This window comes from Sphaerodactylus townsendi, linkage group LG09 (assembly GCF_021028975.2).
Source record: "Sphaerodactylus townsendi isolate TG3544 linkage group LG09, MPM_Stown_v2.3, whole genome shotgun sequence".
Taxonomy (NCBI): Eukaryota; Metazoa; Chordata; class Lepidosauria; order Squamata; family Sphaerodactylidae; genus Sphaerodactylus; species Sphaerodactylus townsendi.
The window spans coordinates 33297284-33421563 of NC_059433.1; the positions used below are offsets into that span (position 1 = coordinate 33297284).

At 42.6% G+C, this 124280-nt stretch overlaps 4 protein-coding genes across 5 annotated transcripts in view; all 4 read right to left on the reverse strand.

Moving 5' to 3' along the window:
• ZNF407 (zinc finger protein 407) overlaps positions 1–36266 on the reverse strand; it is a 530175-nt gene extending 493909 nt beyond the window's left edge. The window contains exons 1-2 of the mRNA XM_048507663.1: positions 36188–36266; positions 4826–9616 (exon numbers count right to left, since the gene is read on the reverse strand). Of these exons, the coding sequence (XP_048363620.1) occupies positions 4826–9548 (4723 nt within the window). The 5' untranslated portion in view covers positions 9549–9616; positions 36188–36266. The remainder of the gene's footprint in view (positions 1–4825; positions 9617–36187) is intronic.
• A 3284-nt stretch (positions 36267–39550) lies between these two features.
• Positions 39551–51896, reverse strand: LOC125439063 (cytosolic non-specific dipeptidase-like). The gene is made up of 11 exons (XM_048507942.1): positions 51685–51896; positions 51366–51509; positions 48986–49148; positions 48688–48770; positions 48397–48597; positions 46785–46869; positions 45389–45549; positions 43494–43658; positions 42989–43130; positions 40909–41056; positions 39551–40151 (listed from the first exon to the last, which is right to left on the reverse strand). Exons 1-11 carry the CDS (start codon positions 51763–51765, stop codon positions 40088–40090), a joined length of 1437 nt encoding a protein of 478 aa, XP_048363899.1. The 5' UTR covers positions 51766–51896; the 3' UTR covers positions 39551–40087.
• A 5936-nt stretch (positions 51897–57832) lies between these two features.
• On the reverse strand, positions 57833–83582 carry LOC125439529 (beta-Ala-His dipeptidase-like). Its single transcript, XM_048508647.1, has 12 exons — positions 83392–83582; positions 76307–76426; positions 74459–74605; positions 72469–72628; positions 71738–71826; positions 68278–68478; positions 65235–65319; positions 64270–64430; positions 61706–61870; positions 59905–60046; positions 59214–59361; positions 57833–58272 (listed from the first exon to the last, which is right to left on the reverse strand). Exons 1-12 carry the CDS (start codon positions 83392–83394, stop codon positions 58179–58181), a joined length of 1515 nt encoding a protein of 504 aa, XP_048364604.1. The 5' UTR covers positions 83395–83582; the 3' UTR covers positions 57833–58178.
• Positions 83583–89347: 5765 nt separating this feature from the next.
• CNDP2 (carnosine dipeptidase 2) lies at positions 89348–113473 on the reverse strand. 2 transcript variants are annotated; one of them, XM_048508204.1, is made up of 12 exons: positions 113365–113473; positions 109276–109368; positions 106500–106643; positions 105146–105308; positions 102497–102585; positions 100844–101044; positions 98154–98238; positions 94060–94220; positions 92379–92543; positions 91383–91524; positions 90364–90511; positions 89348–90177 (listed from the first exon to the last, which is right to left on the reverse strand). In XM_048508204.1, exons 2-12 carry the CDS (start codon positions 109336–109338, stop codon positions 90108–90110), a joined length of 1431 nt encoding a protein of 476 aa, XP_048364161.1. In that variant the 5' UTR covers positions 109339–109368; positions 113365–113473; the 3' UTR covers positions 89348–90107. The 2 variants fall into 2 exon arrangements, with proteins under 2 accessions (XP_048364161.1, XP_048364162.1); XM_048508205.1 differs by having other exon boundaries at positions 113391–113439.
• Positions 113474–124280: the final 10807 nt, after the last annotated feature.

The following is a 124280-nucleotide window of genomic DNA, read 5'->3' on the forward strand; positions in this document are numbered from 1 at the left end:
GACATTGGCGATTCGGGTGCATGCTCATTGATTCAGGCCTTCCCCGCAAGTACTGGGGAGAGGCAGCAATGACTGCAGTTTACCTATTACAAAAATAGGATTGCCAACCAAAGCCACAGAAGCAACTCCATATGAGTTATGGCATGGCAGGGAAACCAAATGTAGAACATTATCAGGAGTCTTTGGACGTAAAGTTTAGTGCCTCACATACCAAAAAAAGAAAAGAGATCCAAGCTAGACCCTCTTACCACGCAAGCAGGTATATTTTTGGGCCATTCTCCAGAAAGTAAAGGATACAGGATTTCCTTTGATCCAGAAACTAACCAAACTACTATATGCAGAGTTATTGTGCAGTTTGATCGAGCTTAATCTAGAGATGGCAAGCCTGCTGTGATGGATGACCATTCAGAGGGAGATGGCGATAGCTTAATCAGTTGATCCTATATCGCTTCCAGGAGTCCCAGGATGACATCACCGTGCAGATGCCAGCAAATGCTCAACCTGGAAGAGGGAGCAGCGGTGGAAATCCCAGACCCGACAGGTGAGGCAGAGGGAGTCACAGACTACCGCGGAGGCAGACAGACCTTTTGGCCCTCAGGCTTCATCGCGGCCTAACAAGGGAGTTCCAGCCGAGAAACTTACCTACCTTGTAAGGGCAATCAATAATTGCATGAACCAGCTTCATGGGCTGAGTTACAGCGAATGCCTGAACCAGAAGCAAAGAAGTGGAAAGAGGCAGGCAATAAGAAGAAATTGCTGCACTACATAAAAACCAAACATGGACTCTCACAGAACTACCTAAGGGTAAGAACGCTATCGGGTTGTAAAATGGTTTCTTTAAAGCTAAAACAAGATGCGGAAGGTCAGATTGAGAGATATAAGGCTGTGACTTGTTGCTAAAGGATTCTCTCAGATCTATGGAACAGATTATGATCAGACTTCCTTGTAATCTGTTGTAAATATCTTCTACAATTAGAATGCTCTTAAGCATTGCTGCATCTAGGAAACATGAGAACTGAGCATTTGGACGTTAAAACCGCTGCTTTTGCATGGAGAAATTCAGTAGGAGCTTTATATGAAGCAACCACCAGGGTTCATAGGATGAAAAGAATAAACATTTAGTCTTGTAAACTTCAGAAAGGACTTTATGGATTGAAACAAGCAGCTAAAGCTTGGTCAGATAAGCTAGCCAAGATGTTACTAAGTCAGGACTTCAAACAAGGCAATGCAGACCCCCCTGTCTCTTTATAGCAGGCACAGAAATGGGAGATGGACATTTATCCTGACATATGTTGGATGACTCTGATTATTTGCCATGAAAAATGAAAACCACTGTGCTGAGATTATATCCCAACTTCAACAAGGAAGTAGAAGCCAAGCTAACCTGGGAGATGCCAGCTTCTACTCTTGGGGATCCAAATCGAACGCGGAACCAGATGGAAGCTATCTTCTTAGCCAGAAGTGAAAAATATTGGAACTGCTACAGAGTCTGAACCTGGAAGGTGTCAATCCAAATGCCTACCCCAATGAGTTCTGATTTCTACAGACAAGTACTCACCTGATGACTTGCTACCCGGACAAACAATGATTACAGGGACCGTAATAGGGCAAGCTTTTTGTAATTTCTAGCAATGACAACCAGACCTGACATTGCTACAGCCGTGAGTATATTAACCAGAAGGGTTAGCACACCCTCCACAAAGAGACTGGACTGCTGTTAAACGAAAGTGGTGAGGTAATTTAAGAGGTACTTTTTTAGACTTTAAACCGAAACTGCCAGCAACCAAAGATCCCACACTATTGGGATATGCTGATGCAGATTGGGCTGGAGAAAGAACAGATCTAAGATCTACCAGTGGCTATGTGTTTTCTCTATGGGGGAAGTGCTGCAAGTTACGAGCCGCGTAAACAAAGTGTTGTTGCTCACCAATCTACCGAACTGTGAATTAGTAATTTCGCTCTCTGAGGCACAGAGAATTACAATGGCTTCTAATGTTGTTAGAAGATTTTGGTGCATTGATGAACCTTTACCTGTACAAATGCTAGAAGATAACCAGAGTTGTATAGCTCTTTCTCTTTCAGAAAAGAATAGTACACGCATTCAAAACACATTGGAATTAAGGATCAATATGTAAGACTCTTTTACAGGCAGAAGGAACTGTGAAACTTCAAGCTACTGTCCCAATTGATATGATGACAGTAGACATCTTGACCAAACCACACTGCCAAGAGACAAGTTCCCAAGCCTGCGTGACAAACGGAACATTGTATACCGGGAAAGCATGCAGTGTCGAGTGGGAGTGTTGGAATAAGCGACTTCTGCATGCCTGGACACTGGGGGGTGCTATGTATCTCACTCTAACTGTGATGTTGCCTCTCTTGTTTGCCCTCCTTGTCTGGGCCAGGAGACCGCCCACTAACTTCCTTTCTTCCCCATGCTAGCCTCACTTCTGCTCTAGCCTTTGAACCGAGCGCATGGTCAATGGCAGCCTGCTCAGTGGGGCCTTTGCCACTGCAGCATCCACTCACTTCCACACACGTGATGGCGCGTTAGTTGTGCCCACTTGTCATAGGGAAAGTAATCTCTTTAGATAGGGTTCTTTCTATTTACCTTTTCTTGGAACAAAGTTGTGAACTGAAGATGATTGAATAAATGTAAGTTTTACCTTTTACATTTATGTCTCTGGAGAACTTTCTATAAACTGCAGTCACACACACTACTGGGCATATCCATGACTCTAAACGAAATCTAACACTGTGACTAGCCCAAAATCACCCAGCAGGAATGTAGGAGTGGGCAAACAAAACTGGTTCCCCTGATAAGAGTCCACCACTCATGTGGAGGAGTGGGAAAACAAACCCAGTTCTCCAGATTAGACTCCTCCTGCTCTCAACCACTACACCACACTGGCTTCAGAGGAAAACCTCTGAAGGCATTAGGCTAGAATGGGAATATTTTACCAGCCTGATAACTATTCAGCACATAAACTCATTTCTTGTCAGAAGCTCCATAAGCTATGTGGTTATAAACTAGGAGTGGGATTACCTTTACAGGGTTCCAGCTACTGCCACCACACCCTGCATGGTAAGTGATGTGTTTTGTTTTTAATGTACAGACTTGGGAAATGTTTTTAAACAAATGTCATATTTCAATAAAAGGGAAACTAGCAGGTAGAGAAGGCCTACAGGCAGGGAAAAGAAGAAAATGGAGAGGGGGGAGAACACAGTTCACGAAAGGATCCACCTGCTACCTGCTGTAGTTACAACAGAGATTTTGTGTTAATTAACCATTCTGTTTGCAGATTTATTTAATTTCCGCTCACATCATCTTTCCCTCTCTTTCTTATTCTTATCCTCTCCCATGTCTTTCCACTCCCTTCGCCAACAGCATTGACACCTGTGACAATTCTGCTGCTAAATGAACAATGCCATAGCATTGATCTGTTCGGAAACAGAAGGCAATGCCTGAACTCATCTGGGCACATCCTTTGTCTTGGGGGGAGGGGCGAGGGGGTTGGGGCCTCAAGCAAATCTCTGCTTCAGGAGACTCCTTTGTAAAAGTGCTGTTCAAAGGTCTTATAGTTTGTTTAAGGAAACCTAAGTTGGAAAGGATGATGGGAGTTTAGGATCTGAAGACCACGCATTTACATGTTCCTGGAATCCAACCAATTGGAGCACAAATGCAGAGTGGCTTGGGTGAAATATCCACTTCGCTTGTCTTTAAAAAGGCAATGCATCCTTCAGATAGGATTATGATAACTGAAGAGGAAACAAATACTGGGAAAGAGGTGGAGAGAAGTCTTTGGACAGGTAGTTACTTTCTGTTTACACTCTGCGAATTTTGCTTGTCCCTTGAAAAATTGGGCGTGACCTACATGAACCGATGGAATGCCAAGCTCTGGTGGCTATGGAGCATACCAGAAGGCCCTTAGCAAAAGAGACATACCAAACTGGGTGCTGCTCTCTATCTGCTCCTTTCCTTGCTTCCACCCTTTTAGTTTTATAGCCTCCCCAAAGTCTGACTCAGTTCCTGATCTGTCCACCCACTGAACACAATGTTGTGACTGACTGGGTTCCAGAAAGCCCATGATAAAAGGATTTAGGAGAGGAAGGCAGCACATAAAGGAAATGGATCAGTTGCCAACTGTTCCAAAGGCACAGGCTGCCCATACTTGCAAAACATTTCCTACAAGAAGACCAGGCTCCTGCATACAAAGCTGCAGAATAGCGCACATGTCTGAAATTTCTGGGAGCTCCAATACGCGCACCCTGCTAGTTGCTACCTTTGCTCATTCCTATGGCTGGGTCGGCTTGCACATTTCCCACAACACATCAAAAGCAATATTCTTATAAGGACAGTAATCTTCTAATGCCAAACTTTTGGGGAGGGGAGAGAAAAAGAGAATGAAGCAGAGGGGACGCAGATGCTTTAATATGGAAAAAGATAACAAGCACCCTATCATTAGAGAACAAAGATGTAAATGTTCCCCAAATTTTAAAAAAGGTTCACATTATTATGAGCTGTAATCTAATTAATGAATTGTCTATGGGTCTACTAGGGGATATAATATGTAAAATGTGTATTAATAGTAACAAGGCAATCATAGGAATGTTTCATGAATCCACTTCAGCATCATGCTTTTGGCTCTATTGTTCCGTTCACCTAACAATACTTCTGAAAGTTCAGGGGTGGAATATCAGGCAGTCAACACAAAACTAATACATTCACGGTGATCCCCTACTACGTTGGCATAGTTAATGGTTGCAACTAAATGAATAATAATGGGCAAGACAGGCAAAGGAAAAGCAAGGTATTGACACATACCTGTATGCGTGCGAATATGAGCTAGGAAAGCCATAGAATGACTGCTTCGGCACGTCTTTCCACAATATTTGCAAATATTGCCTTTATTTTCTTCTCGCTCACGGTTGATTTGTTCAGTGTCTTCGACAATGTATTTATTGACCTCCCGGAGCAGTTCTTCATGTTGTTCTTTGATATGAAGAAAAAGATTTTGTTCAGAGTCAAACGGTTCTGTGCATTTAACACATTTAAAGGTAGTGCCCCCCTCTGGCAGTTCCTCGACGCTGGCTTCTTCATTTCTCATGTGGCCGGCACTAGCCAGGTGTTGGTGAAGGTTGCTTTCTGTATAAAATGATTTTCCACACAGTAAACAGTGGAAATGTTTCTCTTTTGAAGGATGCTTCATGGTTATGTGAACATTTAGTCCACTCAAACCGTCTGCTAAAAAACCACAGTCATCACAGCGAATGCGAGTAGATTCTTTGGGGGGATTTCCTTCAGCTTTCTTCTTATTTCCACCATTTTGTGAGCCCTCGGCCTTCATGGTTAAACCACAAACTTTCAGCCCACTCAGATTCTGTCCTTCCATATAATGATCCATTGGCTCACAACCTTCTTCGTGGCTTTTTAGCTTTACAATAGAAGAATCAAACTGACCACTGCTCTGTACTGCTGTATCCTCTTTCACTGTATGATAAGCACTGGCAAAGTTGTTCATAGCCTCATTGCTACTCTCTTGTATACCTTCGATTGTTGAGCCATCGGCACCCCAAACTGTTTGAACAGACACTTCTTCATGTTGTGTATCAATCAGTGAATCTTCTTCCTCTACAGCAGAACCCTCATGAAAGCTTTTTGGTCCTTGTAAGATAAGCATATTTTGCATAGTTTTTTCAGTACTTTCATCCATATTTTGCTCTTCTGCTGTGTTGCATGTTTCTGAAAGAACAGTCGAATGAGCTTCTTCTGCCTTTGCCTCCTCAGCAGGTACCTCAGAGCTTTCAAATTCTTTTTCACTGTCTTCGTCTAACTTATTCCTATTGTTTGTGAAGTTCAAATTCAATGATTTGTTGTCATTTCCAGATTCTGTTGTAAAATCTGAATTCACTTTTGCTTGCCCGTCCACATTTTCTAGCAGAACACAACTAATGCCTTGTTTAAATGCAATTGTTTTATCAAGCTTAACTACAACATCTTTTTCAACAGGTTTTTGGAGGCCCTCAGCATCTACATTTTCTTTCCCTTGGTCAGGTCCGCCTTCAAGCTCAACATTGAGAGCATCAAATACATGGTCTTCTTTACACTTGGAAACAGCATTGTCTTCTGAAACAGAATTAGGCAACGTCTCCACTCTCAGAGTCTTCTGCTCTCCAGTGTTTTCCCCTTCAATATTGTCTTTGTGTTTTGTTTCACCCAATACAATCTGAAAATCTTCCATGGGTTGATGTTCTTCTTCAGATGTTATAGCATTTTTTCTGGTAATATCAGCTGCATCTGTATCCTCTCCAGAAACGCAAGAATAAGATTGTCTTTTGATTTTATGCTTCTCTGTTGCTGCATGCCTTATCATCTCTCGGCGAGTAACTGCATAATAGTCACAAGCCATGCAGTAGTATTCAAATTCTTTAGTGTGCTTGCGTTTTACATGAACTTCCAGAGAAGAAAAAGAATGTGCAACAAAATTACAATAATCACATTGATTATCGTTTGTAGCTGCAGCTCTTGTTTGACTCAATGAGTCTCCATCTTGACTCGTATTACCTAGTTCTGCAATTGTTTGCTGCTTTATTTCTGCAGAGCCCTGATTTCTATCCAGTTCATGAAGCTGAAGTACATTTTCAGCCCTCATTTGAATAGCACTGCCCTGATCGTCTTCCTGGCTTTCCAAACCAGAAATGTCCAAATGTGAAGATTGATTGTGATGATCAACAGGTTCATTCAAAACATTCACAGGACTAGTTACCTTCTTGCTACACACTTCAACACTGCCTCCTTCTGGGCATACAATGATCTCTACATTTTGTTTTCCATTGGCTTCCAAACGGCCCTTATGCTTCTTAGTAGAACAATGGCGTTCCATGTCACCTTTAGTTACAGTATAATAATTGCATACTTTACATAAATAGCTGTATTGGTGGCTGTGCTTTCGCCGAATGTGGACAGTCAAGTTTGTTACACTGGAAGCCAATAAACTACAGTGGGGGCATGTCCGAGAAACAGTGCCTTTAGGTCTCCCTCTCTTTGGAGCACTATCCAGAACCAACACACTGCCTTTGATGGTTTCACTTGATGGAAACCTCTCCTTATTTATTGATACATTCTCCAAAGTGCAAAATGGGATATGCATATTTTCATTTTCAGATCCAGTCTTTAAATTTGTATACACTGAAGGTTCTGTTAGTTTTTTACCATCGCTTGCACCTACACATACCCTTTCAATGCATTCCTCAAAGCGTAAACCAATATTATTTTTTCGGGCATTTTCAAGGTGTTTACTTCTCTTGATGTGTTTTTCCATTCCTTCCTTGCTTAATGAATATAGATTGCATGCTTTGCAAAGGAAATGATATTCCTGAGCATGTCGAAGTTTTATGTGTCTTGTAAGAACAGAAGGCGATCTCGTTTTATAAAAACATTTTTTACACTGAAACTGGGTTCTGCTCAGGATAGATTCCTTGAACTCATTCCCAGGATGAACAACAGAGGATCTAGGGATTTCCGGCTGCATTTTTGCTTCATCACAATCTGCCTTTGGAATACAACCTGATTCCATCACAATGCAGGATGCTGTCTGCATAGCCACTTCATTGTTAGGAAGCTGAACAATATTTCCTTGAGATAATAAACCAACATGCTGCTCAGCTGCATTATGAGCTGCCATTTCATCTTCAGACAGAAAATACAGGTGGCAGGTGACACAATAATGGGACACGCCATGCTCATCACGCATGTGTTTCCCAAGGCTTATGTGATTTGGGGCAAGAAATGAACAATGGCAACAATTCATCTTGAAGTCACCCATATGCTGGCTATTCTTTTGGCAGTACTCTTCAAAGTCCTCTCCACATGTGTAAGAATAGCTACACGTTCGACAATAAAATTTCAGTTCTTTCCCATGTTCCTGATCAACAAGTAATGTCCAACCTTTGGGGTTCTGCAAACCACACTCACAGGGATTACAAGGATGTGGCGGTTTCTGAATATCTGGAGTTTTCTTTGGAGAACTGTCAAGTTCCATGGCAAGGCAGCATGCATCTGCTCCATCTGGACGAAGCTCTTGTTTTTCTGAGGCTATTCTGCATAAAGGGTTGACATCACCTTCCACTTCTGATCCTTTTAAGGAGATATGTGGCAAATCATCCTGACTGCACTCTTCCCCAGTGTTGTGCTTCGAGCTAGAATCAGGCTTGCTTCTTTTACCAATGCCCAACAAATGATATCGTCTTTTAATCTGCTGGTTTAGTTTGAAAGAACCACTTTGTTTGAAAGTTATTCTTCGTGATAAAGTATTTCTCATTTGTTGTAATCTATCCAGCATCCCCATGGTGCCTAAATTGACAACTGTCTCTTGGTTACCCTTAACAGGCTCCAATACATCTGGATTGCTGCCTGAAGACCCTGAAATACTCTGTTCAGTCAGGACATCATGATTTCCATCTACATTGCAGGAAAACACTGTGTCGTTGTTAATACTATTTCCGGACATATTTTTAGACGGCACCATTTCAACAAACAGTTGGCTGCTTGTTTTCAAGTTCTTTCCCTTGTCATTTGAAGTTCTCAGTTGATTTGAATATGTATTCCTTGTTGTAGGCTTATTAGCTGTAGATTTAACTCTTGCATTCTTTCCTTGGAGTGGGTTCTGCTCTTTTTTATGAAAAGATTTTTTTGTCAGTATCTTTACAAATCCTCCCCGAGCAGCAAGATTTTGCCTTCGAAGGTGGGTCTTGCCAAGAAAATGAGCTCGCAAGAGATCCTCCTCAAAACACTGAAAACCACAGAGATCGCAAAAATATAATTTACGTTTTCCATGAGCCTGTTTGATGTGCCTTTTGAAAGATGGAGTATGTTCTGATTTATAAGCCCTCTGTGGGTTGACATGCTCTTTAGGTTGTTTCAGATGGGTTTCTTGAACAGGCTTTTCTAAAGGCGTTTTGCACTTGGAAACATTTACAGTACTACCAGTTGCACAGCTAACACTTGTTTCATCATCTTGGAAAGAAGATTTAGACACAGGATGAACTGTTTCATTGTCTCGGGAATGGTCCATTTCCACATGTATTTCCTGTGGGGTATCCCCTTCAAACACACTAGAAGCTTTCGAAATAAACCCATCACTACAGGGGTGTCCTTCTGATCCTTCAATGGTTTCATCAACAGTACAGCTACTTTCATCAACACAGTCTTTGTTCATTGGGGCACTAAGTGGCCTGCGTTCGTTCTCTTTGATGTGCTCTGAAACAGTCAGCTTTAACCGTTTTGAGACAGGTTCATTTTCTAGAATATTTGTTTCAACGGGGTCTTGATCTGAAGATTCAAGTAACAGTCGTTTGGGTGTGCCATTCTCTTCAGTTTTTTTCTCAGGGTTCTTCTGTCCTTCAGTTGAAAATCTGTTTATTTTGCAGTCAGAGAAAGGATCACTGTGAACCATTTCAGCCAAAACATTTTTAGTTGCCTCTTGTGCTGATTTGCTTGGTACATTCTTGTCACCGTCATCATGGTTTGGTCTTTTTACATCATCCATGCTTAATGAATGATAAATACAGGACACTGTTCCAATAAAACAATTCAGTTCATCAGCTGTAGGACTACCTAGAGAGAGAGGAAGACAGAGAGAGAGAGAGAGATGTTATTACATTCTTGTATATGTACACCAAAAAGGAGGACTTTAACTTCAAAAAGTTATGAGACACATTAAATTAACTTACTTTAGAAAGACTATGATGGCATTATCATCTAACAGCTTTGGTTAACATTTTCAAACACAGCAGCCAAAGAGGTGTTATCTAAATGAGTGCTAATATATTTGAGCATTTGAAAAAAATATTATGATGTAATTCTTTGGAGAAAACTGACACCGCTGTTGGGGGAACTAAACCCTTTGGAAAGTGCAAGTGGTCCTTCACAGCAGCAAAGGACACCTATCAATGTGAGAAATAGACGTATTCTCTCTCTTTCTCTCTGAAAGGGAGTCTGCATTCCTGAAGTCCATTACTCTGAAGCATGAAGCTGTTGCTTGGTTCTAACACTTGCTGGCTTTAATAGGACGGTAGATTTTAAATTAAACTAATCCAACACAAGTTGTTTCACAGTCATGGCATAAATAATGTGCCCAATCTGGAAAGTCAAGTCTAAAAGTTTGACCTTTGTTTTGGACAGCCCTGACACAGTACTCTAAGATAGCACGGCATTCAGTTAAAAGGGCAACCAGGAAAGGGGGGGGGGAGAAAATTACCCTTTCTTGAATTAGAAGTTTCAAAATTAAGTAACTGACTGTCTTTGCTTTGAAACACCTTTAGAAGAAGTGGCAATAGACAATACAGCTCAAAATAATGAGATTAAGCAGGCAATCCTACGGTCCAGTGAAACTGGCAGCTATTTGCACTGAAGGAACTGGTTGCTATCCTATCCTGTCCCATCACCACCATCAAAAATAGAATGGTAGCAACAGAAAAAAAATGGAAGAAAAGCACTGATTGGCACTCCCCCAGAGTCCCTCCCGTCACAATGTCATAGAAGATACCAACACATGCTTTAGCCACACATGCAAACAATATATGACAATAACAGCATCACTTAATCCATTCCATTTCATAGAATGGATTCCACCCAAGACATGAAAAATGTTGTAATGAAGTATCCAGAGAGCCTCAGCTGGCAGTGTTAATGTCATAACCTAACCATGGTTAAGAAGGAAGTATCTTGCATCTGTAGGCAGAGGCCAGACGACATGGGGAGGATCCCCTGGATGAACAGGGAGAATGAATTAAGCCCCTAAAAGAAACAGATACAAAATCCATGGGGACTAGATTGTTTTAAAAAGTTGGATCATGGACAGACATGATAGGTGGAGATGTTTGGCAGCAACTCAGGTGGAAATGAGGGAGGATGAGGAAGGGGCACAGCAGATGGCTTGAGAGAATCCCCTAAGGAGCAGAGGCATCAGGTAAAGTAGTGGGAGAAAGAATTAGTGAAACAGTGGGACAAGGAGAATGTGAACCTTCAGTGGCAGTCCACTAAGCACCACCAAGCATCTCAACCATATAATCCCCAGAAAGCAGGTGGTAAGGGGCAATGAATGTAACTGGCCTAAAGAAGAGCATAGAATAAAAACACCTGTTTCCAAAACCTTCTCTCCCAGACTCTCTTGTGATGGATCCCACTTTGTCTAACATGCCAATCCCCCAACAGGCAGACAGATCCATCACGCAAGAGCTGACAAGGAGGATGTCCAAAGACGAAAGACTCCAAGAGTCTGAAAAATAGTGGCAGTCAAATCTGGGCTTAGAGGATGTGAAACTTGTTTTCAAGTTTGCAAAGACAGCAAACTAGTGCTTCTTTTGAATCAGACTCATAAGGAAATAATTGCTGAACATGAGGGGAAAGCAAGGGTAGAGAAAAGAACAAAGTTTGAGACTGTAGATCAGGGGTCTGCAACCCTCGGCTCTGGAGCCGCATGTGGCTCTTTTGTCCTTGCACTGCGGCTCCGCATAGCTTGGGTCCTCTCAGCCTCCTTTGGACAGTCACCCTATGGGTTAATGGGAAAGAGTCCCCGTTCCTAGAGAGGCACAGCCTGAGACGGCTATCCCAAGCCACTTCCGGCTTCCCTGTCCCAGCTGCCTGGTTGGCTGATGCTGGTGATGACGGCGCGGGGCAGGCGCAGAGCACTGCTGGTGGATCCTCTTTAACAGGTGAGCAGTGAAGGGCGGGAAACGAAAGGGAGTTGCAGGAGCACAGATTTTCAGCGCAATCTTAACCTCAGTTCACCCCCCTTGAATGGGGGGTCAGGGGTCAACCCTGCTTTGGGTGGCCTCATTTCCCCCTCCCCCGGGTCCTTCTTGGGGGCCAGGACCACATGGGGGACCCCCGCAGCACCACCTTGGGTTGCAGCCCCCGCCCCCCAGCAGCCCCACTGAGCTCCAGGGGCTTTCCTGTCAGATGATAGCCTGGCTGAGTCCAGGTGAGAAATACGATGTCAGGTTTTAAAGGAGTTATTACCTGCAGCCCTGCAAGGTCTGTCTGTCTGTCTGTCTATCTATTTATTTATTTTCAGATTTTTTTTTATACCAGCCCTCCCTTAAAGGGCTCTGGCCGGTGTCCAACATAGCTAAAACAACATTAATGGAGCATATAACAACACATCACATATAATATCAGCTCCACTGAGCATAACATTAAAACCCCATAAAACAGTGTATCATACAAAATATAAATTTGGCATCCAGCTTAAAATCTTAATAAAAAACCATCCCAGGAAGAAAGGAAAGAGAGCAGGGCTGTTTGCACTTGTGGGGGCTGTTTGATGGGGAGACGGGAATAGGTGGGAATTGTTTGCTTCTGCATTGCCAAGGAGGGCAGGAGCGCATGGGGAAAGCCTTGCACATGGATCTTGGAAGGTTTACTTCAGAGTAAGCCAGTGGAGGATAAGCTTGTAGATCGTAGAAGGGAGGAAGGCCGGGATCATCCTCAGCCATGGTTGTCACGGGTTGCCAACTCCCGACGGGCAAATCGCAGGACATTTGGGGGTAGATTCTCAGAAGCTGTGGCTTTTGGGACCAGGGCAGGGGCCATGCTCAGTGAGGAATATGTCTGTTGAGTCCACCCTCCATGGCAGACATTTTCTCAAGGGGGGGAGAAGTTCACCCCCCCACCTGAAAGTTGACAAGCCCATTAAAGGCACCAATTTTGATCCACCATCCAAGTGGAATTTGAGGGGGTTCTTTTGAGGGGGCATAATCAGTGTCTTTCAACACAAGAAAAGAGAAATGTGTGAAACAGGGGTTCTATTGCTGGTCATTTGAATCATGTACAAAACAACAGGTGTTTTACACACACACCCCACACACACACACCACTTTTTGCTTTGATGGGTATAAATGGGCCCCAAAGAAGGGAACTTCTCCCTGCATGAGAATATATACAGTGTTATCTTCATTTTAGATGTCAAAAAGTATTTGCGGCTCTTAGTGTTTTCTTTTCCGTGGAAAACAGGTCCAAATGGCTCTTTGGGTGTTAAAGGTTGCCAGCCCCTGCTGTAGATCTTCACACAAAGTGTGATTTTCCATTGTAAGTGAATAAGATCACTGTGTTCAGATACTATATGCAGGAGTATGTATGTTTTATTCTTCTAGTCTATGATTGTAATACATGATAGATTACTAACACCTTTATTGGAACCAACTTCAAAAGTCACAAAATACAAGCAAGCTTTTGAGTTCATCAGAACCGTTCTTCAGGTGCAATGTTAACAAAACAAAAAGTGGGGGGAGAAATGCAGCCAAGCATAATGAAAAACCTCAGGCTGCTGTTTGTAATAGTCTTAAAATGGAATGGAGGAGGTGTTTTGCAGACTTAATTAGGTTAGATCATGCCTGATACAAAAGGATATTCGGTTGCAGCAAGGAACAGAGGGATGAAGGAACAGTGACTGCTCTCTCTTTTATAAGTTCAAAACCAGCAATTATTCAGATCTGTCTCCAGCACTAATCAGAACACACAAGTTCCCAGGAAGTAAAGAAAAACATAATGGTCCTTATATTAGCGAATGTAAGGATTAATTTTAGACGGTACACTAAGTATAGCATCCATAGGGGATAGGATTTCCTTGTGATTGTAAGGATTGCAGTTTGCCAAACTCCGTTATTAAGTACAAGAAGGTCTTCTAGGTACAGGATTCATCTGCTGGAAAGGTTAATTGTATTCTCCAGAGCAGACAAATGAGTATCACAATCATGGTTTTATGAAGGTTTGGATTCTCTTCTGACGGGCCAATGTTACCGCCAGCCTTTTTTGTGATCCACTTTTTCTTGGGGGGGGGGGGGGGGGATATTTGTATTCTGGTTTTTTCCCCAATGGGGACCCAAAGCAACTAACAGTATAGAGAAAAAAATATAGCAAAACAAAAGAGAAAGGGAAGGGAGGCTTCTGATTGCCAAATAGGCGTCTCTCTGCTTGTTCATCTTCTGCTAAACTCCAGGCTCCAATCTTCAAGCTAAGAGCCAAAGGATAAGAGCCCTTTGGTCACAGATTAAAATACTTGTGTATAGAGAGGACAGCACTTAAAAGAGTTGGCTTTTATATCCAGCTTAAGGAGTCTCAAAGTGGTTTACTATTACTTCCCCCTCCCCTTGTAAGATAGGTCGGCCCAAGAGAGTTCTGAGAGAACTGTGACTAGCTCATGGTCATCTAGCAGGTTTCATATGGAGGAATGGGGAAACAAACTCGGTCCACCAGGATTAGAGTCCACCACTCATGTGGAGGAGTGGGGAATCAAATCTGGGTCTTCAGATTAGGGTACACCACTCTTAACAACTACATGAGTTGATTCTAAGTGAGATGTTACTCCGCTGCCGCTAACTAGAAACATCGTCACCAGTTCCTTCCCTGTAATCAGATACATTAATCTGTGGCTTATTAGTGTTACAGTGTAATCTTAAACAGAGAAACACTCTTTAAGTCCACTAACTTCAGTCCTTAGAAATGTACTGATAGTCTGTTTAAATGTGCTCTCCTACTATTAAAGAGGATTTTTAAGACCTAATGACAGTTTAACAGACTCTGAATATTCTTTATCTGAAGGATAGACAGTTTGTTCCTGGATCAGTGGTGTAATGCTGGGGGGGGGGCAATGCCCCGGGAGCCGCTGCGGCGGGGGTGTGGCTGGCTGTGGAAGAGGTGTGGTGGGGGAATTCCTGGGCAGGGCACATGCGGGTGGCACCACAGCAGGGGCACAGGGCACACACGTGCCCCCTCGCTCCACCCCTGTCCTGGATGAACCTGCCCATTGACTCTGATCCTCATAGGTTCTTCTCGGCATGCTCCATCTTTTGAAGCAAGTCATTTGACAATTAGAGTTGGGCCCCTTTGGGTAGCACTGCCAAATCTTTGGAACAAAAGTCCAAGGTGCCTTTTGTCTGGTAAGTCCCCCCACTAAAGAAATTTAAGTACAAAGACCCTTTTCAATTCATCCTCTAGACCTTTACTTTTAAAAATGGGCTTGCTATCAATTACTTTTGATACGGAGCACACTGTGCTCACACCTCGCTGCTATAACTTAGTTTATGGTTGACATCTTGCTTGTTTTATTTGTGTAATTTATGCCGATTGAAATTAATGTACTATTTTTAAATTAAATGAGCTGCTGTGAGCAGCAATAAATGGGAAGCAACTGAACATATAGATACACATCAATAATATTAATTTTATTTAACAATTAAGACCAAAGGCTAACTCTTGAACTTGGAGCATGCTAACAGCCAATATGGTCCTTTGCTCCAAAAATATATATCTGTGCTATGTCTGCAGGGATTATATTCTTTCTTTTCTGGCAACCATTTGAAGAGTGTAGCACACAAGAGTGGTGCCTACCTAATCCCTGCCTCTTAGGCACACAACTTCCCTTGACTGACATAGCTGTACTGGGGCAAAGCAGAGAGGGTACTGCTGGAATAGAAGTGCAACTAACTCATGGTGCATTTGTGACTGGATGTAAGCATGGCTGAAGGTCAACAAGCTGTCCCCTCATACAAGCACTAGCACCTTTGCCCTGTACCCTATGAACCGTTGCTTCAGCACAGAGAAACCTTTAGCATTGGGCTATTAGGCCTTAATATTTTCTGTCAGCGGAACCATGACGATATGATACCCTCATGAAGAATAGGTAATATTTCACATTTGATTTACTACTAGTATAGCTGTAGAAGTTTGAATTTCAGAAATCCACTGAAAGTCAGAGCAAGTCAAAACAAGAAAAGCATTCTGGTGACACCTGGTGGCCACTTTACACAAAGAAACTAAAACTGAAACACTGTTCCCAAAGCAAGAGGAATGCAAGTGATTCCTTTCAAGGTAAGCCTTTCTTACCACAGTGGACTTAGAAACATATTTCACATTTACAGCCAGTTTAAATACAACCTGTTCTTCAAAGCTTAACTAATGAAGGCTTTAAAGTCCACAGTTGCACTTCAAAACTACCTTTGGTTTCCCCTGCCAAAACCCAAATGGACATTGTGCTGCATTCTAGATTCTGTATTTCAGCTTTTCACGGTGCAGTTTTATGGATGCAGCCATTGCCAGACTCAAATTTCTCAGAAGGCACTGAAGATAGAGTCCTAAGCCTTTAGTGTCCAGAGTGACGGTACCTAAGCAGTTCCTTGGCTGTGATTCCAGTGTTAAAGGCCAGGGAGAGCTTTCTGTGGCAACAGGAACTGAAATCTTTGCCAGGCACAAATGCACACAGTATGCATCACTCCTAATATACCAAACTCATATAAAATGGCTGTTCACGTCCCTCCTCCTCATCATACTTGCCAAGTTGGAAAACCAAAACAATGGTACAGCCAGACAAGCCTTCAGGTCTTTACAAAAGAAGACCCACAAAGGAAGTTAGGCAGGAGCTAACAATGGAGAGAGGGAACATTCCTAAGGACTGCTCTTAACTTGTAAACCATGGTTTGTAGGTAGTCAGGGTTATAACTACCTTGGTCCATTTAGGATTAGTTCATAGCACTAGTTCTGCCTTTCCCAAGAAGTAAAAAATCCTGCCTCTCTAACTTGAAGTACTTAATTTTAGGTCATCAATTTTTAAAAAGTAACTTACATACTTTAAAATGGGCTCTGATAGAAGGGGGGAAAGGTTTCATGAAAAAAAAGGTAGCCAGTACCACCATTCAGTGCCATTAAAAGCAAACGCACGAGACCCCATGTACCTTGTGCCATTTTTTAAAAGGTTGTTTTACTCTCAGTGTAACTAATCACAATGAAGCCATCTCTTACAACCAAAGACATAATAATGAATTTTCTTTACAGCTGAAGAGAAATGGGATTTGCTGCTCCATATCAAACCAGAACAGGTTGTATAAATTCTTCTTCATATTTATTGTTAAATGTAACTTTTATCTATAAAAACGAGCCATGAAATATTAAAAACTGAAACAATAGGATTTACACCCTTTACTTAATTTAGTTTAAATGGTCTATTCACTAAAAAAAAAAAAGAGGGAGGAAAGGTTAGGTATGTATTATTGCACTCCCCCTCCACTCTCCCCTCTAGCTTCCCCATTATAAACCATCCTGTTTCTGGAATTTATAACTCAGCTGTAAAATTTCCACTCCATACAGAGTGTTGGTATACTTTTATATATCAATCTTGTTCTAGGACAAAGAACCACCAGAGAAAACAGCGATGAATGGCCATCACACTAACATCTTTCGGCTAGGCATGAGTGCTACAGAGCAGGTGCTTAAGAATTCGATAAAATTTACTTATTAATAAACAGGTCATTAACATTCTTACAAAAAAAATTAGGATACCAAATCTCCTGGAACTGCTTGAAAATTCCCTGTGCCTCCATATCTTTACCAGAGAAATGAATGGAAATTTCAAGAGCATCACCAGAAATGACATCATAGCTGCATCCTCTCCAGGTACTGCCTCCAAATTCCCCCAGCATTTGCCTAGGCTGAACACTAATAAAGGAACACTGAATAAAGTTAAGAAGGGCACAAAGTGGCCCAAATAAAGGAAATAGGGATGCTAGCCTCCAGGTGGGACCTGGGGATCCCTCAGAATTACAGCTCATGTCCAGACTACAGAGATCAGCTCCCTTGGAGAAAATAGGTGCCTCTACAGCAGTGTTTCCCAAACTTTTTTTCCCATGGCCTGGTTATTCTAATACCTCTCCTCCATGACCCACAAAAATGTTTATCATCTGCATGCGGTGGCATCAGGGAGGCTCTCCAGGGTGCTGCTTCCCACCCCACCTCCCTCGTGGCACCAGTGTCTGCCGTGAGCTGTGGCTCCATCCCCAGCCCCTTTCTGAGTGGTAGGCTGGCTGGGGAGGAGCCCCGAAACTGCTGTATCATCCCGGCTGGTGCCCTCCGAGCAAGGACGGGGGTGGGGTGGTTGGTGACCCAGCTTTTTGCTTTCATGACCCGGCGCCGATCACAACCCACCATTTGGGAAACGCTGCTCTACAGCATTGGACCCCACTGTCCTCCACAGGTTCCATTCCCAAATCTCCAGGAGTTTCCCAACCTGGATTTGGCTACCTTACCTCCCTCATCCCCTGCTGGTGGCCTGACAACCTTAAAAGAAAACACTGCTGAAACCAAGGTTTGGCATTGGGATGATAATCCAAGTAATGCCATCACGTGCACAAGTAAAACTGCACCCTGCCACTCCACTCTGGCATGCCAACTTCTACATTTTTAAGAAGGTGCCATGTTGTTGATTCTGCATGTGAATCAGGCTTGATAATGGTGCTGAGCTAAAGAGGAATAAGAGTTTCTACTATATAATTTGTCCTTGCAAGGAGCTCAGGATAGCATACATTGCTCTATGTGCCTTCATTTTATCATCACAAAACTCATAATCACCTTTTGGGGTAAGTTAGGTTGCAGGAAAGTAATTAGGCTAAGGTTACCTAGCAAGCTTCATACCACTGTGGTAATTTGAAGGGTGTCCTACATCCTAGTCTGACACTCTAACCATACCACGTGGTATATGGTGATAAGAATTGCCTGGTTTCTGCGGAAGGTGCTACAGAAAAGGTCTCCAACCTTTCTGAATCTATGAGCCCCTCTGGATTTCTGACACAGGCTGGTGGGAACAACTATGGAGTGACTTTGGTATATTCTTAAGCATATTCTTAATCGTGCACTGGAGTGTTGAGAACATTAAAAAATGCAATCATGAGTCTATGAGTTTCTAACACAACCAATCCATGCATCCTGACTTTAAAACTCTACCTCTGGATATCCTCCAAGGAGAGGATTCATCAGTCTGGGATCCTCCTCCAGTTTTTCCTTAAGTGCTTGAGACTCCCCCCAAAAAAACTTATTACATCTTTACACACATTTGAAGCATCTTAAAGATCTCAGAAGGTTTCATAACATTAATTAGAATGTGAATAGCCCCTCTAGGTAACTTATGGTGTTATGATTATTGATGTTCTTGTTGTTTATAATGCTATGTTTATACCGGTAATGTTGTGTTTATTGATCCTCTGTTTATTGATGTTTTGTTGCTTGATGTTATGATTACTGATGTTTGCTATTATGCTGTTGTTGTTCACCACCCTGAGTCCTTCAGGGGAGGGCGGTATACAAATCAAATAATACAATACAATAAAGGGATTCATGGCATTACAATCAAGCATTACAGGCACCGAAGCAACCAGGTGCTGGGTGTTTTCTGAGCCTGCTCCAAGGTGCAATATAAAGTACAAAGATACGTTTACATAATGCTACTATCAAATTGAGGGGATGGCACGGCTAGAATATCAAACAAATCTTTAAATATTGTCAAACTGAGGGGATGGCAAGACTAGACTATCAAACAAATCTTTAAATACATGGTCATGTAGATTACCCCTACATTGCGTGCCTGATAGTTCTATTATCAGAAGACCTCACTGCCAATGAAAGAAACCATGGTGCATCTAACTTACCAGTAAGGAAGAACTAATGGAGAATAATAGGCCAGTTTGGTTTAAGCTATTTCAATTCATCATAGCCAGAAAAGGGATCATTAAACACAGCAGTGCAAACGTATCAAATTACAAGAAAGACGACAAGTGAAGTCAGAAATAAAAAAACGTCAATTTTGTATACTGCTACTGTGTGCCCTTTTATTCATCATCATGAAGGTAAGGTTAAAGGACAAACTGCAGCCCTCTAGCACACTCAAGTGGGGTAGCAATACTGCTCCAATGACAGCAAATCACATCACGGAGAGCATTACCGAAAGAAAGACAGTGTTACCCTAGCAACGACACTGTCAAAAGGCAATTAGAAGCATAGTCTCCAAAATGTATCTGTTAAATAGGTATGATACCCATTTCTCCCCCATGGTGTGTAGGAAAGTAGTATATGCCAGATGTGCCTAATATTTGAGGCACTTTTTGATTAGCACACCATTTTCTAACTTGAGAATTGGATCTCATAATTTCGCAAGCATGTGCTGGATTTTGACATTCTAATCGTTTTAGGGGGGAAAAAATCATCACTGCACCGCCCAGCCATTGCCCCTCAAACTACAAAGTGTAAACTTGCATTGCAAATACCTGATATGCAATAACACATATCACTTAACCAGTGGCTGCAAGTTTGTCAACATCATTCGATACTATACCAAGAAGGCCAAACTAGCTGTTAAGAAACAGCTTGGCCTGGCTAGACAAAACGTAGCCTGTTTTAGGAGCAGATCAGCTTATGAAGCATCACTTTTGGTAGCTAACTGTACTTACATAGTTCCTCCTACCCAATGACAAGCTTTAGGATGTGGGCCATCTTGTCCGGAGAAAAGAATAAAGGGCACCTACAGTCCCAAAGCAAAAATCTTGCTTTGTTTTAGATGAAAAGCAGCATAAGGATGTAGGAAGCTAAAGGTCCTTTTCTCCCACCTTGCAGCACTGAGCTCCATTACATTTTTATTCCCAGCCTGCCTAAAGTACTTTCCCCAAAATGCTTTCTTCACTCAAGCAGATGGACTCTCTGGGGCTCCTTGCTCTTCTTGGAAAGAGCCTGAGTAGATGGCAATGTGAAGACCTTAAGTGTTGTTAACATTACTATACGCCCTTAAAAAACATGTTTGCCAGTTTCCCATTATAACTGAACCACATTTTTGAGTGAGTTCAGAAGAATTTGGAAACGAAGGCTGTTTCTGCACAGCCATGCTCCGGGGGTGCGTCGGCATATATGACGCCGACGCACCCTCCTGGGACCGTTCACAAGAACGGTCCCAGTAGGGGTGGGGAAGATGGCACAGCCTGCGCAAAGGCTGCGCTGTCCCCCAAACACCTTACCGTCCCCTCCTGGCATCCGGCAGTTCGCACAGGCCAGGGGACACGCCCCCCTGCCCTGCGTGACAGCTCTAGAGTCACAGAGGGGGCGGGGTGTCCCCTGGCCTGTGCGATGCTCCGGAAGGCCAGAGGGGACAGTAAGGCGTTCGGAAAAGGAGGGGAAATGGTGCCTTCCAGCCGTTGCCGTAAGCCGCTGTTTCCAAAAACCGGCTTTGTGCCACTCGGGGGTTGCGAGGCTGGTGCCGCTCAGGAAACTGGCTTCGTGCCGCTCGGGGGTTGCGAGGCTGGCGCTACTGCGATGCAGCAGCGGCTGTGCGAACCCCTCCCCAGGGACGCTGTTTTTAGCGTCCCTGTGACTCTGTATTCTGCCCGTGCGGAAACAGCCATAGTTATCAGAAAATTTCCATTTCAAATGCTTTCTTGGTTACCCTAACACACACACACACTAAGTCAATGAAAATGGTGATGATGGGAAACTGCATGATTCTTTAAAGGGGCAATTTAAAAGAAGCAGTCAAGGGGCTGTGATTTGAAGGAATAGGGAGAAGGCTTAACACCATTCTTCCAGGTAGTTTTTCTCATTGAAAGTTGCCTCTAACAGGGATATTTTTTTTCTGATTTATAAAAGTAGAAATAAAACTAAGTTTAATGTAGGCAATTATCAAAAGGACAATGGGCTGAGGGATTGCTGAAATCCCTCTCAACAATTCCTCCTAGCTTCTGGTTATGGAGCTGCACTGAAAGTAAAGCTCTAGAACAGTGACAGCGAACCTTTTCGAGACTGAATGCCCAAATTGCAACCCAAAACCCACTTATTTATCGCAAAGTGCCAACGCGGCTATTTAACCTGAATACTGAGGTTTTATTTTAGAAAAACCGGTTGGCTCCAAGGCGTGCGTTACTCACAAGTAAGCTTGGTGGTAGTCGGTGGCTTTGCTTTGAAGCAACCATACAACTCTTCCAACAAATGAATCATGACCCTAGGAGGGTTTATTCAGAAGCAAGTCCCATTGCCAGCAACCAAGCTTACTCCCGGGTAAAGGATCATGCTTTAGTTCTTCGCATGAAAATCAGTGGGGTTTAACAGCGCTTAACAGGGTTACCTACATTGCTTCCCCAAAACTAGGTCTTAGATTTAATGCTAATTATTGAACCCAGCATCCCAGGCCAGCCTAGATGTGTGTGGGGGCACTCTGTTTGCGCATGCCCACAGAGAGGGCTCTGAGTGCCACCTCTAACACCCGTGCCATAGGTTTGCCACCACTGTTCTTGAAGCACTATATTAGATAAGAAGCATGGTTTTACTCCCCTCATCTGCAAGGACTTTTTCTCCCATTAAAAAATTAGTTTCCCTCCCATCCTGTAGACTTGAACCAACAGGTACATATACAAACTAATACAGATCTCCCATCTCATTTACCGTAGGTCCAAACATTGTTCTTCCCTCTAAGGGCGATGTCTTTCACTAGGTGTGACAAGAGAAGGAATAGTTACAGAAAATGCCATGAAGTCGCAGCCGACTTGTGGTGACCCCATGGGGTTTCAAGGCAAGAGACATTTGGAGGTGACTTGCCATTGCTTGCCCCTGGACTTCCTTGGAGTCATCCATTCAAATACTAACTGGGGCCAACCCTGCTTAATCAGTCCAAGAGAGGGAATATCAGAAGCTAAATAACTCCAAATGGTATTTTTCTTTCTTCGAAACTGCCACAGTTCTGTCACAAGAATGTTCATTCATTTTGGTATATTTCATTGTTGGTTCATCCATTTCATAGTCTCACAAGCCTGGAAAAATTACAGTATCAGAATTTGCTTTTTCTTATTAGAACAGAAAATTACCAGCAGTTAGTAGGTCTTTTTCACATGGCTTCACCTGCATGCTGTTGTTTTATACTCAGTCCCTTCAAGTTTAACTTTCAAACCACCTTGTTCCAGATTTCATCTTCTTCTACAGATCACACCCTCCCATTCTCCAGCTTCAAATCCTTGATTAGTCAAGTGTAATATTGTACATGTATAAGTTGTCTTGGCTCTTGTTGGGTCAGGAGCATGACAGGTCATAAGCACTTTACATGTGTCTGTTTGTGTAGATGGGCCATTTAAATTTATGTTGGTACAGGAATGATGTGTTTGTAATTTTGTGTTCAAACTGTATAAGCTGCCATACACCATAAGGAGGATGCTAATACTTTCAGCATTTCCCCCATCTTCTTAAAGAAACAAGCTCTGCCACAGGGATAAATAACTGGCATCATACCGCACTCCTCAGAATTTACCCCCAAATCTGCAGGAATCTCCCAGACCTGAGCTGGCAACATATGTGACACCTCTAAAACCTATCAAGTTTATTGTGGCATGAGTGACCATACTCTTCAACCTACAGTGCTACTGTAAAAAGGTAAAAGTAGTCCGCTATGCAAACACCACATCATTAGTGATCCATAGGTAACGTCACATCACAGTGTTTACTAGACTTTGTTTGTGGGGTGGTTTGCCATTGACTTTGTTTATGGGGTGTTTTGCCATTGCCTTCCTCAGTTGTCTACATTTTACCCCCAGCAACCTGGATACTCGTTTTACTGACCTCGGGAGGATGGAGAGCTGAGTCAATCTTGAGCTGGCTACCTGAAACCAACTTCTGTCAGGATTGAACTCAAATTGTGAACAGAGGTTTGACACAGCACTGCAGCTCATCACTCTCCTTCATGGGCCCTTTACAGCGCTTCTATAGTCTACCAAAATGCCACAATAAATCTCAGGCTCATTCCGCACATGCAGAATAATGCACTTTCAAACTGCTTTCAGTGCTCTTTGAAGCTGTGCGGAATAGCAAAATCCACTTGCAAACAGTTGTGAAAGTGGTTTGAAAGCGCATTATTTTGTGTATGCGGAAGGGGCCATAGTCTTCAAAGTACTACTGGACTCAGGTCAGCAAGCAAGAGTTCTAACGTGGCTGGTAGGGTATCAGAAACAATGCTAGTTCTTTCTTTTAAATTAGAAATAAAACACATACTGTTCTGTAACTCACTGTGAGTTGAAATCATAAGAAAACACCATGTTCTCATACAAGTGGTTTCTGCCATGAATCTGGAATGCAAAATTTCCATTTTACTTAAAAACTAACAGGCATGCTACGCCATGGTTATGTTTGGCAATTGGATTAGTAGCACTCCAGCAGAGTTAGACTGTGCCATCTTCCTATTAGGGTTTATATGACAGTATCCTTTTGTTTGAAGGAGGGAGAAGGTGGGGGGGAAGCCTAGCAAAGAAGAATAAAATGAATATGAAGAACACTGAGCACAATGAAAGACCGCAAGAGCCAAGACAGCAAGAAGACCCGGCTTCAGCAGAGACCAAGGGAGATTAAAGAAGAACAGACATATTTATACATTTAAAATGTTCACATCTCAAAAAACAGAACTTTCCCCATTTGTCAAAGGGGAGCCTCATCCAAAGTAAATGGCTTGAATCTCAATGTCTTCGCTCAGATTGCAATCACCACAAATTTAGGGAACACAGAACATCACTGTCAAGGAATGAACTCTCACAGGCTGTCAACTGCTTAATCAGAGCCTGACTTGGCTGGAAGTGTGAAATTATGTAATTACCAACGTTTGGCAATTCTGATGGTTTAGACAAATTACATCACTTGGAAGATCTTGTTTTATAAAACAAAATTCCACGAGCTGCTTCATACTGGAAAAGCTCCTGTCAGAGATATCTCTGCATTTCCTCAACAGCTTAGTGATGCTTATTTAACCCCCCTCCCAAAAAAACCCTCTCACTCTCTCTCACTCTCTGAACACACACACACATTACAAAAACCTGGTTAGAAAAAGAGGTTTCATGTTTAAAAAATTCTACAAAAAGTTAACTCTTGTGAATTCTGAATTCTAATAGTCTATTTATGAATTTAAACTGCATATGTGCAAGTTATACACCAAATAAAGTGATGTTGTCATTGAACACTACAGTTCTTAAACTAGTAATTAACGTAACATATGAACCCTTTACAACCCTCATCTAATCCTCACTTTCACACTGGAAGGCAGGTCCTTAATTTTAATTTTACAGATTGGGAACCAATGAAATCAGTAGTCCAAGATTGCATTAGCAGCAGCTAATGGCTGGCAGCCGGTATATATGGGTATATGTGGAAGGGGCGGGGGGGGAAGGGTGTGTATGGGGGGGTACTGGTGGCATGCCACATCATTGCCAGGGAAACTGCTCTAAGAATTACCATTAATTCCATGGTAAAATCAAAGTTTCCAGTGATTTTAGAATGATGTGCCATCACATCTAATTTTCCCTTGGAAGTACATAGCATCATGTGTCATGCCAGCAATTTTTATTTTTCTTCTGTTGCTGCTGAGATGCCAGCAAAAGGCCATAGTGGGTGACCCAGCAACCATGATCCAAGGCCTCTTTGGGTTCATGGCTGGGTTGGGAGGCCCGAACCCAAGCTAGAACTGTCGGGAGTGCTGCTGCCATAAAACTGAAAGACTTGTGCTTGTTATCTCATCCTCACAGCAGCTGCCATTGGCCTGGACTTGTGGAAGGGTTGCCAGCTTTTACAACAAGACATTATGGTCCTTTGGTGGAAAGTGGAGTGGAGTGAAGCCCAGAGCTGGTCAGCGGGAACAGCCCAGTAGTTCAGGCAGGTTCAGAGACAGAATTCATTGGTTCATTCTTGTTTTCTTTCTTTCCTTTTTTTTTTTTGGCAGGCAGAGGTTTACAACCAGATCAAGCCAGGGTTTTCCTGCACTCCGGAATGGGTGGCTTTAGAAGCATAAATATCTGAAAAGAGAAAAAGCACCATCGGCTGTTTGGCGCAGCTGTTCCCTTGAAACTTCCTAAAAGCAAAAAAGTAACATCAATTGTTTTTAAGCAGGTAACCCCTCTCCCCAAAACAAAACCCCCTTGATATGCATTAAATAGGGGAGAGATGGCTCTCACTAGATTTCTTCAGGATTACAGTAACATTATGTTATAGTAGGTGGGATGATGGAAAAGGGAGCAGAGGGAGAATATTAGTAGTCCAATGTTTTGTGAGTATATGGAATATGGTTATTAATACAGGAAAATATGTTTGTGAGTTGCTCTGAATGAATAAAATGAGAATACAAAGTACATGAGTACCCAATATTAGGAGCTGAAACTTATACAACTACATTGGGAGAGGCGTGATTCCATTTATATGTTAATGATAGTTTCTGTAAACATTTTCATCCTGCCTTTCAACTCAATTAGGGCCTTACTAATGTTTTGCATCAGTGTTTTAATATTTTAGTTTGTAATCAAAATAATCTCAAAAGGGCATGTTTGCTTCTTTGTACTGGACTTAAATGCACATGGTTGGTCCCTTCAGTTGGCAACAATACTGAAATTATACAAATAGAAGGCAACAGTTTGATAATAAACCTTCCCAGGTTCATGAATTTTATTATTATATGTCTGAAATGCTTGAATATTTGAAAAAAAGAATGCTATAGGACTGGCATTACCCTGGCTTTGTACTGCAGAATTCTAGAATTTATATTAAAAAGGAAAAAACACAGTCCTTTGGAATACTTATTCTTCTGAGGCATTCTTTTGTATATGTAAAGTAGAGGAATGGCTTTCAGTAGGGGCAGAACTAGCAGTTCTATCAGATTCAACTAAAAATGGCATCTCTGCGTCTAATTTTCCCTTCTTTACACATAGCATCAAGTATCGTTGCCACTGTCATCACTACATGACTGATGGGTTCATTGCGACAAATTCAAAGCAGTGCAGAACGACTTCTTTAACAGAGAGCTGTCTTTAGCTTATCAGTCTCAAGCCACCAACCTGTAAATACTTTAAAGAATACAATGTGGACATCAGACAATAATGTTGATGAGAGGATTGGCTCTGTTACTATAAAACCAAGGGAAACACACAAGAAGCCAGGAAGATCTGGAGGACTTTCTATACAACATATTTCAAAAATATGTATAATTGAAATGGCATATTGTGTTGACTGTCAGACAAATAATTATCTTAGACGAACAATTAGCCAGACTAACAATTATCAACTACCTTGAGTGTAACTGTCTCTCAGCAGGTAGCAAAGTTTTGTGCATTAGCTTATAAAAAAACGCAAGGTCCTACTAAGCCAGGGAACGAACTGAAAGTCAAGTATTTATTCAACTAGTTAGCTGTTTAATAATTGCTGTTATGGATGTGTGTTGTTGTTTTGTTTTGACTAGCCTTTGGCCATATTAAACTATTTCAGAACTACTTTGAGGTACTGCTGTTTCTGAGCTGTTTAGGGTGTGTCCGCGTGAAAATCTCCTAGATTTTGCGGAGTGCACTAGAAGTACAGGTGGTTTTGCTGGGAGGGGCTTCTGCTTGAGTGTGGTGAGACACCTGCCTGCTATTGTCTGACTCCTGATCATGCCAGAATGCCTGATGCATGAAGCTCTGGGTTATCAGGAAGCAGGTTCATTCCCTTGAAACTAGGGTTGACAGCCTAGAGAAGATGAGACAAAGAGAAGACCTTCAGAGACTTAACAGAAAAGTCCCACTCCTGTGGGAACAGCTCTTCTGCTGTGGAGTGTGAGCATCTTGAGGTCAGAGGATGTCTAAGAAGAGGGATATGATCCTTTAAAAGGGACCCCTTCCTTGGGAGGCAGACCAATATTCTCTGATACCAAGGACATCCCTATGGAGTGGGGTGGGGGGAAGTGGGCTTTTGGAAGTGAGTGATTCAATTATTAGGAATATAGAGACGGGCATTTTAACTGCACAGTGACTTGCCTCCCTGGTGCAATGGTTGCAGCCAGCAAGAGCTGTCAAGATAATTTGACAATGCTGAGGAGGAGTCAGCAGTCATGGTGCAGGTTGACACCAATGACGTTGGGAAATCTTGTGTAGTCCTGGAGGAAAAACTGGGAATTCTAGATTAAAGGTCATTGCTTCAATAGTTGCATTCTCAAAAGTGCTACCAGTTCCTTGCACAGGGTCAGTTAGATAGGAACAAACTAGGGCTCTCGATGTGTGGATGAGAAAGCTGAGCTAAGAAGAGTTTCAATTTGCAAGGCGCTGGGGAACTTTCTGGGATAAGCTGAACCTGAACCTTTGGTTTACTTGAACCAAAAAGGAACCAGGCTGCTAGTAATTAATATCAAAAAGGTGGAAGAGCAGCTTTTAAACTAATCCCAGAGGAAAAGCTGACAGGAGCTGTGGAGCCACTGGTTCTGGTCCTGTCAGTCCAAAGGGATAAACACTCACTATAATATTAACAGAAGAGTTGGTTTTAATACACCACTTTTCTCTACCATAAGGAGACTCAAAGTGGCTTCTCTTCCCCCTCCCTTTGTGAAGTAGATGGTGCTGAGAGAGTTCTGAGAGAACTGTAACTAGCCCAGGTCACCCAGCGGGTTTCATGCAAAGGAGTGGCAAATCAAACTCAGTTCTCCAGATTAGAGTGCACTGTGCTTAACCCCTACAACATGCCGGTTCTCTGAAAGCGTAACAGAACTTGGGAGTGAGGGTAGTATGGTGAAAGTGGCTGATGCGTGGTGACAAATGAGCCAAGGAAAATGAGCACTGTTACAGGAGGTGGAAAAATGTTATAGGAGTCTGTCTGTCAGACTTAGATGTCTCCAAGCCAGGATGTGGGAACTGTGGTGCTTGGTGATCACTGAGAATTTTAATAAAGTAGTTGTCTCCAAAACATGGTGGAATGAGGAAAATTTATGGGATATGGCCATCCCTGGGTATAAAGTCAATAGGTGGGACATAAAGGAACAAGTTGGGGGAGGTGTTGCATTGTACATCAAATGGGGCATAAACTCAAATTAGAAAACACCATGGGAATTAACGCCCCAACAGAAGCAACAGGGGTGAAAATACTGGGCCCTAAGAGTTACCTAAGGGTGAGGGTGTACTATCAGCCATGTGATCAAACCCTTGAGGCTGAACTTGAGATGGAAAAGGAAATAAAGGAAGTGATTAAAGCAGGTAACACTATGATGCTGGGAGACACCAAGTATCCTCAAGCTGACAAGGTAAATCTGTGCTCAAGATGAGTAGAAATTAGATTCCCAGACATCATAAATGACTGTGCTCTGGAACAGTTGGTAACAGAGCCAAAGAGAAGGGTAGTGATCTTAGACTTGGTTTGCCAGTCTAGGCATCACCCCCCACCACTCCTGTACTGGCCCAGCAAACCTGCTGCAGCCTCACCAGTCCAAGCACTGACCCACCCCATTACCGATCTGACCGATCTGATCCACAGCAGGCTCACCAGTCCATGCAGCCACCCGCCATGCCAATCTAGGCTGGCAAGCCTGCTGGGGGTTCAGCAGCTGAGGAAGCCATACACCCTAGTGCTGATCTGCACTGGTGAGCCTGCTGGAGGTTTGTCATCTGAGACAGTCACATATACCCTGGGCCAAGATAAATCAGATTTATATCATATCTGGCCCTCATAACAAATGAGTTTTACATCCCTGCCCTAGAGGATGCTTGGAAGAAGTTTATAACCACACTGATTGAAGTCCAGATAGAACGCAGTCCACTTGTTAGGAAAGGCACTGCCAAGTCTAGAATGCCTGCATGATTAACAATGTTAGTCAAGTAAGATATAAAAAGTAAAGAGGCTCCTTTTAAAGAATCTCCCAATAAACTGGACAAAATTTATTTATTTTATGTTTATTAAGTAAAAGTAGAAAAGTTGCTACTGAAAGTGTCTTAATCTTTCATAATACTAGAATTCCCATAATACTAGCACTCACTGATTTGTTTGTCCCAAATCAACTAGGTAAGAATTTCTACACATTTTCAGCCATGAGATATGATAATCGCCAAAAAACAAACTTATGGAGGACTGGTGCATTAGCCAGGTACAAATTCTGAGTATACTGTGAATATAAGGTGCTCAGTGAGAAAACACATACATAGTATATAATAAAATCAGATTGAGAATTGACAGTAAAGGGCAGGGCAATATTTATTTTTCCATCTTTTCAAGATATGTGCGTGAGTACTGTAAAGCGCACAGTAAAAATGGTCATATCATAGGCACTATAATTTTTATGCATATGAAAATCAGAGGTGCCAATTATACAAATCAGCTATGCTACAATGTCAAACTGTCTGTATAACTTCCAGGCCAGAGGAAGAAAGGTCTTCATTACCTGCTTTCTAGATGTTATGGATGTCCATTGTTAAGAAACAGAGTAGTGGGTTTGATGAACCCATCTACACGTTTACCAAGGCTTTTTAATGTTCTCATGCCTTCACTGACTTTATGAGACCCATGCTGTTAATACACAGAACTCAAATTATACCTCTATATCCTTCCCTCAGCTCCTTGTTCCAGTCTTTCAAGCAAGTTCACTGTGAATAGATGAGCAAGAGAAACAAGTAGGCTTATTAATCTCTACATGGAACCTGGAGGTCTCCCAGAATTATAACTGATCTCCATACTACTGTGTGGGGCCAGGACCGCGTCTCTGGTCCTACACAGCTGAATTAGTTTAAGAAAGACTTAGAATTAGCAAACACCCAAGAAGCAGTTTTGAAACAGAAGATAAGTTTACTGGACAGCATAAGTATCTGGCCAGGGTGTCCCCTTAAGGATAAGAGGCACGCCCTTGATACAAAGGGACCAATTTTTATAGACGCAAAAATACAAACGTCACACAATCATTATAGTCCATACCTCTTTCACGTGCCACAAGCATGTGTGTTCAAACCCCACCTGCCTTGATCTGTCTCCGGTTCACATGAAGCCCAGCCATTATTGTTCTTCGTTTCAAACGCTACAAGCTGAAGTACAACTCCTCTACCGTATGACAAAGGGCAGCCATAAAACTAGCTTGTTGTCTTCAAGAATAACTTGTTTTGCTCTCAGAGAGAGCTATACCTCTAGGGCATGCAGGCTAACATACTGTAGGATCATAAAACTTCCTTCGATTCTAATACAATGATTTTACCTGTTAACAAATATTGATTCTAACAACAATTATACCTTCAATTCTAAGACAACAGAATTATGATCAAATACAAGTAAATGTGAATTACTCATTATCATTTCTGTGTTCATTTAACATAAATAGAAAAACATTTTTTCCTTATTTAATTAATCACATTGATTTAGCTATCCCTCATTGCTGGTCCTAACCAAGAAAACAAGGTAATAAATTTATATGGCTTCTGTCATATAGTAACCTGTAGTTACAAGATCTCAAAAGATGTTATCTGTAGTTGCCTGCATTTTCACTAGCAAGCTGGTTACATGCAGGCCTGCTGGTCTATATACACAGAGCCATTTTGATTCATCAATCCTTGGTTCAGGCACTTGATTAAATACAAATTTTATACATTCTGATCTGTCTCCACAACTGAGATTAGTTGTCCTGGAGAAACTGGCAGCTTCAGACAGCAGATCTTTGGCATCACATCCCCAAGGAACTCCTTCCCTAAGCTCTGTTGCCAAATCACTAGGAATTTCCCAAGCAGCATATGGCAACCCTAGAGACAAAGTTCTTTGTCTTTGTCAATATTGTACTCTGAATAATCCCCATGTATGAACAGCTCAAACATGGTCACATTAGATATAGTCCATCAATGTCATAAGTACCTGTATATATGAACCCTAAAATATGTGGTCCGATGAACAGAACAGTAAGGAGCAGACATTACAGTTCTACTTTTTACTGTTCTCAAAATCCATGAAAGTTAAGCATTACTTTTAAAAAAATTAACAGAAGCTGTTTTCAGGTTTCCAAATATTTCCTAGTCACACACTGCACAGCCAGACAACCAGAGTTTTAATAGGGGAGCAATCAAGAATGATTACATACTGCTGTTCAACATAAGACTAACCAGCATGTCATTTTTAATCATATGCTACAGATATGACAAAATTAAAAATAAAATAACTAAATATTATGTTTAAACTGATGCTACTGCCTTAAAGCAATCAAATTTTGACACCATCACGTAAAATAAAAAATATGTTTCCTGATAATTGTACTGTAATTATCAGGTAGATTTCAAGACTTCTATCATTTCTAATATATCTAATCATTTCTATCTATGATTTCAAGATTTTTATCATTACTTGTCTTTTCACATGGTGTGCTTCCCAAAGTCTAAGATTAAGGCAAACATGTCATAAGAGTGTACTTGAACGAACATCCTAGTTTTCCCAGACAAATCACTCCATATACTCCCAATAGCTGGCCCCAACCAGAAATCTGACAGCAGTGTTTTGCATTAGCTGCAGCTACCAAACACTCTTCAAGGGCAGGCCCAAGTATAGCATAAAGCAACTGTCCACTCTAGATGTAACTATGGCATGATCATAGTGACTAGATCTGACTGAACCAGGAACAAATGCAATTGATACACCAGCAGAAGTTGAGCAAAAGAACTCCAAACCACCAGAGCAGTCTGGTTTTCTGAGATGACTACTGTCTGGACTAGAAACTCCCAAACTGCAACCTGGCTTTTCAAGAGGAATATAACTCCACCAAGATAGGAGATATCTCAAGTCCCTGGCCTACCTTTCTACTAAAGCAGATAACACCTGTCTTCGCAGGATTAAGTTTCATCTTGTTCATCCTCATTCAGCCCATTATTGACTGTAAGCATAGTATCCTCAACAATATCCTTTGATTTCAGTAGGAAAGAAACATACCGTAGAGCTGTATATCATTCATATATTGATGACACTGTGGCCCAAACCTCCTGATGACCTGAGTGGGTTCACATAGATATTAAATAGTATGGGGGATAAGACTGAACTCTGTGGAATCCCACAAGTCAACAGCCATCAGGCAGAGCAGGAAATCCTCAGCACCAGCTTCTGAGACTAACCCTCAAACCACCAGCTTCTGAGACTAACCCTCAAACCATCATACATAGTGTCTGCCAGTTCCCATGCCAAAGGACAGCTCAGTAGGGTACTATGGCTGTTGTGTTGAAGGCCAAGAAGAGATTCAGCTGAATTTGCAAGGTCACATTCCCCCTAGTCCAGTTCTCGGTAGAGATCATTAACAAAGGCAACCAAGAAATGAAGTAGATCCAGAACAACATCACATTTGAACTTCTGAGTTCATATATGATCCTTATAACTGCAACCACCAATCTTTCTTTCATAGTGCAGAGCCTCTCCTGACATTCCTCTGGGTCCCCTATTCCCCAGGAGCAGAATGCTGTGGAGAACAGTCAATGGCAGTGAGAAAGGTAGAAATTTCCATTCTGACATTGGAAAATTTAGTCTTGATCCAACCCATTATGTGATAATCTGAATATTGCAAATGGCTTGCCTTGAGTCTCATGGAGCATTTTCTGTTATCACCTCTAGCACATTCTCTGAATCGGAACCAAACTAGATAAGGAGTAATGTTTCATACTGAACTCCTAACACAACTGACAGATATGATGAAAGTGTCTAGATTTTTCCCAATAATGTACCCAAAACAATGTCGTCCTTCACAGCAGGTACAAATGAACCCAAGAGCCTTACCACTTTAAACAACATCCAAAGGGGAGCAGTTAAGCAAGTCTTGCTACATTGCTATTCTAAGGTTCATATTGACATAGCAAGGCATTATCACCAGTACACTAGCTGCCAGTCTTGCCATTCAGTGAGGACTGCCTGAACCTCAGTTTAATGGTAAACACACACACAAAGCACACATACTGTAGAACAATTATTCTAGTTGGTACACACACACAAAGCACACATACTGTAGAACAATTATTCTAGTTCAGGGGTAGGGAACCTGCGGCTCAAGAGCCGCATGCGGCTCTTCTGCCCTTGCACTGCAGCTCCGTTGTAGTCGTGCCCGCGGAGTCACCGTAATGACGAGACGAGACGCGGAGATATCATCTGGTGGAGAGAGCCAGCAGCGGGAGCGCGGGGTCCGTGATCCTGGCAACTCTGCCACGTGCTAGTTCCTGGCACCTTTTATTAGGGTTTCTCTGGGGGCGGGCAAAGGGGTGGATTGGCGGGAGGCCGGGAGAACGGGAGACCGGGAGATCGTCAGGTGATGCATGATCTCATCGGGCTGGTACGTGCAGGAGGAAGCGTCCGTGTCTGGGCCTAATCCATACCTGGGGGCAAGGGCCCCATTATCCCTTTGTCTGGGACACCTGGTGGCTGTGAGCCAGGTAGTTCATGCCCTGTGCCTCACCAGGGGGTGGGGGCTGGGGTGGTTGCGACCAGAAGGTCGGCAGTTGGGCCGGGCATGCCAGGGCTCTGCCTCACGGTGTTACAATCAGCGGCTCATCCCTACACTCCACGTTTGAGCCGCCGGCTTCGTCCTTGCCCACCCTGCAGGCAGCAGGGCTGGCGCACCACCGTTGCGCGGGTCAAGTTGGGCAGCGCCGCTGGTTTCCCCTCTCACTTTGGAGTTCTCAGCTGGGCGGGCACTTTCTTCGGCGGTCGGTGGCAATGCCGAGCCACTGGGTCTTATGCCTTGCTCCGCCCCTGCAGGCAGCAGGGCGGGTGCATCCATGCGCTTCTCAGAATGAGCGGAGTAAAAGGTTAAAAAACCCAATATATACAGTGTTATCTTTATTTTAAATGTCAAAAATTGTTTGCGGCTCCAAGTGTTTTCTTTTCCCGTGGAAAACGGGTCCAAATGGCTCTTTGAGTGTTAAAGGTTCCCTACCCCTGTTCTAGTTGGTACTCAATACAGAACACTTCTTTCTTATATATATATTCCTATTTTACATACATTCCTATTTTAAACACAAACATTAGGGCATGTAGCCTAGGTAATGCCCTTAGGCTAGCTCAGTCTCATCAGATCTCAGAAGCAAAGTAGGACTGGCCCTTGTTAGTATTTGGATGGAAGACCCAAGGAATTTCATGGTCACCATGCAGAGCAAACTGATGTCATAACCACCTCTGTTACATTTACAAACTTTACAGGATTGCCACAAGTCAGTTATGACTTGATGGCACTTTACACACACACAGCCCAGCTAATGTAGAAAGTGATCAGAAAGGAGACCAGGGAGTGCAGCAGGCAGCAGTGGAATCATGCATGTCACTTTCAATTACACCTTGAAGTGAAATGACAGCTCTCCAGGAATTCCCTGAACTCTGTGGCAAAAGCATCATGTCACTTTTGGGTACAACTGGCAGTTATTTCCCACCCCCACCCCCCATTTTTGCTAGTGCTGAAGCAAAGTGCAATGTTAGAGCCAGGAAATATTCACTGTGTTGTTGGGATCACCAGTTAAGACCTGCTTCACAAGCCCAGCGCTCCGTATCTCTCCCTTCAGAGGTGAGATGGATGGTAACCACAGATGGGCTTTTCTTAGCAATGCCACTTTGCTCAGGGGCTGCCTTTATCTTTGAAAATTGCCTGGCACATTACCCTCCTTTAGGCACCAGGCCAAAACATTTCCATTTACCCACAGTATTTAATTAAGGGTTGTTGTGGCTGTTCTAAACCCCATATGACAGAGTTTGCAGCCTAGAAACTGTTATGTTTATTTCAAACTGCTCAGTGGATGTATGCGCTAGCTGGGCTTTCATTAACTTTTAATATTTTAGGTTCGTCGTATGTTTTATTTGGGCAAGTTCCCACTTCAGTTCAGACAACAAGACTGTTAAGGCGTCATAAGACTGTCCGTGTACTGTTACAGACTTTTAATACAATTTATGTGGGGAAAAAATCCACTTCACCAGGAATATAATCGGCCTACAAGGCCGAAAGCAACGAAGCAGGCTCCGCCCAAGACAGCTAAATTCTCCGTCTCACGAGATTATTTCATTGCCTTTAACGAACGCTGACAGGGCGCGTGCATACTCCTTGATGAATCGGAGTCACACGGGAAACTCCAGTTTAACGTACACGCACCGATCTATCTGCTGTCACGCAAGCGCGAACCCCGACCCAAGCGCCTCAACGTTTATTTAAGAGGACTTTCCAGTACATGCGCATCGCGAATCCAAGAAGCCAGAGACCGAACGACCACCGCATGCGCACTTTCATCCATCCGTCAACTCTTCCCCCTCCCCTCAAAATAGGGCGGGGACTCTTGCTGCTTTATCCAATCGCCATGCAAGAAAGTCTTCCCGCCTTCAGCGCCCAACCCACTCAGAAAGCAATTCGTAGGCTCCTGATACTAATAACGAACGGTCATTGGCTGAAAACTTGTTTCCCGGCCTCCCGCCCACTATTAAGGGAAAAAAAGGGAAAAAAAACGACGGCAGCAGAGAGGCCCAAAAAGCCCTCGGGAAAGCGAAGAGGCCCGGGGAAAGTCAGGAAACCAGCGGCGCTCCGAAGAACAGCCGCAGAGAACTGTCCTCGTCCAGAGTCTCCCTAAGAAGTGCGGCAACTGTCGGCCGTTGGTTTTGACTCACCTGACGGGGGCAGCCGTCCCCCTGCGCTTGTGATGATCTTGGTCACAAGTGGCGTGCCGTAGATGCGCCCTGCTGCGTCACTAGCCGAACGCCGACGTCGAACGTCGTGCGTGGGGCGGGAGGAGGAAAAGGGAAACAGGAAGTTGGGCTGAAAACAGGGATCTCATGCGGGGACCCAGCGTTGATTCTTGGGGCGCCCCACCGGCTGGGTGAACGGGTTTAACGATCGGTTTGTAACGCTGAATATCAGCATTCCAGCGAAGGAGGCTGCTGCTGTTACTAAAATAAACGGGAAACCTTGTGGCACTTTGTAGTCGAACCTATTTTTATTTTATCATCGTTGTGGGTCAATGTCTTTTAAGATGCCTTGAGATTTCTGTTTATCTTCTTAGGAATAGGGTTGCCAACAGTCTGGAGGAAAAGTGACTTCTCTCTTCAAAGGGAATTGAATTAAATGTTATTTGTCTTTATCGCAAAAAAAAATCACCTGCCATTTCCATACATTAAGAGCACTTTTCTCCAGGTCTGTTGGCAACCCCCCCCTTACAATTCATAAAGGCCATGATGTATATTTTTTTCCAGTCAACCAAAATAACACAAACTGTCAAGTTCTTCAGAATTCATCATCCTGGATTTATTTATTTTTTTCATGGAGGGGCCATTCTCAGTCCATGATATTAAACCAGGCTTTGTCTGGTAAGCATCCTATCTGAAACATCCCAAATGGAAAAGGAAACATCAGCCTATTTAAAATTCCTCTTTGAATCTTATATTAGTAAAGGAGAACTTCAGGAAGAAAAATGGGGGTGGGGTATTATTTCAATACTGAGATAATTATTGCAACCTTGTTATGATAGATGTTATGTTTACAGATTTCCATTTCTAAAAATTAATCATCCCTACACACCAGAACTCCAATTACCTCAAACATTTTCTCCAAAATATGGTTTGTAATCTGGCATTTCACTGTAAACCAAAGTAGATTTACAAAATTTGAAGTTAAGAAGAAACACTATTCTTTTGACTAATGCTTAAAGAAGCAAAGGTTTCTAGTTAATGGAGTCATTTTAGGTGGTTTCTATAATCTGGTGATTGTTTCCAAGTAAATTGCTTGCTTTGATCCAACAAGGAAAATATGCAGTGCAAACCTGTATATGTTTATTCAGACATTAGTCCTGTTGAGAAAAGGACTTACTTCTACATAAGAATATAAAGATCGCAGCCTTATTTACTTTTCTCCAGTAAGATTCTTGTCTTAACAGGTGGTTGAAAGTTGTTCAAGGGTTATGGGTTGCTTAGTGCTCATTTAAACTTAATTAAATATAGAATATAGCCATGTACATACACTTTACAAAGATCAATACTGTTCTTCCAAACCATGCCATTTTATCAAACCACAAGTTGGTTAAACTAAAAAAGAAAAATCTATTTAACTAATAAAAATGTACTTACAACAGTGACTGTTTTGTTTTGTTTGTCTAATAAGTTTAGTACAATGTCAGTTTAGATTATTTTACTGTAAATTGCTCTGACCTGTGTTAAAATGTCTTACACCTTTTTTAAATATCAGAAATTGAATATTGTTATAACCTAGATAGCTCAGACTAGCCTGATCTTGCTAGAGCTTGGAAGCTAAGCAAAGTAGACCCTGGCACGTAGTTAGGTGGGAGGCCTCCAAGGAATACTGGTGGCAAAACCATCTCTGAACATCTCTTGCCTTGAAAGGGAGGCCAGCAAGTTAAAACTAATGCTGTCCTCACCCATAAGACTGGCAGACTTCTGTCTTGCAGGTCCTGTTGAATATTTCTAGGCTGTGGGGGGGGGGGTGCCCAGGCCCTTACACCCACAAGGTGCTCCAGACTGCCCCCTTGTGGGGTTGTGCCCTCACTGCCCACCCCCACCCCCCACTTACTTTAGTTCAGCCAGCTGCTCATTGCAACCAGCTGAACTCCAACCTGCTCTGGGCTTCTGGCGGGGGGGAGGGTGTGTGGGTGGAATTTTCTGCCCCCCATGTGATCCCAATGTTGTGTACCTAGGGCAGGGCACCCCCTGTCCCATGGTAGCTACACCACTGCTACTTGGTTTTTAAAAAAAAAATCCTTTCCACATGCTGGGAGTTACTCCTGATTTTCTCGGGGCTCGATCTGCAAGCACTGAAATTGATTTGGGCAAGGTTCTTCCACACCTGGCTCTCTGTGTGCATTTTTACAGTTGTGGAGTCAGCTTATTTTCTTCTGCGCATGGATTAAACAATGAGAATTTTCAAGGGAGGATGCTTTTGTCATCAGTGCTCTTATCAGTGGTGTCCAAGCTCATTTTTAAAAGGTCCTAAAATATTGATATATCACTGTAGAGCAGCAATTATAGTTTAAGCAGGTTCTCAGAATCCTCAGTTTTCATTTTTTAAAAAGTAAGTTTCTGGACTCTTTCCTTATGGGGATATGCCTTTTTTCGTACATCTCCACATAGGAAGGATCTAGAATTTGTTTGGGGGAATGGGGGACAGAATTCAGAGAATCTGCTTAAACTGTCATTGGAACACTGCAGCATTACAGCACTGTTTTAGGGCCTTTCAAAAAATTGAAATCACTCATCTGCTGGGGTGGTGGTGATGGTTTAAAGATGACCACAGTCCAGTCCAGGGGTCCCCAACTGTTTTGATCCTGTGGGCACATTTGGAATTCTGATATGGCCTGGGGGGCACAGCAACAAAATGACTGCCACAGAAGGCAAGACCAGCTATAAAAAGATTTCCACAGCTTGACTTCAGTAACTCAGTGCAGATCCTTGTGTTGTAGTATCAGCTGCAGCCCAAGCATCATTTGAAACTTTTGCACTCTCAATCAAATTTCCAATAGACAACTAGAAGCCTTGCTTGGCAAAAGTCATACCTGGCCCCACCCACTCTCTAAAAACCCTTTGTGAGCACCAGAAAAGATATGGTGCCCATGGGCACCAGATTGAGGACCCCGGTTCCAATAATTGAACATGAGCTGGAGGTGTCTGGAACAAAGAAAACTGACAAACATTACACAGTAGAAAAAACTTATTCAAAATCAGCTTCCAGAAAAACATTAGGATAAAAGTGGTCTCAAAAGAGCCAGAAAAATCTAAGGCAGGGTGAGGAAAAATAGGAAATGAAAATCAAAGGTACAAAAATGCATGTGGACATCAGGGAACAAATCAAAGCAGTACAAGACCAGAACAAAAAAAAAACCCATTCAGGAAAAGCCCTTTGTTTCTCAAAATAATATACTTTCACAGTAATTTTTAAAAATTGAAATAAAGTTCTGACATCCAAGATCAAAACCACAGTTTTCTGTTTCTGGTACCAACAAAATGATATCATCCAGGTGCACGCATAACACCAGTTAAGTTTACTGTTGAAGTTTTAAGAAGACACTTTAAAGATATGAGCAATTTAGCCAGCAGAGGGTGCATATAACACAGAAATAGTTGTAGTATTCCGTTTCTTGTTAGTTTTCAATCCCATTCAGAATTCCTTGAATAGGGCTTTTATTTTCTTTTAAATGTGTTTAAGAATGGAATAGATCATTTAGTAGCGACTAATATCAAACAAAGTAGATGAACAGAAGCTTGTCAAATTTATAAAATACAGCTGATATTGGCTTTCATGCTGAAGTTGTTTTAAGAAATATATAAGAAATATCGCTTTTGTTCATTGTTTTAGTATGTGGTTCCATTGGCCTTTCCTAGGGCTTGCATATCTACGCACATTTTGTATATAGCTGTAGAATTGTGACTTCATGCTAAAATTGCTCTTTTATTTAACAACATGTCAGTTTAATGAAATGTGTTTGTGTGGGCTTCTAAGAACTCTTCAGAATAGGACACAAGCAGCTATAGCTCTGGACTGTTTGATAGCTGTGTCATTTTTCTCTAGAAATAATTAAGTTCTTGAAGTAAGGTAGCATAGAGTTTGGTTCCCTCAATGAAATTGAACCTAAAATAAAAAAAAAGAAGTACAGACAATTGGTACATATAACAATACACACAAATGGGAAGTAAGATACTGGCAGCCCAATCCAGGGAAGACAGACCCACCCCTGGAGCCAGCAAAACCTTGTGTTGGCAGTGCAAGGAGAAAATATACCGGTGGGAGGGGATACTTACCCCAGTGGCTGGGTACCACGAAAACTCTGCAGCATCTAACCCAGAAGCCACTGTCCTTGCCTAGGCCCACCAGCACAAAAAGCTGTGTTGGCATGGCCAGGGGTATTCTGGGGGTAGGCTGGGGTGAAGCAAACATTAGTTGGCTTCCTCCTGGGCTTTGCCCACTGGAATGTCAGTGAGGGGCATTTGGGTTCATAGAGGGGTTTTCAGCAGCAGGGTATCTTTTTTTTTTAACCTTGCCTGAGCTGTTGAGAAGGCCTCTTGGAGGTGGCGGGGTAGTGCCAAAGTGGCTCTGTGGCCTGCCGCGGGAGTTCTAGATTGGGCTATAATTTGGAATCCAGTTTTTTCAAGGGGAAAAGAATGGTTAAAAAGTAAAGAAAACAGTCAGTGGACATTTCAATATCAGGATCCATTATTCAAACCAGCCCTTCTAGATTGTCAGCTTTTATCTCTTAGAATGGATAGTAGGCAGTCTTTGTTTCTTCTCCATCCAGAATGCTTTTCTACTCCATGAATTACATTTTAAATTATCTCAATATTTTCCAGTAATAAAAGATATTAATGTCAGTTTAAGAACAACAAAATACCTGTTGATCTTTTCATTCTGACCATGGGGAGCGTCATCTGGCCCTCCTATTCCTAAAAACATTATTCTCTTTCCAGTTACCTCCTGGAACTGGGAACCAATTGGAATTGTTCCACCTGTACGGATCAAGTCAGCATCAACCTGAAATACTAAAAACAAAATTAAAATTGTAAGAAAACCAAATTATTTCTATGGGCCAAATCCTAAATGTTTTGCAAATACTGGTATGCCATATCAAGGCTCTATTCAGATCATGGGTGACGCATGGCTTGAAAATAACGTTTATAAAGCAGGGGGCCCACAACAACTTGGGGAGCATCTCATTTCCCTCATCCCCACTATTTCCTCTTTCCTTGCCAGAAAGCCCTCTTTTCCTGCTTCCTTCTGTCCTTGTCCATCAGCCAACCTACCTCTATCTCCCCCCTCCCTGGTTACATTGCATCTCTCTCTCTGGTAGCTTCTATTTGGGTAAGTTACACAGGGCCAGCCACAGGGCCAGAACCAGTTGTACACTGGGAAACCTGCAAGGAATTGCAGGGGGGCACATATTTCTTCATGTATTGCCCTTCCTACATTATTTCCTCTTACCCTAGCAACCTTTCCTTCTCTGCTTCCTATTATGGTAGCAAGTGGGTTAATGGTACTTTTGCTTGCTGGGAAACTCCTTTAGACCAGTGTTCCCTATAAAGAACCTTGGTAACCAGCAGCTATCACTCAGGACCTCATGAGAAAATGCTGACCAGCTGTGAAGGCAGTCCTCCGGTGAACTGCTGGAGCAATAATAAAGTAACTTAAAGTGCTCATGCAATCTAGCATGGGGAAAAGAAATATCCCAGAGAAATAAACTGTACTAGGCAAAGGCACACCCCCCAAGACTTTACAACAAGCTTTATTGTATCAGAGAGGGGAAAAAAGAAAAGGGTGATTGGACTGAAAAAGGGGTGGGAAAACGCCAAACAAAATACAGGGGAAAGCACACAGCAGCAACAGAGATATTCAAATGACAAGCAATACAGTAGAACTAACTAAACTGAGCACGTTATGTGTGCTGTAGCCGTTTCCTCGGAGCATTTACAGAGTTCCCTGTGGTAATAAGAAGTCAAAGAAGTCCTTAACCCCTACCCAACTGAAGACTGAAAATTGATGGAAACTGATTGCCCCTCCCAGAGAGGATTAACTATCAAGGGGGTCAACCTGGCATCTCACCCCCGCCCCCTGCTTGGGTCTTGGAGTGTCTCCCCCCACCCCACCCCGGCCTCCTCATTGTCCCTTTCAGGGGGTCTGAGGTCAGAAAGTGACTGGAAGCTCATCTGCCTACTCCCTCCTCACTCCTGGACTTGTTTCACTGGCTCTCTCTTCCCCTGTTCTTCCACCCCTCCCATGGATGATGAAGAAGAAGAGTTTGTATTTATATCCCCCCTTTCTCTCCTGCAGGAAAGGGGCTTACAATCTCCTTGCCCTCCCCCCCCCCGCACAACAAACACCCTGTGAGGTGGGTGGGGCTGAGAGAGCTCCGAGAAGACTAGCTCCAGGCAGGAAAGCCTGAGATGCTCAGAACTATTTCCTTATCAGCCCCTACCAGCATGGCCAATTGGCCATGCTGACAGAGGCTGATGGGAAATGTAGTTCCTGAACATCTGGAGAGCCGCAGGTTCCCTACCCCTGTACTAGCCCAAGGTCACCCAGCTGGCATGTGTGGGGAGTGTACAGGCTAATCTGAATTCCCCAGATAAGCCTCCACAGCTCAGGCGGCAGAGCTGGGAATCAAACCCGGTTCCTCCAGATTAGATACATGAGCTCTTAACCTCCTACGCCACGGCTGCTCCTGGTGGCCAATTTATCCATCAGGACTCCTGCTCTGCCTCCATGCTGCTGCTATGCCACCATTCCAGGTCTATGGATTAGCATTTAACTCTGCCATCTCAGAACTGGCTGCAGTGCAGCAAATCTCTTAGTAGCTGGCTCAGCTGTGTCATTGACATGCCAGCCCCAGTGCAACTAGCTCCCACTCCCACCCTCCAGACTATGCTGAAATATTTCCATGTAATTCCCTAATTTTCCTTTTTGTAAAACAACCAAACCTTTTTTAATTGCCTTTCTTCCAGCCAAATACAGTGGTTCATCAGGGTCTGAAATCCATGGCTTAGCTGCCATTACAGCAGTTATTTCAATATGGTTGGGACTATTCCACTCAGCAATTTTTTTCTTCAAATAATCAGTCACCTCAAGTAAATAATATTAAAGCAAAATTAAACTGAAATCAATTTAAAGTAAATGAAGTATTTCACAGTAACAAAATCCTATTAATCATCAGCTTACAAAGTGATAAAGGCATTTATTTATTTATTTATTCCATTTATACCCCACCCTACACTGAAGTCCCAGGGCGGCTTACATAATGGTATTAAAAAACCCGTTTAAAAATTGCAATCCTAAAAACATAAAACATTAAAAACCACCATTAAAACACCCTTGAAAACAGTAAATAAAAACTTCCATTAAAAATCCCCCCTCCCCCCTTCAGCCAGCATTGATTCGGGGGACCCTGGAGGTCACACACTGAAGGCCTGGGTAAAGAATTCTTACCTGTTTTATAACTATTGTGGGTTCCATATTGGGAACCAGACGTATTGAAAATTTTCCAGTTACTTTTGCAGGGATTACAGTCTTTGTTCCAGATGCAGAGAAAGCTCCTTCAATTCCATGAATGGACAAAGATGGGTAACGTGAGCGATGCATTAATATTTCTTCCTTAAAAAAACAATTTTGAAGCAATACATCATAAAGAACAAACTCTGTAAATCATCTATATTGAAAAATACAGATGGGTAACATTTTTCTACCTCATAATAGCAAACTGGGGAACACCCAACAGAATTGACTGGGAGTCAGTTTAGATCAGACCAAGGGTAATATTTGACAATATGTGGAAGTCGCTACTACATAATGTGATGAAGAGGACTTGGGACTTTCTCATTGCAAAAGGGAAATGCTCACCTCTGTTCTGACACACAGTTGCAAGGGGCTTAAGTTTCCATAATGCTAGATTCTGTTCTTGCTCAGTTGGAGAAAGAGAAGAAGAAGAGAAGAGCTGGCTTTTATACCCTAATTTTTCTCTACCGTAAGGAGTCTCAAAATGGCTTACAATGGCCTTCCCTTCCACCCAGAGGTGGGATCCAGCAGGTTCTCACAGGTTCCCAAGAGTAGGTTACTAATTATTTGTGTGTGCCGAGAGGGGGTTACTAATTGGTGATTTTGCCACATGATTTTTTACTTAATTACGCCCCTCCTCCGCTCCTCAGCAGTAGCGCGCAGAACTTGAAGCGGTCTAGCAGGAGGTGCACCGGCATGCGTGGCAGCCTGCGCCTGCGTGCATTCGTTTCCCGCCCAAGGACCAGCGCAGCGGCTGCGTCCTTGCCACAGCAATGCACCACTCCTGGAATGCCCGGCCATGCCCCCGTCATGCCCTTCCCAGCCCCATTGGCGCTACGCCACTGTTTGAATCCCACCACCATGGGAACCTGTTAATAAAATTGTTGGATCCCACCACTGCTTCCACCTTCCCACAACAGACACTTTATAAGGTAGGTGGGACTGAGAGAGTTTTGAAAGAAATGTGACTAGCCCAAGATCACCCAGGAGGCTTTATGTGGAGGAGGGGGAATCAAACCCAGTTCTCTGGATTAGAATCCACCACTCTTAACCAGTGTACCATGCTGGGTTTACAGGGACACAAGGCCCCTCCCCCAACAATGCCCACAGACCACCTCTGTCACAGCAACAATGGAGGTGCAGTGACAGTGGCTCAGCATTCAGCACCATGTTCCATCATTGTGGAGGGCTGCTGCAGCCACCCGCTAGTGGATCCACCCATTCACCAGCAGTAGAGGGCAAATTTACAGGCGCAGTCCCTATCACTCCAGTGGCAGATTCAGCCCTCCATTTGGATTGGGCTGATAATTTGTGTAATCCTTGTGACAACTCTGTAAGGTAAGTCAGTACTGGTATCTATATATTGTAGATGATGGGTTGAGCCTGAGAGTTTCTCACTTAAGGCTGCACAGTGAGTACATGGTAGAGGCAAGGTTTAAACTGGCAATTTTCTAATTTGTCACTCAGAATTAATTCATACATGAATACCTATTGAGGAGATTTAGTTCTAAGAGCAAATGCTACTGAACCATTTGCCCATTCATTTCCCTGTGTCTCTTTTTCCTCAACCAGGCTCCAATATCCAATGTGGAAAAGGAAATGGTGTTCAAAAGAGAAAAGCGACAAAGGAGACCACCCACTTCATGGTATACATAATCTGGCAAGCGGTAGTTCTGATGGGTCAATTGTACTTTGAACCAAGACTCTTTGAACCAACCACTACACCTGTTCTGAAAGAAACATCAAAAATTGTGATCCTAACTGAACATCCAAAAATCAGAGAGAAAAAATCAGTTTCAAAATCTGTACAAAACTTATTTGACATATACTTTAGTATTATATGTAAAGTTCTTTATTCCAAATTTGGCCTTTATCTTCTCAGCATCAAATTCAGTTTTTTCATAAATTCCCTTTTCTTTTTCTGTAAGAGGAGCAACAGCTTCATAGATTCCAGGGATCCGAATATGCCCAGAGGAATTAACAAGCGTACCTGAAAACAAATAAGAATTCTGAAGATGCTAATTCATCAATAATAAAAACCTACAGCAACTTTCATTTTTTTAAAAAAAATAGCAATTGGAACAATGTTTTCTAAACACCCACCCACAGACATTATTTACTGAACTTGCTAAACCTATGTTTTAGAATATGATAACAAATTATTTGTCACCTATGAACCTCTAGCCAGTAAGTAGGCTATAGCAACCACATGGAATGTTCATGATGTAACTGCTCAGGGCCATAAACATGATATTGACAGTAGATAAGATCAAGTCATGTTGCAAACATATTCGAATCCTGGAGACCAAAGAGACTATTACTGGTGTACTAAAGATGTAGAGAACTTCTCCAGAGAAATGCAGGGCACGATTAAATTATAGACTCTTGAGCAAGAAACATGTTAATTTTACCTTTCGTGTATCCTTGGTCACATTGTTGTAATTTACATGCCAGAAATTTTTTTGGGCACCTTACATTTTAAAAAGCGGCATGTTTTAAAAATTCACTTTAAATGCACTTTTAAAACAAAACTTTTAAAACAAAACTTTTAAAACACTTTTAAAACAAAACAATTAAATGCTGCAGGTATCTGATTAACAGCGTAATTCTAAACAGAGGTCGGCCCTTCTAAGTCTATTGACTTTATTGGATTTAGAAAGAGTGTAACTCTTCTTAGGACTACATTGTTTGAAGCAATGCAGTAGTCACTACTAGTTCCTTCAAGAGCCAATAAATTCTGACCACTGATTTTACCAGTGGAGTTCATATTCCAAAGCTCAAATTTTCAGCTATGGGACAGTTGCAAAGATCACACAATGTCTGAACCATTTTTTGAAAAAGAGCACCTGTTTTCAGACAATGTTCCAATGAGTGCAAGATGAAAACCTTGTTGTCAGCAACCCTTTAACATTTTGGCCAATCGACATGGCTACAATATAAGAGTGGAATCCCAATAATATTGCCTTAACTATATTTTGGGATGTTACACTGGCAGGACACTTGGTGTGCCCATTCTAACAATTTGGTTGAGTCAAACATTAGATCAGCCAATATATATATATTTATATTTATAGTCACTGAAGTAAATACAAAATGTAATAAGTTAGAATTTGCTACTGCGAACTTATACTTTTAATTAATGGCAATAAGAGCAGAATCAATTATGTTTTGAAACCCGACACAGACTGGATGATATAGTACTACTGAGGTGGAAAATATACTTACTCAACAGAAATACCAAGTCATTTGTTGCTTCATGAATTACACCCCCAAAGGTCCCTGAATGCAGGTCTTGTTTTGCGCATTCTACCTACAATACATGAACAGGTCAAGACAAACTTTCTGCTTAATTTACAGGCATATAAGAAAGCATCCTTAAGTTTCTTCTGCCAGAAAGAGGTACAAAAGCTGAGGAAAAAACACCTGGTATCACTGCTGTATCAATAGAGACTGATTTTTTTTTGTTAGCTAACAAAATACATTGTGATGTTGACAATTACTTAATGGCACTGGATACAAAGCTAGAGTCATGATGAACTGCCCTCAAAATAAGCAAAAGTTGTTTCTTTCTGGGACTAACTTCAGTAGATCCTGGTTTCCCCCTTTTTTGGAGTGTGATCCAGATTGGTCTGTAGAAGACACACCTCAAAAGCACCTACTCTAGGAACACTACTGAGATGCTGCATTTGTGGGATGAACACAGCTGCTGTGCTGTTTGTAGGGTATTTAGAATACCCACTGTATTTTGGCACCATAGACTCCACTAAGGGTTTAACAGTTAAATTATAGCCATACCCCTTAAAACCACAATTCACACTAATATTAGGAACACAGGTAGGAAAGAAAAGGTAGAGGGAAGGAAAATGGGAGGGGAAGAGGAAGAGGGGAGGCCAATAGATGGAATACCATTGCTGTCCTCAACCATAAATCTGGTGGAACCACTATGCTGAATATTCATATTCCAAAATTGCACCAGTTCTTGCAGGGCTCAGGTGTTGGTTGACAGAGTGTTCCCCCAGGCTCAGGTCAGAGCTGAAAAAGCTCTGGCCTTGGTTAAGGACAGCCAGACTACTTTTGGGCCAGGGATCTCCAGTAAGTTGTCATTAGATTAGCATAACATTATTTGGGAAACATATTACGGTTTAAGCCTTACTAAAGATAAATTTTGCCTATTGGCCGAACTTCAGTAACCTGATCTTTCTATGGGCTTGAGTTGTACAGGAAATTTTTAATTGGGCAATAACTGTGAAGATATCTGACAATTTAATGGATACTTTATTAGAAGAATGATTTAGCAGTACATCTAGACTTATTGTTAAATGTCCGATGGGTTCAATCAAAGCTCCTTTCAAAAATAGGATTCCAAAGTGCTGTACCTAATCTTATGTGTATGAATGGGAGCATTTTAGCTTCCTGTTCTAATGGCAGTACCTGGTACACCTGCAAAACCCACCCAAAGGACCCTTTCGACTAACATCTCCAGGCAGCACTATGAGCTGTCACTGAGAAGATAGTCATCTGGTATCTCTTGTACATGCACGGAACAACAACACAACTTTTGTGTACACACATGGGGTCTTGTGGATCCTGACCAACAAAATTCTGAAGGATGTGGCTATGCTGAATATTCTATAAACTCTTAAAAAGACATTTACAGTACTATCCTGGTCAGTCAGTACATTTACAGACATTTACAGGTACAAATTTCCAAGCCCACTGCATTTAACTCAAACGTTGCAGCTCTGCTTGTTCTTCAACAAGTACACTGTGTATTTTAGATGTCTGTGAATTGTACCTGTAAAATCAGGTCATTAAAATGCTGGTCTGTTCATCATACCTCAATGAAGAAGTAGCAGTTCCCCCTTGTTCCATATGTAATACCAGGTTTGTTGCTGAGCCATGAGGTATCCGTGACTATAATGTAGTTGACATCTGAAAAAAAGGTACTGTTTCTCTGCTCCACCAGATCGAATAGCCCAGTGGATCCCACTTCCTCCATGCCTTCCAGCAGAAACTTTACATTCACAGGGAGTTCTTGCTAAAGATTGATTTCAAACACTTTGTTAATATCATTTTTAAAAATCTGGCACATGACTGCAAATGAGAAAGATTGATAGAAACCGTATACATGTCTTTGAAGTGCTTCCACCGCATTCAGTACAGCCAGAATTTGCCCTTTGTCATCAGAGGTGCCGCGTCCATACAGACCACCTTGAACACAAAAGTGAAATCATGAGACAAGCAAAGAGCAGCAAATAAGTGCTTGGCCAACTCAAGGTTTTTTAAGAGCTGGGGTTTTTTGCTTCTTAGGCTTCCTGCCTCTGTCTCTCCCCTTGCTTGTTCTTGCTCTCTCGCCCACATCCCAGCCCTCACTCTTTTACAAGTCCGAGGAAGTCCTATCGCCTTTAAAATACATAAATGCTTACCATTTCTTTCTGTCAAAACATATGGCTCTGTGGACCATCCATCCTCTAATCTGGCTGGCTGTACATCCAGATGACCATAAAAGCAAACTGTAGGCTTTTGGGGGTCATTTCCAATACTGGCCAGAATAACAGGGGGTAAGTCAGTTGTATTTCCATTGGGTAACTAAAACAGAGGTAATGGTTTAAATCACATGCATATACATAAGGGTTTACTGGGGAGGGGAGTGATTATTTTGTTAAGATTCAGACTTTTAGAGCACAAATTTTAGTGGTCGGTTGCCTCCATGTCAAACAGTGGCAATGGATGCTGAGGTTACAGTGGTCAGGAACCAATTCGGCATTCAGTGAGACCTCCTCAGAACATGATTGTGACAAACTGATGCAGAATCATACTGACAGGAAAAGATTATTTAAATATGAGGGGAATGAGGCTCTTTCTTTGTCTCTCCTGCTTACCTCCCCCATTCCCCAAATACTGAAAAACAGAGAAAAAGAGTGTCAGGGATGTCTGAGGGTCAGTAGGCTGATTTTTGATCCATTTGCAATAACCTTGCTGCAGCCTCACTGTCTAACAATACTTGGAGAGTTAAGGCACCATTGTTTGTTTTCAGTTGAGCCACCTACAATTTAATTCTGGTTTTTTTGCAGCCCTAAATAAAACTATTTATTCATTCTTCCGATCTTTTAAATTTTGTTAGGAATCATAATAGGGACATTGAATAATAAGTAATTCATTTTTGGTATAATTTTCATTTTCAATACCTTTATGCAGCCAAATAACAAAAGTTACATGATTTCCACAGATTAAAGCTACTTTTCATTTCAGCTGAAATCTCCTTAAAGTTGTTTGTGTAAAGATCTGTGTGATTTTTACCAAGCTTAACTCCTAAATAAGTTATAAACTTATGAATTGGTCTCATCTGAAATAAACCGTTTTTAGAGGATATAGCCCATGGTGTTGCATGACAATACATTGATCATCTATATCTACTTTATAACCTGACATCTTTGTGTTTTCATTTACTATTGTTTTCAATAGACTACTAGACTTTTTGATGTCAGAGGGGTAGACAACAATTTTCTGCAAATAGATTAACCACATACTGATGTAGACCAACATTTATACCAAAAAGACTATGTGAATTTCTTATTAAATATGCTAAGGGTTCTAAGACAATGCTGAAGATTGAAGGCCAGACACCCTTCTCCAAAAAGGAGGTCCTGTGGGCTCACAGCCCTAATTCATAACTAGAGGTAATCTGTTCATGCAGAGAACACTCCAAAAAATCTGTGAGGGACTGTGGCTCTGATGCATACATGTATCATATGTGTACACTGAGAACACTGTCAGGTTCTCTTCTATGAGTAATTAAATATTCACATGTACCATGGGAGGGAGGGCATACTGTGTGTGTTCAGTACATTTTTCTACAAGCAATGGACCTCAAAATGATGCCCGGCAACACCTTTATTGGTGCCCTCCAAAGTCAGTGGGGCTAGGTGGGACTTTTTCTTATAGCAGGACTTCTGATTAGATGTGCAGGTTAAAAGGCACCCTGTTAAATAGAGCTTCTGCCTGAAATGTGGAAGAGTTGCTATTAGAGTTGCATATAGCCTTGATCCCTGGCATTTTGTGGTTGGCTCCACCTCTTGTGGCAACCATTTTGTGACTGTGTCCACTACACTGTATTAGAAGGTGCCTGCAGGCTCAAAAAGAGTGGGGAGTTCTGGCACACAGGGTATTGCGGCTGTAAAGTACACACTGAACATTACATCCATTTGTATAAATTTGGTGGTTATAAAAGAAAGGACTCTTTCCATGACAGCACCACATCTATGGAATTCTCTACCTGCATTCTCCCTTCTTCTGTTTTAGTTTTAGGTGCTAAGTGACCAAGTTTTATATTCCCAGATATTTGGCAATAATTATTTCAGCTGGCTGCTTTTTAACTGCTCTTTAAAAGCTGTCGCTTTTTAACTGCTGCTATTACAATTGTATTTTTAGACTTTTATTATTGTTATGACTATTTGTTAGCTTTCTTGGAAAACAGAGTGATTAGAACCGTTACTTGATTTATTCCATTATTTCCATTTTTATGAACTGTCTCACAAATCTCTGTTAGGAAGTTATGAAAAATGTCCTGAACAAGCAACAACTGAGTTGCTGGACCAAGGACCAAAAACCTATTTAAACCATTAATGAGGTCTGCATATCATTTGCACACAGGACAGATGTGGTCTAGGTTTAATAGTCACTTTAGATGCAAGAACAGGAGCCAGTATCTTAGGGGGATCCATCTGGTGCATTAAAAACTGTAGCTGTTAACAACCTCAATGATAGGTGTGTTTGTGAACTGAAAGTAGAACAGAAATGGCTTACTTCTTGCTGCCCCAGTTCCACCAACTCAACAATTCCTCCTAACTGTTTAATCCGTTCACCTGCTACATGCATCATGTTTGTTAACAGGTGCCTCTTCAGAGGGTCACTGGAATCACTTTCAATGGCCACCCAGTCTTTAAGTCTCTGCAGAAGATAACAGAGGTGAAAATCTACATTTTGAGTAGCATTCCTTCACAACCCCCCCACCCCAACACACACACATGTTCCAAATGAATTCAATTGTGTGTGTTTAGTGACATCAAGTTCCTTCCGACTCATGGCAACCCTACATTGTCCAAAAAGGCTTATCATTATTTACCTGCACATATTCATTCTGATGTTCATCAATGTAGTGAAATACTTTATTGTGGATGTCAGTGGCTGAAGCATCGTACACCATGTCCCTGATGCTGATGATAACTTGGGCATGGGCAATTTGGGGGTTGACCCCCCTATCCTTGGCCTGCACCGAAAACTTGAGGACCTTGACATCTTCATGGTCAACAGCGCCATGTACAGTGATAAGCCCAGTCCTCCTATCCAGCCATAGTAGCTGACGAACTATATCTGAAGCCCGATGGAAGGAATAATCAATCTCAGCACTGGCTCCCTGGTCAGGATCCTTAGCCTTGACTTGTAGAACGGAATGGCCCACAGAACTATTTTTCAACAGCTCAGTCTCATACAGGGACTTCTCAAATACGGGCGCATTGTCATTCATGTCCAGAATCGTGATGTGCAGCAGGGCACTGCTAGCAAGAGTTGGATGCCCCCTGTCCTCTGCTTTGATGGTGACGTTGTAGGAGTCAGCCTGCTCCCTGTCCAGGTTTCCCATGACAATCAGCTGGAGCTGCTTCTCCTCTTGGTCCTCAGTCACCTGCAAGCCAAAAAGCTTCTGGGCATCAGAACCAGGCAGAAGCTGATAGGAAACGACCCTGTTGTCTCCAGCATCGGGGTCCACAGCCAGTGGGATGAGGAAGGCTGAGCCAATGTTGATGTTTTCAGGGATGGCCAGGCTGATGACAGGAGATGGAAACTTGGGGGGGTTGTCATTGATGTCCAGCACCTCTATCTGCCCCCGCAGCAGGGATGAGTGCATGAGCAGCTGATCCGTGATGGAAATGGCAAACTCCAAATAACAGGGGTCCTCGGGGGTGGGGAGGACCACCAGGCACTCCTGCAGGCTCTCCCGGTCGATGGGGGCGTCGCCGGTGTAGAGGTCGCCAGTTTTGGCATCCACACGCAGGTAGGGGGCGCCCGACTCCAGTTTGTACAAAAGCCCCACGTCTGCAAAGCCGTGGGCAGCCCCCCAGTGGGCAATGAAGGTGTTCGGGGGCTGCTGCTCTTGCACTTGGGATCTCAGCCGCGCCCCAGACCCCAGCAAAGGGAGCTGGAGGAAGAACCACAAGCCCAAGCAGGCAGGCAGCCGCCACTTACCCCACCTCGGGGGGCTTAAAAGGGGACACCCCAGGGGCGCCCGGAGCTTGGTCTCTGGGGGCATCTGGGCGCTGCCAAGAACGTGGGGAGCGGGTGGCAGAGGTTTCGTCTCCCGGCGTGTGCCTTGCAGAAGCAGCGCTGCCCGGAGATCCCACCGTGGCCGGAGGCTGGAGCAGAGGCGGAGCCCCAGATCCTTATCACCTGGATTTCTCGCGGGTAGTGGGGTGCTTCTGAGTTCTGGATATGGGGGAGGGCAGACCAGTCTAGCTCCAAGACAGACAACACTAAGCTATCAATCCGTCCCTACCAGTCGCTCTTCTCCAAAGCCAGCTTCAGCAAGCAGAAAGCTGTCGTCCCTGCTCACTTCCAATCCCCAAACCTCTTACCCATTTAGCGCTAACTGCGAGCCGAGAGAGAGAGAAAAAATGTCCTGTCCCTTTAATAGAGTGAAGGCTTTATGGAAAGAAGTTTTAATACTCCGCCTTGAAAACTGCTCTTCAACTGCCCGTTCTCTCTCATTTAAAGGGCAAGAGGTTTTTCTCCAGGCCTGTTAGCAACCTCCTAAAGCCATTACAGGTCTCAGTTTAACAAAACTAATGGGACCTCTGCTCTTCTGTTGATTGCATTTGAGCCTGCGTTTCTTGGCCCCTTGACCATATTAGGGTGTGTTGATTTTACAACACGAATACAAAAGAGCTACCTAATGAGGACCGGGTACATTGCATGGGGAGAAATAGGGTCTAGTCTATGGAAGTTTGTACTAGCATCAAAACTGCTCCAGGCCAGGGTACCCGAAGGACCCTATCCTCCCATACTGTCAAGCCCACCAGCTAAGATCTGCTTCTCAAGACCTCCTCTTTGTGCCTTCAGATATGAGGTGGGTGGTAGCTAGAGACAGGGCATTTTCTGTGGTGGCACCTTACCCCTGGAAGTACTTTCAGAGGAGATGGTCTATTGCCATTCACACAGGCAACACTGTAGGGCTATTAGCTTTCCTTGAATATAGAGTTCATTTTCTTGTAACAAAACTTGGAAAAGAAGCCCAAATTAAGAATGACATCAGATATATAAACTACACATTTTCTACCATATGAGGACCAGGAACAAATCCTGGAGACAACAGATGCTGGTTTACAAAAACTGCTACAAAATAATATGCCCTTCTTCCAAGAGTTGTGTGCCATAACCTACAAGCCTGAGTCTTGTTATAGTTCAACTTCCAGTTACCAGTATTCTCTGCCCTTTTGCAGGCAGGAAGATCCTTTTCCCCAGGGTTATTCCCCTCCCCTTTTTCCTTTCTGCTCTCATTGGCTTGACTAGCTTTTGTTAATGATTTAGGCAGGGCATTCTTTGGTCAGCTTCTCCTACAAACCAAAGGGTGGAGATTCTGCAAGAGAAGAGGCACAGTAGAGTGGGCAGATCTGTTCCTGCAGAGGAGGTAGGATGAGCCACAGGAATGTGGTCATTACCCAGAGCCTTTTGGTGTGACCATAATAGTGCAACAAGCACAGGGTGCCTGTTGTGTGCTTCTACTGCAAGCCTTTTCTAATGACAAGGTCATCATAGTTAGCTGCACATAACAGATGAGGAAAGCAATCCACATCTATTTCACACATATAGCAGCATGGAGAATGCAGAATTTCAGGGTGGAAAAGAATTAAGAAAAATAAGATACACAACATGATACAAACATATTGGGGAGGGATGACTGGAATTAACATGCATATCTATATATATATATATATATATATAAAGCTAACAGTGACTTTGTTACTCATGCCCTAATGCGGAAACGGCTGGACAGATCACCCCCAATTTTTCACATAACATCCCTCCCTGTTGCAGGCAGGTAATCGGACCTTCAGATCACCAAAAGTCCATACCTGAGCCAGGTAAAACGTCTTTTTCCTGGCGCACCAGACCATGAAGCTGGCTCTGTTTAACTGTCACCTTTAGAATGTTAGTGCAGCATGTCTGTGGCCTGATGGGTTGGTATGAGGGCTTAGAATGTTCGCGCAGATGGGCAGAGATGAACAGTGAAAACAGTAAATAGGTAATACTGTTAGGTAATACGAGTGGAAGTGAAACACATACACACTTTGCTGTGTGAGACGTCAGGTGGGGTTCCCCCCCCCCACACACAGGTAACTTTCACTCTCTGTGTCTCACCCACTGCTACCACACAATACACATCCAGCTCATCCTCATACACCTCACTCTGCCCTCCCTCACATCCAACCACCACTTACCCACTTCCTCACCCATATTCGCCACAGCTCTCTTTTACTAAAAGAGAGCTGGAGCTTGCCCTTTTCTTCAATGAAAATCCGCGGGGTGGGGCGAACCAACACTACTGGCTATGCTTCTTTTGGGCACTCGGTCTCGATCTGAACGCCTCACCACCCTGCCTCTGCTGCCTGACTGGGATAGCCTCCTTGCCCCAGTTCTGCCTTACCCAAGCCAGGACTGTGCATGGCAACCAGCCTCATGGACCGTGGGATTCGCACTCTGGACAGTTCCATTGTGGAATGGAAAGGGTTATCTTATGCTAAAAAAACAAGACACCACCATATAACAATGTGAATTGAAAAGGGAAAGAGGGATTCCATTTGACCACCTCAAAAGGCTATGCTGCGGATCATTGGACCTGCATGGACATCTGTGTGGGTTGCGGACTGTGATGAGAAGGACAATTGCCACAGCAACACGTGGCTGGGCCCCACTAGTTGCTAATAATGACAGAGAAACCTTCTTAGAGTCCTGTAAAAGGAAGCTGTGAATGCTGTCAAGTTCCAAAACACTTGCCACTGTCTAAACATGAAGTGCCCTTTGAGCTTTACACCCAGGTCAAATAACCCTCCTGCCTCTGACTGGCCCTGATGATTGGACAAGATCCAGCAGTTGCCCTTGACAGTTGTGCACACAGCAGTCACAACAGCAATCAATGCTGAACCAGAGGGAAACGTATAATCAGTATGCCAATGGCATCCAGTTATATTTATTGATGGGTGACTGGCTAGATACCACCCCAGATATTCTGGTCAGTTGTTCGGAAGCTGTGGTGAAATGACTGAAATGCAGCTGGTTGAAGTTGAATCCAGTAACAACGGAGGTCCTGTAGCTGGGTCAGGGAGACTTGCAGGAGAAGGGGGAATGCCCCCCTACCAAATTTTGATTGGGTACAATTAACACTGTCACTGACTGTCAGGGGGTTGGAGGTGATAGTTGATACCTACTTGCAAATCACACTGGTGGCCAAGCTGGCATTTTTCCATCTTCACTAGGCCAGGTTGCTTGGCCACTACTTGCCACACCCTGACCTAGCTGCAATGATCCACGCAACAGTCACCTCCAGATTGGACTATTATAACTTGCTCTGTGCTGGGTTGCCCTTGAAACTGACCTGGAAACTCCAACTGGCCCCCAAAGCCCCCTCCTTTCTTGCCCTTAGATTTTCAAATTGGAGCAAGAGTTGATTTGCTATGTGAGTGAGAAATTATCTGAGAAATTGTAATGTATTGACTGTTTTTAGTATTTTTAATTATAAACTTATCTATGTAGTGTTTTTACAATGTGACTTAAAGGTGTGTGTTAGCTGCCCTGGGCCCGGTCTTTGCCAGGTGGAGTACAAATTAAAATAAGATAGGATAAAATAAAATAAGGAGGGCAGAGTTAATCACTCCTCTTTCACTATTGCCAGTCATCCCTCCTTGCAGCTTTGTAGAACTAAGGCTCCCTGCCTGTGTTTTTCTTTAAGTGACAACGATCTCCCCCCACCTTTCCCATTTGGTGAATATGTTTTTGTCAATATGTAATTTAAAGCTGCTAAAAGACCTCTCAATACTTCTACGTTTACTGGTGTAGCCCTCTGTAAAGCATTCATTGCTTGCAGCATTTCATCAGAATCAACAGGACTGATGCTAATGGCACTGGAAAAGCACAAACACTAAGAGCAAAAACAATTATAGCACATTAATATGTGAGAACTCCCTCGTGGCTATTTCTGATGAACTCAGAGGGGAAAGGAATTTGTCCCTCTCTGTACTCATATTTGTTAGATGATAATTATGTCAGGGCTAACAACAGAAGCTGAGCGTGACCAACAAACATTCTCAAACTCTTATAAGACTGATCTTCTTTTTTGAAAGGGGGGGGGGTCCTAACATGCTTGTTACACTAATCTGGGGAATGAGGTGGGAAAGAACATTAGCCGCTCTGCACAGAGGAAGTGGGTGGTGACAGTCAAAAGAGACATGTGGTAGCAGGGGACAGTGCCCTCAGAGGATATCCCGTGTTGAGCTGTAGGAGTGCACTGGCCATTTATTTGCCATCCCACAATTTGTTATGGGCCCCTAGGTTATCTTGTTCTAGTCTCATCCTTGTCTTGGCCAGTTCAGTGAATATATCCATGGTCTAATTTTTACCTTGCAGTGTCGGAGTCAGACTAAGAAACTCACCAGTTAGCTCATAGCAATAACTGAATAAAACCACACTAAGTTCAAACAAGGTAACACCAGCTGAAGACATTATAGAACTGTTGTTACAGCTCCCACTAAATAAAAAAGAGGTTTGTTCATTCTGCTTTTCCCCCCAGGACAACTAGCCCCATCGAATCTGAAAGGAAGGAGCCAGAGTTGGACTGGAGAGGGAAGAGTCAGACAGGCATATGTCAAACATCACCGCTGTCTGTACTATCGAACATTATCAAAACAAATGTGTGAGGCAGATAAGATAACAGCAGACTTCCCTTTAAGTAGAAATAGTTGATATAATCAACCAAGTTCATTCGAAGGATGTTCATTTTATGGGTGACTTGTCCAACAATGACTTCACTTTCATCTTTGTGTGGAGCCAAAATTAAATTGCCAAAAATAGTATTCTGAGAGCCCTAAAATGGTTTAAGGTTTACTAGGAGCAACAGTGCAATTTAAACAAAGAAAAAAATTATTTAAAGACAAAATTAAATTTAAAGAAAAAATTAAATGTAAAGAGAGAGCACACACTTTTTACCTACAGATCACAACAGAATATTGAGGAAGCTGAAGACTGTTACTTTATTATGTAGCAGTATCAAGGCAAAATTCATTGTTCTCGTCCACTACATTTTAGAGGATTTACAAAGGATAGAAACCAGTAATAATACAGATGCAATTTTATATATTAGATGCATAAAGGGCTACAACAGCAGAATAAACAGGGGAAATAACAGTCTCATGATTGTGGATGCATAATAGTTTTGCCTAGCCTTGAATATTAAATTCACAAAAGTTGAAGAGGAAGGCAAAGCATATCCTAGTGGGGCACCCTAGACCCAAGGACTGTGACGACAAAGCAGCATAGCACTAATGATGCCCAGCCTGTTTTACCACCTTTGTGTTAAGTTGCAGTCATCAGTTTGGAGGCACCGTGAAGCTTTGAGATCTCCAGTAAAAAGGAGGCAAATACTTTTGTTCCATTGATGTAACTGAGCCTGATTGGGAACAAAAAGAATAGAAGGTATCAAACAGCTTGAAGGGTTAAAGATTCTATATTGCTTTGTACAGTGCCAAAGATGCTCAACTCTTGGGAACTTCAAAAGAAGCTAAATGTATGCAGGAGTTTAAATACATGGATTTTTAAAGAAGGAACAGTAATATAACATGGAACCTAGATGGCTAGTCCCGTGCTTTAGGGAATTACAATGCTAATCCTGTCATAATACACATAATATACAGAGAGGGAAATACATGTAAGATTTTCAGAAATTTTGAAACCTTGGGAAGGGACAACATTTTGCAGGTTGTTCCCTCACCCACCCACCCAAAATGGATATTTGGGGAAACTGAAATATATGCAGTACTTATTTATCAAACTTATTTCACTGCTTCAATGACATAAAATGAAGTAGTTTGGATGCAGCCAGCTTTGTTGCTGCATGTTGGTGAATTCCCCTTCTGCAGTAGCCCCCATGCCACGTAGCATTTGTCCATGATCCCTATTGGATGTTTAAAGGGGATTCCTCCCTCCCTTTTTTAACAGTGGAAAAACTGGCTGGATCTAACCCATTATTTATCTTAGTTAATTTGCAATATTTATGAAATTCACAAAGCAACCCTAAGCAGAATAGCATCATTCTATGCCCATTGACTTCAATGGAGGGTGTACACATATAGAACTAATATCTCCACTGCAGCAGAAAAGCTTGCCCACCCATCTTCATAGTTTTCAGGCAATGTAAACAATGAGATAGTGGGATTCAAATAATTTAACAACCGGTTCCGGTGGTAGGATTCAAGTAATTTAACAACTGTTTGTTTACAAGCACCATTTTAACAACCGGTTCTGCCAAAGTGGTGCGAACCTGCTGAATCCCACCATTGCGAGAACCCCTTGTTTCCTATAATACATATGGGGAAAGTTTAATAGATAAACCTGTTTATTTTCTCATTCTGGGAGTGTTCTCCATCATCGGCTGCTCCAATTGGAAACATCATTATACTCTTCTTTGTTATATCCTCAAACATCTTGGCAACTGGAATTGTTGATCCATCCCGAATCATATCTGGATCTTGCTGAAATACTGAAATGAACGTGCAAAAATCTATGCTCCTGTTTGAACATAATAAAACTGTATTGCGCAGACAGATTTGCAGACAGATGGACATGTGGATCCTTTTATTATTATAATAGATGTGTGGGTGATTTGTTTTTTATGATATTTAGTTTGGGTCATATGCGAGGGTGGGGGGCAGCTACAATCTTTGTCCAGGGGCCCATGATGACTCTCGGCAACCCTCCAGGGCAGTAGATTTCCCACAAGGTACATGACATGTCAGTCAACACCATGACAGTAAAATAAGAGCTAATCAATGAAGCATTCACATTTAAGTGAAGTAAGCCTACATAAAAACCTTGGAAATCGTTTGAGAACCATCTGGGGACATGGCAGAAATTACTGTTAGCTACAAACATTAGAATCACTACCTTGCCAAAATGTGCCAAACATGAGAATCATTGTCTTGCCAAAATGTCCCAAAACCTGGCTAAGAAAAGTAGGGAAAAATTGCATGTCTGGAAAGTTTAAAAAAAAGAAACGTTTTTGCATGCAAAAAATATTTCAAACCTGTTTTGATTGCTCTTCTAGCTGCTTCGTACTGCAGGTCCTTAACATTAGCAATCCAGGGCATTGCACCCACTTGCATAGACACAGTCAATTTGTTTGGGCTGTTCCTTTTAGAGAATACGTTGTTTAAATGCTCTTTCACCTAAAAAGAAAAAAATAGAAAGATGATTTTGACTTTATATTATCTATGCTGCATGACCTCTGTAGAAGTTAAACCTCTACTAACTGGCTAAGCCTGTATGGAAAACAAAAACACTCTGAAATTAGGCTACAAATGCTTGTTACAATATCACTGACACACAACAATCTCAGTGACTAGAAATTAATGAACAAGATAAAGTGCAGGATAAAGGCCAAGTTCTTTCATCCATTGAATGCAGAGTCCTGGATCAACAACCTTGACATGTATCTGGGTAACAGCTTGTTTCATTGTACCTTTGGCCAATTATAGAGGTGCTTTGCCCATTGGTGAAAGTAGATCTTCAGGGCAGAGCTTATATTACAGATGCCTTATTCCAGCTCTCACACTTACTGCACTGCAGATCCATTAATCTCGGTGGTCTGTGAGAGCAGGCAAGGAGTGACCTTTCCCCCAGCTTCGCAGGGAAGACAAAACAGATGCCCCGCCACACACATTGCTCTTTCCTCTAACTTTTTGGCTCCACCCCACCTTCCCCACTTTGTTCGCACCTTTGCCGATGATCGAGAGGGTTTTTAAAAAAAAACTTTAGGCACATGGGCTGAATTAGATCTATCAAAATAATGCTGAATCTAATATGGGAAACAACTGTTTTGATAGATCTAATATGATTCATGTGGTTAAAGTTGTTGTTTGTTTGTTTGTTTTTAAAACCTCCCAATCATCAGCAGAGTGAGAAGCAGAGCAGGAGATGCGAGGTGGAGGCAAAAAGTGGTTCTGAGGGGAACAAAGAAATCCGTGGTGGGTGGGTGAAATGGTGACTCAGCTTGGCTCAGATCACTTTGCAGCTGCATGATTAGGTCAGGACAGAAAGCAGCGGGGAAACCTCATTGCAAAGCAAGCAGCCACAGGAGAAGTGACCCGTGGATAATGGGCCTTCCTCAGAAGTTCTTTTGGTTTTTCCCTGGTAAGAGCACTGTTTCAATATCAGACTTGCTCTCATGAACAAACAGGTAGCAGTCTTGATGAACGTACAAGAGACACGAAAGCACTCTGACAAGGTCTCAGTATACCTATTGGATGTGCATGTGGCAGGTGAGAGTAGATTCTAGGGATTCAAGAAACAGACTGAGTAGAGCAGTTTAGATTTTGACAATAATTTTTCCAGCTGTCCCTACAATATTGTAACATGGCAATCCTGAAGTATTTATTTTCTTCGTTTCTAGTCCACCTTTCTCACAAAGACTCAAGGCAGATTAGAGTTTTAAAATGCAATAAAAACAGCATGCGATGTAACACATGTAACAAACAATGCATCACAACCAGATTACAAAATTAGAAAACAATATAATACAATCATATAGGCAAGAAGCATTACAAGAAGCCTAGATCACAAAAAAGAGAAAACAATGCCATCAAAAATATACACAACAAGACTTTAAAGCTACAACTCTACTTTTGTCCAGAAGATGGCCTGCAAGTTGTTTAGGCAGCTGGAAGCCTTTCCCTCTACCTCCGGATATGTGGATGTTATTCATTGTTCTCTGGGTGGACAAAAGTGCCCTTTCCATAAGTATAGCCTTCGCATTGAAAACCACATGCAAGTTGATTCATTTGCAAACAGACTGAGTAACAATCAATTAAATATTTAACTGGCATTACCTGACTTTCCACAGTAGGAAGGTTCATATTAGGAACTTGTCTGATTGAAAATTTCCCTATTACTTTTGAAGGTATGACTGTTTTGATGCCAGGTTCAGAAAAAGCTCCTTCTATCCCATGAATAGAGAGAGATGGGTTACGCCACATGTTTAACAGGATATCATCCTTAGAGATAAAATAAAACAAAGACAGGTTTTGGCCACTCGTAGTTCACTTGCAGTGTCATCCTAAGCATGTGTATTCAGAAGCAAGTCTCATTGAGTTGGCTTTTTCAGAGTAGGTTGAGACTTTGTGGGTGGTCTGTTTGAAAAGCAGGCTGGTATGGTGGTCAGGAGAACCTTCTATCAAGCTGCATCCGATTCACCAGCTCTCTCATTAACTAGAATCAGGTGACTGGCCACTCTGACCCATGCTCCTATAACCTAACTGTTGGATTACTGTAAAATGCTGTATGTGCTTTTGAAGACAACCTGGAAACTACAACTGGTCCTGAACGCAGCAGCTTGACTGCTGTCAGTGGTTATCTGCTGGGAACATATGTTGCCCATTTTGAAACAGCTTAACGGGCTGCCAAGTTCAATTCAAGGTGCTGGTTTTGACATTCAAAGTCTTTCATGGCGTACATATTTGAAGAACCATCTACTTCCATATGTCTTTGCGCACAAACCATCTACTTCCATATGCACAAACTATGGACATCAGGCAGCCATCTGTTGCCTATTGCACAACTCAGAGAGGCCTGTCTGGGCCTTTTTCAACATGGCTATGGTTCTATGCAGGGCCGGAGTGAGGGGGAACTGCGCCTGGGGCATGCTTGCCCTGCATCCCCACCATTCACTCCTCGGCCATCATGACCCGGAATGCCTCTGGAACTCCCCCGCAACGGCACGTGCCCGGTGCGTTGCGCACCCCTTCCCCTTGGTGCTACACCACTGGCTCTATGGAAGGTAAGGGGAGGTCCTCCTTGGTGCTACAAGGCCTGCCTTGGTGCTACAAGGCCTGCCTATTTGCCAGGGCTTTTGAGGGAGTTTGAATTGGCAGGCATCTTTGAAGGGTGGAGGGAGGATTTCAGATTTTTTAAACTCAAAATGTTTTTACTAGTATTATAAGCCATCTTGAACTACAAGGTAAGATGGTATATAACTGTTATAATAAATGAAAACCAATGAATAAAATATAAATGGTAGGGCTGGACATTCAGACAGGAACTAATCAAGATGCAACTGAATTACACCAATTCTTAATACAGGATGGGTGGATGGACATATAATACAGCTGTAGTCATTTCTAACATTTTGTAATAACTGAAACATTTTCATAGGACTGTTATCCAGGCACTTCAACGTCTCGTTCCAGTTTCCCAAGCAATGTGAAGGAAGAAAAAGAATCACTAGAAACATACTAGCAGGGCTCTCAACCTAACCCAAAGAGTTACCTCACAGTCCTACCAAATTAATCTCATGAATCTCTGCATTTTGCAAAAGTGGTTCACCACTAGGAATCACACACACATATGCCCACTAGTCAGCACTGGCTCAGCTAGATAGGCAATTTACCATTCACATGTAAAGAAGATATGAATGTCTATTTTTAAAAGAAGCTAGTATGCGGGGGGGCGGGGGGGCAGACTATGTCCACTTAAATACCTATTATTATCTGGTGCATGAAACATTTTTCTCCCAGCCAAGTAAACTTCTAATAAAGGAACTGGAGAGAGAAAAACACTCCAAGTACAAAAACATAGCTAGTCAAGAATAAGCAGCTCCATGTGCCTGAGTATCTTTAAAAAAAAAAAAATTAGGAACAGACCTCCTTCCTTATCCCATGGTTGAATATCCTGGGAAAACAAGAAAAACTTAGTCCCATGTCATTCCATACTTTTCTTGCCATTGTGCAAGGAAAATGTTTTGGTTACCTCTAACAACAGGAAGAGGGGGTACAAAATGTATTTATTTATTTATTGTATTTATACCTCGCCTCCCCCAAAGGGGCTCAAGCAAACAACAGTGTGTAAAACCATATACAACCACAAAAATGGGCTAAACAATTAAAACAGCAAAGACCCATTTAAAATCCTACCGCATAATAAAACAGATGGCGATAAAACATACACATGACACCCATGGGAGGCTAGCAATAGTATAACTCTGCCTAGCTGGCAACAGATAAAAGCTTGGTGGAAGAGCTCCATCTTGCAGGCCCTGCGGAATTCAGTTATGTCCTGCAGAGCCCTGATCATATTAGGGAGCTAATTCCACCACATGGGGGCCAGGGCCAAAAAAGCCCTGGGCCTTGTAGAAGCCAGCTGGACTTAAATACTTAATACATAACATATACAGTAACATTCAGATGGGTAGCCATGTTGGTCTGAAGCAGCAGAGAAAAGTGTGGGTCCAGTGGCATCTTAAGACCAACAAAGTTTTATTCTTGGTATAAGTTTTTGCATGCGTGCACCAGTATCTGAAGGAGTGCGCATGCACATGGAAGTGTATACCAAACATAAAGAAACAGTTTGTTTTCCATTAATTTCTCTGTTTTCCACTAGTCATTGAAAAATATTGTACCTTAGTTTTATAAAGAAATTCTTTTACTCCAATATTCATTTTATGTTCATCAAAGTTGAAATCTATTGGTGCATACAGCTTCATCTCCTCATCTGTAATATTAGCGACATCTTCATAGATTCCAGGGATCAGAATACGACCTGATGAATCCACAAGACTGTCTGTGGAACAATTACAAACACACACACTGATGTATAATGCTTATTTCCAATGATATGAAATTTACTCCAGATTCTTGTTGATCCATTTAGCAAAATAAAAAAGGATGGAGACTTAAGGAGATTTTTGCTATTGGTATTAAGAAGTGTGAGAGTAACTTGCATGGAGACAAAAACAGGAGGACTATCCTAAAATGTACATTCAAATTAATCAAGGGTGCAGAAGGCATGACAAACACAAGTAAGGAAAACCGTTGTTTCAAGTATATATAAATAAAACAGGCACAAAGGTAAAATTAATCACCAATCTGTAGTTGCTATATCATGTGATTTGTAACAGTTTGCAGATAATCATATCATGTTCTGATTAGTATTTTACTATTGTTGCTTTAGCACTGTACTTAGCACCTATTTGCTGATACACTATATACCTTGTCCCTTAACGGTACAAAATATCTAAGTGAACATTTTGCAATGCCCTTGATCCTATTTGCTCTCCTGACCATCCATGTCTACCTTATATTTTATTATTGTATTAATTTTATTATATAATTTTATTAAATTAATTATGTGTAGTCTATGGATTTGAATTCAGAAATGGGTTGTTTTTCTAATTATGCAACATCCAGAAATACTTCCCAATCATACAGACTCCTTGCAAGATCTATGCCCTTCCATACATGTTCTAACCTTTCTTATCAAAACTAAACTTAGCATCTTAGAGACCAATCTGAAACAGATCTAGTTGGAGTAAGTTCCTTTGCTAACAAAATATCATTTAGACAAATAAATGAATGCAAATATTACCAAGAAGGGCTACCAAATCAGACATTGCTTCATGGATGATGCCCCCAAAGGATCCTGAATGGAGATCTTTTTTACAGCATTCTACCTGAGTGAAAGAAAGGCAGCATAAAAGAACATAAGAAGAAGCCCACTGGATCAGACTAGCGGTCCATCTAGTCCATTATCCTATCTCTCACAGTGGCCAATCAGTTCCTCTGGAGGTTCAACAACAGGGCATAAAGTTTAAGGTTTTCCCCTGATGATGCCTCCAAGCAGCAGTATTCAGAGGTTTATTGCTTAGATAACAAGGAGAACTGGATGAAACTGAGTGAAAAAACTGACTGGATCCAATCCAATAATTAAACTGAGAGAGTTTCCACACCAAAGATTACCTGTGTTTCAGTAACCCAAGTAGTTTTTTTTTCATAGTTCTATGTGATGTCATCCTCTATTTGTGCATAGATTTCTAACAGCCCATTCCTTCCACACACAAAAAAGCTGCTTTGTTTTAAATATGAAAAAAAATCCTGATGTTTTCTGGGCAAAACACTATGGGCAGGAGGTGACCTCTTGTGTCTGAAGGGGAAACAACAGAGTGCTACTCAGTTACACTTTCATATGACCAACACTGCAGTGAACTAGTCCCCTGGAGAAATTAACAAACTGAATAGTGGTCGATTCCCCACTGGAAATTTAATATAGTTTAAACCAAGTTTAAAAATAAACTGCACCTTTTCATTGAGGTTTCAACCTCCCCACTGCTGATTTATTGTGCGAAGACATGTAGGTCTACATTGGGTTCCAGAAATGCAGTGCTCCCCACAACAAATTGATCTCCGGTTTTTTTTGCCTCTCCCAATTTGCTGCCATGCCGTGTTTGGGCAGGTCTTTTCTTTCCCGCAAAAAAAATGAGATATGAGGTATAGTGATCACGTCATGACAATAGACGTGTAAGTACGTCCACCCCTGCCTTTTGATTGGTTATTGTTTTCTTGTTTTCTCGTGTTCTCTTTTTGCGAGTCCTAACAATTTCTCATGTTATCGTGTTTTTGCAACTTTAAAAAAGTTTAATCGTTTAAGCGGCTGCTTAAATAGTGAAGATTAGTCCCCCGCCCCTCCCCTTGAGACTGGAAAGAACCGTGGCAAAACAAAAAGTTGTACTTCCAAGCAGGTATAGCGAAAATGCGGAATAAGGGGGGAGATGAGTGACAGAACCGGGAAGAAACCTTCTTTGTCGCTCAAGCAGTGAGGAGGCCTGAAACCTTGTTTTTTCGCATGAGTACCACACCATTAATTGTCCGTGGGGAATCAACCAGTGGTTCTGACTGCCTTTTAGACAGAGGGGAATGTTCAAGGAGGTTTTTTTAATGTTGTAAAGGCCTTGCATTATTCCTATCCAGTGTCATTCATGCTCAAGGGTATATATATGTACCGGGGGTAAATGGCGCCCAGAGACAAATTGTCTCCAGGACGCTCCCCAGGCTCTGCCCCACCACCACCCCAGCTCTGCCCCCTGATGCCCCCAGGACCCACCTCTCACTGCCCTCGACCCCATCCATGTCACCATGGACATGGGCAAGGTCTAGGGTGCCCACCTCCCCCCCAGACTCCCCCTGCCGGCTGGGCTTCCAGCCAGCAGCCTGCAGTCTCTTCTGACCTCCCCTCTGGGCAGGCCAGAAAAGATGCAGTCCCAGCCTCGGAGACCTGCTTTTATAAGCACTGAGGCCAGGGGGTGGGGCTTGGGGAGCAGGAAGGGGTGGGACCTCAGTGCTTATAAAAGCAGGTCTCTGAGGCCGAGACTGCAGTCTCTTCTGGCCTGCCCAGAGGGGAGGTCAGAAGAGACTGCAGGGTGCTGGCTGGGAGTCCAGCCGGCAGGGGGGGAAGGAAGGGAAGGGGGATTCCAGGGTGGGATTGAGGGTGCTTAGAGGCAGCAGGAAGTCCTGCTGCCTTGTCGTTTTTGCATGCCTCAACTGACATGGACGGGTCGAGGCACGTGAAAATGACAAGGCAGCAGAACTTCCTAGTCATGTGTGGGGCCAATTTTTCACCCCCCATGTGACCAGAAGAGTGGTGCCCCGGGACAACAGGTACCCCTTGTCCTTAGGTAGATACGCCACTGTAAATATATATAAGATATTGCATTATTTCTATGCAGCATAACCCATACTACTCAAACAAACAAACTAAAGCAGGGTGGGTGGACGATTCCGAGAGTAACATGAGAACAGAGCAGAGGGGAATTCAATGTCCATCAGGTGTGAAAGGTTTATAATGGACTGAAATGGGTTACTCTGGGCTGATATAGAATTGTATCAGAAACCAGGCAACTGCAAAAAATCACCCTGGTGTGGAAGCACCTGGAGAGTTAAAGAGTTATCAGTACTGAAATGATTGAGTATATTGGGATATATATTCAAGATGTTGGTGTTAACTTTTAAAGCTATGAGTGGTCTCAGACCTGCATACCTGAGGGACCATGTCTCCCCATATTGCCCTGCCATGTCCCTCCATTCGTCAGAGGGAAATCTGTTGGAGGTCCCTGGCCCACAGTGGCCACTACGAGGGCCAGAGATTTTATGGCCCTGGCCACTACATGGTGGAATAAGTTCCCGTGTGAGATCAAGACCCTGCAGGACCCAAATTGTTTCTATAAGGCCTGTAAGATGGAGCTTTTCTGCCAGGCATTTCCATCTGGCCAGCCGGCCTGACCTGACTGCTATTCTTATTGGCCTTCCATGGGCACAGTGGGGAGGGAGGAAAGTCACCATCTGAGCTTGTTTTCTTGGGTTTATGTGTTTTGAACCGTTTTTATGATTGTTTTTACTGTTTTACTGTTCGCCGTCCTGAGCCCTGTCAGGGAAACCAGGATATAAATGAAAACAAACAGACAGACAGACAGACAGACAGACAGACAGACAGACAGACAGACAGACTCAATTAATAGGAGAATAAATGGGAGATAGAATGACAAAGGCTCTAGATGTGCTGTCCCTTCACCCTAACAGAAAAGCTATAAGAATTATGCTCAGAATCATTCTGTCAAATGACTTCTTCATTCCTTTACCTCCACAAAGAAGCCAGCATTTCCCCGAGTTCCATATGTTAGAGCTGGCTTTTCGTTGCTGAGCCAAATGTTATCCGAAATTACAATATATGTAACATTAGAGAAAAATATTTTGTTTTCTTCTTTAAGTAAGTCTTCTAGCCCAAGGGATCCTGCTTCTTCCATGCCTTCAAGAAGAAACTTGATATTTACTGGCAAGGTCTAAGAAAGAAACCATAATGTTAGGTTAAATCTACTGCCCGTAATACAAGTTCTATTACAGTGTGGAGGAAGTTTCTCCACCCTTATAACCAGCCCAACGCAGAACCATGATTTGCACCTTCATTTGCACCTTCATGAAAAACTTCATAGATCTCAGAAGACCACCCACTGAAGCACCTTCAATAAAAACTATTTTAGGCACAAAACATAATAAGTTGTTTTAAACTGAGTCAAATCAATGGTCTGTCTGGTCCTATACCGTCTGTTCATGTCAACAGCAGCATTCTGCCAAGTAACAGAAACGCAAAGGATTCCCTGGCCAGTAAACCTTAGAAAAATGATCAAAATAATATTGTTTCCTTCCAATTCTTATATTAATTCTTAAATGGCTGTAAGCTCTTACCAAATATTATATCACCGCAGTATTAACATGCCTTATATACACCTTTATGAATCATGTACAAGCTACACAACCAACTCATAAATAACTGGTGTGGTCCAAGCCCGTTCTCCTCCCTTTTCTTATGAACGGGAGCCAACAAATACTCATAAATCTCCCTTCTAACCGGGAGTCCTCTTCGTAACAGCTTGTAATCCTCTTAAAAAGTCCTCTAAAGCAGGTCCTTTCAGCAAACTTGAAATGGTAAGAGACCAACCAGTTGCTAATACGAGAGTCCAGATTCCCAACGCCTATTATAGCTGGAATGCTGTGGGCAGGCACTGCTCTGGTGGGACTTCTGTCTGCTGGTTCATCAAATAAATATTAGAATGCTCCACATGTTGTTGTAAGCGTTTTCATCATAACTTCTTCAGTAGTTTCATAATATTTGCAATAGTCCAACATATATGGGATTCTATTAAATAATCTATATATATAAAAAGCTAACCATGACTTTGTTAGTCACTCCCTAACGCCAAAACGGCTGGACGGATCAACCCCAAATTTTCACATGACGTTCCTCCCTGTTGCGGGCAGGTAATCGGACCTTCAAATGGCCGAAAGTCCATACCTGAGCCAGGTAAAACGTCTTTTTCCTGGCGCACCAGGCCATGAAGCTGTTTGTGTTTAACCGTCACCCTTAGAATGTTCGTGCAGCCTGTCTGTCTGTGGCCTGAGGGCTTTAGAATGTTCGGGCTTCAGATGGGCAGAGAAGAGCATTGAAAACAGTAAATAGATAACACTGTTAGGTAATATGATTGGAAGTGAAACACATACACACTTTGTCGTGTGAGACACCAGGTGGGTTCCCCCCCCCTCACACGCAGGTAACTTTCACTCTCTGTGCCTCACCCACTACTACCACATAACACACATACTTTCATACACATCCAGCTCATCCTCACACACCTCACTCTGCCCTCCCTCACATCCAACCACCACTTACCCACTTCCTCACCCATATTCGCCAGCTCGCTTTTAGTAAAAGCAAGCTAGAGTTTGCCTTTTTTTCTTTTCTAAGAAAATCCGTATGGAGGCTTAACCAACACTACTGGCCTCGGCTTCTTTTACACATGGCCCTTTAAGAACCCAGGGAGCTGGCCTCGATCTGAGCGCCCCACCACCCTGCCTCTGCTGCCTGTCTGGGATAGCCTCCTTGCCCCAGTTCTGCCTTACCCAAGCCAGGACTGTGTGTGTCAACCAGCCTCATGGACAGCGGGATTCACACTCTGGACAGATGCGTTGTGGAATGGAAAGGGTTACCTTATACTAAAAAAAAAAGACACTACCATATAACAATGTGAATTGAAAAGGGAAAGAGGGATTCCATTTGACCACCCCAAAAGGCTATGCTGCAGATCATTGGACCTGCATGGACATCTGTGTGGGTTGCAGACTGTGATGAGAAGGACAATTGCCACAGCAACGCGTGGCCGGGCCCCGCTAGTAAAAATATATAATGCAGAATAATATCTCATAACTTAGTATATGATTTCTTCTTCTTCTTCTTCTTCTTCTATTTTCTATTTCAAATGCTATATGCATCTTACATCTTTCTCCGCAGAGCTGCATGCGGAGCATTCTTATATTTTTATGAGTGTTTGTTCGCTCCCTTTCATAAGAAAAGGGAGGAGAACGGCTTGGACTACACCAGTTATTTATGAATTGGTTGTGCAGCTATCCACTTGAACATGATTCATAGAAGTGTATATGAGGCATGTTAATACTGTGGTGATATTGTTTGTAATATTTGGTAAGAGCTTATAGCCCAGGGGTCTGCAACCTGCAACTCTCCAGATATTCATGGACTACAATTCCCAGCAGTCCCTGCCAGCATGGCCAATTGGTTGCAGACCCCTGTTATAGCCATTTAAGAATTAATATAAGAATTGGAAAGAAACAATATTATTTTGATCATTTTTCTAAGGTTTACTAGCCAGGGAGTGCTTTGCGTTTCTGTTACTTGGTAGTCACATTGCACTCTAGATTGATACATTGTTTAACAGCAGTTCTCTGGCCAGAAGCATTGATTTACCAAAAGTTAGTTTTAACTGGAAATACCAGGGACTGAATAGAAAGCTTGTACCATACATATAGTCTTTCCTCAATACTGTTGAAAATGTAATCAACCCATCAACTATATGAGGTTACATAAACTTAAAATCAAATGCTCCAGTCTATACTGGTTTGGGAAATGGGCTCTCTGTAACCCACATGGAGTGGAAAAAATAAAATATATCCTGAAGCATTCAGTCGCCTGGATCCAGTGATGATATGAACTGCATTTGTTCCCAGTACTTTACCTGCAAAAAACATTTATTTGCCTAGCACAACATTATTCAGATACTGAACACTGGAAGAGAAAAATGATGGTAGCAGGCATTAACTTTGCTCATTTTCTGTGTAGGGAGGCCTAGGGAACCTGAGGACCTCCAGATGAAGCCACTAGACTATATCTCCCATCAGGCTCTCAACAGCATGGCCAATTGGCCATGCTGACAGAGGCTGATGGGAATTGTAGTTCCTGAACATCTGGAGAGCCGCAGGTTCCCTACCCCTGGTCTAAACAGAGCTTTTCATGTCTAGATTTTGTAACCATTATATTAGGTATGCTAAAAATTTTGCAATGAATATGTTTCTCTGGAGAACGCACCTTGTTTGAATTCCCCTGATTATACCTGCGGAGGGTTTCTGATTGGATCACATTGATGTTCTCTGGCAAAAATTAATCATGATCACATCACCATGCCAGTCACTTCCACACAATGTCACAAGACATTTTTTAAAAAATCAGTTTCTATTAATATACATTTTACCTACCATGTTTAGCGCTATGAAAGTCCTCACTGCATTTATCCAGGCTAAAACAGGCCCCTTGTTATCGGTTGTCCCACGCCCATAAAGTTTTCCTTAAGGTAAAGAAACCGACATTAAGCTTTGGAACATATCACAGGGCTAGAAGGTAGAATAACTTACACAATGCTTGGAAATATTTCCAGTGGGCTAAAACAATAGTTTTTGCCTCAGGAAACCCAAGTTTCACTGTTAAATCTTGAATGAATTATTGACGTCTACATGAAATCTTAACATATCCTGTGGGTGTGAAGTATTATTTCCACTCATTAAAAGCTTCAGCTTAAATACTTGCTGTACAATCCTAAAAGGCTGTATGAATTACTATGCATTTCTAAACTCAATAAACAGGATAGCATTGTCTGCTACAAATCTTTAATTAGCCCTATTTTCTGCTTTTATAAAGACTGTAATGAAAGACGCCCATGCACAATTCTGATCCAACTAAAATAAGTAACAACTAAGTTCACAGATGATGTGTAAGAATGACTAATTTTGGTTGGGCTAGGTCCCTAAATGGGTTTATGAGTGTTTGTTGCTACAGACAACAGCAATAAAACTCATCATGTCTTATTTCACTGCATTTTTTCCACAGGTATTTTATGAGGAAGTCTTTTTTCCCACATTATGAAATGAAGCAAAGCATTGAATACATCTACTTCAAAAGCGTGGTGTCAAAATGAGCATGGCATACAAACCATCCACTTCAGTCAATCTGTAGGGATCTGTTTTCCATCCATCTTCCTTTTTGGCAGGCATCACATCCAAATGTCCGTAAAAACACACAGTGGGTTTTTCTGTATCATTCCCAAGCTCTGCTAGAATAACAGGAGGTAATGAAAGGTTCTGGACATAGGGCTGTAGGAAGATATTTAGATAATGTCAAAGGAAATTCAAAACCTTATATGAACTTGGACTTCACTGGGGCTTGAGAGGTCCACTCTTCAAGTTCTTTTCTTGAATGGGCATGTCTACTGAAAGATACCAACTTCTAAAGACATTAAAAAGCCAGATTTTTCTATTATCAATACAATTTTGGGGAAGAAATTCATCCAACTACCCCAAGACATGTAAATGCCTGAGGGAAAAATTCAAATGGTGGTATGGGGTTACAATATAATCAACAATTAAATCGCTGACAATTTGTTACCCTTTAATTATATCCCATAATGCATTATCTAATAATAACTCTGGTTTAGGATGAACAATCCTAACTGTATGAACAATTCTGAGAAACAGAGCATAAGAAATTTACTTTCTAAAATCTTAAATCATGGTCTGTTTCATTGTTGTGGTGGCTACCCTTTTTGGATGGTGTAGAATCCATGGGTTTGCAGCTCAGTGGTATTCATTAAGATTTCTCACACAAGTGAAGGAGCTGGTACATATAGCTAACACAATTCACAATTACAATGATTGCAGTGCCTATTTACAATCCTGTTCCAAAACAAGAAGTGTGATATATCAGCACTGATTGATGCAGTCCCCCCACCCCCACCCTCCCACCAATTTCTCCTGCTACTACAGAGAGTGACAGTGGGATATGGGGAGTCACTGGGAAGTTGCCTACCAGAATTGGCTAAGTGCCAACTCCAATTCAGACAGTAGAAAACAGCCAGAGATTATTGGTTGGCATAGGGTTGCCAACTCCAGGTTGAGAAATTCCTGGAGATTTGGAGGTAGAACCTAAGGGCAGCAGTGTTTGGGGAGGGAGGGTTAGATCTGTAGAATACAAAGCTACTCTCCAAAGCAGCCATTATTTTCTAATCTCTAAAGTCTGGAGATCAGTTGTAATGCCAGGAAATCTTCAGACTTTACCTGGAAGTTGGCAACCCTAGGTCAGCATCAATCTAGGATTTTAAACAAGGACACTTAGTTGATTTGTTTATAGTCTATATTAATTGTGGTTAGTTGTAATGTCTGAATTAAAAAAAACCCACAGTTTGTGGAGTAGCAGCACCATGTGGTTGCCTGACAATAGAGATGGAAGCAGCGAATAAGTTTGTGGGCCTTTCACTGAGTAATAAGTCTTAACAGATGACGCTGATTAACAACACTAGGCCTGGGAAAGAGCAGACAAACCAGGGTTTATTTGTTCAGGGACTTCATAGTCCGCCTCTCCTGAAACCTGCTAGAGATGGTTTACAAGTAAAAATAATAACACACTAACCAAAATTTGTTGTACAGACAACCACTTAAACAAACAATGGCCAGTTATAAGGCATAATACATCTTCCCAAGATACATTATATTTACTACTAACACCCTTTTTTGCGCAGCTGAAGCAGAGCAAGGGAATGAAAACCCAAGACCACATTTTGCCAGTGCACAAAAGAGAATTTATATGAGGAGAATCAGTCACCTTGCCCAGCATTAAGATTTATGTTGGAAAAAGATAAACCTCTTCAGTCCTAACGCTTAGATATCCATCAGATTACCACAGCAGTTAACATACACAAATAAAACTTCAAAAACTACAGCTTGGATTCAAAGATCTACCAGTGAAAATTTGCTTCTCCAACATGACTTTCCCAGTCCCTCTTCCTACACTAGCCCTTCTATCCAAAGAATCAGGAGACCCTAGAGCAATGCAACATGAAAGGAGAAATAGGAAGAAACCAGATACATTTTTGGCACATCTTTGCATCATTTGGTTCATATAAAAAAAATGAAATTGCAAGTGGGTACCTCATCTTGAGCGCTCACGTTCCTCAACTCTACAGTAGCTCCTAAAGCCCGGAGACTATCTGCTGCTATCTTTACTATTTCAGTTATATTTCCTCTTAAGTGTGGTTGTATGGAATCACTCTCCACAGCCACCCAGTCTGACAGATTCTGAAAGAAAACACAGTGCATGAACCCATGAATGCTCATAGAAATATTTAGCAACAGTTGCCTAACATCAATTTATCCAATGTTCAACAGGATACTTAAATCCAGGGATTGGGGCTATGGATAGACAAGACAAATCTTGTCTATCCATCCAGATTTAAAGAAATATCTACACTGTTTAAAAAAAATGGGGATTAAATGATAATGCCAGACCTCAAGCTTTGGTTTCTGTCAGTAAAAAGGCAAAGGGAGGAGGCAGAACCTTAATCAACAAAAAAAGCACCCATGAAGAGCTGCGTTGAGCCTAGGGCTGAGATTTTTTACCATGCATACCAAATAGCGTTCTTCAAACATATATTGATTTTTAAAGTTAATTCACATGTTAAAATTAAAAAGTCTTTTAGATAAAATAAAACAGATATTGCAGGTATTATTTTCAGATGTAGAACTACCTTTGTTCCTAAAACTGAGGTACCAGCTATTCATATATTCCAAAAAGTGATTCTCAAGGAAGCTGAAAAAATTGAGACAGATATAAATCATCCTGTTTTAAATTGTGGGTGCTTTTTAAAAGATTACTGTATTCAAGTTGGTATCCCCCTTCCCCCTTTTGCTGCTGTACAAAGCAGCCACCCCACAAAAGCCATTGTGGTGTAGCGGTTGTAATACTTTAGACCAGGATCTCAGAGACAGGCAGCCTCATTCAAAGAGGGGATCTGTCCTTGGGAGCGGCACACTGCCATGCCAGCTGACCTACCCTCCCTTGAGCATTTACCCCAGTGGAGGGGCACTCCACTGACATGTGACTGCTGCACCCCTACCCTGACACTGGAAAGTGGCACTCTTGGTGCTGCCGCCAGTGTAGCTAAGGTGAGCCAAGGGTGTGGCCAAGGATGGAGCTGATGTTAGTCAGCTCCTTCTTGGCCTTTGCTGGGATTCTGCTGGCAGCCTGTAAATTGGACTTAAGCTACTTGTTTGGGTGGCATAAGTCCATTGGAGCCCATAGAGACTTCTTGGCGGCAGGGAGAATTTTTGACTTGTCAAGTCTCCCCATGCCGCTGGGAAGCCTCTTTCGGGGCAATGGTCAAACGCAGCCATGGCTGGGTGCTCTGATTGTGGATGGGGACAGGAGTAGGGAACATGCAGACTACCCTGCCATTTGGAAATCCTGTTGCTGATGCACTGCATTAGTGGCCACAATAACAACTGAACAGGGTTGCCAGTTCCGGGTGGAGACTTTGGTGCTAGAGCCTGAGAAGGGAGGGGAGGGACTCCAATGTAATATAATAAAAGCATAGAGTCCACCTTCCAAAGCATCCATTTTCTTCAGATGAACTGATCTCTGTCACCTGGAGATCAGTTGTAATAGCAGGAAATCTTCCGCCACCACTCAGAAATTGGCAACGCGACTTCTGAAAGAAAGTGCTGCTGTATGGACCAGCCCAAAAGGTGAACTGGAAACCACTCTAGTAATGCCCCTCTATCACCTACACTGATCCTGGACAAGATGCTGGGGAAGGAGTCCCACAGCCAGGACTAGCCCTGATTCTAGCATCATATGTGCTGGGTTCAGGTTGATGGTGCACTCTTACACACATTCCCTGCTGAACCCTGTAAGACTTCCAAGTAGACATTACAAGGGATGGCCTGCTCCATCTGTCAGCTGAAGGAGAATCTATGTGTTGTATGGTTTTTCCCCCCTACCTGAACAAATATATCTTGATGATGATCGATGTACTGGAAAATCTTTTGCTCATCATCGGAAGGTTTTGATGAGGACTCACTCAAATCAAGGAGCGGCATGATTAGACAGACAAGGAATATCTGCAAATTATTAAATTACATTCATCATTTTAGAGAGCATTGTCAGACATTTGTAATACAGTCTGTCTGTAGTTAACTGTCCCCTGAAAGCCACAAGCAACTTCTGATCCCACAAGCATGGAGGCCCAAAGAGAGGTAAAATGCTGAATCACTTCAATACACATGGCAGGAAGGCAAAATATAACCGGCAAATATGTTTCCCAAGATTTAGAAAAACTTTGTGGGCAAAATTATCTGTACTGGTCTTTCTACAGACATCTGTTGTTCCTGACTATTTAGTTGTGAAATAACATCAAACAGGGTCTGCCAAGAAAAACAGAGGTGGAAAATTGTTTTTTAAAAACCACTCAGCTTAAGGTACTTCCCTTTTCACTTTCAAAAGGAAATGGGAACCGTTTCAAATTGTGTTTTGAATGCAATTTATTTCAAGGGTATTTCCAGTAGATAAATATACTGGGCAGTAAAATGTTTTCTGCAGATGCCAGTGCAGAACCATTCTGAAGTCTTGTTATCCTTGTACTTCTAGGAATGTAATTTTTGGCAGAATATTCCATTCTGTGTATAAATATGCATATAAAAATAATAGAAACTTAACTACTGTTTTTATGTGTGTATTTATACACAGGATGGAAATTAAGCTCCAGAGGGAAGCAATGTCAAACCAAATCTAATGTCTCTCGTCTTGAAAATCCCACGGGGTCACCATGTCACTTATGACTTGATGGCAAAAAGCAGCAACTTATGGACTAGGAAAAATGACTGTCAACAAAATGTGGGGATTAAGAACATTGCTCTCCTGCAACCTTATTTTCTTTGATGAGAATATCAAGTTATCAATGCTTGGTAAAGGACTACTGTTACTGTAGTACTAAGTAAGAAGTTGCACACTTTGTACTATAGGAATAAACTCACTCCCATGCACTGGTTAAATATTACTGCTGGGTCCAACCTGGGTGTCAGAATTATCAACACAGTACTGCGTCACCACCTAGAACAGTGATGGCGAACCTATGACACGAGTGCCAGAGGTGGCACTCACAGCCCTCTCTGTGGGCACACGCGCACAGAGTTCATCACCCACACACACACACATCTAGGCTGGCCTGGGCCACTGGGCACAGTGCCCCACAGCAAGCAGGGAGGACTCGGCTGGCAGGCCTGGTGCCTGTGTTCCGGGTGGCTGATGCTCGGGGGGGGGGGGGGGCAGAGAACATAGCCGGAGTTGCCAGGAGAGGAAGAGAGTGGTGCATGCTGACGGAAGCTGGAGGCTAGAGCAGGCTGGCCTCTGCTTGAGTGGGTGGGGCAGAGGCAGAGGGGTGGGGTGGAGGCACTGGAGCAGCGCAGGGCAGAGCGGCGTGTGCACGCGCTACAACCTCAAATTGCCGTGTTGGCACTTTGCGATAAATAAGTGGGTTTTGGGTTGCAATTTGGGCACTCGGTCTCAAAAAGGTTCACCATCACTGACCTAGAAGAACGCACACAAAAGTAATGGCACAGAGAGTGCCGATAGTATAAACTGGAATAGCTGATTCAGAAGACTTCAGGGAGATAAATGAAACATTATCTGTTTCCCACAAACATGCACACCATGTGATATTCCAAAATCAGACAAGACAGCTTTTCAAGTTGCTCAACAGTTTGCTTAACACATTGTACAAGGCTGTCTTTTGATCTATAGATGTTGATCTGTAGAAACCTTGTAGCTTTTGTCTTCAGTTTTTACAGAGGCTGTTAAATGCCCTTTGGTGCATTGCTGGTGTTATCCTTCATTCTGAGTTTGGTCAAATGTCTCTCAAAGAGAGGGGATAGTTGATTGTCATTAAGCTATGGTTTAAGCTGTGTTTTAGCACTGAACGATATCTAGGGTTTTGAAACATGACTTGTATAGATCCTCATGGTAAAAAGTTTTTGATGGGAATTGTCACAAGTGGGCATATTATGGGATATGATAAAAGATTAGGGGGAAATCAGAGGCTTTTTCTAAAACAAAAAAGCATACTAAAGAGATTGACTATGTTAGCACACTATCTCGTGCTTATCATGTTTATTTATTTATTTATTTATTTTATTAAACTTATAGGCCGCCTATCCCCGAAGGGCTCAAGGCGGCTTCCAACATGGCTGTTACATAGACAGCAATCAACAACATAAAATACTAAAATCATTAAAACCTAAGAACTAAGCAGCAGTTTACTACAGAACTATAGGTTAAGCAACCCAGTTCATAAATTAATTAAGACAGGCGCCCCGCCGAAGGCCACAAGCAAAAGGGGAGGGAGGCAGTAGGGCCTGGGATGGAATTTATAAGTAAGACAGGCCCAGCTTTAATAGAATGGAACGGCAGTCTCAGTTTTGATTTCAATTCCAGTGTCGATAGGGGGCAGTAGATCCACGGCCGGGCTCTGGAAGCCCGGTGGAAAAGCTCTGCCTTGCAGGCCCCAAGTGAACTCATTAAGGTTCCGCAGATCAAGCACAGCCGGAGGCAAGGCATTCCACCAGGATGGGGCCAGGAGTCAGAAGGCTCTGGGTCTGGTTGAGGCCAGCCGTATCATTGCAGGACCAGGGGTCACCAGTAGATCTGCCGTTGCCGAGCGCAGCGACCTATGTGGGACATAAGGGGTGATGCGGTCCCGCAGGTATGTTTGCTCATCTCAGTTCTTTGGAATGCCTCCCACACATTACTTGCCTGCATATACCTATTTCTTGACAGCTCCTTGTTTCTTAAGAGTTTTTTTGCTAAATGCTTCTAACCCTTTCATGGTTATGCAAGGTAGGAACATGAACCTATCATAGTGGGAAAGGATCTGCTCAAGTTCTTCTGGTTCTATTGATTCTCTAGCACTCATGTTCCATGAATGTAATTTTCATGAGAATCTAGGATCAAATTATTTATTCCTCTTCTAACAAATTGGGCTAGCACCTCCGTGTCTGAGCTAAAAACCCTATTTTATTAAGTGACAGTGATCCTAAGGTTACATTGGCAGTGGTAAAATTTATTTCAGTCTTTACATCCCTTAGAATTATGTTGCTCAAGATTTATGAATCAAGAAACTTCTAAGGGAGAAAGGGGAAAAATAAGGCAACTCTTTTAAATAGGATTGCTCTGGCTCAGTGACCCCTTAAGGGAGAGCTTCTGTCTTCAATGGTTATTCTATTCACATGTGTAGTAAGGAGAGTAGTTTGTGTAAAAGTTCTACATGTGTAGCTGACAGCATGTTGGCCCTGACTCAAAGAAAACCTATCAAAGCCAACTCACAGATTTCAGCAAAGCAAAATTCCTAGAAACCAGAGAACAAGAAAGCTCATTTTCCCCTACCTTATTGAGGAGATTTCCCCCCCCGATTTCCTTTAAATTGCGTTAGGGGATTGGAAGGTTTGGCAAGTGCATAACCAGGGATGCCAATCAGTCACGACTGCTTCTCTTTCCAGCACACAGCCAACCTGTTAAACCTCTCTTTCAAAAACAACTGCTGTCTTAATTGCAACGCTGTAGAGTTACAAAGTCTTCTTGAAGTAACCCCATGTACTCTGTCAGTTCTACTCAGCAGCAATTGTCAGGAAAGAAAAGACAGGTAGTGGATATATTTCTACATATGTATATCTTCCATTTCAGAGGGGTAACCATATCAGCCTGTTGCAGCAAAAATAAATGGGAGTCCTCTGGGACTTTAAAGATTATCAAGGTTTTATTTCAGCGTAAACTTTCATCAGCTGACCGATATGTAATCTAGCCAAGTCCACAAAAGATCATGTGAAATAAAACTTTGTTATTTTTTTAAGGTGGGGTCCTCAACATGGCGCCCACCAACACCTTTTCTGGTGCCCATTGTGTTTTTAGAAAATGGGTGAAATCAGATAGGGATTTTTCCTAGCAAGGCTTCAGATTGACTTTTGGAGATTTGATTGGCTGTGCTGATTTTTTAAAATGTACCAGCGGCTGCCTTGTGTTGCTGAAACTTATCTGAACAACCATTTTGTAACTGGCTCTACCTTCTGTGGCAGTAATTTTGGGGCAGTCATTTTGTTGCTGTACCACCATGCCATGTCAAAATTCCCAATGTGACTACAGGGTTAAAAAGGTTGGAGTCTCCTGCTTTTAGGTCACAGAAGACCTGTATTTTCCTAAGCAAAAGCTACATAATATACCGTGCATGAGATCAATGATGGCGAATCATTTGGGCTCAGCGTGTAGAAAATTCAGAAAATGCCTCACCAGACACTGCTGGCGTGTCACTCATCTTCCCACCCCAGAACAAAAGAGAAACAATTTTTTTACATATTTATTTATTTATTTATTAAAATACAGTCCAATCATGTATTACTTAAAGAAACATCATATAGTTACAAAAATGACTGAAATAGAGAGAATAGTTATTGTCAGGTGTTGGAGAATGCTAGCATGTCACCAAAACATTGTGGCGTGTCACCAGTGTGGTGTAGTGGTTAAGAGCAATTGACTCTAATCTGGAGGACCGGTTTTGATTCCCCACCCCTCCACATGAGCGGTGGACTCTTATCTGGTGAACTGGATTTGTTTCCCTGCTGCTGCAGTGCTGCTGGGCGACTTTTGGCCTAGTCACAGTTCTTTGGAACTCTCTCAGCCCCACCTACCTCACAAGGCGGCTGATGTGGGGAGAGGAAGGGAAAGGAATTTTTAAGCCACTTTGAGCTTCCTTAAGGTTGAGAAAGGCTGGGTATAAATCCAAACTCTTCTTCTTCTTTGACGCACGTGTTGTAGGTATGTGATCACTGCAGAGCAAGCAAGGTGTGTCTTGGGAGAACAGGGGGTCTTGCAACCCAGGCACCACATGCCTAGGTCACATGCAGGGTGCATTTGGCCACCCCCTCGCTTCACAGGCCAAGAAGAGGAACTGGCTGGGGGCTGAGAACATGGGGAAACTGGGGCCAGTAGTTCAATGGTGTAGGAAGCTACCCCCACCTCTTGCCACTGCTCTCCCCCACGCCCCACCTCTTGTCTCCCACTTGCTCACCCCCTTTCCCACTTCTCTCCTGCTTGCCAGTCTGCCACTGCTTTCCCGCCCACCCTGTGGCTTGTCTCCCACTCGCCCAAGCCCACCGCTGCTTGCTATTGCTCTCCTGCCCACCCTGACACTTTGAGGAGTGGGGGGGGAGCACCCTGGGTGGCATTTCCTGCAGATACACCACTGGAGTCAAGGAGTCTGGGTTTCAACCCATGGAGGAGCCCATTGCACAATCTGTCGATGAAGTTGTTGGGAATCCACTTAGAAAGTCACGTCTATAGTATAGGCCTTGTCTCCAGGGCAGCAGATTCCCAACCCAAAGCAAAGGCACCATAAAGCCCAACCAACTTGCTGGTGCAAAAGCAACACTCAGCAACCAAACACAGAGTGTTTCCGCTGGCTTACTCTTCCTCTGGTTTTATTTGAGGCTATCTATTGTGCTATCCAGAAGCCTAAATCTGGTTTCCACCACCAAATTAAGATAAACCAGTCAACAGCTGGCAAGCATTTACTGTATAGGCACTGGTGCACATCTGCATCCTGGCATTCGTATGTTTCGCTGGACCAGATGCGCTTTTTGATGGAGATGGAGATAAGCGGCGGCAGGGAGTGGTGGCTAGATCAGATCTAGGGGGTCACATATACACCCTCTATATTGTTAACACTAAAGTAATCCCAAGAGGAGTGGACACTGAATATTTGGCTGAATAAAATAGGCGCCATGCTCTCTTTAACGCGAATAATAATATTGTGCTGTTTGTTGATACCAGGATTCCTTTGCATGGCCACCACTGAAAAAAACTCTTGAATTTATACATATTGAGGCAGCGCTTTTCTACTTCACGCTCAGTTAGAAAAAACACCTTTCAACTCAGTTTTAATCTGAGCATTCACTTTATAATGGTTTTTGTGTCTCATAATACTCTTCTTATGCATGTAGCAGGTCACACCAGAATGCTCCTTTTCTGGTGCTAGTGCCTGGGACCATATAGGAATCTGGTAAGGTGATCTGTTAGATAGTAGAAGGAAGCAGCAACAAGGTTTAGAATGGATCCACACTCGTGGCTGCTTGATAACACCAGCAGAACACCCCTGGGTCGGATATGATCCTGAAAACCTTCCTGCAGTGTTACGTTTCATATCAGACCACTGAAGAGGAATAATATCGCTGATGCTTTAAAAGCTACATACTGCAGAGTGAAAGTTTTATTTAATTACATGCCCTCAACTCCCCAGAGATCTGCAAGAGATGCTCAGAAAACAAAACACAATCAAACCATCAAAATCATTAAAATTAACCGTTCAGAACCCAGACATTTGAGAAGAAACAGCCAGAGCATAAACACAGCATTAAACATTTAGCAGCCAAAAATCTTCTTACTAAAACAATTGTCAGGCTAGAAGCAGACTGTAAACCCAATTTTAAAAGGTGAACCCCCTTATTTACAAGCCTGGGGAAAAGAATTTTTTTTAAACCTGGCATCTCAAAGAGAGTATATTAGGATCCAGGTGAGTCAAGGGAGGGGGCATTCAACAGTTGAGACTCCACTGCTGAAAAAGCCCTGACACTGTTGCTATCCACCTTACCTGATATTGCCACCAGAGAAGATCCTTTTTATAATCACTAATCTAACTTTCCCGGAGGGTTTCATATGGCACAGATCACCTCTAGAAACTCTGGGAGGTTGTTGTAGAAGAAACCAAGTTGCCAGTTGTTTTTGTATACAAGCAACATATTAAAAGTCTGCCAAGTTAAGGAATAACCCAGAGTTAAGTCTTCAACAGATGACTATTTCATCTTGATATGTAGCAAAATCTCCTTATCACTTTGGCGTGATGACAGATTATTTGGAGACAATTTGCCCTAGGAAGGTTTGGTTGTACATATGGGATCTTCCTCTTTATTGAAAATGTCCATATTTAAGTTTTCCAGCCGGTTGATCTATGCCCAAACACAAGAAATGTTGCTGAAAAGTGGCTTACCATGATTAAAGTCCAGATAGGAAGAGGATTAAATTTTCAGCGTCTTATTCAGCACAGAATATGAAACTACATCTGAAGATCTGATTCTCACTGCAGATCTTTCAATTTGTAGCTATAAAAGCAAATCCGTGTATTTGTTGATATTATTTGTTGATACGTATTTATTTGTTTTGTCGTGAAGGCAATATTCAAGGCTGGAATCGAAGGACAAAGGATATGTCAACATCCTTATTTTATCAGGGAAGTGTCCAACGTTCCACATACTGAGTTTAAAGCTTCCAAAACAAATTATTTTTCGAAGCAAGTTATCTTATTCTTTCAGATCTCTCAACTTTAAAATCCATCAGTTGTTTGTTCTTTGTAAAAACTGTTGTGTAAGGTTAGAAACCAGGCAAAAACAGAAACACAAATCCAAAAAGTTTGTTTCCTAAGACAGCAGGATGTCTTAAAGGGATGTGCACAGAGGTTGTGATTAAGCAAAACCCAGCTCAAAAATGCTAATTTTAAGAATATGATGAAATAAGTAAACTTGATACAAAAATATTGTCATATGGTAACAAGTGGAAACATTCAGATCTGCTCCCTATATTGGTACATGACTGATTCAGCACTACACACAGCAGGAAGGGCAGTGATGGCCCAGGTGAACCCAGAAGATATGCAAGTGCCATGGACATCACACAAGTAGAAGAGTTAGTAGACTTCAACTGAAAAGGGTCAATTCCATTAGAGTTGCTGTGTACAGAGATTCAATCAATCCCATTAGTGGTGCACTGGCTTGTCCATTCTGTAGAAGCACATAGAAACTTTGGGTAGTTCTTGTTAGTTTTGCTTACAGAAATGGAGTGTACAGGTCAGGGAAGCTAACTGCTCCATCCACCTCATTTCTTTGCACAATCACATTTGAACCATGACTTTAATATCAAACAAGCTCAAGAAAATACTGAAATGAACCGGGCACAACAAAGTAGGGTGAATGTAGTGATGGGAGCTGGAATTGGCCTTACCCACTCACAATTTGTTGTTCAGAAGTGGATCCGTCACTGCCACATGAGGGTCCCAGTGGGAAACGCCTTACACACCAATACTGCCACATTTTCTTATGCCCACTCTGCAAAGAGGAATTTTAATGACCTTGGAAAATGGGATCTCTTTTGTATTTAGCCAGGGGGATCCCTTGGGTGAGGGCTAAAGTTCCAGATATTTTTATCCCCGGGAAAACATATTTGTGAAAGAATCTGTTTCCTACTGAAATGGACTGTTAAATATAGTACAGTTAACCCTTCCACTTTGCAGGGGTTAGGGGTGCAGTGCCTGGAAATCGTGGAAATCGTACAACCTGGAAATCGTGTACCATTTTTTGGCCCTCTTCAGAAGTCTGAATTTTTTTCTTTTCTTTTAATTTTAACAAAGAAATTGTGTATCTTTATGGTATTAAAGCTGAAATATGTTGATATGATATAGTACTATACATATATTTAATGCATTTCTGAGATCCTGAAGTATTTTGCGTTGTCTGATGGTCTTTGAGTGTCATCAATGGCTTCTACAAAACTCCCAAAAAATTCCCATTCAATTTCTTATGCCAACCTGAGATATATCAAAACCATGATAGGGAAAGTTGCAATGTGGAAGGGATAACTGTATTGACACAGGGCAATAGTAAAGAAAAAAAGTATGAAGATATACCATTTACTATTTACAATTTCATAAACAATTCCTCCACAAAATACAAACCTTAATCTTTTGTTAAAGAAATGAAATATAGAACACCTAGCAACAATAATTGTAAAGGAACCTATTTTATATTTGTTTCTTATTTTTCATTCTTGAGGTTAGAAGATTAAAGGTGTAATTCAAATGCCATGTTAGCACTTTTGATGACAAATGATAGTACAGTGTTATATACAGTTACACTTTTCTAACACTATTGATTACTTAGAAGGTATAAAATAAACTCTTCGAATTTTGCAACAAATCCCTATCTTGACATGCTCAAAGAGAAAGCTTGGGGTGTGACTGCATCCTAGATTGTATATTTTACTCGTAAGTTGCCTCAAGCAGGCACTTGCAAAGGTAACACAGAAATGTTCTAAATATGTACATTTTTATCCCACACTTCCTTGAAAGAGCTCCGAGCAGCATACTTTGTATTTTATCCTCACAGCAGCTGAAGTCAGGCTGAGTGTTTTTCCACACAACCAGAATAAAATGTTTTGAGGCAGGAAATAAAATGTTTCCTCAGTTGAGTTCTGTAATGTGTGGGGAAAACATGGGCATCTGGAGGCAGTTTCCCCACAGTGAGCACACTCCTGGCCCGGAGATGGCATCCCGCTCAGCCATGTTGAACCACAAGACGCCCTTGTGGCCACCCGTCTCCCCTAGGCGAATGTGTATTCTGGACCAACCCGTGACTCTTAGTTACCCCTGGCTCACTGTGGCTACATGCAACTCACCGGCATCGATGTTGCAACCTTGAAGACCCTGCTCTTTCATTGTCTTGCTTCTCCGCTAATCCCTTAAATAAACGAGTGTCAGGAGCGCCGATACAGATACACACACAGAGTCTCACAGAGCCACTCTGCGGAGCTCTCTCTCACTGAACCTGCATTATGTCTCCTCATCTCGCAACAGTAATGCTTTTAGCTCAAAATGTTTTAATTCCAGTCTGATTTTAGCGATTCTTTTGTTGAAACATTTTCAAAATGTTTCGGCTTGCTTCTCCCACACCTCTCTGCAGTCCCCAGACTTCCTCCTTGACGCAATTTTTTGAGCTTGCTCTCTCAACACAGCTGTTTATTTTTATCATTTTTTTATTTTTGGGAGTGATATCTTTGAAGTTTTGAGTACACAAACTGTGAGAAATTGCAGCATAAGGCTTTGAAGCATCAAAACATCAGATCCATGGAGAATTTTTTTAAAACAAGCACAAAATGGAGGCCAGCAATCATTTCGAGGAAGTGAATGCAAACAAACTTGGGGGTGGGGGGTGGGGAGATTGGAAATGTTTTCATTGGCTTGTACAGAAAAAGCCTGTGTGTGACTGACCCAAAATGAACAAACGAACATTATGGAAAAGTAGGGATTTGGACCAGGGTTCCCCAAATCCTATAACAATGCTCAAACCATTATCCCACACTGTGGCGATATGCCCATTGTTATACTGTGCTCACCTAAGTCATATTATTGAGAATTTATTTCAAGATGTGAAGTGGTATCAAGAACATCCATGTGGCTACTTCGCTAGATTTACAAATCAAACCAGTCCATTGAGCACAGTAGCCCATTGTTTTAGTAATAGCAATTTTTTTAAAAAGGAAAGCATATACAAATATGTTATACAACCTTATGCATGAACATCAATACTACCAGAACATGCTTCACTGGCAGAGAACACAACTAGGTTGGGTCTTCACAGGAATGGCAAGAAGGAAGCAGACTGATACCTGACATATCTAGCTGTGTCCCTGCTATGTTGGAGAACATACAAATAAGCTCAGTTTCTTGGTATGGCATTTCACTGAGTTTCTCCCACTCTGAAGTGCTTTGAATTCTAGTGGCCAAGTAGGCTTTCAGTACTGGGCAGGGAAGCAGTCTGCTTTCAATACCCAAGTCAAAAGGTCAGTTGTACCACCTTCTTCAAATAGGCTGTTCCTTGCATGAACTGGCTACATCTGCTTCAGATGGTAACCACATGTTGTGAGCAAAAGCTTAAACAAAATTTTATTCCTAATGATTTAATCTTCTTCAGTTCTAGGCATACTGCTTTAAGCAACAGTTTCTCTTCTGCATTCTGGTTGTCAGTCCAAACTACATCCCTGTTTCTCAGGCATTCATACAGCGACCCCCAAGAATGAACTACTGAATTCTGGCCAGTTTAACTACACCTTATATTTTGCTCCCAGATGACTTACATAAGGGATCTTCAAAGAACAGACAATCTCCAGTGTTAACTGCCATTTAGCAAGCTTTCTCATCTCCTTTTTAATCTCAGCTGTAACCTAAACTTTTATATTTCATTAGGTATGTTCTGCTGAGGTTCTGGGGCGAGGTTCTTGGATGCCGACATTCCCAGATTCCCAGCTAACATGGCTTAGCACCCCATCAACGTTGCATTGATATGAACCTGGTCCCACAGCAGCTGCACCAACACAGGGGCCAGAAATGGGTAGCAATAGAGTATGATGCACATCCTCAGCTTACAAATTCCTCATGGTGCCAGCATAGTGACAGACAGCAAAAAAGGGGTAGATATAAAACCTTTTAAAATCCATTTTCTTTAACTGACATACAATCTACACAAAAGGAACCAACACAGATGAAGTAGCCAAGCACCGGAATAGAGACTGGGAAAATCCACCCCACACAGAATAACTAGCTAGCTTGAATAGGTATTTTGCATCCTTTCACTCCTTGGACCAGTTCTTAACTTTTGGCAGTTGTGTCAAAAGCTGGCCAATGCTATGTACCACTTTAGGGTTTGCAGATGGGGACATTAGAATCTATCCATCTTCCTCTCCCTATAGTGCTGGATCCAGAATGTTTGTTGTTCCTGAAATATCTTTCCCTACAATGTATGAGCACAACTGGAGTTTATGACTTTTTCACATAGCTAGGCATGCTCTCTTTGAGGCAAGCGACCCCTAATCCACAACAGTATTTAACCCCTAATAATTTGGAAAAAGTATATGGGCCTCACATGGAACACCTGATTCCACAGAGGCAGATTTAGTTCATTTTCCAGGATTGTTCTGTCAATTTTGTGAGACTATAATCACCTTCTCTTTTTTTCAAATTGTGTAACAGCTGTCAAGTAATCTAAAAACCATATAATTATGGTCTATGCAAGTTAGAGATTCAGAACTGATTCACGCTATTACTGTAAGCAAAAGCAAGCAGAAATCCAACCAATAGTTTACTAAATTTTGGATACAGTCAACAAAACAGATGTTCTATTGTAGATGTATGAGATAGTCAAACTTGGAACTGATTTGGTGAAACATGGTCAATATTAATGTTTCTCAGTTACAGATTTTCAGTTTGGGTTTTCCAATTTATATTCTAAAACATGTTGAGTTCTATTCTTGGTGACTTGCTTTTATCTTCATAATAAATAGCAAAAGCACCTCTAACTCAGAACCTGGATTTACATTGGCTTCAAATTAAAGTCAGTTTAGGCCCACTTAATTTAGTTTAATAGCCCCATTAAAATAAATTAAGCTCATGCCACAAGGGGAACATAGAATGATTAGTTATCTAAGTCAATCATATGGCAGCTAGCATTCTGATATTTTAGTGCACCATTTAGAAAGATCAATGTGAATTATACACAGGGAGCTCTGATTTGGGGCTCTCGTATGTCACAGCAGATGATCTCCTGAAGGCAAGGAGCTTCCTTGTTAATTCAACAATAGGGAAAGCTGCTTGCACTTTTTTTAAAAAAAAATACCTTTCTTAAATTAGACTAACAGCTCTAGGAAATCACTTCTCCAGGAATACACATCCATCACCCACCTGTTAAGAAGCATGGCTGCTCTGGCACTTTCATGCCAACATATCAAAAGAAGCATCAGGCTGCATATTGTCCTACCTTTCCTACTTGTGGCCTCAATCAGCTCCAAGTTAATCCTCTTTAGGCTGCCCAATCAGTCTAGCTTTCTACTAAGGGTTCCAGATCAACCCCTAGGACGGCGAAGCAAGCGGTAAGTGCAAGAGAAAACTGCCACTGGACACTCACTGTTCCAGATGGAGGGGACTGTTATAAAGCATAAACCTTGGCATGCCGTCAGTGATCTGATCACATTCTTTTCCTCTTCCAAGTGCAATAGGACAGTTGTAACCTCCTGAGACACATTTTTTAAAAATTCTCATCTAGTTACACCTGAGAAATTCCTAATACACTTACCAACCACCATTCACTTCCATTTTCTAAGAAGAAACATTGCCACAAAGTTGGTAGAGCCAGATTTCTTTTAATTATTATTTAGCAGCTTTTCACTCGTGAGTACAAAGAATGCTTTAGAAAAATACCAGTTTGTTATGAATAACCTGGAGTGTGCAGTGTCAACAAGGTCCACAGAGACTGCCAAGAGGCACAGCTGTCTAGAAAGACACAGCAAGAGCCCAGAGGACGGGTAGAGGAGGAACGGAGACCTCATTTGGCCTCTTCTGCACCCCCTTCCTATCTTCCAATTTCAGAACTTTCCAAAGAGGACTTTGTTGCCTTGTCTGAACTTGTGAATACAAACACAGTTCTTGCCCAGCAAAAGGTGTGGATTCACCACAGATTCTGGCGCCAAGAATTGTATAAGATCTAGAGATGATTACAGAAAACCTATGGAGAAGCTGATGGGACATTAACAAAATCCCTAGCTGCCAGTTTACACATATCGTCATTGGGAAAATAGAGGCTTTCCATATACAGCTTTCCTCATGTGTGTTCCCACTCCCATGGTGGTTTGGAACTATAGTTAGGGCTTTGCAGTACAGCAATAACTGACCGGAACAGGATAGTGATTTTGGCCAAAGATCCAACTTTATAAGGTGCTCAGTCTGGAGTTCAAAAGTATTTTGCCAGGCATCTCTGTGTGAGTTAGTCTGGTAGAAAGAGGGGGGGGGGAAGGTAATTTGTGCAGTTTTTAAAGTTGCAAGGAAGTATGTTGCAAGAACTTGCAGGTCCTCTCCAGGTATTTGGTTTGCAAGGCCAACATTCAGATTCAGTCCTTCAGCTGGGCAACTTCGTGCAGGTATGCACCCAACAGTTTGACGCCCTGAATATAGTTGTACCTGGAAAAGAGACAAGGTACTAATGTTAAACAAAGAAATGTGAACAGATCCCATCAATGCAGCATAAACTGGCAACAGGATATGTAATCATGCAGGAACATAGCCGCTGTTCTGAGCAGAACATTTGTAGATCTACACCTGAAAGCATTTACAGGTTTTTTAAAAGAGTCTGTTCCCATGCCTTACCTGTTGAGCTTCTCATTCTGAGAATGGGCTCCATCATCTGCTGATCCAACAGGCAGCAGCATTACGTTCTTGCCTGTTGCTTCTTGGAAGGTTAGCGTGACGGGAATGCTCCCTCCTTCTCTGGTCAAGTCTGGCTCCACACCAAATACTTGAAGGGGGCAGAAAGAGGAAAATAGAAAGGAAAATGGTTTTAGTTTTCTGTACCATGCATCCACTGACATCTAAGGATATTCTTCTGAAGAGAGAAGCTGTCTGATGGATGGTGGTAAACCCAATTACCTTAAAGGCCACATTAGGTACTAATGGATCACTCCCTATTTTTTATGCTCTGAAGTACAGCCACACAGGGCTCCAATTCGGATCAAGTCCATAACATTTGGGTGGTGGGCATCTTTTACAAAAAGTATGGAACGGATCTGAATCATCATATCACATGACAGTCACATGAAGCTGCCTTATATTGAATCAGACCATTGGCCCAGCAAAATCAGTATAGTCTGCTCAGGCTGGCAGGTAGAAATATCACCTAGTACCTGATCCTTTACCAGGAGATGATAGAGATTGAACCTGAGTCCTTCTGCATTCCAAGCAGATGCTCTACCATTGAGCCACACACAAACCCTTCCCCTGGCTCCCTCAGAGGCTCTTCACCCCTTTGTGTGAGGAACTTTACCCTTGTGCCACATGCATAGATGTCCTCTGGGACAACCAAGCTTTAAGAAAAGGGTCCGTTTACACATCTCCAATTATCAAAGCTAGATGATAATCCTCTTTAACAATCTCTGTCTGTCAATTTCACTTTTTCAATGAAGTCAAAGCTATATACAACTGCAAGCAATCTTCAGCATATTTTTTTCCTCTTCGTGTTCATCTTCTCTAGCAGAGCTAGAACCCAATAATGTTATTGTGAATCATCGCACAGTTTTACCGTAAGCCAAGTTACACCATTGACTGCAGTGGTCTTAGAAGGGTCTAATAAAGGGTCAGATCGAGACTGGTTCAATACAAGATTTACTGACCTGTTTTCATTGCTTTTCTCCCAGCCATGTAGTGAGGATGGTTAAAATCTGATACCCAAGGTTTTCCACCATGGCCCAGATAGACTTTGAATTTATTGGGGCTGTGCAGTTCAGCAAACTTTTTGGACAAGTAATCTTGAACCTTTGACAATAAAAAGGTATGACCAGTTAATACAACACAGTCAGAACTAGATTGATGTCCAGCACACATTCGTCTCTAGATAGCCAAGGAGGTCTCACATTTCAACCCAAAACACTCCATTTTCTCTCCATTGTAAGATTAAGGTTCCCATGTTTTACAGTTCAGACTTTTTTCCCTATTCCATGAAAATCAAGTAATCTATTTTATCATGTTTGTGGGCTGGGCTGATTGTTTGCGGTCAACGTAAAAAGTACAAACCAGAGGGGTTTGTCTGCACAAGTCCTGCCAGGTCACAGAACAGGAACTTTACTTGTTTCATTTTCATCCCCTCCTCTGCCCACATTAAGCAGCATGGTGCACTACTAAAATAGAGTTCTAAAATGAATGGATATTTGTATTTTTTAAAGTAAAAAAACGTGACAGTTCCACAATTTTCAAAGCACTGTTTCAAAGCTGTCTGAGGACTGCAGCTCACAAATATGAGAATTCTGTGAAAATAAAGAACTTCCCGGTACAAGAACAAATAGTGACATGTAATGGACAAAACAAATTCTAGTTAGGAGATAGTGTACCATGCAGCTTCAAGTTAACTTCTGATCACCTTCCTTTGCATTTCCACTATATGGAACACCAACGCGACAGCTGCTAAACTTAAACAGCATTGGGTTAAGACATAATAATTCTCTAATAAGCTACTGATACTTGAAATATTTAGATCAGTGTAGAAATCTGCCATAGTTCTTACCCCAAGAGGGAAAAATGATGGCTACTTGAGCTAGACAGCTCAAATAAAAAGATTCATATCAACCCCACCCTTCAAAGAACACACACACCCATCCTCCCAACCTACACACCTGCTTGGTCACAACTTCTGGAGTCATGTCTGGCACTAGTCTTATTGAAAATTTGCCAATAACTTTCCGTGGAATGACAGTTTTGGCACCCGATCCTGAGAAAGCGCCTTCTATTCCATGGAGGGATAAGCATGGGTATCGCCATCTATGCATCAAGATGTTTTTCTAGGGGGGAAAAATGAAGATATGAGACTAGATGGTGAAGTCAGTCATGAATATCCACCATGAATATCCGTTCCTCCCATTGGGCATTGGGCAAAGTGGGCCCAGGGTGCCACCTTGTGGTGGGCGACAAAATTGCAGGTTCGTTTGTGGGGGATTTTGTATTTTCAGTGTTTTTTCTGTTTTTGGCCTGCAGGGGGTGCAGATTTTAAGCTAGCAGCACCAAAATTTCAGGGATTTTTGGGAGACTCTCCTGATGATATCACCTGGGTTTGGTGAGGTTTGGTTTAGGGAGTCCAAAGTTATGGATTCCCAAAGGGAGTGCCCCCATCCCCCATTGTTTCCAATGGGAACTTAGGAGATGGGGGCTACCCTGAGCCAAACTTCACCAAACCTGGGTGGTATCATTAGTAGGGTCTCACGAAGATACTCTGAAATTTTGGTGCTGCTATCTTAATAATTGCACCCCTGACAACAGGCACCCCCTAAATTTCCCCAGGTTCTCTTTTTAAATCCACTCCCTTCCTGCCAATGCTTGTTTTCTTTCTTTCTTTTATTCTCTCAATGCCTAATAAGGTTATTTTTATTATTTTTATCATTTTTATTATTAAATCCACCCCCTTCGGCATGGATTTAAAGGGAGAATCTGAGGTCCCCAGTTTTAACATTGAAAGGGATGCTGTTTCAGGGTGGGGGAAAATCCACCTCAAAATAGCATCACTTTCAATGTTGTTTAAATTGGGGATCCCAGATTCTCCTTTTAAGGTGGATTTAAAAGGAGAATCTGGGCTGCCTAGTTTAAACACCATTTAAAATTATGCTGTTTGGGGGTGGATGCCAGCATCACTTGTTTAAACTAGGGAGCCCAGATTCTCCTTTTAAATCACCTTGAAGGGAGAATCTGGGGTCCCTAGTTTAAATAACATTGAAAGTGATGCTATTTCCTCCAATTGGGGGGACTGGATACAACACCATAAAATGTTTTCATAGCAGTAATAAAACATTTTGAAAGCATTCTGAAAACGTTTTCCAAAAATTATTTCTGCTGTGTGGAATGGCGCATTGCTGTGTTCAGATTTGTGAGTTGGGGGATGTTCTATAATGTGACTTTGAAACAACCTGGTGGAAAAAATCATTGTTTGGTCACGGTGGGAGAGGGTGGCTGCCCATGGGGCGGGCGGGCATCAAACTCAGGTTTTTCCCAGGGCTCCAGTTTGCCCAGGTACGCCTCTGATATCTACTCCAGAGGCAGACTGAACTAGGTAACTGTAAACATACCGGCTAAAAGGTTGTTATAAAAGATAGATTTTCCCACCATTTGCACCTTCCGCTCTTTGGGATTAACACAGTAATAATTATCCACCAAGCAGCAAACTGTCCTCATAATGTCCTGCAGAGGGTTTACATAATATCCTGCAGACCATAACCTTTCCAGTCATATTGCTCTATTTCCTCCTCCAACAGAACTGATCAGCTATAGCTGAAGGAGCCAGAGCTAGAAAATGGAAAACTATCACACCTTGGTTTCATGCAGCAATCGTGTGGCTCCGATATCTTTTGCATACTCATTCAAATCAAAGTCAATTTGATCATATAGCTTCTCCTCCTCCTGAGTGAGAGGAGCCACCACATCATGCAGGTCAGGAATCAGGATCTTTCCTTTCTTATCCACTAGTGATCCTACAAAGCAACAGAATACAACATTAGAGACAACTAGGTATCTTAAGACACAGCCTGCTGGTGTCCAAAACTTTCTTGTTTCGATACACGGCAACATTTATTTAAGAGACCCTTCCAATTTGGCAGTTCAGAAAATGCAGCAAAAAAGACCAGTGCATCATAAATAATGCTCCTCAGGACAGGAGGGAGGAGAAGCAACACAATGTTTATTCAAGCTGTCTTAACTTCCTCAGAAACGTTAAAATAAACTGAAAGCTTTAGAAATTATATTTTCTTTGACTAAGAGCACTTCTTGTAAAACCATAAACCTTACAGCCAATACCCACAGGCCTTCAAGGGAATCCTATCAATCAGCCCAGAATGAATGCAGTGATGGCAATTACTCTACTGTGTACTTGTATCCCAGTTTACTGCCCCACTGTGGACTATTAGGGCAGGCAGGCATTCAGAGATTGATAACAGAGTAACTCCAAACGATACTATGAAACAAGCCTGAAGGCTAGTGTTCTTTATAGCAAAGCTAGATGCAGAAAATAAAACTTTTAAATATTAAACTCTTAAATTTAACACCAAATTTATTAATCGGTGAACAAGTCTATATCCAAAGCCCAGACCAACAGATGATTCTTCAGGGCCCATCTTATAAACCACTTGAATCCTATGAAACTGGCTCCATATAACATGGTGGCAATCAGCCACCAGCAAATTTCCAAAGCTGCTTTCAGTGGACTGGGAAAGATATGGAAAAAGACAATCCCTCAAATATCCAAAAGTAAGGCAATGAAAGGCATTAATGGTTAGAATCAGCCTCTTTAATTCCACTTTTAAACATGCTGGTAACCAGTCAGGCTCTTTCTAAACATGTAATAGATGCTTATTCAGCCGACACCAGAAACCAACCTAACTGTAGCATTCTACGCAAACTCTATTCATGCCATTTTAGCCAATTCAGAGAGTGTAACAATATGCCAGCAAGATTTGAGTCCAGTAGTGAGTAACTGGATCATCCACAGCAGTGGTGGCTAAGTTATTTTGTTCCCAGAAGGGGTATGATTGGCAGCAGAAGTGCCATGTTTCCACTTTAGCCCCATATCAAAGGGGATGAAGGGAATATTCTTTTGAGGCCTCCCTACATTCTTTAAATGTTCAATAGTTTCTTGGCATTTTTAGAAGTGTACTTTTGAGAAGTTCTGAATAGGTTGTCAAGCTCCATTTAGGGCACAATATTGGTAACAGATCTGATTTTCCTTCTTCCATACAGAAACCCGAGCTCAACCAACTTCTTCTAGTGTTCCCCAAGCAAAAGAGGTCACAAAATCTGCTATGAGCTTGCAACACCATCCCTTTTCTATAGCCACTCAGTAATGCTTTAAAGTGTTATGGGCGTGTTCCTTTAAATCGGGGGTCTTCAAACCATGGCCCTCCAGATGTTCATGGACTACAATTCCCATCAGTCCCTGCCAGCATGGCCAAATGGCAGGGCTGATGGGAATTGTAGTTCATGAACATCCGGGGGGCCGTAGTTTGAAGACCCCTGCTTTAAATGAAAGATAAGTGACAGAAGAAAAGGGGGTGAAAGAGGGGCAGGAGAAATGAAGTGATTGGTTGATACTGGACAGAGACGGTGAAGGGTTTTGTAGAGAGAGGGAGGAGGCTGTCAGTTGGGGAAATAGGAACGAAGGAAAGAAGGAAACAGACAGCAGTATGATGTTAGCAGCTTAACAGTGGGAAAACAGATTTCTGTCTAGAGTCTTTTCTAGTGTTATATGAAGTTAAACAGTCCAAAGAAATAAGTAGAACACACTTAGGAGACACTGGGAGACCAAAAAGGAAGTCCTAATATAATCATAGAGACAAGAGTTAAACAAGTGGAAGAGACCAGTACCTTAGAAATTAGACACAGAAGATATCTAAAGGGAAAAGGAAATAGAGTGAGAGGAAAGTTCCTTGAAAAGAAGATGTGGGCCACCTCAGTCAGAAGATATTGCCATCTGTTGTTTCCTTCACTGTTGAGATTAGCTATATCACCTCTTGCAACCATTAAGCAGAAAGAACAATATAAAGTTTTAATTTGTTCAACTTAGTCAGGACTCCTACTATAGTGAAATATGAGGGTTTTTCCCTCAGGACCAGGTAGATGTCTGAAACCACTTTAGAGCTCGGACACAATAAATAGTGAGAAATTAAAAAAGGGGGTTGGAATTAAACTCCTGATGGCAGTGCTATATACTTTGCAAAGAAAGGAAGAAATAAACTGTGTTTTGCGCATATATTTATTTACAAAACAAGAAGAGAGTGGTTGGCACACACTCATTCACAAGATGGATCAACGAAGCACTAATTCTTAAGAGTTTGTCTACAGTCACATGCTTCCAGTTACTAATTTCTAAAAGGTTAGAAATTATTGCTGCTGGTGAAGTCCAAAGATTTTCCCTGCAGACAATCTTCTGGGTGTGGACTTTGAAGTTTGCCTTTGAACAGTGCAAATTACCTTTAGTTTTTCTCCCCTTGTGGCCAAGAAACATTTGACGCAACTGTCTTTTAAGTTAGTCTGACAAATTTCCCTTCAGGAAAGATTCAGGTGAACCACACGGCCTAAATTATAGCTGAGTAATATGCAAGGCTCTGCACAAACACACTAAGGCAGTCAAGGCAACTACACAATACACCATTGCTTTAATGCTAACTCTCAAGAGTGCAGCAGCTGAGCAACAACAGATTTAATTTCAGGCAAGGACTGCCCTGTAGCAGTTACACAGCAGTTTTAACACAAAGGCAGTGAACAGTCACTAAAAGCCAATAGAACCCTTTGGTCCTAAAGCAGAATACATATGTCCATTTAATCCATTGTGCTTAAGAGCAACCCTGGAAAAAGAATCTCAAAAACAAATACACAGGGCCAGCAACTTCAAATAGCTGTTGAGGGCCCTGTGTTGCTTAATGCACACACGCATACACACACCATCCCCAATCTGCTGCTGCTAAGGAAGAATAGCGGTTTGAGTCAACTTTCTGATCAGGAGGTCCAACAGGCATCGAGAAAACTTCCCCCATGACCCCAACTGGTCTGCCAAATATAGATAGAAGGCAGACAGTGGCAGTAACCGGTGCTTCTTTCCACAGTTCATTTTTTTCCTTCTCCATCCAAGGAGGCTATTTGCCAGTTTACAGGCAGCCACTGCCACCCGCATCTTCTGTGACATCTGCTGCTACCTGCCTATCACCACCCAATAGAAGTCCTACCAGTACTTGCTTTTTTTAATTTGTGTGGTGGATGGAAAGGATGTCTCACTGCTAGTGAAAGTTAGGTCCACTTGGAGGTAGGCCCGTTATAAGGCATCTCGCCAAACGCTTGTCCCCAGATCTGGAACTGGTCCTGCCAGTAGGTATGTCATATGGGATGACACACTAGGGCTGGCTACCTCCCATGTGATCTGTTGGGCCAAAGGCCCAATCTCTGGCTGCTCATAGAAAAAATTAGAAATAACCCTTGCCACCATGTCTGTAAAAAATATGTGGATGTACATGATGCTGGCAGCAGAGGGAAGAGAGAAAAAACGCTATGGCAATGGAGGAATAGATGTTCACTTGGTCCAGTTGTACCCAGAATTGGACATTGAATGGGCACAGAATTGCAGATGCCTACCTATCTTTTGCATATACAAGCCACACTTCTCTTTCAATGGCTTCACTACGAATGTCTTATAGGCCCATTACACATTGTCAAGAAGAAGCCTGTTGCTTTGTCCTATCAACTGTTGGAAAATTTGTGGTGACCTAGATCCCGCAAAAGGAATCTCTGCCCTTTCTCTGGCTGCTCATATCATTATCACTAACTTAGGAATGTCATGTTAAAAATTTTCTTGCCTTTGAATTATAAGTAAATCCCCTCACTTTCAAGGAAGTTTCATTTCAACCACATTTCAACCTTACCCATCAAAGCAATCAGGTCTGTCATAGCTTCATGCACAGAGCCACCATATACTCCTGAGTGAAGGTCTTTGTCACTGCATTCCACCTGTAGGGTAACAAATAAAGACCACTGAACCATCACCTCTATCTACATATCAATATCTTAAGAGTTTCAGTTGCCTGCAAATTTCTGTGAGACTGTGCACATCTGCTTAAGAGCCGGAGGCCCATTTCTGTAGCACAAGTGAAGAGAAAGACAGTCACCTGCAAAAAAGGATTTTCTGAAACCAAAATTCAGTATCTTGCACATGCAAGCTTCCTAAATGTACAAGCTGTTTGTTTATTCAAAGCACCGAGAACGGTTCCAAACAACCAAACTTCTAAGTTCATTTTTCAAAATAAAATGTTACGAACTTGGGTCTTCGGGATTCTCTCTCTTGCATAAGCCTGCAAGTTACTTTAGTGACTGGAAAGGCCTTTTATACAGTACTTACTGTCTGTTACCTTCTTTTGGGTTATACTGCTGATGGATAACTACAGCATCCTTCAAATTAGGGCCCATAGATCCTTGTTTTTGCAATATCACATTGCTCAACCCAGACTATGCTCTGTGAATAATCTTACTTGTGCTCACAGTTAACTAGCTCTTGGAAATCCGTAACAGATTTACAAAATGCTTTAAAGACACCAGAACAGTATCTTGTTAATATGTGTGGATGGTGATAGGTAACTATGGCCCTTTCTGCACAGGCCAAAAGCAGCGGTGGCCGGCCGGTAAAACAGTGTTTTGGCGGGGACTGCTCACACAGGCGCCACTGTCAAATTGCTCCAGCGGCGCCCAGCTCCCGCCAAAACGGTGTTTTTGAATCTCGCTCAGGGAGCAAGGTATTTTGGAAACGCCGGCTTCCATTCGGTGCCATGCGAACAGTACCGGGTGGAAGCCGGCGTTTCTCTCCCAGCCCTCCCAAACGCTCCTTACCTCCGGGCGCCTTCTGTCGTGTTGTGCAGGCCAGGAGACATGCCCCCTGGCCTCATTCTCCAGTGTCGTCGCTCTGGCAAGGGTGGGCGTGTCCCCTGGCCTCCACAACGCGACAGAAGGTGACCGTAAATAAGAAGTGTTTGGGAGAGGCGCAGCCTGTGCAAAGGCTGCGCCGCCTCCGCTTCCAGCGAACCGTCCATGTGAATGGTCCCGCGGGGGTGCGCCGGCATGAACTATGCCGAGCGCCCCCCCTCAGTGCCCGTGCAGAAACAGCCTATCAAAAGGATCCAAACTTAGGAAAGATTTAGCATTTAGAGTCCCATTCAGAGGGGTGGGGGAAGAACATAAGAACAAGCCAGCTGGATCAGACCAAAGTCCATCTAGTCCAGCTCTCTGCTACTCGCAGTGGCCCACCAGGTGCCTTTGGGAGCTCACATGTAGGATGTGAACGCAATGGCCTTCTGCGGCTGTTGCTCCCGATCACCTGGTCTGTTAAGGCATTTGCAATCTCAGATCAAAGAGGATCAAGATTGGTAGCCATAAATCGACTTCTCCTCCATAAATCTGTCCAAGCCCCTTTTAAAGCTATCCAGGTTAGTGGCCATCACCACCTCCTGTGGCAGCATATTCCAAACACCAATCACACGTTGCGTGAAGAAGTGTTTCCTTTTATTAGTCCTAATTCTCCCCCCCAGCATTTTCAATGAATGCCCCCTGGTTCTAGTATTGTGAGAAAGAGAGAAAAATTCTCTCTGTCAACATTTTCTACCCCATGCAAAATTTTGTAGACTTCAATCATATCCCCCCTCAGTCAGCCTCTCCAAACTAAAGAGTCCCAAACGCTGCAGCCTCTCCTCATAGGAAGGTGCTCCAGTCCCTCAATCATCCTTGTTGCCCTTCTCTGCACTTTTTTTTCTATCTCCTCAATATCCTTTTTGAGATGGCGCACCAGAACTGGACACAGTACTCTAAGCAGCGGTCGCATCCACTGCTTTATATAAGGGCATGACAATCTTTGCAGTTTTATTATCAATTCCTTTTCTAATGATCCCCAGCATAGAGTTTGCCTTTTTCACAGCTGCCATGCATTGAGTTGACATTCCCATGGAACTATCAACTAAGACGCTTCTTAAATCCCTTTCCTGGTCTGTGACTGATAGCACTGACCCCTGTAGCGAGTATGTGAAGTTTGGATTTTTTGCCCCTATGTGCCTCACTTTACATTTTGCTACATTGAACTGCACTTGCCATTTCTGAGCGCACTCACCTACTTTAGCAAGGTCCTCTTGAGCTCTCTTCACAATCCTTTGTGGTTCTCACCACCCTACATAATTTGGTATCATCTGCAAACTTGGCCACCACGCTACCCACCCCTACTTCCAGGTCATTTATGAATAGGTTAAAGAGCACTGGTCCCAAAACGGATCCTTGGGGGACACCACTCCCGACATCTCTCCATTGTGAGAACTTCCAATTTACACCCACTCTTTGTTTCCTGTTTCTCAACCAGTTTTTAATCCATAGGAGGACTTCCCCTCTTATTCCTTCATTGCTGAGTTTTCTCAACAGTCTCTGGTGAGGAACTTTGTCAAAAGCCTTTTGGAAATCCAAGTAGACAATGTGGGACAATACTCCTTGCACCGGAGTGTTTGCCCTTACCCCAGTAAAGAGGCAAAACTGAATCAGACTCTAGTGATACACAATGGAGTATATTTAGTCTGTAGCTCCTTACCTCTATGAAATAATAGCAGATGCCTCGGAGGCCATAGGTAATGCAGGGCTTCTTTTTGCCCAGCCAGTAGTTATCAGAGATACAAATATAGTCTACATCTTTGAAGAAAGTGCCCTTTTGTGCAAATATGAGCTCATCTAGGCCTTCAGAGCCAGATTCTTCCATACCTTCTAAACAAAACTTGACATTCACGGGGATTTCCTAGAGAATAGAAGAGAATAGCCAAAAATGTACAAAATCCAAACAACTTGTGGCAACAAAATTCAGTCTAAAACACTGATCGCAGTGCTTTGTAATTCTTATCTATCTTCACAGACTTCTAAGATGACTGAGGCAGAGAAAAGACTGAATACAAATTGGAACCTAGACTTCCTAAAGTCTCGCCAAATCCTCAGGCACTATGTTACACAGGCAAATATGCACAATTGAACAAATCGACAGTTACTAGTTGTCAAAGTTTAATGGCAAAGGAGACTTTAGAAAGTACCTGTCAAACACATGACACATTGGTTTAACAACATTTGCCAATTTAATTACGAATACCTTCTATAAGAAATTAGTAAATAACTGTGCCTTTTTGACTGCTACCCAGAAAAGTCATTAAGGGTCAGCACTCTATGTGACTGACTTCAGGAAATAATGTTCTGTACCTGCTCCTTCATTTTATCCTCACAAATAATCTTACGGCGATTAGGCTGGCCGTGTGCAACTCAAAGTCACTGAGCAGGCTTCATGGCGAAGTGGGGATTTGAACCTGGATCTACAGGATCCTAATCCAACATCTGACCTCTACATCATACTGATATTTCACAGAGAATTTTTATAATTTTGTCAATGATCTGTTCTTCTGCTTTTTAAATACGGTTCTGCAATCTGATTGGGCATTCTGTGAACCACGTGCAATAAAAGAACCTCGAGTGTGGGATACAAAGATGGGAATGCACGAAGACCATCTATTCAACTTTTTCCTAAATCAACTTTGCACAATACTGAAACAAGACTTCCTCTGATACATGTTAAGACTGAGCTGCATAATTTAAGGCCCATGGACAAGGGACGGACCTCTCCCAGACTATCTAGATTAATGCAGACTACAAATACCCATTGTTTTTCTATCTTTTCCCCAACTTCATGGATCATCCCAAGGCCAAGCTAAGCTATTGGTATGAGACATGCATAGAAAAGGATGGCTTATGATTACAGCCAGTTTAGTGCAGCTTCACTGTAGTCTAGGAGACCAGTTTTAAGCATACTGAACACTCAAAGCAAGTCACTAGATGAGAGGAGTCATGGCTCAGTGATACAGCATCTGCTTGGAGTGCAGAAGGTCCCAGGTTCAACTGCTGGCATCTCCAGTTAAAAGGACAATGTAGTAGGTGATGTGAGAACCGTCACCTTTGATCCTGAAGAACCACTCCCAGTGAGAGTAGATAAATACTGACCTTGATGAACCCAATGGTCTGATTTAGTACGAGGCAGATTCATGTGTTCATTTGACTCTCAGGAGGTTGCCTCATAATGGAGTCTCTTGGGCACCGTTATCAAACTGAGCAGGATAATTTTTATCTCCAACAAAGACACACAATGGCTTAGTGCCAAAGTCTAGAGTTTAATCTTTTACAGAGGCAGAAAGTTTAACAGAACACAAGTTACCCGTTTAGTTTGTTGATAAGCCTCTAAAGCATTCAGCCAGGCAAGCACAGGACCTTTGTCATCTGTTGACCCTCGGCCATACAACTTTCCTAAAACAACACAAAGAGAAGCCGTGAGAAAGGGGCCAGGGACCTCTCGCCTGGAAGCTCAATGCTAGTTTGTCCTGCACAAGAAAACATCCAGCTGAAAGTCACCAAGTGATAACACAGAGATGAAGCAGCCCTTTGAGAAAGCATCAAATAAGATGCCCTTCCCCATCATAAACAGCCTCTTGGGAAATAGGATGCATATCAGTCTTCCAGATTACTGCAACAGGCGCACTTGATACCGTAGTCTATGCAACCAAAAATCTTTAGGACAGACACAAGCTGATATAGTCTGCAAGACTCACTTGCTGTTGCAAGTGCTGGCATATTTGTGGAGAAACTGATGCCCTATCCCAAGATGCTTCCCATGCTGTGATTTTGCAATAGAGGAATACAGACAACTGCTGTCTGGGCATGCCTACAGTGGCAAGAATTTCAGGTTTCAGGCCCAATTCAAGCAGGACACCAGGTGAGCAAGACTAACTCACCCATACAGAACTGCATACACCCAACAAAATGGGTGCCTCATCTGCAGTTCTCAAGTCACTATGGCAAAAAATGAAAGCATAGTTGGGCTGAATTTGTATGCTGGCACGCCAATTGAGGCCCTCAGCTGAATGCTCTGGAATGTCACCATACCACCACAACCAAGTCTTTATGCATCCCTTACATGTGAAGTCTGCATGTGAGACAACATGGCTCAAGTCAGGCACGTGCAACATGACACAGGTAAGTTCTTACTCACACAGCATGACGTTTAGCCAGGTGTGCATCTGAAGTTACATGGAGCAGGCCCTGATCATTGTCAAAAAACCCAGTCCAAGGGATTTGGGGGATGGGTCAACCCTGAGGTGTGAGCTCTCACACTTGGTAGTGGAAAGGAGCTGGTGGCAGCTGCCAAGACTGAGGCCAGAAATCAAGGGGCAAGTTTCTAAAGTTACTGGGATAAGTCAAGAAAGTCACTCCTGCAAGGCAGGCCACCTGCAGCATGAGTTTCACAAAACAATTGACTTGGTCGACATGGCCACATGAGTCTAGGTACTGGACTTAGATTGAAGCCTGTTGAAGACAAAACGCCAGAAAATATAATTAAATTTTTTAAAATTGTGCAAGAATGTTTTAAGAAGAACAGGTAGAGAGGATTAAAAGAGCAAAGATAAAACCGCCAAAGATTACCTACACAGTAAATAGCACAGGCTCTAAAAAGCAGATGCTAGCTACCATTCCAGCTGAAACCCTCAAACATTCAAAAGGCCCCTCTTTTGAGCATCAGCATGTCAGACATCGCTCTCTGACCATCTGAGCAACGAGAAACCACAAGGTCTGAAGCTGTATCAAGGAACCATGGTGAAGACCCCAAGAATCCACAAACCTAGGCTGAAAAGCCTAAACTTTATGGCTGGGGTCTAAGTTGGTCAGGACCCATTGACCAAACAGTGATATCAATTAGTCACGTAACCCTGTTACTAGCCAGGTGACTCAGATGGTCAGAGAGCGATAAAATGGTAGGATTTATCGGCAGGCAATAAATTGCTCACCGATGACAGCACTTGTAAAATCTTCTGCTAATTAATTGGAATGTGACTCCCTGTTCTCAATATTGGAGAATTCAGAGAAGAGTCAGGATAGTTACTGACTCTGCCCAGCGGTTGGTTCTCATCTCTGTTGAGAAAGATCACAGCTTTGCTGAAATCTCTACCAACAGCACAGTTGTTTTCCATTTTTAAGCTTTTCTATTATAGGCCTGAAGCCTGAACCAGTGTGTGAAAGAACAAGGCACTGTATGAAGGGACTCCGTTTCCTGACAATCATTAACACAGCCAAGGGAAAGCAGAATTCAAAAGGTGAGCCTGGTTTACTGTCAAAGCACATTTTCAATTACCAGGCAACTTGTCATTACTTAATAACCAGGAACCTTGGCCATATCAACCTGCAGCTTGTCACAGTTACTTTAGCGCCAGTTTGCAGAGGCAGGTGTTACCTTAGTCTTAAATCTTGATTTAAGATTACACGCTTATCTGTTACTATAATGAACAAAATGAAAACTCATGCTTAAAGAGATGCTGAGGCAGCAGGAAAACAAGCCATGGTATCTTCAGCACTTTGCTAGTGCTGAGACCAGCAACTGTTATTTAAACAAATGGTGTCCATTTGATTGAGAGGCTGGGGCAGGGGAGAGTAACATTTTGGCTGCAGGAGTGATCAAAATACCTGATTGAAGGGCCTGCATTAAAATGCACAGTCAGCTTGCCTGAGAGTGTTCTGACAGTCTGCAGCTACAGGTTACTGAGCAAACTGATGATGGAAAGAGATTTCAATGGCACAGAAAAGTGACAGTTTGGAACGCAGCCTGTGTAGCCAGACGGAGGAAACAGGAAATTAAAGAAACAGCAAGAGATGTTTGCCAGTTCCTTAGAAACAAAGGGTTTTGGTCTCATTAGAGGCAAGATATGATTTTTTAGGGAAAAAATTCACCATTCCATGTCCAAACTGCCAGTGAATATCTAGCTTTAGAGATATTCAGAGCCAGTCCAGATATTGAATGGTGTCTTGCATGTCTTACCATCTCTTTCTACCAGGGTAAAAGGCTCGCTGTCCCACCCATCCTCTGTCGCTGCAGGCTGTACATCCAGGTGTCCATAAACGCACACGGTTTTCTTGTGAGGATCAGAGCCAAGTTTGCCTAAAATAATTGGAGGTAGAGGAATCTCCGAACCATCTGGAAGCTGGAATCAGAGACGCCAAGTTTAGTGGCAAGGGAAACTTCTTGGAACACATCTTATCAGCAGAGCAACTACATTACAATTCATTACAAAAATCTAAAGATTTAGGCTATGTTAGGCAGTCTTGTCCAGTCCCGATATGGAGTTTCTGAATTCAAACAGGCTTCTCCGTTCAGGGCACTGTTCTGAGGAGATGTTTGTTCCAGGAGAAAGACCATTTGCTTCCCCTCCGCGCCACCACAGGTCAGCTTGGCTACAGCTACCAGTTGTTGATCAGTTCAGTACCATTAGGACGGAGTCTGTGTGAAATACGATGTTGTAGGCTACCACAACATTCCAGCAATTCTTGTGTGTCAGAGTCCCAACCCTAAGACCAATATTGGCAGCCTCCAGGGTGAACCTAGCCCCTAAGGGCAGCCAACTACCTTGCCCCTCCAGCCATCAGCCCTCTCTCTCCTCCCTGCTTCATGGAAGGGAGATCTAGAGGATAATGACAGAATTCTCATCCCACTCTTCAGTTCTGTCTCTTGAAAAAGACAAGTCACAAGCCTTTATTGGCATAAAATAAACATACAAAATCAGCATACAAAATTTGCCCATTATTGCTCACAATTATAGACACTGGTACTAAAATACTAAATACTAAAATATATACATGGTCCTTCTGTAACTATAGGACATTCCTTCAGCTAAGTTAACTCACTTAAACGTCATCGGATACTGACAGAAGCTAGAAAAATTACTGCTGGCTATATGTGGTCATAATACATAGACATTGAAAAAGACAAGCAGGGAAAACAGACCGAGGGCCATGCAAAAGAAGTCATTCCCATTTGTCCGCCCATCCACAGATTCTGCAGGGAACCAGAGAGCAGGAAAATAGACTATCTTGCTTTCTCATCTCTCATCCTTCCCCCAGTCATTTCATAGAGAGAATAGTGGTCAGACTTGCCAGCAGTCAGGGTGACTGGAAAGGCAAATTTAGTGTTCTGTCCCTCCTGGGCCAGTCTCTTATGGTTGGCTCACACAAACTGTGCATCAACCAGCAGCTAACAACTAGTAAGAAGTCATAGCAGGACTCCAGTACTTCTCCAAACCAGGTTTGAAAAATAAGATGCTGAAAGAATGACTTCAGTTTGACAGACATGTCTCTATACTGTTCTCTAGGTACTGCTTTCATCCATCTCCACCTACCTTCTGTTTTCCAATGTCCATCAGTTCTGTCGTGCCACCTAGACGCTCAATATCTTTGGCCGCAACTTCCATCATCTGACGGATTTCTCCTCTCTTCTCTGGCCATGCTGATACACTCTGGATTGCCACCCACTTGGCCAGCCGCTATACAAGAGTAGGCAAGAACAGGAAAGGGCAGGGAGAGAAAATACAATTCATCTTGCACAGCTAGGAATCATTAGTGAACATCTAGTTCAATTTAGCATTTGTATACATCAACATGGCCGCATGCTGCAGAACAGGGGAAAGAAGTTGTGCTTGCCTAAGGCCATCTAGGAAGACATGAGATTTGAATTGGAGAATCTCCTAGATGACATATCCTTTTCTGAGCCCCTATGCAGTTTTTTTGAAAGTCAGGTAACATCTTACTTATGGCAACCCTGTAGTTTTCAAGGCAAGAGATGTTTGGAGTTGGTTTGCTATTGCCTGCTTCCACATCACCCTGGTATTTCTTGGAGGTATCCTACACAAATACTAGCCAGTGTGTGCGACTGGCCCAAGTGTAACTCAGTGTGTGACTGGCCCAAGGTAATCCAGCAAGTTTCCGTGGAAGAGTGGGGATTCAAAACTGGTTTTTCCACTAGTCTGACAACCACTATACCACACCCTATGCTATACCGGTTTTAAAACGACACGTGGCAACAGAGCAGTTTCAAATACTCTGCAACGAAAACTAAAAACCACTATTAGCTTAGCATGCAAGTGCAGGGGGTTTCATTGGATTTCATCTTACTAAAAAAGGAATATTTCCTGCTTTCCAGCTCCCTCCCCCAAAAGCTCCCAAGAACTGATGCTAGGAGTTTTATGGCCTAGAAGCCAGGAGAGTACAGGAAAGAAGAGGAAATAAGGCAACTCTCCCTTCTGATATTCTTCTAACCGCCTGAATTTCTAGGGACAGAAGAGGCTCTGTTGGATCCAAGAGGGAAGAGTGGCCTAAGGCTTCTTCCACACATGCAGAATAATGCACTTTCAATCTATTTTCACAATTGTTTGCAAGTGGATTTTTACACAGCTGCAAAGTGTATTGAAAGTGGATTGAAAGTGTATTATTCTGCATGTGCAGAAGGGGCCTAAATTTCCCCCTCTTTACTGCAACCCTACTGTACTATTGTGACCAGGACTTCCATGATTCCCAGCATAATTTTCCAGGCGTCTCAGGTGATGCTGGGAAAATAGGAGGTAGAAAAGATCCAGTTTTGGTTCACAGATCATAGGATATAACTAATTTATAACACCAATAGGCTTTTAGATCAGGCTTAATATAACACCAATAGGTGTTTAGATCAGAGTGAAATCCATCAACAGAGAGCTCAAACACTCTGCTCTCAGTTTACTATTGTCTGAACCACAGAGACCATGCAGAACTTTCTTAGTCTATTCAGCGCATATTTCCGTATCCCTACACTGTTCTCTAGATACTGTTCTGATAGCGTCTGCGTCACCTGACCACTTACAAGCTGCCTCTAAACAATACAGTTGTCATGCATGAAAACTCTCAATATGAACATTCAACTGTAGACAGATGCGGTTATAACAGGTGCCCAACAAGAAAAAGCTGACACCACAACAATGCTGCCAACAGCTAGCTCCTCCACCTCCAATCAAGCAACTTTCGAACTCAGAAAATGAAACTGCCCAATATACATATTTGTCATGACATGACTAGCCCTGCTGGGCCAGTCGCTAAGCAGCTGCTTGGGATTTCTGATTAAGCAAAATCCTGCAACCGTGTTTCTGCATGCACTACTTCGTTCTAGTTCTTGCAGAAGCCATAAATCCTGTGTACGGGTTGTGTCATTACATGTGGCAGGACAGGGCTAACAGAAGTAACTACTACTCCACACAAAACAATTCCCTGCAGATAGAAAACAGACAAGCAGCTTTGGAACCCCCTTCTCACAGATGCTCACTTGGCCTCAAGTGTCAAGCCCAGGGGTAGGGAACCTGCGGCTCTCCAGATGTTCAGGAACTACAATTCCCATCAGCCCCTGCCAGCATGGCCAATTGGCCATGCTGACAGGGGCTGATGGGAATTGTAGTTCCTGAACATCTGGAGAGCCGCAGGTTCCCTACCCCTGGTCAAGCCAAAACCTCTTTAACTTTCTGAGGGTTTTAGACTCTGCAATTAGTTTGTATGAATTTTGCCCTTCACTGCAGTTTCAGGCATCCAGTACAGATCCTTAGGACCCTTTCAGTGCAGTGCAGAATCACTCTGGTCTAAGCCCAGAGGAATGTTCTGTTCCAGGCAATCGCTTCCATCCCACCCTGCGAAGAACCACCAAACATGGTCTGTCACCATTCAAGCATTGCTTGGGGCTGGTGCAGCCTTCACATCCTCAGTTCCTTAAGTGGGACTCAAAGCCTGGTTGACATGCTTAAGTAAAAGCTGAAATCAGTATAAATCTTAAATTGGGGCAGGGAAGAAAGGAGTATGAGACCCAGCAGCCTTGAGAGCAGAAAGTTATGGCGGCATTCCATGCCATGACTAAGCAAATTACAAATGTAAAGATATTCAGAAAAACTGGTGTCTTCTCAGCCCATAAAGATGCACTTCTACCCACTCAGGACAGAGTCGCTCTCTCTCTGCCGTCACTCAAGAAAAATAAAGAGGTAGGCCAGTTGTTTCCCACTCCTGTTACTTAGGGAAATATATTCTGCAGTTCTGTTGGCACATTTGCCGTTGCCTAGCATCAAGTAACAGGTCTGGCTTTAAGCTAGTGTGGATGAGACCACTTACCTCAACGTAGAGATCCTGGTGTTTATCAACATACTCAAAGAGGGGCTCAAGAACTGATGACATTTTCTGATCAGAATGGTGTGACTGAAAAATCTAGGAGACACATTTAAAAAGGAGATTTAGAATCTAGATCTAAATAAGTTACACCCACAGAATGTGTCACACATACAGAGACACTTCCCCAATTCTTTAGAGCCTGTCCACTTCTAAAATTGCATCACTGCAGTTTCAGACAAGTCACGAGGACTTTGGAGACCAAGGTGGCTCATTGTGAATCATACTCCAGATCACATGAAGAAGTAAGCAAAGAAAGGAAAGCTGTGTCAGCTGTCCATTTCAAACACTTCAAGCTCTGTAAAAAGCAATGTTCCCAAACTACATTTAATAAGGGCCAACCACTCAACTCACTATTTCCAGCATGATGCATCAGGTATATAAAGAGGGCTTCCAGCCCATTCACATATCACAGCAAACTCATAACCAAAAAGTATGAGTTTGCTTAAGTGGCAAAATTCAAAGTAGTTCATAATGATCAGTTTGCATACAGTTTGCATACAGAAAGTCGCTGGCTTTAAGTTTCTCATCTCTTTCAGAAATATACTGCTACTAATGGGTTTCTTGATCCTAAAACCATTTTATGAAAATCCACTAAAGTAAATGAGTCGATTGTACTCAATGTGTTACACTAAAAATTCTTCTAATAGCAACAATAGCATCACGTGCCTTGAAAACCATTAGCCTATAGTATACCTTCAAGAAATATGTACATATGGCTTGTTCTATCCCAGTTACTATCCCAACATCAAACTTTGCCTTTGTTTAATGGAGTAGCAAATAGATTTCTGATCCATTTAGCTGACCATGCAGCTAGTTCTAATGAAAATTATATGTAACATTACAAGTAAACCAGCTGTTTGGAAGACCAATGAGCTCCAGTGGCCTTTTGTGCCTCCATGCCTTGGCTGGATGTTTAGGAAATTAAAGTGCCACCTCTGGATTTGCTCAGTTATGTCAGGAACACTAAAGGCAATTAGATTATAGGTTCACTTAAAAAAAAAAGAGCTCAGAATTCTAAAGAAAAACAGGACCCAGGGTCTTCTATGACTTATTATAGTGTAGCAATAATTCACAATAGGATTTTCCTGTGCAGACGAAGCAATCCATTTGCAAAAGCTTGTCGTAGTGTAAAGACTGTCTAATGTCCAATGATGTGTGGATACAGCTTCAGAAGTTAATTTGGAAGACTTCAGAAACAGCAGACATGGGGCAGCTGCTTGTCTGCCAAGCATCCAAATTCAGTGTGCTCTAACCCAGGCAGTATTATCCAGGGCAATTTACACTTAATGAGTAGCTTTCTTCACAGTTTAAAGCTGTGATGTCTATTATCACATAGCTGATCTGTTTTGGAATGTCAGTTGACTAACAGCAGTTTTTGTTGGCTTTATTCTGTAATGTTCTCACTTACACAGACATTCTGAGCACCATCTAAGAACATTTTGTGCACACTTTCAATGGTCAGAAGTTTTACAGAGCTATGCAGTGGATTCAGCTGGACAGCATACTTGCTTTTGGTAACGTACACCACCAAACGCCAACCTCAGCAGTGGATCTTTAACCTTCAAATGCTGGGCTTATGATGCCAGCTGGCCATTCCCTTTCCCGGCCATAACATTTGGAACATTTGAAATCCATGAGATTCCCCTCCATAATGATGACAATTTCAATGGCCTGTTCCCAGCAGCATTCAGGAAGTAGACTACCATGAGAAACACTCAAAAAGTAGACAAAGTGTAAAAAACACATAGACCTCTCAACTGTGACAAATGCCTTCACAGGAAGAACACTTTTGACAGTTCACCCAAAGCAATTGTAACATGCGCACAATTTTTTAACCTGTTCATACATATGTTGTTACAGTTTTGATCAGGTTTATGCACAAAAATGCTGAGATGTTTTTTAAATTAACTTTTAGCTCTGAGTTCCTGACAGGTTCTGGAAAAAATGCAAGGAATGTTCACATAGAGACAAAAGCAACACAAGAATAATAATTTGGATTTATACTCCCTTTCTCTCCTGTAAGGAGACTCAAAGGGACTTACAAACTGCTTTCCCTTCCTCTCCCAACAGACACCTTGGGAAGTAGGTGGGGCTGAGAGAGTTCTGAACTGTGACTAATCCAAGGACATCCAGCAGGTTTTGTGTGTAGAAGCAGGGAAACAAATCCAGTTCACCAGATAAGAATCTGCTGCTCAGATGGAGGAGTGAAGAATCAAGCCTGATCTTCCAGAATAGAGTCCACCTGCTCTTAACTACTATACCACTACTACACTACCACTGGGCAAGTGAATATACAGCCAAACACTGGGGGTGTCTGCATATTTCTTTAGAGACGCATGGTCCATTGACACAAAACATTACACTAGTCCTTATTAATATTAACTGGAGACTGGTGACGAAGGCCCTTGAGTTAAGAGCTCCAAACAGTTGATTGTCTGCAAGAGTAGTTCTTTGGGAGTTGGACTTCATGGGCCTTGTGGTCTCTTCTAACTCTATGATTCTATTATTCCTGTCTGTGCCAACGGTACCGGCACAACTCACATTACAGACTGTGAAAAAGAAATGGATAAGAACACCAGAATTCAAAAGAAATTACCTTAAGTATCCAGGGCTATTCTATAAATCCCCAACCTCTCACTTTTGTCTCTGTTGCCTTAGCAAAGGGGTCCTCAACCCATCACCCTCTATACTAACCGGAGTTCTAGTCTCGATAGTCCCAGTTATATTATCACATGATACTGCATTCTAATTTTACACAAGCTGAGCACGTAACACCAACCTATTGGCTGTTTAGCAGCAGACAGGCCATGCGATCTTTCTACAGGTGTCACTGCTAGCCATGAAAACGGGAGGAGCAGCTATGTGGGCTCCATACAACAGACTTGATAAGCACAAAATACCGCTAGCCTGGCCACACCTTCTTCAAGCCACCTGCAACAGCTCCCTGAAATGATGTAGAAAACTATCCAAGAGAAGAAATTCAACTGGGCTACTGGGAATGTCAGTAGAGGAGGAATGAAACAACCAGAAAGGGAAGCAAGCAAAGAGAGAGAGAGAGAGAGAGAGAGAGAGAGAATAAAAAATAAAAGTTAAATTAGGGGTAAGTGTGGAATTATGTGCAAGACTATCATGAGGATCAGTGTTGTGACAACTACAGTTCCCAAAACAAAATTAGCAGCCAGACCAAACACCTTAACAAATAAGACAAGAGCCCCTGAAGGATTGAGCTTCTGGCCTGAATTCCACATGTCATATTTATAACGAGTTGCAATCGTTATAAATGAACTCGTTGTTCCTTTTTTATAAATGGACAATAATTTCGTGTATAACGATTGCATTTCGTTATAAATCTGCTGAGCGGAATCCATAGGAACGCATCGAACTCGGCCTCCTCCCTTCAGAGCATATGGTACATTCCTGGCCCAGCTCAGTAGCAAGGTTGGCAAGGGAAGGCGCAATGCCTTCAGCCGCCCCCTCGCCCTTCTGCTCTTGCTGCTGATCGCCAAAGCAGCAGTTCGTGGCCCATTTTCACAAAGATAACACTGAAGGGGGGGAGGGGGGAAAGGAGCGTCTTTTAAATGAAAAGCCTTTCGAGACTCCCACCCTGCTTGCAAAATCAAGGCCCGGACGTGCACGGGCCGAGGCCACTCGGCTCTCCGGAGAAGCCACTGCGGCCGCCGCCCCCCTACCCGGCCCACACCGTCTCCTCCATACGCAACCCACCCTGCGGATCGGGGCGGGCCTCCACCTCCCAGCATGGAAACTGCGGCGGAGGAGAGACCCACAGCCCCTGGACAGGATCAGTGCCGCGGCCATAGCTGAGTCTCGGCCTTGCGCGAAGGCGGCAGCATTAAAAATAAGGCCCGGGGAGGGGGGATCAGGAAGGATGAGAGCCGCACAAATCCCTCGGGGCTCCTCCTCGCCATCTGCCCAACAGAGGCGGTGCAGAAAAGCGGAGCAAACTTTGCAAACTTGGCATGCCCTCTCCCCGCCCTTGCGTTGCAGCAGGGCTGGGGACCCCGGACGACTCACCCCGAGCAATGCAACGCGGAACCCACCCTGCTCCTGCCACAGCGGAAAGAAGCCGGCCAGCAAAAGTAACCAGTTTTGCAGGCTTTAAAAAAAATGATCTCCCTGGCCCCGCCCCTTTGGATCGCCAAGGGGACCAATCAGCGCTCGCCTACGCGGCTCTGTCAGGCACCATTGAGCCCCAACGGGAAGAGGGCGTGGTTAAATTATGACAGGATGAGAAGTTGGAAGGGACCAACCAGGTGACGGTGGGATCGTTGGGAAGGTCTTGTGACTGCTCTGGAAGAAGCTGGGAAATGCACTGATCTGCTAGGAACAATGCCAGTATTTTGCGGACGGCGAGGGACAAGAAAGATGCGACAACATCTTTGCTCAAGGGGAGAATGAAAGTAGGCAGGAGTTGATGATCCACGTGATGACAGACAGGAGGTTGTCCTGACCCTGAAGGGAAATCAGCCACAGATGAGCCGGTAGGAGTGCTGCTGCAGCATCCAATCACCTTTAAGAAGGGATGTGAGAATATTCAGAAATGGCAAAGCTGAGGACACAACTGAGAGCTAGCAGTTTGGACAACTTTTTAGAAAACTGGAGACCTTTTACAGAATATCTTTTGCAAATCTATTCAAACAGAGAAGTAGTGGCAGGGCTTGAAACTTAAAGAAAACACTAGAACGCACTTGAGAATATCTATTGAACTAATTATTGAACTAGTGTTTTCATTCTATGCATGAATTAACTTTTAATCCTAGATGAGATAGCTGGAAGATAATATATAATGTTTATTGGGTTGTATTTTTTGTGTTTGTATGTTTTGGCTGTTCTATCTATTGTGTGTAAAAATAAAAATTATTATTCAAAAAAGGGAGACGGGATAGGAGATGTTGGGGGGAATACAGGAGAAGAGGGTGGTTGACCTCTGCTTCAGAGACAGAGCAGTCACAGCTTAGGTCTGATTTGGGGGAAAGGAGTAGACAGAGTGAAGGGTGGCTATGCCTGGCACTGTGGCACAGCAATTTAGTTCTGTCTCAGGGAGCGAAGAGGGTGCTTGACTGTTAGGCATGTCTGAGCGGACCTTGTACCATTTGACTCTAGAGAAAGGGCAGGCTGATGTGGGTGGAAACCCATGTGTGAGAGGGGATCCAAACTAGTCACTAAATGTCTGAAAATGCCTCTGCAGTGACAGTTATACATTGCACAGGAGGATAAGACACCAGCTCTTTATGCATGCAGTATTTACCTCACAGCTGTCAGCTTCGCAGGGGGCTTTTCCCTTTTTGTTGTTTAATTGGGATTCTCCTGCTGCAAAGTGTCCCCAACTAATTCAGTCTGACATTTCACCCACCCGTTATCTCTGTGCAGCTTCTAGCTGGTAAGGTTGCTTTCTGCTGCCTTTTGTGTATGTATGTGTGTGTGTGTGTGTGTGTGTGTGTATTGCTCCAGCAATAGACTGTAAATGTAAAAAAAATATTTATTTATTTATTAAACTTATAGGCCGCCTCATCCCCGAAGGGCTCGAGGCGGCTCACAACATGGCTGCTCCAATGAGCAGCAATCAACAAATCAAATCAACAATCAACGAATCAGCACATAAAAACTTAATCTCTTAAAGAAAAGAGCCTTAATCTTTTAAAGAAAGCTTTTCTGATTGCTCGAAATTGCTGCCCCAAATTGTGGGAGGAACTGCTAATGGGTGAGCAGCAGAAAGCAGGAAGAAGCGAGAAATTCTGATGCAAGCCGAACACATGCTGTCTCCCTTTGTTTTACCTGTGAGGCAAGAGGAAAAGTTCCATTTTCAGAAGTTTTGGAAATTGCAGAGATTCTCTGATTTGAGGTGCAGTGAGTTTGGGAAAAATGTGTGCATTACAGACAATCTAACCCAAAGGGAATGTATGCTCAATGTGAAGCAGACCACAAGTGTATAAATGGTCATCATGTGCCTGAAAACATTATAGAAAAGTATAATTACTCTCTGAAGTCAGAACCAGTTTACATTTTGTGTGCCTCAGCCAGGTTTCTACTTTGTCTACCTGGAGTCCTGCCCTTCAGGTTTGTTTCTGTAAAACCAACCTGTAAATAAATAAATCTTCTTAGTTATTTATACATTAATCCAGCCTCAGTGATCTTAATAATCTCTGTATGCACCACAAAACTTACCTCACAGCAGTGAATCCAAAGCCTATACACTTGTTACCTGCTGAACACCTGGAAAATGAACCTAGATCTCAAAATTGCAGGAGGCTGTGTGCATCCCCTTAGTAGGACAATGAAAAAAGCCTTGTCACAGTCACTCCATTGTCCATTGACAAATCTTCACACTGCTTTCATTTTAAAGCCTGCAAACACACCACTGTTGTTGCTTAATAGCATTTGTTTACTTTCGTTTGGCTGTTACCATTATTATTTCTTTCGATCCATATACTCTCTCTTTGCTGCTTCCTGTAGCCCAGTCAGAGCTGTAAAAGCTGGAACAGCATAGAACTGGCCAGAGTAGCCATTGGATACATTGCTGGGTAGAAGACTTCACTACATGATGTGTTAGAGAAACCTGAGGACGATGTTTTAAAAAGGAAAGCCCAGTTCAAAGCCTGCGATGGCCAGCGACAGCCCTGTCTCCTCCAGAGGGCTTTCAGGCAGTGCAGGGAGGCAGAAAAAACAAGCACCCCCACCACACACACACTACCTGAAAGCCTTCTGTAGAGCAAAATGAACTTATGCCACCCATCTCAGCCCTGGCGCACTATGTTGCAATGCCCTAATGTCAGCTCCACCCTCAGGAATGTCCTGGCCCGCTCCCACTCTGGGCCAGTATCCATCTGGAAGCCAGCATTGGTCCACGACAGTCCTGACTTCTGGGTTTCGCTGCCAACCACCAGTGCCTTTGCCCCCTCAGCCGGCAGCAGTGCCCCTTGCACTGGCAGAGGGAGCAAACACACCCATGTAGCCCTGCACTGGCTCCACTGGTCAGTTTGGGCACCCCCATAGGATTACACTCTGAGTGTAACATTTTTTGCTTTTGCTCTGTGACCGCTTTATGAGCAGTTTCTATAAGCAGCTTCTTCTCTGTGTTCTGAGGTGATGTGTGTTATGCTTTTATGCTTTCCTTATTTTCATGACTATCACAAGACTCCTGCCTTGGTTGGAATGCCAACCTCCAGGTGGTGGTTGAAGATCTGCTATTACAACTGATCTCCAAGAGACAGAGATCAGTTCACCTGTAGAAAATGGACTCTTTGGAAGGTGGACTCTATACCCCATTGAAGACCCTCCCCTCTCCAAACCTGTCCTCCTCCTCAGGCCTCATCCCCAAAATCTCCAGGTATTTCCCAGCTTGGAGCTGGCAAGCCTAGTTTTTCTTAAACATGCACAGTTTATTTATAAGTGGCATGGTGGTTTTTGTATGGTTAATAAGTGTAATGGTTTCAAATAAGTATAATTGCATAATAGTTCCTTAAATAGTTCCCTAACTACACAGGTTTATTTTCTAATTTGCCATTTAGGTCAGTCATTACCACAAAACTTAATTTGCTAACTTGCCACCCAAGCTAATAATTTTCACATAGAATACAGATCTCTCACTCTAGAGCACCTCACTCAACCTCTTTCCTTTGCACATCTACTGCTCAGCATTAACTCTCACACAAAGTATCTCTGAACAAAAAAGTAATTAAAACACAGAAATAAAAAAAAACACTTTTACATGGCAAAACACCACAATTAAGATCTTGCATTATTAAATTTCATTGAATCTTCCCTCACTAGAATTAGTTTTTAACAACAAGCTTGAGATACTCAAGGCAATCAAATTTGCTTGCCACCAAAGTCTGGAAAGAAATAAAACATTGAGCCACAAAACTTAACATCTGTTCAACCCTGTTTTGTGGAATAGTAACATGAGCCGAATCCCCACTGAAAATTAAATACAGATACAACCAGGTTTCAAAATAAATGGCACCTTTTCATCAAGGTTTCACCCTTCCCACCACAGCATGTGTGTGATGAGGACATCCATCTCAATCACACTTTCAAACAGTGCAGCAATACCCACTACTGCACGATTGAATGCACGATCTGCTCAGCAGCTCTTCCTTCCTTGTTCTGATTGGCTGTGGTGCGGTGTTGGGGCGGGAACTTTTTTTGCGTGAAAAAAGTGCTAACGTTGAAGCGAGTACTGTTCTTTCGTGCACACGTTGAAGTGAACAATGTTCTCTCGTCCACATGTTTAAGCGAGTAATGTTCTCTCGTGCACACATTAACAATAGACTCAGCCGGTGCAAAACCAAAAAAAGGCTATGCGTGCATCGCACACAGCCCGCCATGCTCTGATTGGCTGGAAGGCATTTGCATCACTCTCTACGGTGGGATATTTGAAGAAGAAGAAGAAGAAGAGGAGGAGGAGGAGGAGGAGGAGGAGGAGGAGTTTGGATTTATATCCCCCTTTCTCTCCTGCAGGAGACTCAAAGGGGCTTACAATCTCCTTGCCCTTCCCCCCTCACAACAAACACCCTGTGAGGTAGGTGGGGCTGAGAGAGCTCTGAGAAGCTGTGACTAGCCCAAGGTCACCCAGCTGGTGTGTGTGGGAGTGTACAAGCTAATCTGAATTCCCCAGATAAGCCTCCACAGCTCAGGTGGCAGAGCTGGGAATCAAACCCGGTTCCTCCAGATTAGATACATGAGCTCTTAACCTCCTACGCCACTGCTGCTCCACATTAGACCCCCAAACCTCCCCACCGATCTGGATTGGAGATGTGTTTTTTTTTTTAAGGTTCACATTCAAGCAGGTTCATGAAAAAAATGTGATGGGGGGGGGGGAGCGCCAGAACCAGGATGAATCTGTGTTCGGTCGTTCAGCTGTGGGAGTTAATTGTGAAACCTGGATATTTCAGGTGAGTATCCTGCGATTAATCGGCAGTGGGGATATCGCCATGGAATGACCAGTTCTGAGGTAGCCAAGTGAACAAAACCAGATAGTTTCCTGGTCAAAACCAGATGCCAGATAGTTAGCAAAGATGCTTTGAGCCATAAAACTTGCAAAAAAAATCCATCTGCAGGTGCCCATTCTACGCAACAAACTATTTTTGAAAAAAATCATTGAAAACTCACTGGAAATCTAAAATGCTATAGAACTGTCTCAGGTACAAGGAACTCTGGGAGACATAGCTCTCTAACTATGCAATTCTAATCAGAGTTGCATCCATCTAAGTCCACTGAAGTCAATGGACTTGGAAGAATGTTTAAATTTTAAAAGCTGTTTAGAAGAAGAGTTTGGATTTAAACCCCACCTTTCTCTTCTGTAAGGAGACTCAAGGTGACTCACAAACTCCTTTCCCTTTCTTACCCCACAACAGGCACCTCGTGAGGTAGGCGAGGTTGCGAGAGTTCTGAATGAACTTTGACTAGCCCAAGACCACCCAGCAGGAATGTAGGAGTGGGAAAACAAATCTGGTTCACCAGACAGGAGTCCGCTGCTCCTGCGGAAGAGTGGGAATCAAACACAGTTCTCCAGATTAGAGTCCACCTGTTCTTAACACCCGTGCTGGCTTAGAATTACGCTGCAACATTTCTGATGCATATTCTTTAAATCTGTTTAAAAAATCCTGGAAACTACATTTCCCATGGCTCCTTGTACTTTGGGGTTTTTAAAGAGTCTCTGATAGAAGGAGGTAGGGAGATTTGCAGCCACTGTAAACTTTGTTCCATGAACAACAGTGCATTTATTTGGAACAACAAACATTCTGCTAGTGCAAGAGACTCTTCTGCTTGTGGAAAAACCTCTTATGCTGGTGCAAGCAACCTTCTCCTGAACAAATACTCCACCGTTAGAAGAACGGAGTCATAGGAGCCAAGTCATGCTTTCCATCTAATCCTATACAGCAAGTCAAATGTGTTCTGTGGAATGACTTGGAACAATGAGATTCAAACAAGTACTCAATCAACAAAAGCAAATTTTCATGTGAATGACAACTAATAAAAGATATGTGCACCATTTTGAAAGACTTGAGGCCCTTTCTGCACATGCAGAATAATGCCCTTTCAATCCATTTTCAGTGCACTTTGCAGTTGGATTTTACTGTGCAGAATATCAAAATCCACTTTCAAATAGTTGTGAAAGTGGATTGAATGTGCATTATTCTGCACGTGCAGAAGGGGCCTGATAGTGGATTCCTACGGAATTGGGGCCAGCCAAGCAAAGCTGTGTAGACCCCAGCCAGAACACCACTGCCACCTTTGCAGGCAGGAGAAGGAGTGGGTGCGGCAGGAGTTAGTCCACTTCCTAAACCAGCCCCTCTCACCATGACTTCTTAGAGTAGCTTTCACAATGGGAATACTGGATGCGTTCTTGCTATTCTCTACTGCAGTTCAATAAAGGCTGGAGTGATCTACCACTCTGTCCCTAAACTGATAAGCCTTTCTCCCTAGCACTGCCTACCCTTTGCTGATAGCTGCAACAGATTGGCCTGCCCACACCTCTGCAATTCTGTATGGTCACATCAGAGCTGCAGCGGCATGCCTAGGGATTGATGGTGTGGATCTTTGGCATCATCTGCCTCCATGGTCCAGTGGATAGGATGCTAGTTCTGAGTGCAGGGCTGAGCCTAGCCTCTGTCCTGTTATCCTTTTCCAAGGGAAGAGAGTATATGGATAGGAGCAGGGCTGGCTGGGTAGGATAGTTTGGACCCTTGCCAGAGGGACAGGTGGGCATCCTATCAGTCATATAGACAGGTCAGAACAGAAGGTGGCAGAGGTGGAGCAAGGGGAAACTGCGCCTGTGGTGCGCGTATGCCCTGCACTCCTGCTGCAGTGCTGACCGCCCGCGCCCTGCCCCGGAACGCCCCCACTATGCCCCCTCCACGGTCTGGCCATGCCTCCACCATGGTTCTGCCTGGGACATCGCCCCCTCCCTGTCCCGTGGGCACCACGCCACTGGAGGGTGGTGCAGGTGGGCCAGTTGGCATGGCTTACAATTTTGAGGGGGCCTACTCCCTCAGGTAGAGGCAAAGGGAGTCCTTTGGTAAAGAATACTGATATGGTAAAGAGAGTCAAGGGAGATCCTTTGTATGTACCCATACTCAAGTATATTCCCATGCATAAATCATATGCATTTAGCACTAATTACAAAAATACTTAAATAGAAGTTTGAAATGAGTCTTACATTTCTTATCTGGCTTGGATCTATTACCAGCTTTGCATAAGCCTGTGTGTGAATGCTCCTCTTCTGTGGGTTGTAAGGGTGGGGGGACACTTAGCCGGTGAGGTATAGTGGTTAAGAGCAGGTGGATTCTAATCTGCAGAACCGGGTTTGATTCCCCACTTGTCCACCTGAGTGGCAGAGGCTTATCTGGTGAACAACGATGTGTTTCCATACTCGTACATTCCTGCTGGGTGACCTTGGTCCAGTCACAATTCTTCAGAACTCTCTCAGCCTCACCAATCTCACAAGGTGTCTGTTGTAGGGAGAGGAAAGGAAAGGAGTTTGTAAGCCACCTTGAGAGAAAGGTGGGGTATAAATCCAAACTCTTCTTCTTTTTCTTAGGCTACATGCTTCTGTGTGGCTAATTGGTGGATGGTGCTGGGGTTGCTGTGGACTCCTGTGCCCTCACTCTGTGGTCTGTGTTTTCGGGATGCACATGTTGTTATCCTCCTATGGAATAGTTATAGGGAGCCAAATGGCTGTCACTATTGCTAAATGTTCAATATTTAAATCTGCCCCATGCAATAACTAGAACAGCCCACAAGGTGGTCTCTTTTACCTGCAATGAAAATTCACTTTAAAATAACGGGTTTTCCATCATTTGCTTGAATCAGGAGAGAGGTAGGCAAATGGTAACCTCTTATATTACTGTAATAAAAATAATATCCAGAAACTGTGAATGAACATAAAATGTATATATAAGTGTTCAGTGCTGTTTTACAATGAGAGACCAAACCTGTCTCCTCCAAATCAAACCATTTACGACAGCTATTGGTTAAAGTACCCCAAGATGTTGTATTGTTGTGTGCCTTTTTTTTCTTTGTCTAAATGATATCTTTATGTCCCTTTGAAGGGCATTTTAAGTTCCCAGTGTGAAGAAAAGCAATGCAGAAATGCTCAAATAAAGTTAAAGAATGCCTAGGGCACATTGATATTTGTGGGGTTACAATCAGGGGTATCAAACTCGGCATAGGATCAGGGAGCATTGGTGGTCCATATAGTCGTGATGGTTGTGCTCATTCTGCAATTATACCCCAGTCTTCTGTGGATATAGCCAAGATAGCACACAATTAAACTATTCTAAATAAAAATATATTCCTCCCAGTATTTTATTTATTCATTCATTCATTTGATAAACTTCTTTACTGCATTCTTAACTAAATTCCTGAAGCAGATCATAAAGAGGCTAATACTTCATTCTCAGAATAGTAAAAACACATGACACCAGACTAGACATGAAAGATGAGTAAAGAAGAAAGACTGATGAGGAATGATCTGTGGTTGTGGCAGACAGTCATTGGTTAAGGAACTGAGGTCTCTCAACATCTTTAATTTCATGGAAAAGCACTAAGGAATCTCCTGTTTTCCTCTGATACAAATTGCTTCCCCTCCTCCCCCACTGCTCCAGTTGCTGTTAGACCCCGTTAGAGGGGACAACAGGTAGTTCCTTCCATTTAAATATACAGGAAGTAGAGAAGATAGCTTAGTTTTAAACAACACCAGGAATCAAAAGAGCTGAAGATTTGTTCTTCCAGTCACAACCTGAAGCCTGCTAGAAAACTGCTGGAAGCAACTGAGCACAGAAAGGTAAAGCATGTTTGTGCTCCCAGGCTCATTCATGCTTCCATGTGCCTGCCCCGCAAAACGTTTATGGTAATAGAATATAGAACAAATGCAGTCTCTCTATCTGCCTGAAATTTTGAGGGATTGAGAGGTGTACCCACTGTCAATCTCATTTTACCTGGAAGCTTAATCTGGAAATATGCTTCCCATTGAAACCAGTGGAAACAATCAGATTTATAGCATAAATATTTTACTTCTGGTATTAAAAACAATCCAAGTAAAGTTTTTACGACGTATGACCGACACCAAACATTAGGGTTTTATTTAACATACATTATCTTTGTCTGTGTCAGAGATTAGAGGTACAAAGACCGTTGGTGACCGCTCTGCTCATTTATTCACCTCCCTATTAGTTCAGTCCTAAAGAGAGTTACATAGTTCTACAACCATTGAAGTCAATGGGATTAGAACAGTGTAACTATGCATAGCATTGCACTGTATATCTGGGAATTTTCCAGAGCCCCAAGACTTGTCCTTTTCATGGGTATTCAGTTATAGGATCAACTCTGCCTCCAGTTCTGCTGTCTGTTGATACAGCAATCAAAGCAAAAGGGACCTTCTACACCAGACTCTACCAACACTAGGAGCGTAGCGCCAAGGGGAAGGGGGGTTGCAACACACCGGGCACGTACCCCTGTGGGGACAGGGTGGGGGTGTTCCGGGATGGGGGCGTGGCAGGGGCACAGAGCACATGCATGTCCTGGGCACAGTTCCCCCTCGCTCCACCCCTGATGAACAGACAGTAGAAACTTAACTCTTGCTTAAATAAAACTACTGATTTGATTCAATGGCCTTGAGCAGTACTCACACTAATAAAGTTGAAAACAACTCTAATCACCCAACTCCAGGCTCAGACTCATTTATTAATTTGGATGTTTATGCCTTGCTATAGTGTTGTGACAGCCAACTTTGCAGTAGCCAAAGTAGCCTTGTGTTCAGTACTTGCTAGAGCCTAGAGATGTATTTGCCCTCCCTTGAAGTGGCAAAATCCATAATCTGATTAAAGCACACATTCCAAAAGGCAATGCTCGAACGTATCAGTTTCTCCTGGGTTGACACAAACATAAGCTTCCCATTATCTGAGAAGGTATTGCATTTCATCTAGCTAACATAAATGCTCTTCCATATTGTGGGATACTTGAAATATCCAGGAAAGGCCCTTGGATATGACAAACCAAAATAACCTACTTGCTTTATCATAAGAGCTGAAGAAATCCAGTTCATAGAAACAGCTTGAAATCAGCATTCATACAGCTTCTATCCTCAATGACCTCAGTTCCTTGATCTGAATTACCCAAAAGAGGCGCTTAGATTCAATTAATTATCTTAGATTGAATTAATTGTAACCAAGGACTTACATAAGAGCCTCCCTCAACAAGAAAAGATGACCAATCTTAGCAAGGACACACCTTCAACCACATGCGAAATACAGCAGCTCAGTCTCATACTTTTAAAGAGTGAACTCCCAGTCTTAATCACATCAGCAGTTCCTGCTCCACAACCTGGGATTTCAGCAGTCCTCCACACAAATTTTATTAAATTACGATCTAGTGATTCCTGGCAGGTCACTATACACACCAGAGCTCTATATAGCCTGTGTTACTACTTCAGAGCTAAATACTGTTAAGTGCTGCAGAAAGATATTGCTCATCCTTACTTAAAAAAAAAAAAGTCAAATTACAGCCTTAGCAGATATCCACGTTTCCCCCCACACATTATCAGGATGGATCTTTCATGACAGATTTGATTGGAAATAAACCCCCAAATAACAAAACTGGTTTAGTTGCTCCACAACTCTTTCCCAAATTTTCCAAATAAATGTTGAGGTATATGACTTCGAAAAAAAATGAGAATTGTTGACATCATAATTAACAGTATATCCCTCTGGTCTGTAACCATCAGCATAGGTTTTTACTAAATGACACAGACTTGGATATTCTAGTGCACAAAACAGCAACATCAGCATAGAGAAGAATAGATACAGTGGAACCTCGGTTTTCTTTGGTAATTTGTTTGGGAAACCTCAGTGAAAACCGAAACCAATTAAAACCGAGGCTCCCATTGGCAAGCAATGGAACCTTGCCGGTTTTCGTTGCGAAATTAGCAC

Coding starts and splice junctions, on each gene's coding strand:
- LOC125439063 (XM_048507942.1), bottom strand. CDS start 51,765: ATGGTGTACGATGCTTCAGCCACTGACATCCACAATAAAGTATTTCAC. Junction 51,510..51,684: donor ATCAGAATGAATATGTGCAG/GTAAATAATGAT, acceptor TATCTTCTGCAG/AGACTTAAAGACTGGGTGGC. Junction 41,057..42,988: donor AAGAAAGGCAATTAAAAAAG/GTTTGGTTGTTT, acceptor TTTTGTTTTTAG/TATTTCAGGTTGATGCTGAC.
- LOC125439529 (XM_048508647.1), bottom strand. Junction 74,606..76,306: donor ATCAAGATATATTTGTTCAG/GTAGGGGGGAAA, acceptor GTTTTCTTTCAG/AATCTGTCAGACTGGGTGGC. Junction 72,629..74,458: donor ACGTGAGCGCTCAAGATGAG/GTACCCACTTGC, acceptor ATCTTCCTACAG/CCCTATGTCCAGAACCTTTC.
- CNDP2 (XM_048508204.1), bottom strand. CDS start 109,338: ATGTCATCAGTTCTTGAGCCCCTCTTTGAGTATGTTGATAAACACCAG. Junction 105,309..106,499: donor TGGACATTGGAAAACAGAAG/GTAGGTGGAGAT, acceptor CTCTGATTCCAG/CTTCCAGATGGTTCGGAGAT. Junction 91,525..92,378: donor CAGAAGTTGTGACCAAGCAG/GTGTGTAGGTTG, acceptor TTATTGTCAAAG/GTTCAAGATTACTTGTCCAA.